This window comes from Macaca thibetana, chromosome 1 (genome assembly GCF_024542745.1).
Source record: "Macaca thibetana thibetana isolate TM-01 chromosome 1, ASM2454274v1, whole genome shotgun sequence".
NCBI lineage: Eukaryota > Metazoa > Chordata > Mammalia > Primates > Cercopithecidae > Macaca > Macaca thibetana.
In genome coordinates, this window is record NC_065578.1 from 120,510,386 (window position 1) to 120,626,468 (window position 116,083).

At 40.1% G+C, this 116,083-nt stretch overlaps 2 protein-coding genes and 1 pseudogene across 6 annotated transcripts; 1 reads left to right on the forward strand and 2 right to left on the reverse strand.

Moving 5' to 3' along the window:
- Window positions 1–32,561: 32,561 nt before the first annotated feature.
- Window positions 32,562–51,255, reverse strand: PRKAB2 (protein kinase AMP-activated non-catalytic subunit beta 2). Its single transcript, XM_050751254.1, has 8 exons — window positions 51,137–51,255; window positions 50,698–50,876; window positions 45,813–45,979; window positions 44,905–44,998; window positions 44,559–44,679; window positions 40,192–40,325; window positions 39,473–39,541; window positions 32,562–37,395 (listed from the first exon to the last, which is right to left on the reverse strand). Exons 2-8 carry the CDS (start codon window positions 50,851–50,853, stop codon window positions 37,318–37,320), a joined length of 819 nt encoding a protein of 272 aa, XP_050607211.1. The 5' UTR covers window positions 50,854–50,876; window positions 51,137–51,255; the 3' UTR covers window positions 32,562–37,317.
- Window positions 51,256–54,306: 3,051 nt separating this feature from the next.
- FMO5 (flavin containing dimethylaniline monoxygenase 5) lies at window positions 54,307–98,010 on the reverse strand. 5 transcript variants are annotated; one of them, XM_050750346.1, is made up of 9 exons: window positions 97,655–98,010; window positions 97,259–97,434; window positions 87,366–87,554; window positions 84,939–85,101; window positions 84,034–84,176; window positions 80,523–80,722; window positions 76,078–76,430; window positions 69,214–69,286; window positions 63,093–65,761 (listed from the first exon to the last, which is right to left on the reverse strand). In XM_050750346.1, the coding sequence occupies exons 2-9, from the start codon at window positions 97,391–97,393 to the stop codon at window positions 65,416–65,418; spliced, it is 1,602 nt and encodes a 533-aa protein (XP_050606303.1). In that variant the 5' UTR covers window positions 97,394–97,434; window positions 97,655–98,010; the 3' UTR covers window positions 63,093–65,415. The 5 variants fall into 5 exon arrangements, with proteins under 5 accessions (XP_050606308.1, XP_050606303.1, XP_050606307.1 ...); XM_050750350.1 differs by having other exon boundaries at window positions 97,681–97,747; XM_050750347.1 differs by having other exon boundaries at window positions 97,645–97,740.
- Window positions 98,011–103,527: 5,517 nt separating this feature from the next.
- On the forward strand, window positions 103,528–109,783 carry LOC126952015 (endogenous retrovirus group K member 8 Gag polyprotein-like; annotated as a pseudogene).
- Window positions 109,784–116,083: the final 6,300 nt, after the last annotated feature.

The following is a 116,083-nucleotide window of genomic DNA, read 5'->3' on the forward strand; positions in this document are numbered from 1 at the left end:
TTCCCAATGGGTTATATTTTCTTAATGGTAGTCATGAAGTCACCACACCTTCTCTTTCAGTTAAAACAGATCTGAAGGCTTTTCCACAAGTGAAAGATATCAAACTGTTAGACTGCCGTGATATTCTCACGGTCTTCTGCAGTTTTTTTCTGTATCCACTAAAAAGTGAATGAATAATTCATTTTTAAAAAATGTTTTCTTTCCTGTCTCAGTATTCTTCTTGCTGCATCTCATCGTCAGGTTGATTTCTATTCTCTTACTGGATTGGAATTTTGGCTTTCCATTGCACTTAAGACAAGTTTGACATCATTATCTTCAAAGTTTTTCTTCCATGCGTGGGTTGATTTGTTTTCTAATGTCAGTGAACACTACATTTTATACTTGTCACTTATCGATGTCATTCTAGTCCCACAAGAGCTCTTGTCAAGGTATCAAGTAATCAAAATTATTTATATATGTATCTCCTGAAAACATGTGTGACCATCTATCTTGGGAAGTTTTGTAAACCTGATGCTATTTTGTTGTTTTCATTCAGTTTTCCCGTGTAATGAACAGAACAGGGTTGTGAGCAGTTCTTATGGAACATCGTTTGACATATATATATTTTCTGAGTTTGTCTAACACCATTGAAGTGTGGTTGCATTCCACTAACAGAACATGGCAAGATCAAAGGGGCAAGACATGGTCAGGGTTGGTTGGTGGTCCTCAGTGTTTCTGTGCAGTAGAAGGTGAGTTTGAGGTGAGAGGAACGAGTAGGAGAGAGTGATCCCCTGAACCACCTACTCACTTTCTCAGCTTTTATCCCCACCTAGGTTTTGTGAGCCTGGGACTGGGGAGATAGTCCCATAGCCCAGGTCTCTTTAGTTTGGCTGCTGGACTTGAGTGATTTGAGGGTGCAATGAGTGTGACCCTGGGCTACTCAGCATTCATTTGGAAGCGAAGCACAGAGGACTGGCTCAATCTCATTTGAAAGCATACCTCTCAGCAGTCCCCACCATCTTGCAACTATGCTGTGTAAGGACATTGCTTTGAAATGTCTCAATGTAAATAAATTTATTTTCTGGTGTCTATGAGACCTGACATTATATGGCAGGAAAAAAAATTTGTAAAATTTCTTTATTTTAAAAATGGTGAAGGTCGGGTGCGATGGCTTACGCCTGTAATTCCAGCACTTTGGGAGGCCGAGGCAGGTGGATCACCTGAGGTCAGGAGTTCAAGACCAGCCTGACCAACACGGAGAAACCCCATATCTACTAAAAAAAATATATATATATACAAAATTAGCCAGGCATGGTGGTACATGCCTGTAATCCCAGCTACTCGGGAGGATGAGGCAGGAGAATTGCTTGAATCCAGGAGGAGGTGGTTGCAGTGAGCTGAGATTGCACCACTGCACTTCAGCCTGGCAACAAGATGTGTTCTTACTTCCCTGAAGTTAGCAGTGATGTCTTAGGACAGGAAGGAATGCTTTCCATTTTTAGAAGGTCTTTTCTTCGTGTCTCAATGCCTGTGGACAACTGTCCTGAACATGAAAGAAATTGCTAAATTTCTGATCTCGTGTTAAAAAAAAAATTGTGAAACTGCAGGTCACAAAGTTACATGACTTACTTGAGGTCACACAGGGATGAGTTCTGAGCACTGCCAATAAAAGCAATCACAATAATTATTCAATAATTATTCATAGAATTCTTATAATTCAGCAATATTTATATAATTATTCAGTAATTATTCATTGACCAATTCGTACCAGACATTTTGCTTAAAACTGTGCACATATATGGGCATTGTATTTTCATCATAATCCTTAAGGTAATGCTGTTATTCGTAAAAAACAGATAAGAGACCTGAAGAAGAGGGAAAACAAATTATTTATTTGACCATATTTCCATTTTTTTTTTGTTTCTGTGATTCTGAAAGAATGAACAGAATGAGTCAAGGGAAGAATATTCATTCCTGTGTCATTTTCCAGGACAGAGGTGTGACCTCCTAGAGTATTGGGACCAAAATTCAGAAGTGTCTGAAGCGTGAGACTTGGGTCTTCCCTTGACTGTGTTTAATTTACTCTTCTGTTGAACACCTATGAGTCTTACTAAGATTTTTGCCTTTTTATAACCACAATATATGTTTTATGAAGAGGATTTTACTATTGGTTCTATTTAGAAAGAATACATATAAGCTATTGTTTAAGTTTTATGCACTTCATATTTTTCTGATTTCTGTTTTGAGATTAAATTCTCATGTAAAAAGAAAAATAACTGTTATTACTTTTAAAGAACAAATTACTTATTGGTTTGAGTTTTTGAAGATGAAGCACAAACTTCTGATTTTATCTTTGTTTACCCCCATCGGCGCCACCCATTGTCTCTCAGAATGACCCGGCCTTGCTCCTGCACTTACCCGTGCAGTGTTGAACCATCTCCATGCAATGTCCAATTCACTCAGTGATTTGGGCTCCTCTCAAGGCTCCCTGAAATGGGTACAGGTCTCAGGATGTCGGACACATTTTAGGTACAAAAGCAACCCATGCTGTAGAGTGGACAGCTGTGTTCTTACTTCCCTGAAGTTAGCAGTGATGTCTTAGGACAGGAAGGAATGCTTTCCATTTTTAGAAATGCCTCTGGACAACTCTCCTGAATATGAAAGAAACTGCTAAATTTCTGATCTCAGGTTAGATAGCTAGAATAGATTTATAAGACCTCCTTACTTTCCCATGTCTGCTAAAGTGTGATTTCTTAGCAGTATGATTCCTTTTCTTATAAGCTGAGCAGCTTAGGAAAGATGTGCCATGTTGCTGTGCAAAAAGAGGTAAACTTAATTTCTACTCAAAGCATGCTTGAATTTGAAACTAGGGCTTCCACTCTTCCAAAGTTGGACTGTCACTGCCTCAGGCATGTGTCCCGAAGGGCTTCTGTCTCTGCTTTACTCAGGATAAAGTTTAAATAGAGCCCAGCAAGCCAGGTGTCCTTTACTTCTAGGTTCCCCCAACAGTTTCTCCTCTGCTTTAGGGACTGCATTGAAAATATTCTTGTTCTGCTGTTGTGTTTTTGGCTTTGGAATGATGTGATGCAGCTCAATGGGTCCTACCCCCAAGCTGACCAGAGTAAGAAACACCTGGGAAAGTCAGTGCAAATACAAGTTCATTGTCCTTCTGGCACGAATTTTGATTCTGTGGGCTCAGGTGGAGCCTGGAATGTGTTTAACATGACTCAGATGTGCAGTCAGTTTGGGGACCCACTGATACCATCGACCTTACAGTTTATGGGATGATTCTTTCTGTTTTGCTGATGAAAAAACCAAGGCACAGAGAGTCTGTAACTTGCCCAAGTTGCCCTTGCTGTAAGCCCTGGAGTCAGATCTGAAGTAGAGCACCCTCTTCCCCATCCCCTTCCCACATTTTCCAATTCAGTTGTGTCAGTTCTTTCCAAGTAGATGTTTTTCTTCCCTTATTTCTACAAACAACAACAACAACAACAACAACAACAACAACATCTTTTTGAATTTAATTTGTTTCATCTGATACATTTCATCACAGCATGCTGTCAGCATCATATTCTGGTCACTTACTATGAATGCAAGATGCTTTTTTTTGAGATAGGCTCTCGTTCTGTCCCCCAGACTGGAGTGCAGTGCTGATGATAGCCAACTGCAACCTCAAACTCCTAGGATCAAGTGATCATCTTGCCTCAGCTTTCCAAGGAGCTGGAACTGTAGGCACACATCACCATTCCTGGCTAATTTTTAAAAATTTTTTTATAGAGATGAAATCTTGCTATGTTGCTCAGGGTGATCTAGAACTCCTGGCCTCAAGCAATCCTCTCACCTAGCCCTCCAAAAGGGCTGGGATTATAAGAGTAAGCCACTGAGCCTGGCCCTGAGATGATTTTTTTTTTTTCCATGAAAATACAGAGCATGGAGATGTGGAAAGACACCTCGCTTTATTATTGTTGTTATTATTTCTAAAGTATAATTCATAAATCAGAAAATTCACCATTTTTAAGCATACCATTCAATGTCTTTTACTATATTCCAAAGGTTTTGCAACCATCACCACCATCTAATTTTAGAATATTTTCATAATGCCAAAAAGCATGCCTGTACTTCCTGCCAGTCACTCTCAAATTCTCCCCTTTTTGCAGTCCCTGACAACCACTAATCTACTTTATCTCCCTATGGATATACTTGTTATGGACATTTCCTGTATATGGAATAATACAACATGGCCTTTTGTACATGCATCTTTTACTTAGCACAATATTCTTAAGGTTCATTCTTGTTATAGCTTACATCAGTACTTCAATCCTTTTTATGGCTAAATAATATTCCGTTATATAGTTATACCACATTTTGTTTATCCATCAACTAATGGTCAGTTGGGATGTTTCCACTTTTTAACTATTATGAATAATGCTGCTATAAATGTTTTTGTACATGTTTTTGAGTGAACATGTTTGTAATTTTTTTGGTTGTATAACTATGAGTGCAATTGCTGCATCGTAAGTCACTTTATGTTTAACTATTTGAGGAACTGACAAACTGTTTTCCAACCTCAGTGGCTATACCATTTTACATTTCCACTAGTAATGTATGAGAATTCCATTTTCTCCATAACTTTTCAAACATATGTTGTCTTTTTTTTTTAAGTAACACTAGTGGGTGTGAAGTGGTATCCCATTTAGGTTTAAATTTATATTTTCCTAATGATGAAAAAATTGAACATATTTGCAGGAGCTTGTTGGCCCTTCATATGTACCCTTTAGAGAAATGTCTATTCAATTCTTTTTTCTCATTGTTAAATTTGGTTGTCTTTTATTGCTGTTTTATGAATTATTTATACACTCTACATACTAGACCCTTGTCAGATAAACGACTTGCAAATAGTTCCCCATTATGTGAATCATCTTTTCACTTCAATGACAGAGTCCTTTGAAGCACGAAATTTTTAAATTTTAATTAAGTCCATTTATCTATCTATTTTCAGGTTGCTTGTCCCTATTTAAGAAATGTCTGATCCAGAGTCACAAAGATTTATACCTATGTTTTCTTCCAGACATCACTTTTGGAATGAGAACTTTCCTGGGTTTTAGTGGAGGATGGATATTGTTTATTTATGCCTCCTGTTCATTAAAATATTTTCCCTGATCGGTATTCATAAGTCCACCACCCCTCCATGGAGCATCCCACGGCCTGTAACAGAGCTCTGGGGACTGGTCTCCTTCCACTAATTTTGATGCTGGTGAGAGCCCTGGTCATATATTTCAGCCTGAACTTAACCCAACCCAGTTGCATCTATAGCTCAGGGCCATTAGAGTTGAAGTCAAGAGCCACTCTGAGAATGCTTGGCAGCCTGTGCTGCTCTGAGACTGGAGTGGGCTTTCTCAGTTCATTCGGGACAGAAGAGACCACAGGGGTTGGACCCAGTCAAGACTTTCATCTCTGGTGTTAGAAAGTAGTCCTGCTTCAGGGTTTGGGGAAGGTTATTTAATGCAAACTAGATCCTCTCTAAATATTTATACTGCATGTGTGACTTCTTTCTAGAAACAATGGAAGAATATTTATGTTAGAACATTTTGTCTATTCTTTGTCAATTGTTGTTTGTCTACAATTTTAAAGAAGATAAAGGAAAGCTCAGTGTAACTATATTCTTAGCACTTAATTAGGGTTCATGTCCACTGCAATGTGATCATATTTAATTCTATAAACTATCTTATTACATAGATATTATCTGGTTCCTGGTGAGAAAACAAACTCAGACAGATTAGAAAATTTCTCTAGGTCACAAATCTAGTAAGAGGAGGAATAGGAATTAGAAGCCAGTTCCTTTTGGCTTTCAAAGCTGACCTTGTACCATTGGATCAAACTGAATGACAGTACTTTTACAGGAATTGGCCTCAGAGTTTGTGGTTCTACATTGATTTTCCCAAGGAAACAGTGTGTCATTTTTTTTTCTTTCTTTTTTTTTTGAGACGGAGTCTCGCTCTGTTGCCCAGGCTGGAGTGCAGTGGCACGATCTCGGCTCACTGCAAGCTCCGTCTCCTGGGTTCACGCCATTCTCCTGCCTCAGCCTCTGAATAGCTGGGACTACAGGCGCCGGCTACCACACCTGGCTAATTTTTTGTATTTTTAGTAGAGACGGGGTTGTCATTTTAATATTATTTCAAACTTTCAAATTTCAAACCTTTTTAAAAATTATACATTTTTTGTTTGTTCTGTTCCATTGCTTTTGGTTTCTTCTCAATGGATCCCTATTATTTATATGCTGAATATTTGTTACCTATCTTTTGTCACTTTTCACTTTTTCTTGAGTGTCTGTCAAGACACTTTATATTAACAGTTCTTCACTGAGGTGTAATTTGCATAGAGTAAAATTTAAAAAACATAAGGGCACAGCTTAATGAATTTTAATGTAATTATGCATTGTATAATAACACCCAGATCAAGATAGGGAACATTTTCCCCTGTGTCAAAAAGTTCTGATGTGCTTTTGCCAGTCAATACTCATCCCCCAAATGAAGAATACAATCTGAATGTTGTCACTGTCTTAGTCCCTTTGTGTTATCAGAAAGGAATACCAGAGACTGGGTAATTTATAAAGAAAAGAGGTGCATTTCATTCATAGTTCCGCAGGCTGCACAACAAGCATGACACTAACATCTACTCTTAATGAGGGGTAAGACTGCTTCCACTCATGGCGGAAGGTGAAAAGGAACCAGTGTGTGCAGAGATCATATGGTGAGAGAGGAAGCAAAAGAGAGCGAGTAAAGGTGAGAGGCACTTTTTAATAACCAGCTCCTACAGGAACTAAGAGAGTAAGAATTCACTCACTACCTTCTCCCAGGGTGGGGATTAATCTATTCATAAGGGGATCCACTCACACGACCCAAACACCTCCCATTAAGCCCCACCTCCAACACTGGGGATCAAATTTTAACATGAGATTTGGAAGGGACCAATATCTAAACTATAGTAGCCACCATGGATGAATTTTTTTTTATTATTGTGCTTTATAAAAATGGAATCATTTAGTATGTTCACCTTTTTTGACTTCTCTTACTCAGGTGGTTATATATGCTACTAATTTGTTTGTTTGTGTTTTTCTCTCATTTTATATTGTTTTGGCCAAGTAATATCCTATTTATTGTAGGATTATCACACAATTTGATATCATTTTTCTTTTTTCTTTTTTCTGAGACAGGGCCTCGCCCTGTCACCCAGACTGGAGTGCAATGGTGTGATCTCGGCTCACTACAACCTTCACCCCCCAGATTCAAGTGATTCTCCTGCCTCAGCCTCCCAGGTAGCTGGGATTACAGGCATGCACCTCCACACCCAGGTAATTTTCATATTTTTACTAGAGACGGGGTTTCACCATGTTGGCCAGGCTGGTCTCGAACTCCTGACCTCATGATCAACCCATCTGGGCCTCCCAAAGTGCTGGGTTTACAGGCATGAGCCACTGCGCCCGGCTTGCTATCGTTTTTCTAATGGTAGGCAGGTTTACTTGCTGACTATTATGCATAAGTAACTATGAATATTCTCATACAATTCTTTCTGTGAAGATACATACACATTTCTCCTGGGTATATGTAGCTAGGGATGGAATTGCTTGGTGAAAGGGTAAAAACTGACACAAAGTTTTGGGAAGTAGTTGTATTTTTTTACATTTCTATGGAAAATATAAGCCATTTCATGTTGCTCTACATTCTAACCCACTTAATATTTTCAGTCTTTTAAATTTTGGCCATTCTACCAGGTGTGTAGTGACATCCTATTTTGGTTTTCACATGCCTATTGGTCATTTAGATATATTTTTATGTAAAGGATCTTTTCAAATTTTTCTGCTCATTGATATACTGGGTTGTTTGTCATTTTCTTTGTGATCTATAGTTTTTTATATATTTTGAATGAGTCCATTTCAAATGAATGAGTCCATATGTGTGTGTGTGTGTGTGTGTGTGTGTGTGTGTGTGTGTGTGTGTATGTAGCAAATAATTATTCCTGGTTTACAGATAGCTTTTAACTTGTTAAACAATAACCTGTAATAAGCAGAAGCTTTTTAAAAATAAAGAACAATTTAATTTATTTTTCATTGTGATGAGTGCTACAGTATCTGGTATAAGAAATATTTTCCTATGTCAAGTTCACAAAAATATTTTCTATTTTTCTTTTACAAGATTTCTAATTCTAACTTTCACATCTTAAATTTAATGTATTGTGGAAAGTGGTTGTTAATATTAAATTTTTTTTTTTTTTGAGACGGAGTCTCACTCTATCGCCCAGGCTGGAGAGCAGTGGCGCAATCTTGGCTCACTGCAAACTCCGCCTCCCAGGTTCATGCCATTCTCCTGCCTCAGCCTCCTGAGTAGCTGGGACTACAGGCGCCCGCCACCAAGCCTGGCTAATATTAAAATTTTAAAGCAACAACTATTATTTTACTGAAGAACTTTTTTATTGAAAAGTCTTTCTTTCCTCAATTAAGGGCATTAGCATACTTGTTTTTTTAAAATTTAAATAACTGTACATATGTGGGCATATTGTTTGAAACTGTATTTTTTATTTTGATATATTTATGTATACTTACACCAGTAGTATAATTTTAAATCATTGTAGCTTTAAAATGAGTTTTAAAATTTAGCAGAATAAATCCTCCAATTTATTGATTCTTTAAGACTGGCTTGCCTGTTATAGATTCTTTGATTTTTAAATACATTTGGAAATTAGCTTTTAAATTTCTCTAAAAACTGCTGCTAAAGTTATTAATCAGAATTATGTTGAGGTAATAGCCTAACAAAATGGAGTCTTCCAATCCATGAACATTATATATATATGTATTTAATTTCTGTCACCAATATCCTTTAGAGGCTTTGTATCTGCTTCAGTGTATGTATTCTTAAGGATGTAATGATTTTGGATACTAATTTCTATTCTGTTTTATTGAATTTCATTTTCTAGCTGCTAACTGCTAGTATGGAAAAAATAAGATTATGAAATCCACTTTATAAATGTATAATTTAGGTACAACAGGCTGCACCACTTTAAAACGTGTAATTCAATGCATGTTTACAAATGTATACACTAATGGAACTACTGCCACAATCAAGATTTAGGAATTTCCCTATATTTTCCTGTGCCCCAAAGTTTCTTGTACCTCTTTGCAGTTCATCCGTCTTTCAACCCTCAGCCCCAAAGAGCCACTGTCACTTTAGGTCAGTTTGCAGTTTTGACCATTTTCTATAAGTGAAATTATACCTGTGTTCTTTTGTGTCTGCCTTCTTTCATGCATCATCTTAATTTTAAAATTTATCCAAATGAGTATCTGCATCAATAAATAATTCCTTATAATTGCTGAGTAGTATTCTTTTGTGTGGCTTTACCATGTTTGTTTATACATTCACTTGTTATTGGACATTTGTGTCATGCCATGTTTGAGCTATTATGAATAAAGTATAATGAGCATCCACATACAGAATATAGTGCAAACATAGTGTGTAAATTCCTAGGAATGGAATGACTGTCCAACTGATTTGTATATGTTTAACCTTATAAGAAACTGTTAGCCAGATTTTCAAAGGAGTTGTACTACTTTTTATTCCCACAGGTATAAGACTTTTAAGTGCTGTATATCCTGACCAACATGTGGTATTTTAAATGTTTTGAATTTTAGCCACTCTCATGGATACATAATGGTATCTCATCCTTCTACTGATTGATCTTTCTGGTGACTAAAGAGTTGAGCATCTTTTCATGTGCTAATCAACGCTTCATGTATCTTCTTTTCTGAAGTGTTTATTCACGTCTTTGGAGAAACTGTTTTATAGTGCTGTTTATCTTATCAAACTCCATTATATATATATACTCCAAAAATCCTTTGTTGGAGATAAATATGATATTTCCTATATTGGCTTCTTTTTATGTTCTATTAATGCTCCCTATTTTGGACATAAAGATAAATAATCTTCAAAAAGGTGATTTTACATGTACATATATAAATTCATGCCTAAGAATCATTTATCAGGCATATACGTAAGGATCTATTTCTGGATTCTCTCTTCTCTTCCATTGATGTATGTTCTATTTTTTTCAACAATACACATGATATTGATTTCCATAGCTGTATAGTAATTCTAGAAATATGTAGTGAATTCATTCACCATTGTGTTTTTATAATATTACTCTTTTATTATTCTTGATCATTGACATTTCCATATAAATGGTAAAGTCAACTTGTAAATTTCTACCAAAATGCCTGTTGGAATTTTTACTAGAATTACATTGGATCTAGAGATCAGTTTGGGAAAAACTGACCTTTAAACTATAACAAGTCTTTTGATTCTTGACAAGGTTTATCTCCCCACTAATTTAGTTCTTTTATAATTTCTCAAAGCAGTGGTTGGTAGTTTTTAGAGTACCAGCCTCATATAAATTTTGTTGAATTTATTTCTAAGCACATCATGTATTTAGAAGTTACTTTAAATGAAATTGTATTTTTATTTCATTTTCCAAATGCTCATTGCTAATATACAGAAACACAACATACTATATTTATATTGAACTTATATTCAGCAATACATTGCCAAAATAACAGTTTTTGTAGATTTTTGTAGATTTCTAGGATTGTTTACGTACACAATCATTATCTGTGAATAAAGACAGCTTCAATTCTTTCATTTCAGTCTTTTCAATGCTTTTATTTATTTAATTTTATTTTTTTTAACTTCATTGCATTGGTTAAGATGTCTAGTATAATGCTGGATTAAAAGAGTAATGGAAGATATTCTACCTTTTTTTCTCTGATTTTATACAAAAGCATTTGACCATATGCCATTCAATATAATGTCACCTGTAGGTTTTTCAAATTTGCCCTTAGTGGGGTTGGAAGTGTTGCCTTCTGTTCTTATTATGCTGAGAGTTTTGAGGGGTTTGTATTTTTTCATCTTGAAAAAAGTTTCCAATTTTACCAAATACTTTTTCTGTGTATGTCAAGGCAATCATATGATTTTTCTCTTTTGTCCTGATAATATAGAGTATTATATTGGTTTTTTTAAAAAGCATAAAAAGATTTATTGAATCAAGCTATGACAGTTTTTAAAAAATATTTTAAACTGTTTTAACAACTATATTGAGATATAACTTACATGCAAGAAACTACACATAATTAAAGTGTTTCATTTTAAACGTTTGAACATAATATACATCTGCAATCACGATAGTGGATATAGGTCGGGCACAGTGGCTTACACCTGTAATCCTGGCACTTTGGGAGGCCAAGGTAGGCAGATTGCTTGAGCTCTGGATTTTGAGATCAGCCTGGGAAACATGGTGAAACCCCATCTCGAAAAAAAAAAAAAAATACAAAAACTAGTCAGCCATGGTAGCATGTGCTTGTAGTCTCAGCTACTTGGGAGGCTGAGTTGGGAGGATGGCTTGAGCCCAGGAGACAGAAGTTGCAGTGAGCCAAGATTGTGCCACTGCCCTCCAGTTTGGGTGACAGAACCAGACACTGTCTCAAAACAAACAAACAAACAAAACAAAACAAAAAACCTATAGAGGATAGATCTACCACTTCCAAAGTTTCCTTGTGTCCCTAGTAATTCCTTCTTCACTTTTCTCCCCCCACCGCAGGCAACCACTGGTTGTCTTTCTGTCATAATAGATTAATTTAAATGTTCTAAAGTTTTCTATAAATAGAATCATATAGTATATACATTATTTTGGCTTGATTTTTTCATTCAGAATAATTATTTTGAGATGTAGACACGTTGTCAGGTGTATCAATAGATCACTCTGCTATACTGCTGAGTAATATCCCATGTGATGGATGCATCACAATTTATTTTATTCATTCACCTGTTCATGGATTTGGATGGCTTCTAGTGTTAAGACTAAAGTTTCTATCAACAAATTTGCATGGACATATCCTTTCTTTTCATTTAGATGTAATAGCAGTATCATATGGTAGGTACAGGTTTACTATTTTAAGAAGCTGCCAAATTGTTTTATAACGTGCTTGTAAAATTTCACATTCTCATCAGCAGTGTATGAAGTTTTAATTCCCGTACATCTTTGCCAGTATATGGAATGGTGGATTTTTTAACTTTAGTCATTTTACTTGGTATGCAGTGGTTTAAATTTGCATTTACCTAATGACTAACGATGTTGAATACCTTGTCATATTGTTATGTGCCTTCCATATTTTTTTTTTTTTTGCCCAAGTATCTTTACACATCTTTTACTCATTTGAAAATTTGATTTTTTGTCTCCTTATTAATAACCTTTGGGAGTTCCCTTAGTGTTGTAGACAGGAGCTTTTTATGAGATATGTAATTTCCAAATATCTTTTCCTAAGTGTGGCTTGCTTTTTCATTCTCTTACAAATGTCTTTTTTTTTTTTTTTTTTTAATTGAGACAGAGTCTCACTCTGTTGCTCAGGCTGGAGTGCACGGGCATGATCTTGGCTCACTGCAACCTCTGCCTCCCGGGTTCAAGTGATTCTCCTGTCCTAGCCTCCCGAGTAGCTGGGATTACAGGCACCTGCCACCACGCCTGGCTAATCATTTTTGTATTTTTAGTAGAGACAGTTGTTTCACCATGTTTGACAGGCTGAGCTCAAACACCTGACCTCATGTGATCCACCTGCCTCGGCCTCCCAAAGTGCTGGGATTACAGGTGTGGGCCACCGTGTCCAGTCACAAATGTCTTTTGAAGAGCATTTTTCTAAAAGTGTTCTTTTACCAGTTCTTAGGGGGAATTCGTTCAGCTTTTGCCCATTCAGTATGATGTTGGCTGTGGGTTTGTCATAGATGGCTCTTACTATGTTGAGGTATGTTTCTTTGGTGTTCAGTTTGTCGAGAGTTTTCACATGAAGGAATGTTGAATTTTATCAAAAGCCTTTTCTTTATCTATTGAGATAATCATGTTGTTTTTGATTTCAGTTCCATTTATGTGATGAATCAAATAACATATGTTGAACCAACCTTGCATCCCAGGAATGAAGGATACATGATCATGGTGGATTTGCTTTTGGATATGCTGCTGGATTGGATTTGCTAGTATTTTGTTGAGGATTTTTGTGTTCATGTTCATCAGGCGTATTGGCCGGAAATTTGTGTGTGTATGTTGTGTGTCTTGGCCAGTTTGGTATCAGAATGATGCTGGCCTCATAAAATGAGTTAGGGTGGGTCCTTCCTCCTTGATTTTTAAAATAATTTCAGTAGGATTGTTATCAGCTCTTCTCTATATGTCTGGTAGAATTCAGCTATGAATCTGTCTGGTCCAGGCCTTTTTCTGGTTGGTAGGTTTTTTATTACTAATTCAATTTCAGAACTCCTTATGGTCTATTCCTGGGTTTTATTTTACTTTTTTCTGATTTAATCTTGGGGTTGTGTGTTTCCATGAATATACTCAATTATTGTAGGTTTTCTTACTGCTTTCATTGAGTTTTGTATGTAGTTTCACATCTCAGTTTTATTCAGTTCAGCTCTGATTTTGGTTTTCTTTTCTTCTGCTAACTTTGGGGCTGGTTTGCTTTTTTTTTTTTTTCCCCTAATTCCCCTTGGTGTAATGTTACGTTGTTAATGTTCTTTTTTTTTTTTATCTATTCTTTTCAGCACAGAGTTGTTGATCCATAGATTGTTAATTTGAGATCCTTCTAACTTCTCCAAAAATGCCCACTCTCACCACTGCTATTCAACATGGTACTGAAGTCCCAGCCAGAGCAATCAGGCAAAAGAAAAAGAAAAGGCATTGAAATACAAACGGAGGAAGCCAAACTATCTCTCTTTTCTGATGATATAATTCTACATCTAGAAAATCCCATAGTCTGTCCAAAGGCTCCTGGAACTGACAACTTCAGTAAAGTTTCAGGATATAAAATCAATGTACAAAATTCAGTAGTATTTCTATACACCAATAACATCCAAGCTGAGGGCCAAAACAAGAATGCAGTCCCATTCACAATAGCCATGAAAAGAATAATATTTCTAAGAATACAGCTAACCAGGGAGGTGAAAGATCTCTACAACAAGAATTACAAAACATTGCTGAAAGAAATCAGAGACAAGACAAATAGAAAAACATTGCATGCTCCTAAGCAAATTAATGCAGGAACAGAAAACCAAATACCACATATTCTCACTTATAAGTGGACATGGCAGTGCAGATATCTCCACTAGGTGTTGATCTCATTTCCTTGAGATATATAACCAGAAGAGGGATTGCTGGGTTATATTTTTAACTTCTTGGGAAACCTCCATACTGTTTTCCATAAGGACTGCACCAGTTTACATTTCCACCACCAGTATGCAAGTGTTTCCTTTTCTACCCACCCTTGCCAACACTTCTCCCTTGTCTTTCATGCAATCACCAACTTAACAAGTGTGAGGTAAAATATCATCATGGATTTTACCTGCATTTCCCTAATGATTAGTGATATTGAGCAATTTTCATTTACATGTTGGCCATTTGTACACCCTCTTCGGAGAAATATCTATTCAGTTCCTTTGTACAATTTTTAGTCAAGTTATTTGTGATTGAATTCTATATGTTCTTTATATTTTGGATATAAACCCTTTAACAGATATATGGTCTGCAAATATTTTCTCCAAATGAGTAGGCTGCCTTTTCATGTTGTTGATTTTTTATTTTTATTTTTTTGCTGTGCAGAAGCTATTTGGTTTGATGTAGTCCCATTTGTTTATTTGTTTATTTTTGCTTTTGATGTCCTATCAAAAAAATTATTGCCAAGATCAATGTCAAGGAGCTTTCCCCTATGTTTTCTTCTAGAAATTTTATGATTTCACATTTTACACACAAGTCTTTAATCTATTTTGAGTTGATTTTTGTGTATTTTGTTTATGTGTCCAATTTCCTTCTTTTGCATGTGGATATCCAGTTTTCCAAACACCATTTGTTTAAGACTATCTTTTCCCCATTTTGTGTTCTTGGGGGCATGGTCGAAAAGTAGTAGACTGTATGTACCTGGATTTATTTCTGGGCTATCTATTCTGTTTCTGGTCTATGTGTCTGTTTTAATGCCAGTCCCATACAGTTTTTATTACTAAAGCTTTGTAATATAATTTGAAACTAGGTAGTATGAAAGCTTCAGCTCTGCTGTTCTTTCTTAGGACTGCTGCGTCTGTTTTGGGCTTTTGATGATTACATACAAATTTAGAAGTTTTTCTATTTCTGTGAAAAATGCTATTGGAATTTTGATAGGGATTGCTTTGAGTTTGTAGACCACATTAGGTCAGTACAGGCTTTTTAACAATATTTATTCTTCCATACTGTATCTTTCCATTTATTCATATCTTCAATTTCTTTCAACAATGTTTTATAGTTTTCAGAAGTCTTTTGCCTCCTTGGTTAAACTTATTGCTGATTTTATTCTTTTTGATATTATCATAATTGTATTTTTAGATGTTTTATTGAATAGATCATTATCGATGTATGGAAATCCAACTGCTTTTTATTAGTTAATTTTATATCCTACGACTTTACTGAATTCATTTATTAGTTCTAACAGGGTTTTTTGTGGAGTCTTTAGAAGTAGCTACATGTAGGATCATATTATCTGCAAATAGGAATAATTTCATTTCTTTTTTTCTGGTGTGAATGCCTTTTAATTTCTTTTTCTTTCCTGGTTGCTCTTGTTAGTACTTCCAGTACCATGTTGAATAGAAATGGTGAGAGTGGGCATCCTTGACTTGGACTGGATCTTAGAGGAAAAGCTTTCAGTTTATCTTGATTGATTATCATGTTAGCTGTGGGCTTCTCATAAGTGGCCTTTATAATGTTGAAGAAATTTTTATCTATGCCTTATTTGTTGAGAGTTTTTATCATTAAAGGATGCTGAGCTTTGTCAACTGCTTTCTCTGTATCTACTGAGGTGATCACGTGGTTTTCATCTTTCATTCTGTATCACATTGATTTGCATATATTAAACCAAACTTCAACCACAGGGATAAATCCCACTTGGTTAAGACATATATTCTTTTTGATGTGTGGTTGAATTTGGGTTGCTAGTATTTTATTGAGGATTTTTAAATCTGTGTTCATCAGTGATATTGGCCTGTAGTTTTCTTTTCCTTTGGTGTCTTTGGCTTTGGTATCAGGATGATACTGGCCTCATAAAGTGATTTTGGAAGTATCCTCTCTATTTCTATCTTTGAGAAGAGTTTAAGAAGAACAGGCAATAATTATTTTTTGAATGTTCGGTAGATTTCATCTGTGAAGCCCTTATGTCCTGAGTCCTGGTCCTGGCTTTTCTTTTTTGGCAGGTTTATGGCTATTGCTTCAATCTTTTTATTTGTTATTGGTCTGTTCAGGCTTTCTACTATTTCTTGATGGAATATGGGTAGGTTGTATGTTTCTATGAATTTATCCATTTTTTCTAGGTTATCCAATTTGTTGGTATATAGCTCTTCATAATAGTTCTTTATGATACTTTTTATTTCTGAGGCATTTGTTGAAATGCCTCCATTTTCATTTTTGATGCTATTTATTTAACTCTTCCCTCTTTTTTTAGTCTAGTTAAAAGTTTGTCAATTTTGTTTATTTTTTTGAAAAATTAACTCAGTTTTGTCGATTTTTCTATAGTTTTTCTATTCTTTAATTGATTTGCTTCTGCTTTGAATTTTATTATTTTCTTCCTTTTGCTAATTTCATTTTGATCTTTTCTTAGTTCCTTGAAGTGTAATGTTAGGTTATTTATTTGAGATCTTCTTTTTTAATGTAGGCATTTCTTTTTTATTATGATTTTATTTTATTTTATTTTTTGAGTCAGGGTGTCACTCTGTTGTGCAGGCTGGAGTGCAGTGGCATAATCTTGGCTCACTGCAACCTCCCCAACCAACTCCTATCATCTCTCCATTCTCCTTCCCAGTCTCTGGTACACACTAATTTTTATATATGGAATGACACATGGATCTGATTTTTTACTTATTTTTATGTGCAAGTGGATATGTCATATTCATTTGTTTAAAAAAATCCTTGACCATTTGTTGAAAGATTATACATTTTTTAATATATATTTTTCTTTTTCATGTTGATCAAAAATCTGTTCTCCAGATATGTACTGGTTTATTTTTGGACTGTATATTTTGTTCCTATTTTATCAATCTATTTTATTGATCATATCCCAATGCCATTCTGTTTTGATTACTGTAATAGTTTTTCAAATTAGGTAGAGCTAGTCCTCCAAGTTTGTTCACTGTACAGGCATTTTGGTTAGGCTAGTTCATATCAATTTTAGAATCAGCTGATCGATTTCTACCAGAGATGCTTGCTGAGATTTCAAGTGGAATTGCATTGAATTTATAGTTCAAATTGGGGAAAATTAACATCTTAATAATATTTAGTCTCCTGACCCATGAACAAATAATGTCTCTCTAGTTTTTAGGTATTCATTGTGCTCTCTGTGCAACATTTTGTAATTTTCAATCAGATTTATCCCTATGTATTTTATACGTTTGATACTATTGTAAGTGGTATTGCTTTCTACATTTCAATTGTGCATTGGAATTACACAAAATAGAATTGATTTTTGTATATTGATCTTGTATACTGCTAGAAACAAATGTTTTTCAGATTCAAGTTACATTTGGCAGTGACAATATTTTTGGGGTCTTGTGTATTTACCAGGTGAAAAGAATCTTTTTTATTTCACTTGGAGCTTTATCATCAGCCCAAGGAAGAGGAATGTCCCAACCCATATGAAGTTCTGAGACTGGGCAGAGTTTGTACCTTGTGGACCAATGCATGTGAAATGTTCTGCATGTTTACCAATAAGTTTTCCTTAAAAGTACTTATGCAGTTGATGGGGCTTCTCATGTGCATGTCTGTCTGCAGTGTTACATTTGTAAAATTTAGAAGCCAATGTTATCCCTTATTTTCAAATTTCGTATTCAATAATCTATCCCAGCATTACGTAGTGTCAGAGACTTTGGGATGGTCTTCAGTGATATATCCATCAAGTTATCATGAGTAGGTACCTGATCCTGACTAGTTTTATTTCTGATGTGATCTATTATAAAATGAGACCAGGTCTTTAAAATAACGAATAATAATGGACTTGAGAGGGTTTCTTTGTGGAGTACTCAGCCTTAGGAGCCAGTAGATCCTACTCCACATGTGAAGTAGGATCTACTCCCTTCAGTATGTGAGCATCAAGACCCTGATTCTGCAGTGGAATCTGCAGCAGTCCTCTGCTGTATCAGCCTCATTCCCTCAAGGGAGGGTGAATGGCCTTCAGTTTGTTATGTCACAATTGACAAGTGTAGCGTATTTGAGTACCTCTTCAGTTATTGACCTAGATTTATGTCCAATCATGTCAAGCTTGCTCACCTGGGTGAATCACAAGGTCCCATTCCCAGTCGGTCTTTTGACTGTGTCACAAAAAAACAAAAGTATTCATTTGTCATTATGTCTCTCTCCTGAAGGTCAACTTTGATAGGCTAAAACACGGCCCACCAACAGCTTTAAAGGTGGTTTTTTAAATGTTTGTCTATGGTTTACTAAAGTCCTATCACTCAAATGAATTTATCTTTTACTCCAGTTTTTCATTTCTCCATGTTCTGTCTCTATGACAGAACCCAAAAGTCAGTATAAACATAAATTTATTCCCACTGATTTATAACCAATCAACAGAATGTATATTACATAGGATTCTGTACATTGGGTTGCCAGCCTTCTTCCTTCTTTTACCTGTTTCCTATTGGATGGTAAGAGAATATGGACGAGGTTTGATGGCTCAAGTTTGTAATTCCAGCACTTTGGGAGGCTGAGGTGGGAGGGTCACTGGAGACCAGGAGTTCAAGATCAGCCTGGGCAATATAGTAAGACCTCATCTTCTTTTTAAAAAAATAAATGTTGTAATGTTATTTGTCACTTTTATTAACATCCCTGCACTACAGTTCTACCATTTATTTTTTTTAAAGCATACCTTATTAATATAAGATGTGCTTAAATCTGTATATTTGTGAGCATCATTAATATTATTAATAGTTAAAATCTATAGTAGTGAATTATTTGGTTGGGTCAGAGACTAAAGTCTGAAAATTAGAAATTCACTATTTCTTTCAGGTGCGTGTGTGTGCTGTTTTGCTAATCCCTCACCTCTCTCAGAAAAGCCACTGTGGGCCCAAGCCAATAAGTAGACAGTCTGAAAGAATGCATGAAATCGGCCAGGTGTGGTGGCTCACTCCTGTAATGCCAGCACTTCGGGAGGCCGAGGTGGGTGGATCACCTGAGGTCAGGAGTTCGAGACCAGCCTGGCCAACGTGGCGAAACCCCATCTCTACTAAAAATACAAAAAATGAGCTGGGCATGGTGTTGCACGACTGTAATCCCAGCTACTCGGGAGGCTGAGGCAGGAGAATCCCTTGAATCTGGGAGGTGGAGGTTGCAGTGAGCCGAGATCACGCCACTGCACTCCAGCCTAGGCAACAGAGCGAGACTCCATCTCAAAAAAAAAAAAAAAAAAAAAAAAAAAAAAAGAATGAAGATCCTAAAATAAATATGTAGTGTCCATTGAGTGGAAAATTTTGCAAAAGTTGTTTTTCTACAATTGTGCAATGTTTCTCTGAGCCAGCTCATCTGTTGCTTCAAAGGCCCCCCATTTTTTTTTTTCATCATCTTATGGCCATTGTCATTAACTCCATTTTGCTCCTGCCTATGTCATCTACATGCAATCTGTTTCACTGCATGGCCCTAGAGGCAGAGCCATTTTTCCAACTTTAAGTGCATTAAAAGACTCGTGTCTCTGAAAGAAAATGGAAGTCAGTGGTTCTCTTTGTTTTTTGGTATTTAAAGTCATCATTAGGGTCAAGTGGGAAATATGTTTTCTCCAGAAGTTATTAGGGGCTGTTCAGTGAAATAACTTTTCACTTCCTACACTACAACTGATCCCATCGGTGATGGTTAATACTGAGTGTCAACCTGATTGGACTGAAGGAATAGAAGTATTGATCCTGGGTGTGTCTGTGTGGGTGTTGCCAAAAGAGATTAACATTTGAGTCAGTGGGCTGGGAAAGGCAGGCCCACCCTTAATCTGGTGGGCACAATCTAATCAGCTTTCAGTGAACATAAAGCAGGCAGAAAAACATGAAAAGGAGAGAGATGGGCCTAGCCTCCATCTTTCTCCCATGCTGGATGCTTCCTGCCCTTGAACATTGAACTCCAAGTTCTTCAGTTTTGGGACTCGGACTGGCTCTCCTTGCTCCTCAGCTTGCAGACAGCCTATTGTGGGACCTTGTGATTGTGTAAGTTAATACTTAATAAACTCCTTTATATATATAATAAACTCCTGTACACACACACACACACACATATATATATATAAATATACATATATCCTATTAGTTCTGTCCCTCTAAGAGAACCCTGACTAATACAGATTTTGCGACCAGGGTGGTTCTAGAGGAAGAGAATATTAAGGATGGAGTTTTTCATTGGTTTTGGGGTTTCTGGAGTTGGTTGCTTAATATTATTAGACTCAAAAATGCTAAGGACTCTACTTTAATAGTATGGAAAACACTGGTAGTCCTCAGTGGAAACAGTTTAGAGAGATATGCAAAATAGATGCATTTGACACTCCTGATTCACTGCTCAGGAGAGGCAAGGAGTTTAGGAACTCTATACATAATATCTTTGACCATATGTGAAGAACTAAGGAAAATAATGAAGCTGGTTAGTTGCTCATAAGTTCAGTGGACAAAGTGATGAAAGAAAATGATGAACTCAGGGATCGTGTCTCCCAGCCTCAGAAACAGACACTGCACCTCAAATCTGCTAACATTGCCCTGAGTGAGAGTCTTATATCCTGTAGACAAAAAGCTGAAATCGTGGAAAAACAGACACAAACTCGCATGATGCGATTGACTGACCTGCAATGAAAGATGAGTGCACAGCCCAGACACAAACTCGCATGATGCGATTGACTGACCTGCAATGAAAGATGAGTGCACAGCCTCGCCAGGTGTCTACCGTGAAAGCGAGGGCATTGATGGGAAAAGAATGGGACCCTGTAACTTGAAATAGGGACGTGTTACTGCCAGGGAGCACAATGCAAAAAGGAGAAAAATGTGGCCAGAAGCCTCTGCCCCACACCCCAGAGCTCAAGAAACAACTATTGGATTAGCAGGAATAAAAAATGCTTGAAGAAGTGTTAGAGACTTACCTTTAACAGTTCTTTTTAGGACCTGGAGAGGTTAAGGAAAAAGGACCATTTCATCTAGAGAAATAGTAATAATTATATTCTTCTGCACGTTCAGTTTACAAAGGGTTTTACATGTTATCTCATGAATATTTATTAAATTAATTTTCCAGACACCATGCTAAGCACTGGAGATACAGAGGTCAGTGAATAAGATCTCCTTTAAGACCTCAAACTTGTAGAAAATAAGCACTCAAAAATATACTTTTATCAGAATGTGGGAATTGTTCTAACCTCTGAATATTATAGTAAGGTAGGGACAGGGCACATAGGATAAGACATTTTTTCCTAATCAGAAGGTGGAACATTGAGAATTCTCAAGGGCAATCCCATTCTCATCCCATTCTCATCCACAGAAGGATGTCTCAGCGAAGAAAGGATGGCGTAAGGCAGGGTCTTCTCTAAGGAAGAGTCTTTGCCACAACCCTAGAGAGTGCAGAGAATCTCCCAGAGGATTACTGGGATAAGAATACAGGGAGCTAAATGGAATTCAAATTGGAAAGAAAGAAGTAAAATTACTTCTGTTCATAGGTGACATAATCTTAAATGTAGAAAAACACTAAAGATTTCACAGAAAAACTATTAGAACTAATAAATGACTTTAGCAAAGTAGCAGGACACAAAATAGCATACAAAAATAATTTGTGTTACTATATCCTAACAATTATCAATCAAAGGAGGAAATTAAGAAAATAGTTTTATTTACAACAGCATCAAAAAATATACATAGGAATTAGCCAAGGAAGTGAAAGACTTGTACAATGAAAACTGCAAAACATTGCAGAAAAATATTAAAGAGCTCATGAAATATGAGTTCCCATATTCATGGATTGGAAGACTTAATATTGCTAAGATGTCAATACTACCCAAAGTGATATAGAGATTCAATGCAACCTCTATCAAAATTCCACCTTTTTTTTTTTGCAAAAACAGAAAAATCCATCCTACATTCATATGGAATCTTAAGGGGCCCTGAATAGACAAAACGATATTGAAAAAGAACAAGCTGGGTGTGGTGGCTCATGTCTGTAATCCCAGCACTTTGGGAGGCTGAGGCAGGAGGATTGCTTGAGGTCAAGAGTTCAAGACCAGCCTGAGCAACATAGCAAAAATTTGTCTCGACAAAAAATTTTTAAAAAGAACAAAGTTGGAGGACTCATATTTCCTGGCTTCAAAATGTAATACAAAGCTCAAGTAATCAAAACAGTGGGGTACTAACACAAAGACATATAGACCAATGGAATAGAATAAAAAGCCCAGAAATAACTCCTGTATATGTGGTCAAATGATTTCTAACAACGGTGCCAAGACCATTCAATGGGGAAAATACAGTCTTTTCAACAAATGTTTCTGGGGAAGCTGGATATCTACATGCAAAAGAATGAAGGTGGACCCTTGTTAGGCTGCGCCTTTCCTGGTCCATATGGGCTAAAGAGAGCCGACGACTCACTGTGTCATTTTTTGGATCCTGAAGTTTCTAGTCAGTATGCCCTTTTCTCTTCATCTTTCAGAGTCTCCTTATGTTAATTGTATAGAAAATGTCCAGGGTTTTAGTTCTACTTACTGGGAGGAATAGGGAAAAGCATGCCTATTCCATCTTCCCAGAAACAAACGTCACTCTGCCAGTCTTTTTGTTTTTGTTAGAAACAAGGTCCCACTGTCACCCAGGCTGCAGTGCACTGCATCATAGCTCACTGCAACCTCCAACTCCTGAGCTTAAGCAACAGCAACCCCTTGCCCCAGCCTCCTGAGTAGCTAGAAACACAGGTGTGTACCACCACAGCTGGCTAATTTTTTTTTAGAGATGGGGTCTTGCTATATTGCCCAGACTGGTCTCAAAGTCTTGGCCTCAAGCAGTCTCCCTCCCTCAACATCCCAAAGTGCTGGGATTATAGGCATGAGCCATCATGGCTGGCCTCAGATTTTTAATGTAAGTTCTTATTTCACCTTCATTTTTTGAAACATATTTTCATTGGGTAAATAATTCTAGGTTGCAGGTTTTTTTTTTTTTTTTTTTCCTTTCAGTACTTAAAGATGTTGCTCCACTGTGTTCTAGCTTATAATTGTTTTGATGATAAATCTGCTATCACCCTTATCTTTCTTCCTTTGTACATAACTAGCTGTTTCTCCTCTGGCTGCTTTTACAATTTCCTAACAGGTTTTGAGAGGTTTTATTATGATTTGCCTTCATTTAGTTGCTTTATTTTCTTATTTCTTGTGCTTGGGGTTAATTGAGCTACTTAGATCTGTGGCTTTATAGGTTCCATCAAATTTGGGGAAATTTGGGTTGCTATTTCTACTAATATGTGTTCTATTCCTCTCCTACCTCTTTTGGGTATTCCAATTGTCTTGGTCCATTTCTGCTTCTATAACAAAATACCACAGACTATGCAATTTTGAAATAATAGAAATTTGTTTTGTGCAGTTCTGGAAGCTAGGAAACCGTAGATCAAGGCACTGGCCCTGGCGTCTGGTGAGAGTGGCTCTTCACTTTCAAGATGGTGGCTTCTTGCTGTGTTCTCACATGGTAGAAGGCAGAGGGCAAAAAGGGCCAAAACTGTGTGAAGGCTCTTTTATGAATGCTGTAATCCCATTCACATGGGAGGACCCCTCAAGACCTAATCTCTTCCCAAAAGGTCCCAATTAATACCACCACAATGGAGATTAAGTTTCACCATGAATTTTGGAGGGGACACATATAGTACCAAATATTATGCCACCTGAAGTTTTTCTGCAATTCACCGATGTGTTGTTCATTTTTAAGCCTTTTTTCAGTTTTGTGTAGTTTTCATTCTCACATCTTTCAAATATAATCTTTCTTTGCAATGTCTGATCTAATGTTCATCCTATCCAGTTTATTTTTCTTCTCATGATTTGTAGTGTTTTTTTTTTTTTTTTTGAGACGGAGTCTTGCTCTGTTGCCCAGGCTGGAGTGCAGTGGCCAGATCTCAGCTCACTGCAAGCTCCGCCTCCTGGGTTTAGCCATTCTCCTGCCTCAGCCTCCCGAGTAGCTGGGACTGCAGGCGCCCCCCACCTCGCCTGGCTAGTTTTTTGTATTTTTTAATAGAAACGGGGTTTCACCGTGTTAGCCAGGATGGTCTCGATCTCCTGACCTCGTGATCCGCCCGTCTCGGCCTCCCAAAGTGCTGGGATTACAGGTTTGAGCCACCGCGCCCAGCCATGATTTGTAGTTTTAATCTATAAAGTTCAATTTGGGTCTTTCAGACATGTGACAAAACATACATACATATTTTATATATATATAAAACATGTTTGCTTTTCTCTCCAGCTTTTGAACATATAAACTTATTATTGTTTCAACTGTCTGCTATTTCTATGTATTAGTTCTGAGTCAATTTCAATTGATAGATCTTTTTTCTCAAAACAGTTTGATATTTTCTATTTTTTTGAATGCCTCAGTTTTTTTCTGAGGTCAGATATGGTAAATTTTTTCTTTTTTGGTGCTGAACATTTTTGTTTTCCTATATATATTCTCGAGTTTTGTTCTAGGATGCAGATAAGTTACTTGGAAACAACTTGATCCTATGGCTCTTGCATTTAAGATATTAGATCAGACCATAGCCGTGTTGTATTCATTTTCTGTCACTGCTGTTGACAAATTTCGACAAACTTAGTCACTTAAAACAACACAAATTTATTATCTTGCACTTCTGTATTTCCATGTCCAAATGGGTCAAAAAGACTGCTGAACTAAAATAAAGCCATTGTGTTTCTTCCTGGAGGCTCTGAGAGAGAATACATTTCCTTGCTCCTAAGGCTACCACATTCCTGGGTTTATAGTTCTTTTTTCATCTTCAAAAGCCAGCAACAGCAAGTCAAGTTCTTTTGATGTCCTATCTGACTTCTCTCTTGCACTTATTAGATTGGGCCTAACTAAATAATCCAGGGTAATATTTCCATCTCAAGGTCAGCTGATTAGCAAACTTGATTCCATCTGCAATCTTAGTTTCCCTTCAGCATGTAACCTAACATAATTATAGATTCTGAGAATTACTATGTAGCCATCTTTGGAGGGCCATGGTTCTGCCTACCAGAAGCATTCAGTCTTGGGCTAATTGTTCTCCACTACCTATGCAAAACTCCTCTGAGTTCTGTACTTATGTTCTCAGTTCAGGCACTTCACCAGGCTAGAAACTAAGTTTTCCAGTTGTAATCCAGAAATACTCCCAGAGTAGTAAGCTGGGCAACTAAAGGGCTCACCTCATTTGTTTCCTGTATCTTATGGATCCAGTGCTTGGTAGTTAATGTCATTTGACCCCATCAAATACCCTGTGTCTGGGCAAAGGTCAGTTCTTACTCCATGTGTAGAGTCAACAAATGGGCCCAGGGGATAAAATGGCTAGTAATCTCACTTCACCTTGGATAGTTCCACTTTTTCTCCTGAACTTTAGTTCATCTAGTGCTGGTTAGTATTACAATGTTCAGCTCCATCTAAAAGTAAAATGCCATGCCTTGGCTCAAAATCCTTTCTGAGCTCAGACTGGCTCTTAATCTGGTAGATTTCTGGACTGTCATATTCCTTTATGTCATTCCTAGATATTCTAACTCTAGATTGATCACTCTACCAGATGACCAACAGAACACAGCTCTGCTAATTGGGAAACAAAAAGAATCACCATCTTCAGGTTGGCATAAATGTTTCCAAACATCTGTAATATTCTCAGTCTATCCTCTAACCCCCAGAAATACTTTCCAAGATCCTGTTGAGTCCAACACCTATTCCACAACCCAATCCCTATACCTAACTGTAATTGTGATCCACAACTATTGTAATCAATAATAGAGGTCCCCCCGCAAAAACTAAGTTAGGGTTATGGGTTATAGTCTCGAATATCAGCTGGTCTGAAGTCAGAGTCCATCCCTCAACCCCATCCAGGTATACAAGTCTGTAGTAATCTCCATGACTCTTTCAGGTGTTCAATATCCTTACCTAATGTTCTCATCATAAGTTGTCACTAGCAAGAGGACTTTGGAAGATGTAGTAAATGGAAATTAGTTCAGGAGTTGTTGAGAAGTCTGTGAAACCCTACTTTGTGTTTAAAACATCACCGGCAACTGGAAGAAAGAGTATCAATGATTGAAGATCAAATGAATGAAATGAAGCGAGAAGTGTAGAGAAAAAAGAGGAAAAAGAAATGAACAAAGTCTCCAAGAAATATGGGATTATGTAAAAAGACCAAATCTATGTCTGATTGGTGTGCCTGAAAGTCAGGGGGAAAATGGAACCAACGTGGAAAACACTCTGCAGGATATCATCCAGGAGAACTTCCCCAACCTAGTAAGGCAGGCTAACATTCAAATTCAGGAAATACAGAGAACGCCACAAAGATACCCCTTGATACTCCAAGACACATAATTGTCAGATTCACCAAAGTTGAAATGAAGGAAAAAATGTTAAGGGCAGCCAGCGAGAAAGGTCGGGTTACCCACAAAGGGAAGGCCATCAGACTAACAGCAGATCTCTCGGCAGAAACTCTACAAGCCAGAAGAGAGTGGGGGCCAATATTCAACATTCTTAAAGAAAAGAATTTTCAACCCAGAATTTCATATCCAGCCAAACTAAGTTTCATAAGTGAAGGAGAAATAAAATCCTTTACAGACAAGCAAATGCTTAGAGATTTTGTCACCACTAGGCCTGCCCTACAAGAGATCCTGAAGGAAGCACTAAACATGGAAAGTAACAACCGGTACCAGCCATTGCAAAAACATGCCAAAATGTAAAGACCATTGAGGCTAGGAAGAAACTGCATCAACTAACAAGCAAAATAACCAGTTAATATCATAATGACAGGATCAAGTTCACACATAACAATATTAACCTTAAATGTAAATGGACTAAATGGTCCAATTAAAAGACACAGACTGGCAAATTGGATAGTCAAGACCCATCAGTTTGCTGTATTCAGGAGACCTATCTCACATGCAGAGACACACATAGGCTCAAAATAAAGGGATGGAGGAAGATCTACCAAGCAAATAGAGAACAAAAAAAAGCAGGGGTTGCAATACTAGTCTCTGATAAAACAGACTTTAAACCAACAAAGACCAAAAGAGACAAAGAAGGCCATTACATAATGGTAAAGGGATAAATTCATCAGGAAGATCTAACTATCCTAAATATATATGCACCCAATACAGGAGCACCCAGATTCATAAGGCAAGTCCTTAGAGACTTACAAAGAGACTTAGACTCCCATACAATAATAACGGGAGACTTTAACAACCCACTGTCAACATTAGACAGATCAACAAGACAGAAAGTTAACAAGGATATCCAGGAATTGAACTCAACTCTGCACCAAGCGGACCTAATAGACATCTACAGAACTCTCCACTCCAAATCAACAGAATATACATTCTTCTCAGCACCACATCGCACTTAGTCCAAAACTGACCACATAGTTGGAAGTAAAGCACTCTTCAGCAAATGTAAAAGAATAGAAATTATAACAAACTGTCTCTCAGACCACAGTGCAATCAAATTAGAACTCAGGATTAAGAAACTCAATCAAAACCACTCAACTACATGGAAACTGAGCAACCTGCTCCTGAATGACCACTGGGTACATAACGAAATGAAGGCAGAAATAAAGATGTTCTTTGAAACCAATGAGAACAAAGATACAACATACCAGAATCTCTGGGACACATTTAAAGCAGTGTGTAGAGGGAAATTTATAGTACTAAATACCCACAAGAGAAAGCGGGAAAGATCTAAAATTGACACCCTAACATCACAATTAAAAGAACTAGAGAAGCAAGAGCAAACACATACAAAAGCTAGCAGAAGGCAAGAAATAACTAAGATCAGAGCAGAACTGAAGGAGATAGAGATACAAAAAACCCTCCAAAAAATCAATGAATCCAGGAGCCGGTTTTGTGAAAAGATCAACAAAATTGATAGACCACTAGCAAGACTAATAAAGAAAAGAGAGAAGAATCAAATAGATGCAATAAGAAATGATAAAGGGGATATCACCACCGACCCCACAGAAATACAAACGACCATCAGAGAATACTATAAACACCTCTACACAAATAAACTAGAAAACCTAGAAGAAATGAATAATTTCCTGGACACTTACACTCTCCCAAGACTAAACCAGGAAGAAGTTGAATCCCTTAATAGACCAATAGCAGGCTCTGAAATTGAGGCAATAATTAATAGCCTACCAACCAAAAAAAGTCCAGGACCGTTGAATTCTACCAGAGGTACAAGGAGGAGTTGGTACCATTCCTTCTGAAACTACTCCAATCAATAGAAAAAGAGGGAATCCTCCCTAACTCATTTTACGAGGCCAACATCATCCTGATACCAAAGCCTCACAGAGATACAACAAAAAAAGAGAATTTTAGACCAATATCCCTGATGAATATCGATGCAAAAATTCTCAATAAAATACTGGCAAACTGAATCCAGCAGCACATCAAAAAGCTTATCCACCATGATCAAGTGGGCTTCATCCCTGGGATGCAAGGTTGGTTCAACATATGCAAATCAATAAACATAATTCAGCATATAAACAGAACCAAAGACAAAAACCACATGATTACCTCAATAGATGCAGAAAAGGCCTTTGACAAAATTCAACAGCCCTTCATGCTAAAAACTCTCAATAAATTCGGTATTGATGGAACGTATCTCAAAATAATAAGAGCTATTTATGACAAACCCACAGCCAATATCATACTGAATGGGCAAAAACTGGAAGCATTCCCTTTGAAAACTGGCACAAGACAGGGATGCCCTCTCTCACCACTCCTATTCAACATAGTGTTGGAAGTTCTGGCTAGGGCAATCAGGCAAGAGAAAGAAATCAAGGGTATTCAGTTAGGAAAAGAAGAAGTCAAATTGTCCCTGTTTGCAGATGACATGATTGTATATTTAGAAAACTCCATTGTTTCAGCCCAAAATCTCCTTAAGCTGATAAGCAACTTCAGCAAAGTCTCAGGATACAAAATCAATGTGCAAAAATCACAAGCATTCTTATACACCAGTAACAGACAAACAGAGAGCCAAATCATGAATGAACTCCCATTCATAATAGCTTCAAAGAGAATAAAATACCTAGGAATCCAACTTACAAGGGATGTAAAGGACCTCTTCAAGGAGAACTACAAACCACTGCTCAGTGAAATAAAAGAGGACACAAACAAAAGGAATATACCATGCTCATGGATAGGAAGAATCAATATTGTGAAAATGGCCATACTGCCCAAAGTAATTTATAGATTCAATGCCATCCCCATCAAGCTACCAATGACTTTCTTCACAGAATTGGAAAAAAGTGCTTTAAAGTTCATATGGAACCAAAAAAGAGCCTGCATTGCCAAGATAATCCTAAGTCAAAAGAACAAAGCTGGAGGCATCACGCTACCTGACTTCAAACTATACTACAAGGCTACAGTAACCAAAACAGCATGGTACTGGTACCAAAACAGAGATATAGACCAATGGAACAGAATAGAGCCCTCAGAAATAACACCACACATCTACAGCCATCTGATCTTTGACAAACCTGAGAGAAACAAGAAATGGGGAAAGGATTCCCTATTTAATAAATGGTGCTGGGAAAATTGGCTAGCCATAGTAGAAAGCTGAAACTGGATCCTTTCCTTACTCCTTATACGGAAATTAATTCCAGATGGATTAGAGACTTAAATGTTAGACCTAATACCATAAAAACTCTTGAAGAAAACCTAGGTAATACCATTCAGGACATAGGCATGGGCAAGGACTTCATGTCTAAAACACCAAAAGCAACAGCAACAAAAGCCAAAATAGACAAATGGGATCTAATTAAACTCGAGAGCTTCTGCACAGCAAAAGAGACTACCATCAGAGTGAACAGGCAACCTACAGAATGGGAGAACATTTTTGCAATCTACTCATCTGACAAACGGCTAATATCCAGAACCTACAAAGAACTCAAACAAATTTACAAGAAAAAAACAACCCCATCAAAAACAAACAACCCCATCAAAAAGTGGGCAAAGGATATGAACAGATATTTCTCAAAAGAAGACATTCATACAGTCAACAGACACATGAAAAAATGCTCATCATCACTGGCCATCAGAGAAATGCAAATCAAAACCACAATGAGATACCATCTCACACCAGTTAGAATGGCAATCATTAAAAAGTCAGGAAACAACAGATGCTGGAGAGGATGTGGAGAAATAGGAACACTTTTACACTGTTGGTGGGATTGTAAACTAGTTCAACCATTATGGAAAACAGTATGGCGATTCCTCAAGGATCTAGAACTAGAAATACCATATGACCCAGTCATCCCATTACTGGGTATATACCCAAAGGGTTATAAATCATGCTGCTATAAAGACACATGCACACATATGTTTATTGCAGCACTATTCACAATAGCAAAGACTTGGAATCAACCCAAGTGTCTATCAGTGACAGACTGGATTAAGAAAATGTTGCACATATACACCATGGAATACTATGCAGCCATAAAAAAAGATGAGTTCGTGTCCTTTGTAGGGACATGAATGCAGCTGGAAACCATCATTCTCAGCAAACTATCGCAGGAAAAGAAAACCAAGCACCGCATGTTCTCACTCATAGGTGGGAATTGAACAATGAGATCACTTGGACACGGGAAGGGGAACATCACACACCGGGGCCTATTGTGGGGAGGGGGGAGGGAGGAGGGATGGCATTGGGAGTTATACCTGATGTAAATGACGAGTTGATGGGTGCTGATGAGTTGATTGGTGCAGCACATCAACATGCCACATGTATACATATGTAACAAACCTGCACGTTGTGCACATATACCCTAGAACTTAAAGTATAATAAAAAAAAAAAAAAGGAAAAGAAAAAAAATTAAGCTCTCTACCCCTTCAACATTCTGGTATATTACAAATACATTTGAAAATAAAATAAAATAAAATAAAATATCACCCGGCATACAGACCTTAAACCTTCTTAACTTCTGACAAAGAACTTTGCCTTTCTACTTAGGAATTCAATAAAAAGGGAGAACTCTCAAGCCTCCTCCGGAACACAGCTAAGTGCTGAGGAATGCTAACTTCCAGGAGAGCATAGAGCGGTTCATCTTCAGTCAATGTACATGCCCTGGAGCCAAGAAATGGGTTAGAGAAAGGGGCATGGTACTCCAGACCTGCATATGTGATTCTGGATGAACAGTGACCACAGAGGACAAAGGAGTAGGGAGAGGAAGAGACTCATGATGTACCCAAATCACCTGTGTCACGGTTAATTGTCAACACAGTTCCCGAAGGAGGTCTTTGGAAGGGATACTACAAGACTCCAAGCCAAGTGAGCCAGAAATAAATGCTTTAGAAAGCACGTCAGTGCAGTTTGGACCTGGTGAAATTCTGGTGCCGTTTTGTTTTCAGTGACTGGGGTACGTTTCGGCGACCATTCTTCCTGAGGCTGAGTTCATACCATATCCCACGTTTTACCGCTAGCCTGGAGGCAATCTCTGGACCTGCTCTTGAGGTTTGAGGGGAACTGTTCTAGTTGATTTCTACTGTCACAGGTCTTCCTTTCATGTCCTTCTGTCTTGCATTTCCACTCCCCCTCAGCAACTCCCCTATTGTTCTCACGCTCCACATTGTCAGTCTCTTTTCTCCCTTAGTTCAACCAGTTGACTCTTTAGAGCTCCAAAAATACAACAGTTTGGTTGTTTTAGGAAAAGAAAGTCTGGAGGGCAGCTATGTAGAAACCTTGTGAAATGATGGAACAGAAAACATAAATTATAATCATGTCCCTGAACAAGGCTATCTGAGGTGAATGATCTGTCAGAATAAAGTATATAATGTTTTCATATATAATGAAGCATATAATCTGACAGAGAAAGAGAAGTAGGAAGGGTCCAGGATAGCGATCCTTAATCCTAGATGTCTATTAGCATTATCTAGGGGAACTTAAAAATACAGATACCTGGACCCCATACCAGAGATTTCCATTTAACTAGGGTGGAAATGGATTGACCATCAATGTTTATAGAGTCTCCATAGGTGTTATGAATGTGCAGGCAGGGATGAGAATCATTGGTCTGATCAGAGCTCAGCTAATCCAGTACAGGATGATAGCTAAATGTACAGCCAGCAGAGAAAATGCTGAAAAACAAATCACGAAGTCTGCGTTCCTGTAGTTAATGTTGGCATAGCCTGAAACAAAAAGGAGAAAAAGTGATAGGTAGAAGGACTTCGTGTCCCCTACTCCATGACTCCTCTCTTTCAAATGTATTGTCTTGCAGTTTACATTTTTTAGGCCCTTGGACACCAAGGCAAACAGACCTTGATAATATAATCAGTCATCAATCAATAACTCAAATATTATTGCTGTATAATACTTTTATTAAAGTTTTATGGAAAAAACCCACATTTCTGTATGTGTCATATCATATAATTTCCAGGTGTGTCAGAGTCCAGTGACAAATTACGTTTGAAGAACAGCTTTAAAATCCACTCTTGTCTGCCACTCCTTTATGAAATATTGAAAAGCAGCTCTGTACCTCAGCATTAAAGGTTACAAAAAGCACCATTAAAAAGAGGACTCACATATTGAATTCCCTTCAAATTAGTCTTCTCTCTCCTTTCGGACAGATACAGAGCTGCACTCATTTGAAACGCTGCTGTGTAATGCCAACAAACATGCTCCAATTTACCAAAATTCAAACAAGTCTCATATATGAAACCTGTGTAGCGATTAGGACTAACCCACCACAGTGAGCTTTGGCTGTCCTAAAACAAAAGCTGGGTTAGGTAAGTGTTTTGTAGAGGGGAACAGAAAAGAAGTAAGATCATCAATACCTAATATATTACTTAATGTAGGTATCCCTTGACGATTTAACCTGACACCTACAAAATCCATAGTGTTTAGTATTTCACACCAATCTCACTGCAAAAGTGCTGTGCTACATACAATTCAAGTTAACTCCAACTAATATTGGAACTAATAAAAAAGTAATTTATAACAAAGCTTATTCACTTCAAAGCACAATTGAGAAAAGCAAATCCAGACAAAGCCCAAACTAGAATCCTAGAGGGATTCCATTGCTAAGAATTGCCATGTGTTATGTAATTTCTGTAATGTAGTTACTGCAAGTAATAAACTTGAGTTTTTTCTCTTTTTTCCCTTCTTTCATAGAATTTAAAAAAGATTTGGCTTTTTACTCTAAAAGTTTGGGTTCATTGCAGAAATCACAGTCCTTCCATATCCAATTGTGACTGGCACTTAAGGAGAGACAAATGCTAAGATCCAAAGAGTTTTGAAAGACCCTAATTGCTACCACTCCCAGGTCCTGCATTCCATGGGTAACTGGAGTCAGCAACCCCTGGTAGAAGACAGCAAGAACTGGGCTTTAAGGGTGAATCAGAATTATGCAGGAATACACTGTACATCTGCTAGTAAGCCCACGCCCCAAATCACTAGAACGTGAGAATGTAGAAATCTCTGAGAACAGAATGTATTTCAAACACACACAAACATAGACTATTGCATATCATTTTTAGTTGAGGTCAAAATGATTAAAGCCCTATTTCCCCAATTAAAAGCAGGGAGTTCTATTACTATGTCTTCTTCATTTATATCACAGATTAATATAAACCCAGTCTAGAGGTATCACTTCTTTCCAAACTTAACTTCATTTCAGCAGCATACATGGAATATTAATTCTTTTCAAAGTTTTTATTCCAGACCCATTAGATCTACAAGAGACTAGAAAGAATTGGAGAAAAGTAAGTGGGCCTGGGTTTGTAGGATCCTCACAAACTTCTCCTGGATTCTTCTTTTACAAAGTTTCTCCACCATACAAGCCTACGTTTAAAAAGCCAACATTATTGAGGTTAGGTATGCCCTTCAGGGGTGTTGCCTAGAATGGTTAAATCCCATTCCATTTCAAGCTTAAAGGAGGCTAACAATCATGGTGTGGAATTTTTCCATACCAGCAGCATGGCTAACGTATGTGTTTTACGTAATGTCTGACACTCTGGGAAAGTCTGCCTGACAAATGAGCTTAAAGCAGAGTGGAAAGGAAAGAGGAGAGAATTGGAACACGATGCAAAGGGAAGATGGTTATACACTGCTAATTCTGTACAGTGAGATCCAAGGACACCACCATGTGGTGTCTGATTTAATTTCTTTTTAAAAGAGGACATTTTCAGTTCTAAGTTACTCAAGACTTTATTCTCCTATTATTACTCCTCAGCTCAGTCACTCTTCTCTTCCCCACAATTCCAAAACTATGTTGCAGTTCTTTAAGGGTCAGCCCTCATGAGGAGCTATTTTCTTACTTTGCCTACTTTGACTCTGTAAAATTCCAACAGGCAAAATAAAGGCTAAAAAATTTTTTTGCCTTTACTCGTTTTCAAAATCTGTCAAACTCTCCTCAGCATAAAATTAATTATCCCTTTAACTAATCAACACACAAGGACAAATGAGTAGTACTTTGGGTTACTTCCTTCTCTTCCTTCCTCTCTTCCAAATAGACTGAGATAAGTCTTCTCAAAACCATGGGATGTATTAGCAGTATAGAAAAGGGACAGCACCCAGTGCTGAATGAGTCAGCAACCAGTGCCTCCTACCCATTCCCTTCTATACCAGCTGGTGGGCTCCCATTTCACATCTGGCTGAGAGTTACCTCAGAACTTGGGAAACTGACACTCTCTGCACATTTCCAGATAGAAAGATCTGAAAGTCACTAGCATCAAAATTTACTGTCGGGAGGCCGAGCTGGGTGGATCATAAGGTCAAGAGATCGAGACCATCCTGGCTAACATGGTGAAACCCCGTCTCTACTAAAAATACAAAAAATTAGCTGGGCGTGGTGGCGGGCACCTGTAGTCCCAGCTACTTGGGAGGCTGAGGCAGGAGAATGGCGTGAACCCAGGAGGTGGAGCTTGCAGTGAGCCGAGATCGCGCCACTGCACTCAAGCCTGGGTGACAGAGCGAGACTCCGTCTCAAAAAAATATATAAAAAAACCTACTGTCACTGGGGGCAGACCCATTTCACAAAAGCCTCAGGCCTGAGAGAAATTGAAGAGATCTCTTTTCCTGCCCCACTCTACTGTGTGGAGTAAAAATTGTCATACACGAACACATAGATATTACGTTTCAATACTGTTGACAAGAAATATGAATATAACAAACTTCATGTAACAACCAAGATTTTGAATCCTCCTAAGTGGCCCACTTATTTAATGGGTATTGGATAAAAACAAAATTCTAGTACAACTGAAGACTGTAAATCCTGAGAGTTGGTTATAATAGGATCTGGCCTGGATTTTTAAATGGCACACCATTCAAAAAGTGGTTGGGAACATAAAAGGTTCTCCACAAAAGCCTTTTGCTGCAGAAGGTGGCCTTGGATGGTTAAAGTAGTATTTCTTAGCAATTAACCACCAAAGCATTTAGTTATTTGCACCCCAGCAAAACAACAATCCCATACTTTACTCCATCACACCTGGAATCCAAGAGGTCTACAAGTCCGAAGACAACTGCGTTGTCAGCTTTGCATGGAAAAGACAGGAGGTAGCTAAACTGACCTGTAGGTGCCCTTTCCGTGTGGCTAGGCTCATCTGAGCAGTCAGGGAGTCTCTCATTCATCAATAGTTTAGCCTCCTTTAGTACTATTTGACTTATCTGTGAAATGGAAGAGCCCCAGCTACTTGGGAAAAAATGTTTTATCTCTGAACCCCAAAAGTGGATTGAATACTTTTCAGCTCACAAATGGAATTCAGTGACCCCAATTAATCATCAAACCCTTTAAAAAGAAGAGGCAGGAGATCAAAATGATTTTGTTAACACTTGGTGCAAAGAACGATACTTTTCATGGTTGGGAATACTAGGAATACTTTCTTGCTTCTTGGCCTAACAATCTTTAAAATGAGGGAACTCTTTAGGTGCATCAAATGAATTAAATGAACTTGAGCAGTTTATCTAGAGCAGTGTTTAGTGCAGTGATGTGTACAGGGTTGGCCATATTGATCTAAGAATGTGGAAGGCTAGACTAGAGAAGAAAATCTGAAGAAGCATTTATCAAAAGCCTGAAATTCTCCAACGCAGTCTCTTAAGACCAATGAAAAGGCATTTTTTTAATTAAAAAAAAAATGCAGGCACATAAAAATCTTTCAAGGATGAAAGACACAAAAGTACTCCCCGGTTCCACTCCTACCTTCAGAACTGTTTGCTGAGAGAGAAAAGACAGAAGCAGGGCCAGGCAAAGTGTGAAAACTTTCGGGAATTTGCCAATACAGCCTGAGCCGTGGCACCAAACTAAAACAAAAAAGTAGAAGTTCTGCATTCTGCTTTTCTTATAATAAGGAGACATATTTCCTTTAGAAGTTAAAACAAACACGTCAAAGTGGCCTGCGCCTGTGCTGGGCTAAAAAGGGACCTTCTGACAGCCCTAGTGTCTGGGGTGGATCAGGTGCCACAAAACTTTTCAGTCACTTACCCAGTGAGTTTTGTGTTAGAGAGGGGTCAGGTATGGGATCTGAAGGAGGCTACTAAAGGAAGAACGTGAAATGAGAGGAAAAAGGGTTCTTGTGGGGCATCTGGTATCATATAAACAACACACATTGTGCCACATACTCTGGGAATATAGAGAACCCATGCAAGAAAAGCTGCCCTTGCAATTAGGCAGCTGTTAAGTAGGGCAGCAGTCTAGCACAAGCCCATTCCTTGGAGAGCCAAGGTAGCAGTGATAGAATCTCTGCCCAACAAGGATCCTAAGAGTTTGCTGTTCTTTCATTTTAGGAAAAAAGCTTCCTATATAGTTATTCCTGCAGCGCCCCCAAACAGGTCTTGGTGAAAACCCATAGGCAGAAATAATACTTCTAGCTGGGGCTAGGAGGCTTTCATTTACCTTCTTCTCATATGTATATATTTTTTTCTTAAAATAAATTCCGTGAACTCATAAAGCTCTCATCTGCAATCAAATGCAAAAGCAGAGCGTCCTACTCAGAGGCTCTGAAACACACATATCGGCCTCAAAGCAAATCAGCCTTCCAGTCTCAGGTAAGACTGGTTCAGTCCAGAAAGGCAAGGGAGATGCTTCTCTTGAATCCTTGGAGGCAAGAAGGGATTCCTTCAGATGGGCTTGTATAGCAGAGTAGTAACATACTTCTTCTTGTAGCGATGGGTTGCGCTAAGGACCATCACACTATCCTGCAAGGAAAAGAAACATACGCAGCTAATTCATTAGTTCAGACAGTAGGTAGCTCTTCCCAGCCATCAGTCCTTCAGTCACTCACTTTTAACAGAGATAGTTTGATGTAAGAGAAGGAGGTCAGATAAGTTTTAGTTCCAATTCTGACTCCTGTCATCATTCTACTTGTGGCCTTGGGTAATCTACTTAGTGTGTCCAAGTCTTTTTATCTCATCATTACAAAAGATAACACCTACCATTAAGGTGGCATTGATGATTACATGAGAATATCTGACATAGTTTCTGACACATAAAAGCGCTGAAGAAATATTAGTCTCCTACCCTGCTCCCTTCTCTACTTTAAATTCTAATATTGGGCCTAAAACTAGCAAGGAAAAAAAAAAAAGAAAGAAATATTCTGGCATCCATTTCCAGAAGAAAGTCTTAAAGACAATGAGAAAAAAAGAAACAATCCTTCTGAAAAACTATCTCCAAGTCCCAAAGCAGGTCTAAGTTCCATTTAATGCCAGGGATGAATTCAAAAAGATCTCTCTGATTTAGAGGGAACCTAGGAATCCCTCTCCATCCTCGAACAAAATACATGCCAAAATCCTCTTCAGAAAGACACCCAATCCAATGGATCAATTCCAAACCGCCTAAACAATCTGAGAGAATCAGGAATGGGTCTGAACCAAGCTGAGCCACAATAACCAACACCTTCACCTGAGTCAGAACCAGTAAGAAGAGAGCAAGAGGCACCATTTCCCAGGCTGTGCTGCAGACTACAGATGTACCACAGGAGGAGATGGCAAGCCTAGGTAAATTAAATGACACCCAACAAGCAGTTACAGGAGGCAAAATCCATCAGATCCCAAAGAACCTAAGCAAATCCCTTTAAGAACAAGTGTATCCTTCTACTTTCCCCCATACTGTATTATCTACCATGAATGCTTCTCGCGTTAACACTCCAGAGTTGACACAAAGCCTAAATACGACAGAAGGCAGGTAAAAAATTCACTTTTACACTTCCACAGGTTTTGTGGAAATGAGGAATAGGTGAGAAAAACCTACTTGGAAAGACCTGGCATAATGATAATATAGGAAAGAATATGAAGTTAGCATAGGCGGATTGGACCTCAGCAGTCCTGTCTCTGGTACTTACTGGCAATTTGACCTTCTCTGAGCCTTAGTTTCTTTATCTATAAAACAGGGGTTAAAAATAATACTTACAAGGTTATTATAAAAATTAAATTAAATAATATATTTTTAAGTGTTATATTGTACCACATAATTTGTTAGCTGTATCAGTGATTTCCCGAATCCAGCTATATAGCCAAGTAAAAGCAGCTTAAAAAAACTATAGGGCCCATCCTAGATGCACTTATTCAGAATCTCTAGGAATGGAGCTGCTGAATCTGTATTTTTACAATCTCCCCCAGGAGACTCTGATGATAATCAGCCTGGTTTGATAATCACAGAGCTATATAACTTTATTCCAATAGCCAAACCACAAAGACACAACAAGACAGAACAGAATGGCTATTTTCAACCCAGACTCTAAAGCAGCAGAAAAACCAAGGAGGACTCTGGAGTTGAAGAGACGGGCAAATCTGGTCACATCTCTCCTTTAACTCGTGTATAGGAGAGATGCAAGCACCTGAGTATATATGAATGAGGCACCTGAAAGTAGCTCAATTCCACCTTCAAAAAAGTGAAAGCCTTAATATCACATTAAAGCATTCTTTGAACTGGAAGCTAAATTTGAACTGGAAGCTAAACCTGCTTTTTCTGCACAATAAATCCTATGCTATGAACTGAAACTTAAGTAAATAGCTGGTGGAAAGATTCTAGCCACCCAAAAAATAACTGGGCAGCAAAAAAGTCCTATCAGAGGGCAATTCAGCCAGCCAGAACACAGAGACTGAGATTTTAAAACAAACAACCTATTAGTTAAAAAAAGAGAGTTCTTCTATAATTTGATCATTACTGCCAGTTTCAGCTTCAATGAAATAGCAGAGAAAGTAACCACTGAGAACATATGTTACCCTTGACCTCTCATTCCAGGGAGCTCTGTGAAGAGCCAGGGCCACCACTCACCTTAATGGACAATGCATAGAGATGGTTCAGCATAACATGGTTGGGCTCAGGGAGTAAGGCTGGGTCACACTAAGAGAGAGAGAAAAAAAAATTACTAAATGAAATTAAGGCACAGACAAACCAAACAGCTTACTCTTCCTCAGAGCTCTTTGAGAAATTTAAACTAGAATGCGCTCTCTCTTTTCAATAATGTACCCACTCCAGTATGTATCAATAATAAAATCCTATTACAGAAAATTAGAAAAATTATCAGTCCAGGGCAGAAATCTTACGCCTCAGCATCTACTAATCTTCCTTAAGAGAGTTAGAACAAAAATCTTGCCCACAACACACAAGGAAGAGTTGTGTTACAAGGTAAAAATAATCATAGTAGGAATCAAGTAGATTGAATACAGACATAAATTATATACAAAAAAACTTTTATAATTCTTTTGTACATCCCCAAATGATAACTACTACTTCATGCTGTGCTCAAACAGAAGTCCATAGCTCTGATCCTGATTTTATTACGATGAGGAGACAACTACGATTTTTTATATGAATGGCTGAAGCAGCTGTGACTCAGCACTGGAAAAAGGCAATCTGTAATGTTACTGATATGTGTATGACTTGTAATCTCAACACACCTCTGTAATCATCCTAACCTCCAGGATCACTGAACTTTGGTCCAAATGGTCCTAGACACTCCCAGATGCCCCAGTAATACTGAGGATACTCACAGAAATATTAGTGTCTTTGTTAAGAATAACTTGAAGTAGATGAGGAGGAAGGATGGGTGGGGATTTGAATCTTTCCTCAGATCGAAACACATACATTTCTTGACCATAAGGCCCTGGGGGTGAGCTGGAAAGGTCTGAAAGATATTTATACAAATATGAGAAAGAGTTGGAGAATTAGCAAGAATGCATGGAAAAAGTTATCAATACATGGCAGCTAACATTAAATATAGTAGAAGTCCTGGATCACAAACTTGTGACCTGTGGGATCTACAGCTGTAAGGTAACCAGAGAAAAAATCCGAGTCCCCTGGACATAAACCATGAAGCTCCTCAACATGGCAACATGATTTGGGAGACAAAGAGATAAAGACTCAAAGACCCAGGCTCAAGGAAGAGCTATTACATTTATCAGTTGTAGGACCTTGGAAGAATCCCTCCATAATGGTCAGTTTCTTCATAAAATAAAAATAATCTTTGCCCTATTTCATGATGTTTTTGAGGAAATCAAATTAGATAATGGATGTGAAGATGTCTTGTAACTTTCAAACAATGGGAAAAGATTAGATTTTTTTTTCCGGCCAAACAACAAGTTTATAAACCCCTAAGACTACCAATACAATAATGATTACAACAATAAGGACAAAATGTATGTAACTGTCATTAGGGAAATGCAAATCAAAACCATAATAAGCTACCATTTCATACTCACTAGGACAGCTAAAATCAAACAGATAGACAGCAACAAGTGTCAATAAAGGAATGAAGAAATTGGAACGCTCACACTATTCCCACTGCTAGAGGGAATGTAAAGTAGTCCCGCCACTTTGGAAAACAGTTTGGCAGTTCCTCAGATAGTTAAACATAAAGTTACTACATGACCCAGCAATTATACACTGGGTATATACCCAAAAGAAATGAAAACATACGTCTACACAAAAACTTGTATGTTCATAATAGCATTATTTATAATAGCCAAAAAGTGGAAACAATCAAGATGTCTATCAACTAATGAAAAGATAAACAAACAGTATGTCCATACAATGGGCTCTTATTCAGCCATAAAAAGGAGCAAAGTACTGATACATGGTTACAAGATGGATGAATCCTGAAAACATGATGCTAAGAAGCAAGTCACAAAAGACCACAATTTGTAGGATTCCACTGATATGAAATGTCCAGAAGAGGCAAATCCTTAAGACAGCAAGATTTGTGGTTGCCAGAGGCGGAGGGGAGGAGGGAATGGGATGTGACTGCTCATGGGTACAGGGTTTATTCTGCAGGTGATAAAAATACTCTGGAATTAGATAATTGTGATAATCACACAACTCTGAGTATACTAAAAATTACTGAGTTGTACAATTTAAGAGTTAATTTTATGATGTATAAATTACATCTCCAAAAAAAATGAAAAAAGTATGCAGACAAGAATAGAATGAAATATACTAAAATGAAGAGAAATATATTATGATAATATCTTTTATTTAAATGTTATTGTTTCTTTTTTGAGACAGGGTCTTGCCCTGTCACCTAGGCTGGAGTGCAATGGCTTGATCACGGCTCACTACAGCCTTGACCTCCTGGGCTCAAGCAATCCTCCTACCTCAGCCTTCAGAGTAGTTGGTACTAAAGGCACATGCCACCATGCCCAGCTAATTTTTTGATTTTTTTGTAGAGACAGAGTCTCACTATGTTGCCCAGGCTGGTCTCAAACTCCTGGGCTCAAGTGATCCTCCCACTTCAGCCTCCCAAAGTGCTAGGATTACAGGTGTGAGCCACCAAATTCATTGTAAGAACTAAGTTCCAGTGTTCTATTGCACAGTAGAGTGAATATAGGTAACAATAATGTAACAAAATAAAATAGCTAGAAGAAAGGATTTTGAATGTTATCACCACAAAGAAATGACAAATGTTTGAGATAATGAATATGCTAATTGTCCTGACTTGATCATTACACATATGAAATGTATTGAAACATCACATTGTATCTCACAAATATGTACAATTGTTATGTGTCAATTAAAGACCAAAAAATACATATAAGGCAAAAGGAAAAAAAGTAAAATACTCTGATATTAAATACTATCTTTAAAACATATGGAACTTGAAACTTTACAAAGTATTATGCTTTGTTATTTCATTACATGATCCACAAAATACCCTTGGGAAATGCACAAAATAGTTCTTATTGCCTTTTCACCAGAAAAAAAAAATACAAATTGGTTATTTGCCTAAAGTTACATACATGACTAGATAGTAAATGAGGGCAGACTAAAATCCATTATCTGTAGATTCCTAGTAAAAAATGGATTATAAGCGTTACCTCAATAGATTGGGAAATTAGGGGAAAGAGGGAAATATCAAAAGTATGTTAGTCTTCTCTCTATATAATTATGATTACATGTCTATTATTTATTGGTTACTTAGCCAGAATCATATAATACAAAAATTAGTTATAAGTATCCTCATAATCTAATTCAGCATTTTTAAACCCTTTTAAATTATTGTCCTACCAGTCAAAAATAATGTCCAGTTTAACCTTCTGAGTTTATATGATGAAAACAACATTTTCAAAATTTTCCTCAACAGATTACTACACTATTGATAAATCTTTTTTTTTTTTTTTTTTTTTTGAGATGGAGTCTCGCTCTGTCTCCCGGGCTGGAGTGCAGGGGCGCGATCTTGGCTCACTGCAATCTCCGCCTCCTGGGTTCACACCATTCTCCTGCCTCAGCCTCCTGAGTAGCTTGGGACTACAGGTGCCCGCCACCACGCCTGGCTAATTTTTCGTATTTTTTTTTAGCAGAGACGGGGTTTCACCGTGTTAGCCAGGATGGTCTTGATCTTCTGACCTCGTGATCCACCCGCCTCGGCCTCCCAAAGTGCTGGGATTACAGGCGTGAGCCACCGCGCCAGGCTTTTTTCTTTTTTTTTGAGATGAAGTCTCACTCTGTCATCCAGGCTGGAGTATAGTGGCGCCTTCTCAGCTCACTGCAACCTCCCTCTTCCACGTTCAAGCAATTCTTCCACCTCAACCTCCTGAGTAGCTGGGACTAGAGGCGTGTATCACCACGCTTGGCTAATTTGTATTTTTAGTAGAGACAGGGTTTCACCATGGTAGCCATATTGGTCTCGAGCTCCTGACCTCAGGTGATCCACATGCCTAGGCCTCCCAAAGTGCTGGGATTACAGGCCTGAGCCACTGTGCCCAGGCAATAATTTCCTTTAGAAACAGCAAAGCCACCCTTCTCCCCTGAAATTCAAATATGTTCCACTTAAGGTATTGTGCCTCCTCAGCTGAGAATCACTGAAAGTGTAAGTCCCTGGTTTTACTGTGAAGAAACTCAGAATGAAAAAGGTTGAGACATTTGTTCATGATGGCAAAACTAGTTAGTAGCAGAGGTAGGCTTTGAACTCATTAGATAGCAGTGTGCTCACTGGGAATACAGTGCACAATTCTTTAGATAGTCTTAGCTCTTATTGTAAAGTCACAAAATGGTAACTACAAGTGTGGTTAGCAAAACATTCTCTGATACTATAGCAATTGTAAGTAGAGATGAAGGCCTTGGATCAAGTAATATTATAGGAAATAAAAGTGTAAAGATCTTTTCCGCTACCAAAGACTTTTTTTTTTTTTTTTTTTTTTAAACCAAAAACTTACAAAATTTCAATTACTACAACAGAATTGTCGGGGGGTGGTGGGGGCAGTGGTTGTCTTGTTTTTGAGGCAGGATTTCACTCTATTACCCAGGCTGGAGTGCGGAGGTTCAAACATAGTTCACAGCAGCCTCAACTCCTGGGCTCAAGTAATCCTCATGCCTCAGCCTCCCAAGTTGTTGGGCCCATAGACTTGTGCCATTACACTCGGCTAATTTTTAAAATTTTTTTGTAGAGATGAGTCTTGCCATATTGCCTAGGCTGTTGGTTTTCTTTTTTTTTTTTTCCCCCACACTTTTTGGGCCTCATAAAATCATGAAACTGCTAACTGAGCTCTCAAACTGGCAGGATTAAGATGGGGCATACCGAACAAACTACATACATGTATCTCCTCTGCTGGGTAATATCATCAAAGGTCAGTGGAAAACTTGAAATATTACTAGAAACAGCTTTTCAAACTATAGGCTGTAGCCCATTAGTGGTTATAATGTGTGTGTGTATGTTTGTGTATGTTTGCTGCAAAGAAAACACTTAAATGTTTATAGGAGAATTATCTTTGTCTCTCTATTGCCTCCCCCCGCCCTCCACTTTCTCTCCCTTTCTCTCTCTCTCTCTCTCTATATATATATATACACACACACACACACAACTTTTAGGAAGGAACATACATTACAAGAAAGACACAGCAAGAGAGAGTAAATACTACAAAATTACCTCTACAAGATGTCTCAGAACTTTCCATAGAATCTAGCTTTAAAGCATCGAACACCTCAAAATCAGATTTCTTGACATGGATCAAATTGTTAATAGTGCCGAGCTGACTGGTAACCACAGGCTGAAACAGTGAATACAAAAAATTATTGAATCTTTCAAATCTCTCTCTCCCATCCAACCTTCCTTTTTTACTAAAATTTACACATGATTGTACTCAGCACCTCCACATTTTATCAAGAGAGAAATCCTCCAGTGTAGAGGGGCAGTTGCCCATCAGTCTTGACAGAAATGACAGCTAAAATGAGACTGCTAAGTCAATGGTTACCCTTGGAGATCAAGGCCTTACCTCTGATGGATCATGAACCCACTGTCCATCCACAAAGAACTTGTATTGGTGCTCTCCCTCAGGGAGGTCCAGGATGGCAACAAAGTCATTATGGCTACAGAAGAAAAAAGAAAGGCAGACAGGCCAAGTTTCTTTTAGAAGACTGAATGTAAAAAACAAATGGCAATCATAGTATCATATGAATAATTTCCCAGATTCCTAAGCCTTGTATCCCTGGTGTAAAAAACAACATATAAACCCATTCTCCTTTTCTGTATCATCTTGGACATGTATTTACCAGCTCCTCCCAACAACGTTAGTTCTTAACCAGTATCTGGAAAAGAATAATAAAAACATTAATCCCCTCAAATGGTTCACCTAGTATAACTATTTTGCTTCAGTAGAACAAGTTCCTCAGCAGTGCAAATGAGATAGGTAGGTTCAGGATACAGAAGTGCCTCAAGGTACTTTGTTTTGGTGAACCTTTTCTGGAAAATGAACTACCATACAAAGGCTCATTCTGACAACCAGTTAAATCATTCATTATTGCTTTGGAAGCAACGAATAACATGACTACCTAGAACTTCAAAATATGTTTTGCTTTAGTGCGGAAGTCAGAGCAACAAGACTCAGCCAGTTACAGAAGACTTCCCACAAGCAGAGACAGGACTTGTATGACACAGTCCTAAAGAATGTAGTCACAAAGCTATTATGAATCCCTCTGAGGCAATGAAATTCTAAGGGATAAAAGACCTCTGACTCACTATGAGGTTAAAAAAATCCCACAGATATACTAAGTGGCCACAGAGGTATGTTCTAGAGAGAGTCCTTAGCAGGTGGAGAAAAGTAATCCAGCTGGGTCTCTCTTCTGAGAAAAGAAATCAGGTCTCTATTCCTGGACCCTTAGATTCAACCAAGATACTTGTCACCTCTTAATCAGTGGAATCTTGGTGCTCCAATTGTTGAAGGACCCAGAGATGAAGACCTCCTTGCCTCCTTCAGACCAGCGGATAACAGTGGGCCGGGCCTGCTGTGTGGGCTTTACGGAGTCCTCCAAATCCTGCTGCCATGATACAAACTCTTTGTCCCCAGGGAGCTGTAAGAAGGAGTAGGTCATCCCTAGAATAAACTGTGACCCAAGAATTCTAAAAAGGTCACTCTCCTTCCTAGAGTAGAGAAGGGTGCTAGGCTTTGGCTAAGGATATAAACCCCAAAATTAGCAACTAAATCAGAGTTTGAACAAATTATAGAAAAAGAACTCATCTAGGACCAAAAATGGTCAAATGCCCTATGCTCAAGCACTGCCTAAATCACAGCTTAACTTTTGAGTCTACCTATATCACTCACCCTTTCACAGCCTTAGACTCTCCCTTTAAAAAAAAAAGAAAAAAAACTAACTCCCTACCACTAGTTTAACTCATAGGCAGGCAATTATGATATGCTTCTGAGTCTTTCTTATTTTTTATTTTTTTTATTTTTTATTTTTTGAGACAGAGTCTTGCTCTGTCACCCAGGCTGGAGTGCAGTGGCGTGATCTCAGCTCACTGCAAGCTCCACCTCCCGGTTCACGCCATTCTCAGGCCTCAGCCTCCTGAGTAGCTGGGACTACAGGCACCCGCCACCACGCCTGGCTAATTTTTTTGTATTTTTTAGTAGAGACGGGGTTTCACCGTGTTAGCCAGGATGGTCTCGATCTCCTGACCTCGTGACCAGCCCACCTTGGCCTCCCTAAGTGCTGAGATTACAGGTGTGAGCCACCGTGCCCAGCCTGTTACTGAGTCTTTTTTTTTTTTTTTTTTTTTTGAGACGGAGTCTCGCTGTGTCTCCCAGGCTGGAGTGCAGTGGCGTGATCTCGGCTCACTGCAAGCTCCGCCTCCCGGGTTCACGCCATTCTCCCGCCTCAGCCTCCCAAGTAGCTGGAACTACAGGCGCCCGCCACCTCGCCCGGCTAGTTTTTTGTATTTTTAGTAGAGACGGGGTTTCACCATGTTAGCCAGGATAGTCTCGATCTCCTGACCTCATGATCCACCCGCCTCGGCCTCCCAAAGTGCTGGGATTACAGGCTTGAGCCACTGCGCCCGGCCGAGTCTTTTTTAAGAGAGAGAAAAAAAATGAAAACAAAGTATGGTTCTGTAAAAAATAATTAAGTCAGCCATATACTTTTATAGGCAAATATGAATAGTTCTCAATTACCAGTTGTAATGGAAGTTAGAGATATCAAAATTCTAGTTTATAAGTAATTCATAAACTCTATTTCAGCTAACAAGTTACAAAAAGAAGAAACATTAAAAATTCAAAAACCAGATCACTGATTTCTTAAAACTTGAGAAGTGGCTATGAAATCTTACTTACTCCCCTATCCCAGGTTTACACTAATTATTTCAGGTGTAGGAATAAAAATTCTAGAACCTCAAGGAGCAAGAGATCAAAAAAACAATTTCCTTTGTCAAAAGTAGCTCTCTTATTAAATGAGGTTTGTGGGATTGTAAAAACAGTAACTCCAGTTTCTTTTCATTACTATCCTTTGGACCAAGAGTTGGCAGCCAGCCAGTGAGCTAGATGCTTTTATCAAGTTTTATTTGAAAATAGCTCTGCCCGTTTGTTTACCTATTATTTTATTTACTGATTGACTGAGAAAGGACCTTGCTCTATCACCCAGGCTGGAATGCAGTGAGTGGTGTGATCATAGCTCACTGCAGCCTTGAACTCCTGGGCTCAAGCCATCTTCCCACCTCAGTTTCCAGAGAAGCTGAGACTAGAGGTATAAACCAAAATACCTGCCTTGCTTACCTATATTGTCTATAGTTGCTTACATGCTAGAGTGGCAGAATTGTGTAGCTATAGCAGAGACTGTATGGTCTACAAAGTCTAAACTGTTTACTATCTGGCCCTTTACAGAAAGATTGCTGACCCCTGTTTTAGACTGGTTTAAGTGACTTTGGTGAAGAAGACTGTATAGTATTAAGCCTAAGTATTACTAAATAGAATAATGTGGGGTTTTCTTTTTCTTTTTCTTTTTTTTAAAGGACTAGCTTATTCATTTGGGCTTTCTTTTCAAAATGGTTGACATAGTTTCCCCTCCATACATTCTCTTGATATTCCTCAAAACCACAGTATAAGACATCAGCAGCAGGATAATCCAAAGTAAATAGAGAAAGAGAATTGAAAGGACTTTCACATAAGGAATTGACTTCAGAGAAAACTACATATTATCAGAACGATGCACCCTTGCCTAACTGGCTGCGTTAGAATCAAGAATTTGACATATGCCTAAGAATAACCCTCAGATTCTGATATGAGATCTGGGAATCTATTTTTAAAAAGCTTTCTAGATAATACTGGGATTACGTTAAAATAAAGAAAAAAAGCTTCCCAGATATACCGTGATTATGTTAAAATAAACAACCCTCATCTTTAGAGGTACATCCTAAAATGTTACAGATAAAATAATATTTGATATAACGTCTGGGAATCTGCTTCAAAATAACTAGTGGGGGAATAGTGGACTGGGGTATAGATGTTATATGTTCATTCAAGATCTGATCATTGTTCAAACTGGGTGGCACGTATATAGATGTCATTATATTGTTTCCCCCTACTTTGACAATGTTTAAAATTTTCCAAAAAGTATGTAAAGAAATCTGAGGTGATTCTAATGTGCAAACAGGATTGAGAACCACTGAGCTAGTCCACTGAAAAAGGCAGGCATTCAAGCAAAGTAGGCCCCCCTACCACTGTTTCTATCAGTTACTTTTATGACAGGATTTTCAGTTTAGAATTTGAAAGCTACAAACTATTAATATGCCTAGCCTTGGAGGAAAGCCCTTCCACTTATGACATGACATTTCTGTAGTAGGAATGAATGCGGCTGACGAGCAGAAAGATTATTTACTCCAAGTTACTCAGCAAAACTACCAAGAAACGAGGCAAAACAACAATTAGAACTACAGTTTGATGTTTAAGTAAAATGTTGAGGTTAGAAGTAAAGAGGGTAGATTGAGAACTATAAAATATTAGATTTAAATGAGACCTTAGGAATTATCTGAACTAATTTTCAGACAATCTGAAAATTATATGAATAATTTTCTTAATTCACAAATGCCAAGACTGATGTGAGAGATAAGAATAATACAAAATAGGCCCCAGTTCAGACAGAGCAACCTGGCTTTTAATCAGGACACCAATTACTGCAGTCACAGTTCAACAAATACACTGTATTTAAATCCTGAGTCATCAGCGTAGGAAAAGGGTAAAAATATAATGAGGCAGATCATCTTTCAAAAGCTTTGAATAAGTAAATTCAGATGGCTTGTAGATAGCCCAAATAAGAATGGAGAATAAACACCAATAAGTGCTCCTTTTAATCACTCTCACTTCTCTGTGATTATGGTTTTTTTTTTTTTTTTTTTTTTTTTTTCTTTTGAGACAGTCTCACTCTGTGGCCCAGGCTGGAGTGCAGTGACTGGATCTCCACTCACTGCAGCCACCACCTCCCAGGTTCAAGCGATTCTCCTGCCTCAGCCTCCCGAGTAGCTGGGACTACAGGCATGCACCACCACGCCCAGCTAATTTTTTTGTATTTTTAGTAGAGACGGGGTTTCACCATGTTGGTCAGGTGGTCTCGAACTCCTGACCTCAAATGATCCAACGGCCTCGGCCTCCCAAAGTGCTGGGATTACAGGCGTGATCCACCGCGCCCGGCTGTGACGATGTTATCAATTGAGATCCAAGGAAATAAATCATGGAATCCAAATTCCACGTGCTACCAATATGACAAATAATACTCTATTCACTCTCTAAAGCCCCAGTTCCCTGGGAAGTGACGAAATGATAGGAAACATCAAACACACCCCAATCTCCTCAAGCCCTCCATTTTTCTATCTCATCCAGTCAGTCTACCTGGAGAAACTACATGTATTTCATGCTGACAGCTCTAAAAGCGATTAGAAACATTAGAATGGTAATCGCTGCTATCAGCTCCATCTGTCCTTTCTTACAGAGTGAAAAAACAAGTTGGCTCTTCCTGAAAGTCCTTGGAATTGAGAGCAAGGTCTTCAAGGCAGCTATGGATTGTCGCTTTTTAGCCACACAACATTTTGAAGTACTACTGGAGAGTAAACAAGTCGTGGAATCATTGGCTCTTCCACCTGCGGAGCAGCAGCGGGGCGTGAAAGAGGCACAGCCTCAGCCACCACAACTATAAAGTATGGGACAAAAATTAAGCAGTCAACCAAATGATGTCCTTAATTGATCCCCAAGACTAGGGGAAAGTATTCAATAAGCAAGTAGTTGCTGCTTACAGCCGTGCCAAAAGGGAAGAAGATCACAAGTGCAGAGCTGCTAGAAGGGCAAAAATGATACTGATACATAGAAATTTTCAGAAAAAGAATTTCATGTAGCCACCTCAGGGCAAAGGTGAGAAACTACCACCTATGGTCAGCAACTCGTGCAACCTACCCTCTGAAGTTGTCCACCAGGGCTAACAAACTACAAATTCAGCAACGCTATAGAGGAGAGCCACTCGTGCATGTTAGGAAGAACCAAGGATCGGGGATGTCTATTGTCCCCATCCTAAAAATGTGGCCAACAGATTAGTCAGAACACCAGGAAAACAAGAACTCCGCCTCTTTATCCTATTTTGAGGCGGCACTGCAAGAGGGATTACCATCCAACACCTCTGTCCCCGAAAAATCCTTTTAATTCAAAAAACCATAGCCCGGTTCGGCGCGGCAGAAAAGAACCAAGAAAGGGAAGAGGAGCCCGGAAATCAACCCGCTGCAGTACTGCCACCAACTGCGGGCGTGGGACGCTTACCTTGGAGTCGGGGAGGCTGAACACGCTGGGGTCGTCCGTACTGCCCACCATGATCTTGTGCTCCTTCCCCGGGGCATGACCGCCTGCGCCCTCGGAGCGTGCAGCCTTGGCACCGTGGCGCTCCCCGGACACCCGGTCGCTGGTGGTGTTTCCCATGGCTGCAGCTCGTCGGGGACCACCTACCGCGGAGAACCACACCGGGCTGGGAACACCTCAGTAGCCGCGTCAGGGGCGCCCCCCGGCCCCGCCCATACGCCTTGGGACAGGGCAAGGGATTTCCCCGCCCCAGGGAAGCCAAGCCCCGGAGCCTTCTCCCTCCTGGCCTGCGGGAATGCCTGCAAATACCCCGGTGCCCTCGCTGCCCCTAGTCAGGAAACCCGCTATCGGGACTCCCCCGCGTCCCCGCGCTCACTGCCAGGGGCGCCCCCACGCCAGTCACCTCGGGCGATGCGCTCCCTCCTCCAGGGACCACTGAAGTGATGACTGTTCTGCAGATCAGGCCACCAATAAAGTTATTGAAATTGAAGCCGCACCCCTCGCTGGCGATCAGCGATTCCTCCTAAAATGGCTACAAGGCCGGCGGCGCGGAGTCGGCCCCGTGCGCGTTCCCTGCGGCCTGCAGCCTCGGCGTCCCGGGCCCGCCGGCCTCTCTAGCCGCCGCCGCCTCGATGGTGGGCAGTCGCACGCAGCCTCCAGCGCCAGGAGGGGGCGCCAGGCAGGGCTTGTGCCGCCTGGGGAGACTGCACCCGGGATCATTGGAGCGCTGGGCCTCTGAGACTACCCGGCGGAAGGGACGTTCCCACAGGACACTCGGAGGCCGCCTCCCTGGGCTCCGGCGCTCGGTGCCGGGAGAAGCGACGCGGCTTTCTACCCCGCCTCAGGTGCGCCAGCACGTTTTCTGGGCAGCATCTGTGTGTTAGGCGACGGGAGAGGGGGGTTCCTTACAGGGAATAAGAAAACTGAAACTGACTTCCAACTGCAGGCAGAAGGAAGCAATGGCCATTGCTGGAGGTTAAAACTGTTCTGGCCGGGCGCGGTGGCTCACGCCTGTAATCCCGGCACTTTGGGAGGCCTAGGCGAGCGGATCACGAGATCAGGAGATCAAGACCATCCTGGCCAACAAGTTGAAACCTGGTCTCTACTAAAAATACAAAAATTAGCTGGGCGTGGTGGCGCGCGCCGGAAGTCTCAGCTACTGGGGAGGATGAGGCAGGGGAATCGCTTGAACCCGGGAGGTGGAGGTTGCAGTGAGCCGAGATCGCGCCACTGCACTCCAGCCTGGCGACCGAGCGACACTCCGTCCCTCCGCCTCCCCGCCTCCCCCCCCCACAAGAAAAACCTGCTCAATAGGGAGCGACAAGGAAGGAGCTGTCAGCCCGACTGGGGTCGCAGGGAAAATTCAAGATGGCGTATTTAGGAGCTAGACCTTGACAAATTAGTAAAATGTTAGTCTTAGGAGAATAACGAAAAGGCTTTCCTAGTCTAAGAAACAGCATACGCAGTGGGAAACCTCAGAAGAAATAAAATTCAAGGAAGATGGCGACAACGAAAACATCAGAAGGAACCCTAAAGGTATAAAAAAGGCAAAGACAGTCGTAGGGTTGGGAGGGATCCAGGTTTTTTATGAAAATTAGTAGAATCCCTAAGGTACTTACCTTTGTATTAGAAGTATTTGCATGTCGCCTTCTCTACTAGAAACGTTTATCTGTGTTACACAGACCAGCAGCGTTGGCATCACCTGGGAGCCTGTTAGAAATGTAGAATCAGGCCCCATCCCCAGGGTTCAGAATCTGCATTTTAACAAGATCACATTAACGTGTGTGAGAAGCAATGCTTTGACAGCTGGCAGAGAGCAGATCCAGATTTGATACCTTTTCATATTCTGCATGTACCTTGTACAGAGCAGGCTTTTGCATTTGCGGAATGAAGGATACAGGAATACTGTTTACTGTAATCCATTTCTATCAAGATATGCCACTTAGGCTTAAACACGGCCAATGATGGAGAACCCCAAGTTACATAGGCCACCCTTTCTGAGTGAGCAGCTCTATTTGTTGAAAAGTTCATTTTTATATTATGAAGTTGACAGCCCACTTAAGTACAACAAATTCACTACTCCCCCATTCTTTGCTCTGCCCCTTATAAACTCATTCTTTGGCTCATAAACCGAAGACAGTTTACAGGAAGGAAAAAAAAAGGTACGATTTTACTGCAACTTCTTGCTCACCCCTCTGAAATCTTTACTGTCTGAGTACATCCTTTTTGGTTATCCCTACCTTTCTCCCTCCACCCCTCAATTCCTTACCATAGGACACTGAAGCAAGGCCCTTCAAGGTGTGATACATTAAACCTTGACTTGTGTAGTATTCAGTTTTCTGACCCCAAGGTGGTTTCACCATGCCAAATAATATGTCCTTGGTATGTATTTCCTTGCAGTAGTGAAATCAGCTTAGCAGAAACAAACTAAGTATGTTAGCCAATGGAAAACTGAAGGAGAGAAATAAACTGTTTTTACACAGCTAAATGGAAATGACTTTTGTATTATCTCCTTTGGAAGATTATCCATGACACTGTTCTGCCCTGCTCTGCTCTAACAACATTTGTAAGTTACTCAACAGTTAATAATAAAAGTCAATTTTGAATATTGCATGTTTTAGACACAGAACAAATGTAATATGACACTGTAGGAAGAATGAATTCTCATTAGTCCCAAATTCCTTTTTTTTTCTTAGATTCAGGAATAAGTAGGTAAAGATACAAGATCTTCTTAACCAGTATCAGTATAATTGCTCCCTTTAGATTTATTGCTGTCACCCCAATGCTCTTCTTTCTTTTCTTTTTTTTTTTTTTTGAGACGGAGTCTCGCTTTGTCGCCCAGCCCAGGCTGGAGTGCAGTGGCGTCGGCTCACTGCAAGCTCCGCCTCCCGGGTTCACGCCATTCTCCTGCCTCAGCCTCCCGAGTAGCTGGGACTACAGGCGCCCACAACCGCGCCCGGCTAATTTTTTGTATTTTTAGTAGAGACGGGGTTTCACCGTGGTCTCGATCTCCTGACCTTGTGATCCGCCCGCCTCGGCCTCCCAAAGTGCTGGGATTACAGGCGTGAGCCACCGCGCCCGGCCCCAATGCTCTTCTTTCTAAAGGGAAGGAAAAGAAGGGGCTAATAGGAAAAGTAATTGTTGGGGGTTGTCCTGATGTTACTGTGTCTAGGACATCATTGCCACTGGTCTCCTCAGATCGACCATTCTGCCTAATAAACAGGAAAATAACATGGGCAACCTCACATGCAAGCGTTTACACACACTGCTAAAGAGATCTCGCTTCCTCTGAGAGGTGAGGATGTGAGAATGAGGGAAGAGTATATTGATTTTACAGAACTGGATGACAGGTTAAATTGGGCATCTGGAGGCTTATATTCCCATCTCCACTCACCAAGTTTCATCCTCCATTTATGACCAAGGATAGGTATAACATCTGATCTTGATGGTTACTGTTTCAAAAAACAATCTGGTCTTTTTTTTAAAGTTAAGCATTTACTTAATCATGTAGCATAGTAATTCCCACTCCTGGATATTTATCCAAGTGATATAAAAACAAGTTTACACAAAACCTGTAAGCACATATATGTCTTTATTCATATAATAGAAAAACACAAACCCTGAAATGGAAAAAAAAAACATTAATGTCCTTCACCTGGTGATATGGTTTGGTTCTGTGTCCCCACCCAAATCTCATCTCAAATTGTAATCCCCATGTGTTGCAGGAGGGACCTATAACCTCCACATGTCAAGGGAGGGAAGTGATTGGAGCATGGGGGCGGTTTTCCCCATGCTGTTCTTGGAATAGTGCATGAATTCTCACCAGAGCTGATGGTTTTAAAAGTGTTTGGCAGTTCCTCCTTCATTCACACACACTCACTGACTCCCACCTGCTGCCACATAAGACGAGCTTGCTTCCCCTTCTACCATAACTAAGTTTCCGAAGGCCTCCCCAGCCATGCAGAACTATAAGTCAATTAAACCTCTTTTCTTTATAAATTACCTAGTCTCAGGTATGTCTTTATAGCAGTGTGAAAATAGGCTAATACATCTGGTGAATCAATAATTAAAATGTAGCATAGCTATAAATGGAATACTACTGAGTAATAAAAAGGTATAACTCAATACATACAATAATATTGATGAATCTCAAATGCATTATGGAAAGTAAAAGAAGCCAGGCTCCACTTATATGACATTCTGGAAAAAGGAAGACTATATAGTCAGAAAACAGATCAGTGTTTGCCAGGACTTGGGGGATGGGGGTGGGGAGTGATTGACTACAATATGGCATGAAGAAATTTTGAAGGGGAGTTATGGAACAGGTCTAGATCTTGATTATAGTGGAGTTATTTATACTCACCAAACTGTACAATAAAAAAGTAAGTTTTTATTGTATGAAAACTATGCCTAAATTTAAAAAACTATCACTAAAATCAGCGTCAGCAAAAGATACGAGTTTATACACAAGAGACTTCTCAACCATTGGGTAAACTAATTATTTTTAAAACAAATACCATTGATTTTAATCTTTTTATAGTTTTTATACAGGCAGAGAAATAGTAGTGATTCTGCTCACCTAAAGGAAGATAGACCCAATTCAAAGGTACAGAATTTTCCCCAAATAGTATCATACTTTTTCCTTTCCGATTCCAAAGGATTTGCATGTAAATTCTATCATGTGATCCTCAGAACCACCCTATGAGGGTTAGCAGAAGAGATATGATCAATGATACTCCATTTTATAAATGAGGTGCAGGTTAAATATTTAGCCAGTATTTCTTGAAGTGATAAGTATAGTCCATTTATTTCAACAAACCTTGATTGAGGGCCCCAATACTTGTTGAGCTTTTGCTGAGCCACCCCTGCTCTAGAGGCGCATACCCTCTTGAAATCTCTAAGGAAACTACTACAACTCTAGATAGATATGGTTTATAGTGATACTGTGACTAAATATTCACTGAAAATTTCCTCTAAAATTATAGACATACATTATTGGAATAATTAGTAACTCAATTAGCATCTTCATTAACTATGTATCTACTATGTATATATCATCACCATATGAGTATTAATTTGGTGCAAAGAGGCTGCCAACTCTAAAATTATTTGATGTAGGACAAGTACTTTTATCTTTCTAGCCATAAATTTTCTCATCTGTAAAATGAGAGGATTACGCATGTGATCATTAAATCCTGGGTTAGGGTAGGAGACATCAATATGAAATGTTTAGCTTAATATAGATACAGATCAGTAAATATTGAAATACTTAAAAATACATGTGGATTCATGTGTAATACATTACTATACACACATATATTTCCAAGTTCTGTCCTCCAAAGGCCTAGAAGCAATGACAAGCAGAAGCAAGGAGCACACCCAGCATACAGTTCTTGGTTTCTAATACTGTTCTCCAACAAAAGGAACCAGAACCCTTGAGAGAAATGCCTAATTCTAGGACTGGGGCAGGGGATATACAAGATGAGTCTGAAACATCTTATAGTGTCAGAAAGTAAACAAGTGCTTTAAAAAGACACAAAAAACTGATGGTATATCAAAGTGACATTGGAGCCAACTAAAAGAGTTCCCAATGGCTAAAGCTAGAATAATACAAAAAATAAGTAATTCAGCATTGGATTATAACCCAAATTATAAAATAAGATCCATGAGTTCATACTGATACAAGTAAATGATTGAAGAAACAAATAATTGGGAGATAATTCTCATATTGAAAAATTCCAAAAATTTATGTTCTCTACCCTTGAGAAGATGGAACATAATTCTCTACCCCATAAGCGTAAGTCGAGCTTAGTAAATTTTTTTCAAAGAGCACAGTATGGAAAGGAGGAAGAACACTACCTCAACCAGCTCATCAAGGCTGACATCTCTAGTAATGTCATTAGTGGCATGTAACCTTGATATGATATGATATGATGAGAATAGCATTTGATCTTTGATCTCTGTTTCCTCCCTGAAACTCATTGCCCCAGCCTAATCATGAAGAAATATCAGACAATCTCAAATTAAGTACAAAATACTTAACCAGTACTCTTCAGAACTATCAAGGCCACCGAAAACAAGCAAAGTATAAGAAACTGTCACAGTCTAGAAGAGCCTGGTGATGACTAAATGTAATGTGGTATCCTGGATTGGAATCCCAGGACGGAAAAAGAACATTAGGTTAAACTAAATCCAACTTGAGTATGAAACTTCCTTTTTTTTTAAGTGCCTAAGTCCTGAATGACAACAAAAGACTGAGGAACTGACAAAGATTAGAGGACACTAAGGAGACTTAACAACTAAATGCAAAATGGGACCCTGAATCTGATCCTGGAACACAAAAACTAAATTAGTAGAAAAGTGGTAAAATAGGCATGCAGTCCATGATTTACTTAATAGTATAATATCAGTGTTCATTTTTTTATTTTGATAATTGTCATAATGTTGTATGAAATATTCTCTTTAGGGAGCCTGGTAAAGAATATATAAGAACTCTATTATTTTTGTAACTTTTGTGGAAGACTGAAATAATTTCTAAATAAAAAGTCTTAAAAATCACTAACGTAATAAAAATATTTTTTTTATTAGTATAAAATAGGAATTATACCAGTGAGGAAGTCCGGTGTCATGTTCTATAGTCAGAAGATTCTTCAAATGAGAGAATGTGCATTTGAAAATAGACAGAAAAGACTCTGAAAAAAGCTTTTTTTTGTTTGGTTGGTTTTTGTTTTTTTGTTTTGTTTTGTTTGAGATGGAGTCTTGCTCTGTTGCCAGGCTGGAGTGCAGTGGCGTGAACTTGGCTCACTGCAACTTCCACCTCCCGGGTTCAAGCAGTTCTCCTGCCTCAGCCTCCCAAGTAGCTGGGACCACAGTTGCATGCCAAAACGCCCAGTCAATCTTTGTACTTTTTAGTAGAGATGGGGTTTCACCATTCTGGCCAGGATGGTCTCGATCTCTTGACCTCGTGATCCACCCGCCTTGGCCTCCCAAAGTGCTGGGACTACAGGCATGAGCCACCATGTCTGGCCTGAAAAGAGCCTTAAAATAAGTTTATTTAAAATTCTCAGAGAAAGGAAGATGCCAGTTTGAACACACCCCAGCTCCATGCCATTTCTACCCCTACCCACCCAATTTCCACAAGTCAGAAGCTATTGGTACTAGCAGATAATAGAGTACAATAAAGGCCTAAGGATCAGTGAGAGGCCTGACAGAACAGATACGGGTTCACCTCTCCTTTTGATGAAATCAGTGGTTCTGAAACTTTTACCATACATCAAAATTACCTAGAGGGTCAAATATACAGATTGCTGGTCTTTGTGCCCAGAGTTTCTGATTCTGTAAGTCTGGAGTGGGGCCTGAGGACTTTTATCAAGTGCAAGGCTGATTTTCTGCCTCAAGGACCACATTTTGAGAAATGCGGGCTAGGCAAGAGTCTAGAGACCAGTATTCAAGATCCCGAGTAAAAGGCATTGTGCAGAAAGGAGTTAGCTGACTCTTAGAACCATAATAATACTTCTCATACCTAAAAAATAAACAATTAAAAGCAACTAGGATGTGGGGGAACAAATCTCTCACACAGAATTCCAAATAATTTGTGTAGCTACTGCCCCCTCAGGGAATTAGAGCACAACTGCATGCTTGTGACTGTGTTATACCCAGACCGTTTGTTCCCCAAAGAAGACCACCAGAGTCCAGAGTCAAAGCCAAGCGGCAAGGATCTTTTACTGCAAGTTCGAACTTGGTCCCTCCATTCTACAGCATACAAGAGGGCCCCGAACAATGCGAGTGCTTGCTTTTTATAGCCCGATGTAAATAGGTTACGTAAAGTTACAGAGGAACAAGGGAATTCTTTTGGTTATAGCATTACAATTGGTTTACATTTTAAGTTATACATTTAGTAGTTTTTCTATTGGTTCCCGTGCTTTCAGTAAAACCACAAACGGCTGTGTCCTTATCGGGGATTTTCCAGGTGGTGTTTGTACTGGGCTCAGGAAGTTGAGAGATATATGGTGGGATGTGTTTGTACTGGGCTCAGGAAGTTGAGAGATACATGGTGGGATGTGTTTGTACTGGGCTCAGGAAGTTGAGAGATATATGGTGGGATGTGTTTGTACTGGGCCTGTTTGTGTTGAGCCCGGGGCTGAGGAATGTGCCTGATTTCTTTCAACTGCTTAGCTTGTAAGTTTGGCCCATGGGTGGGATCTGGGAAGTTGGACTTTGGGAGGTTTCTTACCACCTTAACTGATAAGAGTGGCTCACTTTTTCTAAACTGTTTGTACAAACAATGTGATTTATGCTGAACACTTGCTTTTCTTCTGGCAGCCTGGAATTCTGGTATGTGCTAAGCAAACAGTGCCTATGTGACTAGCCCCCACTGAAAGCCTCATCACAGAGTGAAGATATGTGAAAGTCTTTTGATTGTTTCCATTTTCCTAGAGGAAAAAAAGAAGTAAGATGATCAGCTGACTGTGAGGAAAGGAGACAACATATTTGAGGTTTGAGGAGATAGGAGATATGCAATAATCAACTAGAAGGGTGGGACAGAGAATTGTCTAGAAAAATGAAGTGTGATTGGCAGTAGCACTGAAGGCCTACCTATGTTCAGTGGTTATGAATTTAAGATAAGGCAAGTCACCATACTGGTATTTTTCTCTTGTCATGTTTAGCTGCTTTGATGCAGGCATGTAACCAAAGATGAAGTTTTTAGCTAAGCAAGTATGGAGGAGAGCAACAAAGGAATTGAGAGTGCATGGTAGGGTGTGATTATAATGTTGGACCGTGCATTTTAAATGAGGTGGGCTGGGAAATGAAGACAGCGGGTTGATGGGCAGCTCAGTGGAGTCAAAGAACTGCTGGAGTTGGAGTACCAGAGTGAATGAACTGAAAAGGCAGGAGTTCTAGAGAGCGGGATGCTTGAAATTGAGACTTTAGTGGTGTTGCAGTTATTCGTGACAATGTCTTAGATATGTCCATGTGGGTATAGGTAGTTGAGATGAGGTAGATTATAAAATCACTAGAGTAAGAAGATCACATAACTAAAGGGCCAGATAGCAGAGAGTGTTAGAGATCTACCTCAACATTTATTCTCTCTTCCTCCTTAATAACAGAACCTTGATTTTTTTCCTGAGCATATTGCCTCTCTGTATAAAGACACATTTTGTAGCCTCCCCAGTAGCTAGATATGTAACTAAGTTCTTCCAATAAGACTAAGTGAAAATGTTATGTGGAACTTTTGTAAAGTCTCCTTAAAAGAAAAGGGGCGTGCCCTTGTTACATTTCTCCTTCCTTCTGTGTAGAATGTCCATATAATGGCTATAGCTACAGTGGCCATCTTGGACCATGAAGTATAAGGTACATGCTGAAGATAGTGGAGCAGAAAGAGAAGCTGAAGAACTGTTATATCATCTCAGGACTATCTACTTCCAGACTTTTTTAATATAAAAGGAAAATAAACTTAAATCTTATTTAAGTTATTGTTATTTGGGGTTTTTCTGTTAAATGTAACTGAAGCTAATCCTAAGACATTGGATTGGTGAAAGTATTACCTACCTCAGTGTTAAGGAGTAGTTTTATATTATGGAGAGGCAGAGCGCTTGGTGCTAAAATCTTTACTGAATGAAGGGGAGTCAACAATTCTGTAAATAACTTCAATCAGAAGTTATGGGTGCTTCAAAGGAGCTGGGGAATTTGGGAAAGCAAGGCAGAACAGTGAAGGGGTGGCCTGCCCCTCCACACCCGTGGGCGTTTCTCATTAGGTGGAACGAGAGACTTGAGAAAAGAAATGAGACACAGAGACAAAGTATAGAGAAAGAAAAAGTGGGCCCAGGGGACCGGCACTCAGCATACAGAGGACCCACGCTGGCACCGGTCTCTGAGTTCCCTTTCTTTACCATCTTAAAGATAAGGGAGTGGCAGGACAATAGGATCATTGTAGGGAGAAAATCAGCAGTAAGACATATGGATAAAGATCTCTGTGACATGAATAAGTTCAAAGGAAAATGCTGTGCCTTGATATGCATATGCAGACATCTCCATAAACCTTTTAGAAGCATTGCTCCAGCAAGTCCCACCTTTTGCCATAAGGCGGTTTTCTCCTATCTCAGTAAACAGAGCATACAATCGGGTCTCACACCGAGATGTTCCATTGCCCAGGGACGGGCAGGAGACAGATGCTTTTCTCTATCTTAACTGCCAACAACTGCCAAAAGGCCTTCTTTCCTGTTGTACTAGTCCTCCTCAGCACAGACCCTTCATGGGTGTCGGGCTGGGGGAGGATCAGGTCCTTCTCTTCCCAAGAGGCCCTATTTTAGACTATCACATGGGGAGAAACCTTTGACAATACCTAGCTTTCCTAGGCAGAGGTCCCTGCGACCTTTGGCCGTGTACATGTCCCTGGGTACTTGAGATTAAGAGAATGGTGATGACCTTTAACCAGCAAGCTGCCTTCAGGCACTTGTTTAACAAAGCACATTCTGCACAGCCCAAAATCCATTAAGCCTTGAGTCACCACAGCACATGGCTCTTGCAAGGACAAGATTGGGGGTAGGGTCACAGATTAACAGCATCTTAAATACAGAACAAAATGGAGTCTCTTATGTCTACTTCTTTCTATATAGACACAGTAACAGGCTGATCTCTCTCTCTCTTTTCCCCACAGAACAGCAGTGAAATTAGGGCAGCATGAGGGTCAAGGATGACATATATATACCCTACCTTCTTTCTTGTACTAAGATCTTGGTTTTTTATGTCTTGTGTTTGATTGAGGAAATGAATTATAGACAAGGACATAACACTTTTGTTTTAAACCACAACTGAACATTAAAGATAACAAACTGATTTAGATCAATGACTCAGAGTATGTTTTGGAAGAGCATGCTTGTCCTGCAGACATTTCAAAATGTTAATCACCCTTTAATCTCCTTCATCACTTTTTAAAATTATTCACTGTTTGATTTAATCCTTCAAAAGTCATCTACCTCCCATATTGAATGTATTCATTTAACTAATTAATTCTTAACTTACTGAGGTCTTACTATGTTCCAGCCACTACATCAGGCACTAGGAACACACAGATTAAGTACAAAATGTATTCCATCAAGTAGTTTACTAGTTCAAGGAGGAAACAGGTGAGAGAACCAACTATTGTTATATAGTATGATAAGGCTATTCATAAAATGTAATTGAGAAGGACACCACAGAGGAAGGTGACCTATTTCATACTGAGGGTCAGAAAGATATTCCCTGAAGAGATAACAGATGACCTGAATCTGGACAATGGTATAGGTGTTAGCCAGCTGGGCCAGTGAAGAATTTATCAAGAGGAAAGTACAGCACAAGAATGTGTATAAAAGCATGGAAAAACTTGGCGCTCTGAGAAATTCCATTAGGCAGTCTGGAGGTTGTTTAAATGCTGTATTATTCCTAACAAAAGTAACGGGCCCAGTATTAAGTAAAATAATCTTATTTATGAATGTACATGACATCAACATACCATAAATTTGCTAGTGGGGTCTGCTGGCTTAATGTGCGCAGCTTCAAGAAAGAACATATCTAAGTGATTTTAAGAAGTTGTATATTTTGACTTTATATCACCATTTTACATTCTCTATAATTATAGTCCATACTTACTCAGCAAAGGAAGCAAAACTGCTGCATTAAGTTATCTTATGCATTATTAAAACAACTTAATTTATGGAGAAATCATAGAAAAACATAGTAATTTGAATGACTGATACTAGCCAGTTTTCATCCTCTGAGAAAATTCTGCCAGACCATAGCTCTGGGTCAAATCCTGAGCCAAAAAATAATAATAATAACTCCACATTTCTTCTTTATATTTTTTAATTTTATATGAGTTTTAGATTTAAGAAAAGTTGCAAAAATAGTACAGCATTCTCATATACCCCACATCCAATTTCCTTTATTGTTGACATTTTACATTCCTGTGGTACACTTGTCACAACTAATAAACCAATATTGATACATTATTAACCAAAATGCATACTTTATTAATATTCCCTTAATTTTTACTTAAAGTTCTTTTTCTGTTGCAGGAGCCCATCCAGGATACTACATTACATTTAGATGTCATGTCCCCTTAGGCCCCTTTATTCTGGGACAATTTCTCAGACTTTCTTTGTTGATGATCTTGATGGTTTTGAGGTAGTCAGGTATTTGTAGAATATTCTTCAACTTGGGTTTGTCTGATATTTTTCTCATGGTTAGACTGGATTATGGTTTTTGGGAGGAATATCACAGAGAGGTAAAGTGGCCTTCTTATCACTTCATCTCAAAGGTACATACTATCAATGTGACTTATTACTGTTAGTGTTAATCTTGATCACCTAACTGAGATAGTGTTTATCAGATTTCTCCACTATAAAGTTATTTTCCCCCTTTTCATACGTAATTTTTGGAAGGAAGTCACTATTCAGCTCACACTGGAGAAGTAGGAAGTTCTGCTCCATATCCTTGAGGGCAGAGTTCATAAGTTATTTGGAATTCTTCTTCATGGGAGATTCATCTATTCTACCCCATTTATTAATTTATTCAATCATTTATTTATATCAGCATGAACTCATGGGCATTTTTCATATTTTATGTTATAATTCAATACTAGGTTATTTTATTGCTCAAATTATTCTAGCTTTGGCCATTGGGACCACTTTGAGATGGCTCTTGTGTCCCTTTGACATATGCCATTGAGTTTGCTTTTTGAGCACTTCCTTATTTTCTGGCACTACAAGAATATATATATATATATATATATATATTATATATTTGTAATCGGCTTTAAAATAATTAGGAAAATGATAGAACATTTTAATGTAAGAGCAAGATATAGTAAATTGATGAATATTATTAGACATTATCAGTAATAAGAGCTTTGTATCTTAAGTTGTTTTTAGTTCAATTTCCTGTTCACATCTTACTTTTAGCTCGGTTGAGCTAAAAAATCATTGACCAATGATTTTTTTTATAACTTTACATATAATATGTACAATGAGAGAATCAATTAATTTAGAATTACATACTCCTAATTTTAAAAAGAAACCGGTGTACTTATTGCCGATAACTAGGAATTATATTATGAAAGGGCTGTTAATTCAACAAATTTATATGCTAAAAGAGAAACAAATTTATATGTTAAAAGAAATTAAAAGGAAGCAAGAGACATTCAATTTGCTTTTGATCTGCAGATTTAAAAATACTAGGTCCATTTTAATAGATGATAAATCTCCAGTATCACAAGGATTATGGAAAGCAAAAGACCTGAAAAGTAATACCAATTCTCAGTTCTAACTCTCAAAAGGCATTCCACAGGTAAATTCGGTGAAAGGGTAGGCAATTGTCTAAATGCTTAAACAAGAAGACGTTGTAGTTCTCACATTTCTGGTTCTCTTACATGTGTTTGTATTTGGAAAGACAATAATCTCTAATGTTGTTCTTTTCCATTGTTCAGATTTATCCTGTTGTTAAGTAATAAGCAGCAATCCAAATACAAACATATTGTACAAGAGCTATTTATGAACATCACCTGAGTTCAATGTGCCTGACAGCTGACACTTAGTGAATTTCTCCATGAAACAAGAACAGTGAAACTTCCACAGATGAGAAAACAGAATCATCAGTGGCACTGGGATGTAAACCTAAGTCCCTGCTTTGCATTTCATTTGCTCTGTTTTTCAGAACTACACTTTATGACATGAGAAAAACTGGTATAAGCAGAATGTTCGTACATTTAGTTAATATCAATTCTAATTTAATACATAAATGACTTGTTCAAATACTTATTACTTAGACTCCATGTAAGGGAGGAGAAAAGGGGAGAAAATTAGAGTGGGGGAAGATGAATCAAATCACATTTGTAGACCACACTACAACAGTTGGAAGCTACTTATCATATTTCCTAAGATAAAGTTGTGTTGGATCCTAATATGGGAACAAAGAGATTTAAGAAGGTAGGACAGCTAATTTAAAATCCCAAAATTCTCAACCAAGTTGATCTCATTGGCAGATGGTAGATTATCTGAATGACTGTGAGCCTAGAAAGTTGAAAGTAATTTCTTTATTGAGAAAATAAAGACATGGTCCCTAAGGAAAAGGGCTAAAAATGACCATGTATCAAGTACACTAGTGAACAGCAAGTGAAACAAAATGTCTTAAGCATCTATGTCTTATCTTAGAAACATACAACTATTGTAAGAACATTATTTCTCTTATCTCTCAGGAAACATTTAGTTATAATATGAAAAACAAATTGAGCTTCTAATAGAAAATCAAATCCTATCAGAAGAAGAGTTACGTGGAGTAAGCGATTTTACACAGATGCTGACTTACTCTCCCTACCATAAAATTTGATAAACAACAAACATTTATGAAGCATCTACCACATGTCAAGAACTCTGCTAAAGACATACAAAGATGACTAAAAGGTACCTGAGCTCACAGTCTAGGGATTACCACAAGGAAGAGTGATGGATCACGAGTGGAAGGGAGATGAGTTACTACAAATGAAAAACAGGTTTCATTGTAGGAAAAAGGAAAGTGAATTAATGCTTTTGAAAGAGACATTAAAGTAGATTTCTGGGCAATATGAAACTGAGAGTCAATCTTGTCAGATTCTGAAGGCATCTGTAGATAAGCTGCCCAATGAAAAACAGGGCAGTGATAATAGGATAACTAGAAATAAGCTATAATTATAGCAAAGAAGGCAAGAGCTAGCATAAACCTGCCCATTGTCATTGTTGAAGTCATAGAACTACTCCTTTCAACTACTCTTGTCATCAGAGGCTTCCTGATGCGATCATCTGTGGTGAGGATAGCTTTTCGGGCCCCATCCCACTTTCCAGGGCCCTGTAGACGATAGTGGATTGGGGTGCAGGGTCCCAGTAATAAGTGTAATGCCAGCTTGGGGTCAGTGAAGGCCAGAGACAGCAGATTGGGCCTGACCCCCACCAAATCAGCAAGCTCTTCCATGGTATCTATGTAGTCTCCCTGAATGGTATGGCGTTGGCTCTCCACATACCTAAAGTAGAAAAGACAGAAACCGTGGCCTAGCAATAATTCAATCAGTCAGTCAATCAATTACAGCCTTCTGAGTGCCTGCTATTGGCTTAATATCGGACTAGGAGCTGTGGAATATAGAGAAGAAAGATAAAACATTTGTCACTGTCCTTAAGGATCTTAGGATCTACAAAAGGAGATAAAAGAGATAAACATGAAGCAGAGACTTCTGAGTGGTTTCAGACTGCTAAATAGGAATGTGGAGAGGGGATAGTTAAAAGAGAGCTGTAATCGTTAGGTTCTTGAAGGATGTGAAAGATACAGATAAGATGAGGGACAGCTATAGCACATTCAGATACAAAGGACTCTGATGTTAGGAGAAAGAGAAAACCCATTACAAAAATTCTCAAGTATGGCATCCTCAATTATTTTATGAGGGAATGGTGACAGGGTCCACAGGGCAGGACTTCCCAGGGCCAATGTTAATTTGGAATCCTGAAAGGATGAGGGAGAGTGACTTACTCCACAAGAGGAAGTAGCCCTCCAAATGGAGACAAATGAAATGATTACACCAAGTACAGATTTAAAGACTTAAAACAACTTTTTAGGGGGAAAATGTGTTTGATTAACAGTGATATCTGTGTGGTGGAGTGGGATTTGGTGAGCTAATGAGTGACTTTCACTTTTTACTTTCTGTAATGAAAAGAAAGAACTGTAGGACAGAGAAGAAGAGAAAAGCCAAATCAAGCCAGTTGAGATTGAAGAATCCAGGGATAGGGACAGGAAAAAAATGATAGAAAATAAATTTGAGGTAGAACTGGTGAGATGGAATTTCAGAGGACCTGATAGAGGGTCAAGTAGGAATTTATTGAAATGGGACTAAGTTTAGGAGAGAAAAAGGTAAAACTGTAAAAAATTTGAGAGCTTTCCGTTATGAACCATATGTTGGCTTAAGGGTTTGTAGGCATACATTTATTTATCCTATAATAGTAGGTCAAGATCTATACTATTCATGAGGTTGGGCGTGGTGTTTCATGCCTGTAATCCTAGCAGTTTGGGAGGCTGAGGCAGGCAGATCACTTTGAGCTCAGGAGTTCGAGATCAGCCTGGGCAACATGGCGAAACCCCATCTCTACAGAAAACACAAAAATTAGCCGGGCATTGTTAGCGCGCCTGCAGTCCCAGCTACTTGGGAGGCTGAGGCAGGAGAATTGTTTGACCCCAGGAAGTGGAGGTTGCAGTGAGCCAAGATCACACCACTTCACTCCAGCCTAGGTAACAGAGTGAGACCCCATCTCAAAAAAAAAAAAAAAAAAAGCTAAAGTATTCATGAAGGTTTCACAAAAGAGGTTCACTATTTTCTACTTTAATTATGCAGATTAAATAAACTCATATAAAACAATGTATATACATAGCCTTTAATAAAGGTTATATTATATCCTTGGGTTACTGACTACTCAGGGTCAGAAGGTGGTTAGACAAAAATAAGTCAAAGGAAAGAGAGGAGGAAAGTTAAAATAAGATACTTTAGAGCCAGAAAAGAAAGCACTCCAAGAAGGAAGAAATGTTTAAAAGCACCAAACTCAGTAGTGAGAAGAAGGAAAATGAAGCTGGTCACAGGTGACCTTTAAGAGAGCAGTTTCCGACCGGTACGGTGGCTTCCGCCTGTAATGCCAGCACTTAGGGAGGCTGAGGCGGGTGGATCACGAGGTCAGGAGATCAAGACCATCCTGGCTAACACAGTGAAACCCCGTCTCTACTAAAAAATACAAAAAAACTAGCCGGGCGAGGTAGCGGGCGCCTGTAGTCCCAGGGGAGGCTGAGGCAGGAGAATGGCGTCCCGGGAGGCGGAGCTTGCAGTGAGCCAAGATCCGCCACTGCACTCCAGCCTGGGCGACAGAGCGAGACTCCGTCTCAAAAAAAAAAAAAAAAAAAAAAAAAAGAGCAGTTTCCGACCGGTACGGTGGCTTCCGCCTGTAATGCCAGCACTTAGGGAGGCTGAGGCGGGTGGATCATGAGGTCAGGAGTTTGAGACCAGCCTGGTCAACATGGAGAAACCTGTCTCTACTAAAAATACAAAAATTAGCTGGGTTTGGTGGTGTGCACCTGTAGTCCCAGCTACTTAGGAGGCTGAGGCAGGAGAATCGCTTGAATCCAAGAGGCAGAGGTTGCAGTGAGCCAAGATCGTGCCACTGACTCCAGCCTGGGTAACAGAGTGAGGCTCCGTCTCAATAAATAAATAAATAAATAAATAAAAATAAAAAGGGCAGTTTAAGGAGTAAGGATGGAAGTTAACAATGCAGAAGGCTTAGGAGGGAGCAAAAGGTGAGAATTTAGAAAATTTAGTGCAGGCTGGGCGCGGTGGCTCAAGCCTGTAATCCCAGCACTTTGGGAGGCCGAGACAGGCGGATCACGAGGTCAGGAGATCGAGACCATCCTGGCTAACACAATGAAACCCCGTCTCTACTAAAAATACAAAAAAATTAGCCGGGCGTGGTGGCGGCACCTGTAGTCCCAGCTACTCGGGAGGCTGAGGCAGGAGAATGGCGGGAACCCGGGAGGCGGAGCTTGCAGTGAGCCGAGATCGCGCCACTGCACTCCAGCCTGGGCGACAGAGCGAGACTCCGCCTCAAAAAAAAAAAAAAAAAAAGAAAAGAAAAGAAAATTTAGTGCAGAAGTTTGGCAGTGAAAGGAAGGAGGAAAATAGGAGAGCGCCTGGAAGTGGTAATGGAATTAAATAAAAACTTTCTTCTCCTCCTACATGAAGGAAAGTCATGCTAGTATAATCAGTTGAAGATAACCACCTCTTTAGGCCTGGAACGATTGTCTGTCAGTTTTCCACAGAAATTTGGAGACTTACCATCAATTTTCACTTTGTCCAAATAAAAAACACCCAGCGATTGAGCTTAAGTTGTGAAATTCAGACTGCTAAATGACTGTGTTCACCAAAACACTAAGCAGCTGGCTGTTACCATGTTCCCAGCTCACATGGACTCTTCATACCATGAGCCACTGTGACTTGAGCATGCTGTCACATGAGCATAGCCAGCAAAGCGGCCACTGCAGACTTGTAAATCTACCTACAGATTTGTAATTCACCCATAGCTGCCTCTCATTCATCCACTGTCACTCTTCCTTCCTCTGGCAAGTCTACTAGCACGTCAAGTAATCCTCACAAAAATAATACACCTTCTGCCTTCTGATTTTATTTCCAAATGTGTTTTCCGATGTGACTTTTTTAAGGCATTAAACATGGGATTTTAGACACCTAAAACTTTTCTCTCCTTTCTTATCCATATTTAGACTACTAGTGCTATTTCTCCATTCTATTGTCACAGACTATTTTTCCTTTTTTCTTCATAATAGAATCTAAATCCTCAAGCTAACATGAGGAAGTTAAATATAGTACAATATTTCTCTTATTAAGAAATAAGTAGAAATGTAACCGTATATCTTCCTGGGAGATCTTCTTACCTTTTTTCAATTTTCTCTTGAGTTTTAGATATTTCTGCCATCATTTCACTCTGTGAGGGCAATGTCTTTAGCCCTAAAGATAAAAATTAAAATTTTAACTGTAAAATTACCTCAGTAGGAACACTAATCCTATAAACAATTACTATGCTATGGAGAATTCAAAGAAATACAGGATAGTTTCCTGTACTCAAGGAGGTTACAATTCCCTTGATCATTACTCTACCACCACCACAATATAATATTAACGTCTGTAGCTTACTCTACTTATTCTCCTTTGTCTTTGGAAGAGATTTCCCCTACTCTGACTTCCAACCAATACCTGCCTCCTCCCTGATGTAGTCTTTCAATTGGGAAATGAAATATGGACATGAGAAAATGACCTTAAAAGTATATGGAAAATCAGTTACAAAGTTAAAGGGCAGGGGAGTGGGGAAACACACCTGCACCTGTATTCTTCGTAACAAAGGGGCCTTATATCAACAGAAAGAGAAGGAGTACAAATAATTTTTTTTTTTTTTTAGACGGACTCTTGCTGTGTCGTCCAGGCTGGAGTGCAGTGGTGTGATCTCACTGCAACCTCTGCCTCCCAGGTTCAAGCAATTCTTTTGCCTCAGCCTCCTGAGTAGCTGGGACTACAGGTGCATGCCACCAAACCCAGCTAATTTTTTTTTGTAATTTTAGTAGAGAGGAGGTTTTATCATATTGGTCAGGCTGGTCTCGAACTCCTGACCTCAGGTGATCCATCCGCCTCTGCCTCCCAAGGTGCTGGGATTACAGGCATGAGCCACCGCGCCCGGCCAAAATAAAAAATCACTTTTTAATGCCTAAAGTCCTGTGGAAGATAAGCCTCATCTTTAAACATGTTTCTTTGATAAGAGTAGGGGTTAAGGCCAAGGGGAACTCGTAATACCTAATCTTGACTGATAAATTTAAGTATGATGCATACACAGTTCCATTTGTAGGAATTATATACCAAGGACAGGGCTAGACAAAGGCTAAATAGTATTTAAATCAGTATGAATAATGCTAAGCTTAAACAATTAGTTGTATGCCCCTATAACTAGGGACTATGCCATGTAGAAGATTTTGGCCACATCCAGTCCTAAGGTGTCACTCCATAAAATTGTGGAATATAGAATTTCAGAATGGCAATATATTTTACCTGATACAAGTGTTCTTTCTACAAGTACTCTAACCTTGTGGTTATCTCATTCCTCTTTAAACATCTCTGGTAAGGCCAGGCGCGGTGGCTCAAGCCTGTAATCCCAGCACTTTGGGAGGCTGAGGTGGGCGGATCACGAGGTCAGGAGATCGAGACCATCCTGGCTAACACGGTGAAATCCCATCTCTACTAAAAAATACAAAAAACTAGCCGGGCGAGGTGGCGGGCGCCTGTAGTCCCAGCTACTCGGGAGGCTGAGGCAGGAGAATGGCGTAAACCCGGGAGGCGGAGCTTGCAGTGAGCTGAGATCCGGCCACTGCACTCCAGCCCGGGCGACAGAGCGAGACTCCGTCTCAAAAAAAAAAAAGAACATCTCTGGTGATGGGTATCTATAATAATTATATCTGAGGTGATTATACAATTATTTGACTGCTCTAGCTGCTGGAACATTATTATTTTTATTGACCCCAAGATCCGACTCTGCATTTGTACCATTGACCAAGCTCTGCCTTCTGGAGCCACAGAGTTTAATGTTAATACATGACAGCTCTCGAAATATTTGGAAATGATTGTAGTAACTCCTTTAAGTCTTCTAATTATCAAGCTAAAAATACATGTTTCCCATATAACGGGTTTCACATTCTCTGCCATCTTGCTTGCCCTTCACTAAGCATACTCTAATAACTATCCTGGTGTATCCCTCTTAAAATATGGAACTCAGAAGTTCATCACTCTCAAATAGCCTTCTGTGGTTTTCCATGTGTTTTTACATTTTAGCCATGGGAATTATTACTTATCTTCACAAATCAATTAGGAAACACTGAAATGCTTCATTGAAGATTAATCATAGGTCTCTTTGGATATTCAAGAAATGCCTTTTGAGAGTCAATTTCCAAATTATTTCTCCACAACCACAAGTTTTACTTCTATTAGCTAGAAACATGAAGGAGGAGGTGTATTTCTTGATTGTGGGAGACACCCAATTCATAAATGAGAGAAAAAAAAAAAAAAAAAAAACCCTGTATTTCTCTGTCTGTCTATAGATAGATAAAGATGTATATATATCTTAGTCTAGATCTCATGGGGTGAAAAAATTTTTACAAATTAAAAAATTTTAAAAAGATGTATACATCTTTTTACCTATATAACCTGTGGTACAGTTATGTCTTAATTCATAAATTTTGTTTTTGCAGTGTTTCCTTGTTTAGACATATTAGCTTTACCATATTTCTTATCTCCCTCCAGATCTTTCCTCCCCATCTTAGATTCCCAATTCAAATGAATGGCCTCAACACCTGAACAGATTCTTTTCTGTCTCTCTTCTCCAATATGCTTTCTGTCACCAAATTCTTCAGATTTGCCTGTGAAATTTCGTTTAAGTCTGGCTTCTCCAATTCCTTTAGATTGTCATTGCCTTGGTTTAAAGCCCTCATGATGTCTTACTGAGACTTTTACCACAGGCTCTTACTGACCTATTTCCCATTTCACTCCTCTCTAACATATCTTCTAAACTGCACATCTGATTTGACTCCTCTTCCACATAAAATCCTTCAGTGGTTCTCCACTGTGTACCTTAAATACGAACTTCTTGATATTGCCTGTGAATATGCCTAGTTTCATTTTCCTTCATTCCTATAACACTTTATTTACTAGCATTCTGAACTACTTGCAGTTCCCAGAACTCTATTTGTTCTGTCACTTTTATCTAACTTTGCATAAACAGTAGTGATTATATCCCCTCCATGGTCAATATTTCCCTGTTCTTTTAGTAAATTCCTATGTAGTTGTAGGGAGAATTGGGTACTTATTGCCCGTTACTCCCATGGCAGCTCTTCTGCATTGCTACTGGAGCACTTGTTTAGGGTCTAGTTAAATATCTGCTGAATGAACAAATCATTAAGTGTCTGTTTACTTGTCTGTGTTTGATATGGTTTGGCTGTGTCCCCACCCAAATCTTATCTTGAATGGCGGGTCCCATAATCCCCATGTGTCATGGGAGGGACCTGGTGGGAGGTGATTTAATCATGGGGTGGTTACCCTCAGGCTGCTCATGCTGTTCTCATGATAGTGAGTAAGTTCTCACAAGATCTGATGGTTTTATAAGGGGCTTCCCCTTTCACTCAGCACTCATTCTCTCTCCTGCCACCCTGTGAAGAGGTGCTGTCTGCCGTGATTGTAAGTTTCCTGAGGCCTCCCCAGCCATGCAGAACTGTGAGTGAATTAAACCTCTTTCCTGAGTAGTAGAATTAAACCTCTGAGTAGTAGAAACTACTCAGACTCAGGCAGTTCTTTATAGCAGCATGAGAATGGACTAACACAGTCTTCCTTGCTTGACTCTGCATTCTAGAAAGTTAGGGATTTTCTGTTTGGTCATATTTGCATCTCCAGCCCCTAGCAGAGGGCCTGGTACATACTAAGAGGTCAGTATATGTTATCTGAAGAATGTTGAAGAACAGTGAGGAACTGAAGTTCAGAGATCTTCCAAGGGTTCCAAGACAAGGTGGGAAGGAAGAGAGCCTGAATTATAGTTCTGTGGTAGCAGGCCTTCAGTCTGCTGTCAGCCTAAAGCAGGTTGTATCTGTGTACTCCTGACTTGCCCCTGCATATTTCAATGTATAGCTGATGTTATGAGACAAAAGAGATCTGGCTCCCATTCTGCAATTTCAGTCCAGTTCAGGCTTTTCAGGCTCTTAACATAACTGGAAATTGGCTAAGGTAGCCCAGACGCTGAGATCCTCAGGTAAGAAATTTTTACATCAGAATTTAGAATTTCATTTACCTCAAGGCTAAACTGGCATTTATTAGAATAGATGTTTATTAGATACCTCTTATGTGCTAGGCACTGGTCTAGACTTGCAATACAAAGGCAAATAAACATGAGTCCTTTACTTAAAGAGCTATCACTATACTATGAAGGGAGGGAAGAAATATGCATAGGCTTTTCCTATACAAATAAAAAGTAAAGGGAGGCATATCAAGGAGAAAGGACAGTGGAAGCAAAAGCACAGGGTACAAGGGTACCTGCTGTGTTTGCTGCTTAGTGGGTACGTCATCCAATGCATCTAGAGTATTATAGGAAGTATGGTAAAGACTAGTGAAAGATGGGCCTGAGGCCAGGCGTGGTGGCTCACGCCTGTAATCCCAGCACTTTGGGAGGCTGAGATGGGTGGATCATGAGGTCAGGAGATTGAGACCATCCTGGCTAACACGGTGAAACCCCATCTCTACTAAAAAAATACAAAAAAACTAGCTGGGTGTGGTGGCGGGCGCCTGTAGTCCCAGCTACTTGGGAGCTGAGGCAGGAGAATGGCGTGAACCCAGGAGGCGGAGCTTGCAGTGAGCCAAGATAGCGCCACTGCACTCCAGCCTGGGTGACAGAGCGAGACTTCGTCTCAAAAAAAAAAAAAAAAAAAAAAAAGATGGGCCTGAAATTGGAGGTTGTATCCAATTTGTGGAGGATCTTGAATGCCAGGTTATGACATAATGCCTTCTTGTGATCCAGAGATTTGGTGTAACTTGATATAGTTTTCTAGGAAAGAAAGTTGCTGAGTGAAAATAAAACACTTGCAAGGGCTGCAAAAGAAGCAATGAAAAAAACTACGTTTCATTTCAGTCAAGGCAAGGAAGTAAATTCAGTGTTCTAGAAAAGAGTAGAACATTTTCTTGACAAGAGAACAATAATTCCAGAGAACAGAAGAAGAAGGAAAATGGGGCTTGGTAGGGGACAGACAAGGAAGGATGCAGGCTTTGTTGGGCAGACATGAAAAAATGGGAAAACCAAGCTAATCCAAAGGGTCTAAAATTGGCATAGTGAAGGGATAATTCAGGGAAGAGAAAGGCAAGAATGTGGGAGGCAGACAGATTGGTCATGGACAGAATAAAAAACCCAGGGTTCCTGTTGGAAGTCTGGTAAAGTTATAGAATTCTGAAGATTTCTTCCTTCCAGGTGTTAGAAAAAAGCTAGAGGAATTAGCACTAGGCTTCTGCTACCATAGGAAGCTGGGCTTTTTGTACATTTTCCCTAAGATCCCCTAATCTCATAGCCATAATGTAGACTCTTGCAAATACTCATTTTCTCTATTTCCTCTCAATAATTCACTTGGTCTTAGAAAAGAGTCCCAGTTGCTTAAAGTATACTAAGATGCTGTGGCCTGTTTTAATGAACTGTTCTCCCCTTATATAATTGACCCAATTAAAAGATCACTTTAATATGACTAGAATTAGGCCAACCTAATGGGCTATTTGCGTTTGACTACTTGTATAGTGCTCTCAGGTAGTACATAATCTGCTGGATAGGACTGGAAGTAATAGAAATTTGGGGAAATTTAGAAAGGTTGTTGAATTATCAACTCTAATAACATTGGTTCTTTTTCTCTCTGCAACTGTGAAGATTTTCACTAGGGGAAACAGAAAAGGTGTAATTCCAACAGGAACTCTGAGTTTTAATTAAATGCTAGTAACAATAGCAAATTTTGTTATAACAACCATAGAATCAGTGAATTTCTTCTTTAGAAGGACCCTTAAACATCACCTTGTTTCTCTTTATCCTGAGGCTTGAATCTACTCCATACCTTCCCCCATCCCGCCCCGGCCCAGTGAGTGTTCAGTCATTTGGCATCCTTTTCCTATTCTGCTTAGAATTTCAGAGGCAGCCGGTTCCATCATGAAATGGCATTGGCTGATAGGAAAAAGGTTTTGGATTTTCTTCTTAATGGTAAGCTGATGTGTAACCCTCAAGATTTGACTCCTTGATTCTGGTTTGACCCTTTAAAGCTATACTGAGTAAATCTAATCCTGCTTTCATGGGCCTTCCCTTCAGATATTTGAAGGAAATTCTCATATCTCTCCTGAAGTTTATCTTCTCCAGGCTAAATCTCTCTCCAACTGTTTCACATGTACTTCAGATGGCATGTTTTCAAATCCCTTAAACCATTTATTTAACGCACTTATTTAACGCACTCCAGCTCTCCTTATTTAACGCACTCCAGCTTCACTTTTAAAATGTATCATTAGGTGTGGTCTGGCCAGTTTAGAGAACAACAGTTGTAATGTTCTAGGACATTATAGTTTTTTAATGATGCTAGATTTAATTATTTATTTGGAAGCTATAGCATTCTACTGACTCATATGAAACCTATTCCCCATTATTTTTTTCATATATTCCTAGCCAAAACTGAAAGAGGGGATATAAAAGGAGAAAAGTGAGAATTTGGGAGATTGAATATCCTACATTATTGACTAGTCTCCAATCAGGTCTTAATTTTTTGCCGAAAGCAAGTCATACTATTTCTATATTTTATTTTATCTATAATGAAAGAAGATAAAACTATTTTACTTCATAAATATATGCCAGTTGCCTAAAATCTAGATGAGTAAATTCTAATTTGGAGTACACATTGGAATCACTGGGGAATATTTTTCTCAAAGATGTTATGACTGCCTCACCCCAGGCTAACTAAATAAGCATCAGCAAGGATGGTTTCAAAGCATGCATAGCTTGGAAAAATTTCCCAGGTATGATGTATGTCCATGGTTATAAATTGCTACTTTAGATACACTCAAAAATAAATTTTTCTGTACTAACTTTGTGCTAGGCACTGTTGTAATCATACATGCTATCTCTAGCTATTTAGAAACAACTATCTAAACAGAGGTAAACATATCACCAAGTAATTAAGTAGTCTATTTGCATGGTCACTTACCTTTAAATACCTGAGTTGCCCAGCGTCCTTGGAGCTCTGAAATGGGCATAATGGCTCCTAAGGGCTGAATCAAGCCTATGATTGCAAGAGTTGGCCTTTCCAGGTTAGGAGGGAAGACCCTTTTATACAAGGATATCTTGTTTTTGACCACTTTGACGGAATCTTCCAGAAATGGAAAGGCAAAGCTATAGCCTGTGGCAAAGATAACAGCATCAATGTCATCCTCCCTGGATCCATCCTCAAATATGGCAGCTGTCTCCGTGAATTCCTTCACATTTCCTTTCACTTTCACCAAGCCAGAAATGATACGATTTGGCAGGTCATCATTTACGGTTGGATGCTGACTCAGAGCTCTGTGAGTGGTGACAAAGATCAAGTGAAGGAGAAATGAGAGAAAGAGAAATCAGTACCATATAAGTAAAATTTTGCTTTGGTGGAGGTAAACAGTATGCCAATAATCTTCCTCTTGGTCTATGCATGAAGTTTGGGAAAGGTCTAATTTACACTAGGTTGGCACAGATGAAGATCAGAGCTGAAGTTGGACCCTGGATGCACTGAAAGGGACAGTGTTGGAGGGGTGAAGGAAGAGTGTTGTTTGAGGAGTGGATATATGATTTCTCAAGTAACAGTAATATTCTGTGTGTGATATGATAAGGCCACAGGTCAATAGTTTGTATCATCATATCAAGAAGTCTGACACAACTAAGCTGTCAACATTCTGTTCAGTCTCATTTCCAGTTTCAAAGGCTCAAGAGCTAGGTTTAGGCCACTGTGTTCCAAACTGTATAATAAATTACACGTATGTAGCAACTTACAGTTTGTAAGTGGCTTTTACATGCATTAACTTATTTGACTCTCACAAAACTCTATGAAGGAAGCAGAACAGGTGTCATTATCCCGGTTTTATAAATGAGGAAATTGAGGCCTAGAAAAGTTACGTGACTTGTCCAATGATACACAGCCTGGGATTTTAGAATTTATCTCAAAGTTGTTTTCAATGAATTATCTTGGTATACTTTGGGTCTGTTATTGTTTCCTAGGGACAGCGTAGGATATGGATACTGGAAACATTGGGCTGGTGCAAAAGTAATTGCTTTTTTTTGCCATTACTTTTAATAATAATAATAAGGCTGGTTCCTAGTATCATGGATCTTTCTAAAAAGCAGTCTTTTTTTTTTTTTTTTTTTTTTTTTTTGAGATAGAGTCTCACTCTGTTGCCCAAGCTGGAGTGCGGTGGCACGATCTTGGCTCACTGCAACCTCCACCTCCCAGGTTCAAGTGATTCTCCCGCCTCAGCCTCCTGAGTAGCTTGGACTACAGGCACCTGCCACCATGCCTGGCTAATTTTTGTATTTTTAGTAGAGACGGGGTTTCACCATGTTGGCCAGGCTGGCCTCGAACTCCTCACCTCATGATCCTCCCACTTTGGCCTCCCAAAGTGCTGGGATTGCAGGCATGAGCCACAGCACCTGGCCTAAAAAGCAGTCTTAATGCCTGAATACTAAATTAACTCATCTTCAGACGGAGCTATCCTGGCCTCAGGAACTTTATATGTTTAAATTACCACTACTGGTTTATTGCATTTAGTTATGCTTTGACACTAGGTCGATTGTGTTCTGCATTCCAACCTAATGATTTCATCATTTTCTCCAAACCTACTCCTTTTCACCAGCAATACCACCATCCATCCATATAGTTGCCAAACCCACAAAACCATGAGTCTTATATCTGGTCACCAAGCCTTTTCCCTTTCTCCTCTTAACATCCCCAGAATAGTTTTATCTACTCTTTATCTCAACCAGATGATACAATTGTCTTTAGGACCTTCTGTCCCATCCCACTCCCACACCATTTTCAAAATGGTCTTTCTAAAATGTATGTATTATTATGTTACTCACTTGCCTAAATCTTTGAATGGCTTTGGACTGTCTTCATTCCATACTTTTTATGTAGTAGAGCAAAGGCTGTCATGCCTGATGAACCTAGAGATACATTCAGTCACTCTTCCATCTTTGCTATATAGTCCAGCCATTCCAGACTACATGCAGGTCCTGGAGCATTATGTATTTTTTGCTGTTCCGAGACTTTGTTTTTATAATTAGAATGCTATTCCCTTGTTCTATTTGTTTGGCTATCTCCTATTATTCAACAAAGCCTCAATTTATTTTGCAACCACCAAAAACATGCATGCTAAAATAATTAGGTGAAAGGTTTTTAGGAAACACAGTCTCCAAATGTCACCACACTGATTAACTTCAAAGGGAAAAAATATCTTTATAGTGGAGAAACTCGGTGGTATCTATACCACCTTATCTAAGTGGTCAAATTTAGCATAATTACTGTGAGAGACGCTGACATCATGTAACTCTTGATATGACCCCCTAAGACCAGCATCCCCTATGTAGTATATGTGTAAAAAACATTTCACCTGAATATGAAAAAGGAAGAAAACTATGCAAGTCTAAATTTAGAGACTCTCTACAAAACAATGCCTTGGGTTCTTAAAAAGAAAGCCCATGTCAAAGAGAGAATTATTTCAGATTAAGAGAGATTAAAGAGACATGACAACTAAATGTAATGGGGTGATTGATGACCTGACAGGACACTAGATTTAAAAAGATTTTTTAAAGCTATAAAAAATATTATTGGGGCAATTGGGGATATTGCCAATGTAGTAGATAATGTATTTTATCAACGTTAAATTTCCCAGGTGTGATAATTATATGATGGTTATGTAGGAGAATGCCCTTTTTCTTATTTGATACACACCGAAGTATTTAAACTGTCTTAATGACTGTAACGTACTCAAATGGTTTCAGAAAAAAAAAATGTACTTGTGTATGTATGCCCTATATTTGTGGATGTATCTACAGAGAGGGGGAAAGAGAGGAAGCAAATATAGCAAACTTAACAGGTAAATCCAGGTGAAGGGTATATGGGTGCTCATTGTACTTATCATTTTGCAACTTTTCTGTAGATCTGAACATTTTCAAAAATAAAAAGTTGGAGGGAAAATAAATTTGGAATCAGCCTCTAGAAATGTTTTCCCTCCCTGGTTCTGTGAGGACCCCATCCTTTGTACTTTCATAGCGCTCTATGTATTTCTTCATTATACTCTGTCCTCTTTCTTCTCATTAGAGTATTTAAGGTAAGATCTATTTCTTGAGTCTGCCATTTATTATTTCTGTTGCCCTCGGGAAAATTGCTTACTTTTTCTACATCTCAGTTTTTATATCTGTAAAATGTAGATAAAAAATTGTGGAGGCCAAAGCAACTCCATCTTAGAAGCTAATCTACCATATTGACTTCTGATCAACCCTGGTTCCAGGAATACCTCTGAGATTTCCAGTTAATCTGTTGTTTAATAGCATGTACTTACCGTAAATCCCACTCTTAGGGCAAACTCCTACCCATTCGCTCTGAAGTATGTGTGCCCCTCCCCTAATGTATATAATCCCTGGGTTGGGAGGTAATGGTGTGGGGATCTACCATCTTGTCTCACCACTGCCTGAGACAGACATGGCTTCTGTTTGTAAGTCCCTATAAAATGTTTCTAAGAAACTGAATCTGTCAGCTTTTTCTTCAGTCTCTCAGCTTCCTCAGCCTTTGGAGTAGGTCTGCATTGACCTCCTCACTGTGAAACAAAAATAGTCCCAACTTATAGGGCTCTTGTAAGGATTAAGTGAGATACTGCATGTAACTCATTTAGCACCGTGCTTATCTTATAGAAAGTCCTCAGAAAGGTGAGTGTTATTTCTATTACTATTATGTCTTTTCTCTCTGTATTTCATGCCCATGTATGATGCCTGGCTCATAACAGGTGCTCAATGAGTAAATGATGTGCTGCCCTCAGCTCCCATTTTGTTGTTGGGCATCATGCAAAAAGAACTGATACCTGGGGGAATGAGAAAAGCATTACTGCCAAAGAGAATTCTAGACTAAAAACCCACAGAGCAATAGATCTTGGACATCTGTGGGTACAAGTTAGAAATCTTATTTCAGATTCTATGAGTCTATAGGCTTTCTTTTCTTTCTTTTTTTTTTTTTTTTGAGACGGAGTCTCACTCTGTCACCCAGGCTGGAGTGCAGTGGCACAATCTCAGCTCACTGCAACCTCTGCCTCCAGGGCTCAGGCGATTCCCCCTGCCTCAGCCTCCTGAATAGCTGGTACTACAGACAGGTGCCACCATGCCTGGCTAGTTTTGTATTTTTAGTAGAGATGGGATTTCACCATGTTGGCCAGGATGGTCTTGAACTCCTGACCTCAGGTGATCCACCCGCCTCTGCCTCCCAAAGTGCTGGGATTACAGGCGTGAGCCACCACACCCAGCCACTATGGGTTTTCTTAATGTGTGGGTAGAGGTAGCTCTACTATTAGCCAGTGTGAAGAGTCCTTATACTTGTGCTTTGGCCATTATCCCTGTACTCCCATCCTGGGAACATACCTGTGTTTAGGCTTCAGGCCAAACATTTCATGGTCAAACCTTTGGTTTATCTTTGTTTCCAAATATTTGTTTGCTAATGATTGGCCACAGATCTTCCACATAAAATGTGTAAGTCGAGAAGAGAACAACACATCAAAAGGATATCCATAGTTCCCTACACGATTCAGGATCCAAGCCCCTCTCCTGGTGCTGAGGAAAACCTGGGGCATGGAAGAAATTGTTTGCTTTTGTCACTCAGATTCATAAACTTTCAAAAGCACCCCCATTTTCTTCAAGAATCAGTTCAAACTCATTAGTCTGGCTTTTTAACCCCTGCATAATCTTTGTGGGTTTTTGTGTTTGTTTCCTGCCATTTTCCTTCCCAAACACTAAACTTACAATTAAATTGGTGTATCTACTGTCCAAGAATATGTCTTGCTCTAATCCACCATTGTATTTCTGTTTAGTGCCATTATGCCTGCCTGAAATGCCTTCTCTCTTCTTAACTCTCCAAATCCTGTTCATTTTAAAGACCCGGATCAAGACTGCCTCCTCCATGAAGACACCAGTGACCATTCAGGCTGACAATTTTCTCCCCATCCTCTGAACTTCTCTAGCACTTATCACCTGTAGAACTCATTAAAAATCATGTACTGGTAAAGTTGAAAGCAGCTGGAGACCATTTAATCTAAAACCCTCATTCTTTTGCCATTGACATTGTTTGCATTATTACAAAAACTCCTGCTATTTATCATTTTTGTTGATATTAAACTTTCTACACTCTTGATTTCTGTCTCTTCAAATGTGTTTTCTCAAGGGTAGGAGATAAAGCCTACACATCCACAGCAGATTATCATCACTTCCGTTTATTGGGATTTGTGACCTTTACGTCATTGTGCTAGGTCCTTCATCTATATTACAACCACCTCTTGAGGAAAGTATTATTACACCCATGTTATAGATGAGGGGTATGGAAAGGATGAATAACTTGCCTGAGATCACAGAGCTAGTAAGTGGCAGAGCTGAATTTCCAACCCAGGTCTGACTAACTCCAAAGCCTGTGCTTAAGAAATGTTTGACTGATTATTTAATGGAGAAAAATAATATTGCTAGTAGAACAACAGGAAGCTAGTCAGTCTTTCTGTGTCCTCCGCTGGCTAAAGTCCATGTTCAGAGCTGATAAAGATTTGATATTCAGTTACCTGGCAAAAGAATCACTTTTCCTACATTATGAAACTGTCTGGAGATGGCTTCCAGATGGTAAGTTATGTAAGTACATTGCTTTATAGTCTTTTTGTCTAAGATGACCTGTCTACAGAGGGATAATTGTTTACTTCACAAATCTTATCTTCCCTGTGGTGACTGTAAGCGCTGTGATAATTATGTACTTCCACAGTCACAGTTGAAAGGGCATATATGGTCTTAGAAATTGAACAGTTTGGGCCGGGCGCGGTGGCTCACGCCTGTAATCCCAGCACTTTGGGAGGCCGAGACAGGCGGATCACGAGGTCAGGAGATCGAGACCATCCTGGCTAACATGGTGAAACCCCGTCTCTACTAAAAAATACAAAAAACTAGCCGGGCGAGGTGGCGGGCGCCTATAGTCCCAGCTACTCGGGAGGCTGAGGCAGGAGAATGGCGTGAACCCGGGAGGCGGAGCTTGCAGTGAGCTGAGATCCGGCCACCGCACTCCAGCCTGGGTGACAGAGCGAGACTCCGTCTCAAAAAAAAAAAAAAAAGAAATTGAACAGTTTTGTGTGCCGGCTATATAATTTCTGATGAGTAACGAAAACACTTAGAGCCCTAATTAAAAGGTTTCATATTTATGAAATAGTAACAATAATACATAGATCACAAGGCTGTTGTGATAATTAAGAAGTGTTTTTGTAAAAGTTGTGGTATATAGTAAACACTTGATAAGTGCTTAACTGCTGTCATATTTCTTAATTCAGTTTTCCATTTATACCTTGTTTTAAGCAAATACCATTTACAAATCAGATATATAAGGAAAATTGTTTAATCAATGTAATCTTATATGAAATTAATATTGAAAGAAAGGAATGTTTTCTCTTTACAAAAGCATCCACAAGAATTACATGAAAAACTTCCATGATATACTGAAACATATAGGTCCATTTAAAATGTTTGATTTATAAACAAATCTTCATGAATACAATTTACAAGTAAAGCAAAAAGTTAGAACTCAGCAATTGAGTTTCTTCAGCTTGCATTAGTGGTGTGACAGTATTGCCTCTGCTATGCAGACATAGTTTTCCTTTGCATTTTCCCAGGCTTTCTCACAGACACAGCCACCTTATGCAGAAATGCTTTGTTATTTGGCAACCTGCAGTTCCCCAGGGCAGGTAAGGCCAAGATCCCTTAGAACTGCCCATTTGACAAGCCAATGATATTAAAGAAAGCTCTTGCCATGGGTCCCCACTCTTCCTTTTTTGCACATTCTTCTACCATAACACCCACACATGTTTTAACCCTTGTTTATATAATTACTTTAATTATTTTTAATCCTTGTTTTTATATTGTTATTTCCTGATAAATGTCTGTTGAATTAATTCATGAAGTAACATATGAAATAATTTTTGTGGTTGTAGATGAGGATAGTAATGAGAAGAAGTGTTTTTCAAACAAAGTTGCTGAGTAAGAGTCATTTAACAGAATTGTAGCACTAAGCTTCTCATTAAAATAAAACAAGTTAAAACATCTTTGTAGAGAAGCATGGCTTAATTAAAGTTACTAAAGAACAACCAAGATGTTTACCTATTGCCAATAGAGTTTAATTCAATAAAGACATTAATAACAAAATACAATATTGGCATGTCTTTTTCCAGGAATTCATAGTGAAGACACTTGCTTCTCAGTTCAAAATCTGCTATACAAAAACCAAAATGAACAAAACAAAAAGCCAAGGAGATATAATTGCTTTAGAATGAATGTTATTCTGAGTTACCTAACTGTATGCAAAGGCAGGGGCAAGCTGCTTGCATGTGCTACGGTTTGGACGCTATACGGATACCTACATTGTCTTTGGGAAGATAAGATTGCTTCTTTTTGGGGAGTGTAAAGGAAAATTCACCCACTATCCTATGAGTGAAAAGTTTCTAATGATCACAGTGTGTTTTCCTTTATATAAGAACATAGCACTTCTGCTGGCCAACAGAAGATCCTCACTCTCAATACTGCTCTCTAACAACCTCCAGCAATTACTTGGTCTTTATCAAAGCCAGAGGCACACTCTAAGGAGATGCCTGATTAGGATAATGAGCCCAGACTTTAGCCGATCCAGTTCCTTGGTATGAGGCCAGCTGCATAATGGAACTCTAACTGGTAGCCTTAACTCCTCTATTAGCATCAATCACAATGTTGCCAACTGAGGTAATGAAACCAAGCCCTACATTTGCCACTGGCACTGATGGGCTATGTGCAGGTATCCCTACTCTCTGTTGGGCCCACCTGCAGCTTCCTTGGAGAAACTGAAGCTAGAGTTAAGCGAAGTAAATAATGGAGTGATTCAAACCTGCTTGGCTGTGTGGCTAATCTCTACAGCCAGATCCCCTCCAGAATTCCCAATGCCAATTATAATGACTCTCTTTCCAGTGAATCCCTCTGGGTTCTTATAGTCTCGACTGTGGAAGTACTGCCCTTTGAACTTCTCAATTCCTGCAAGAGAAGGGAAAATAATTATTGGGTAATGGTTTATATGATGGATATCATTTGTCAAGTCACTTGGTCTTTTTGCAGACTTAAGTTTAAGCATATATTCTCCAAGTGTTCTCTTTACTCAGCTACTTTCTTGCCTTTCTCAGTATTTTTGCCTTTTTTTTTTTCCCCGTAACCTCAGAGTAGTACCTTGTGATTTCCTTGTCATAGGTACTTTGCTTAACTCAGGATGTGTTTGTATTTTGGATTTAGAGACTATAAATAAAAACTGCCTCAGAAAACCTCCATTCTCTTTTGTCCTTTCATCCCCTTAAATACCTACTCCCATTTCGCTTATAGCACATATATTCTTATATACTTTAGAGTATACAGAGTACTTTTTAAAAAAATGAAAATCCAGGCCAAAGACTGAAGTTCTTCAAGCTTTCATTCCTTCCTTAGAAACTCAATATTCCTGTTTATTGCTGAAAAATTCCTCATTTAGCCTAATGCTCCTCAAGAACTCCACATTCTTCCTTTTGATACTTAGAAAAACTAAAGTCATTGTAAAACTAAAGAGACCTCACATTTTGCTCTAATCTCCAAAATTACAAAAATGACAATAATACAAGTTACCTCAACATCTTTCTGGGGAACAAGAAGAATTAGGGTAAGTCTTACTTCATTCCAAAGTAGGAATTACTCAGACTACAATCCTCCCATTCCTCAGGGGTCAGGTCACAGGCATGGGTCAAAGGTCTTCCTTCCTGGTAAGTTGCTCACCAGGGAAGCTTTCCAGAGGTAGATGAGCATCGGTGTGATGGCCAGTGCAAACCATGACTCCATCAAAGACATTCATCTCCTTTTTCCCTTCAGACTCAGTGACCACTTCCCATTGGCCTGAAGTTGAAAAATCAGGCTGCTTCTTCACACTGCACACAGTGGTCTGAAAAGAAAAGTGATAACCACAGGGGCATCCCTGACATGGCTCTCCTTGCACAGTGTCACACAAAGGGCTGGTATCACAGGCACTATCACATAATAGGACCCACGCGGGATATCTGATTTTCATATTCCACAAATAAGAACTGTTTTGTGTTGGGCTGTGGTCAGAATGAGAAAACTTCCCCAAGACAGAAAAAAATAACATAGTGTTGGCAGGCTAATGTACCCTCCTCTTCTAGAAAAGTGCAAGTCACTAGGTCTCTCGGTCCATGTCCTAAGGCACTGTAACACCTGATTAAAGCCTGGGCTTCTCCTGTGTTTTTATGATACTCCATGCACTAAATGCCTATTCTTCTCCTGATCCCTATATGTCCTGAGATCTTCTGATGTCTTCTTACCCCAGGTTCTCTTCTCCTGGCCACCTTTAAACAAGTGACTGCCTTTTCCTGGCAGGGTAGAAAAACACCTCAGTGGCTCTCACTTTATAGAAGTGAATCTCCCTTTAGCTTCCATAAATACCCATTTTACAAGGAACTATAAAGAAAGAGGCTGTGAAATAGGATAGTGTTACGACTTTTAACTTTATAAAAATAATAAATATGGGTTACCCTACTTAGGTTAAGGAAACAGTATGTGCTTCTAAGGGCCTATGACCATAATGTCTTCATGGACTATTAGAGACACCACCCCTGGCCAGGTGCGGTGGCTCACGCCTGTAATCCCAGCATTTTGGGAAGCTGAGCCAGGTGAATCACCTGAGGTCAGGAGTTCAAAACTCACCTGGCCAACATGACGAAACCCCGTCTCTACTACAAATACAAAAATTAGCCGGGTGTGGTGGCACGTGCCTGTACTCCCAGCTAGTTGGGAGGCTGAGGCAGGAGAATTGCTTGAACTTGGGAGGTGGAGGTTGCAGTGAGCCGAGATTGTATCACTGTACTCCAGCCTGAGCAACAGAGCAAGACTCTGTCTCAAAAAAAAAAAAAAAAAAAAAAGAGAGAGAGAGGGAGAGAGAGACCACCCCTGCATGCCCTGGCCATCCAGCACTATTTATAGTTCCTCTATCATGTTCTTTTTTACACAGGCTGGTGCCTCTGCCTAGATCACCCTTTTATTCCTTATTTGGTCGATTCCTACTCACCCTTCAAGACTCAGCTTTAAGAAAACTTTATCTCCTTTAAGAAAACTTCCTTGGAACCTGTCCTGTTGGGTTCAACATCTCTCCTCCAAACTGCAACGTATAGATCTCTAGCATTTGTCCCCACGTAACTCTTTATTTGTATTAATTATATTTATAATAAAATTTTTCTTCATTTGTTACCCCTTAAGTAGACTATGAAGTTACTGATTTTTCTTTTCTGTCTTTGCATATTCAATGCTTAGTATGATAACAAACTTGTTCAATAAGTATTGTTTAAACAAATGAAGAGAAGCATTAATGGAATGTAAATGACTTACTTTAGAAGTTCACTAAATGTTTTCATTTTCTTATTGTCGTTAAGCAGAAAAAGGCATGAGTTAGCAGGATAATCAGAAGGCAGAAGCTTTGGGCTTTTTGCCAGCTGTCAGAAATATCTGTTCTTTTATGGTCATGATCATAAATTATAGAAAAGTCCTAGAATACTTTAGAGCAGGAAGGAACCACGGAAGTGATCTAGTACAGTTATCTTGTTTTACGAACAAGAAAATTTTGAAAAATTGAAATTGAGGAAATTGCTTGTCTAACATCTAAGTTAGTTAGTCGTAGGGCAAGCACCAGAATTCAGGTTTTTGTTCTGCAATTCCATGTTCTTCCCTCTACACCAAAGTTAACTATCCAACAACTATACTTCACTGGGTTTTATGATGTTTATGTAAACAAATGTATTGGAAAGTACTTCAGAAAGTACAAAAGGGCAAAGCAGTAAAGGACTGTGGAACCAGAAAGTTTTAAAGTTCCCATACCTCTCAGTTCCCTTCTGTAATGGGGAAAGCAATTCCCTTCACCTGTTTATTGCAGTTATGTGCAAATAATGTGAAATGAAGGTGATGAAAACACTCTGCCAGGGGGCTTCCTGTATCTGCAGCCAAATATATGAAAGCGAGACCATCCCTTGAATATTTTTGAGAAGCAAGGAGGGCAAAGAATGGAGTTTTTCCCTGGGTAGGATAAATACATGTGCAAATCAAGCCAATCTTTAGAAGTAAACATTGGTAATTGAAATCACATTATTCATTTACTTAGCAAATAACATCAAACACAAAGATATCCACACAATTTTCTACCTTAAATCGAATATACTTTAGAAGGTCAAATTCTTTGGCATACATCTTGAAATACTCCAGGACCTGGGCGTTATGCATGAAGTTAGGATAATGATCTGGGATTGGATAGTCACTGAAGCACATCATCTCTTTAGAAGTATTGATGATCACTGATTTGTAAATACTGGCTCTTCCTTCTTCAGGATTTTCCTGCAATAAATAGAAAATATTCATAGCAACTTGAGAATCATCTTCATGTTTTATAAATAGTCAATAAACATCTGAAAAAGTTTTCTGAAGGAAGTGTCAGTCACACACACACACACACACACACACACACACACACACCCCTACCTTTCAGTATTTGTGCCCTTATCTAGTCCCTTCCCTTTGAATCTCAGTTATCTTTATGACTTGCTTTTGACCAACAGCATACAGTTGAAATGACACTGAATGACTTCTAAGACCAAGTCATAAGTAGCCTTGCAGATTCTGCCTGGGTCTCAGAAAGCTCGCTCTGGTAGAAGCTAGCAGCCATATGAGAAATCCAACTACCATGAGACCACCATACCATGAGGAAGTCCAGCCTCACCACATGAAGAGAATGTCTGGGACAGAAGATATGTGGTCAGTCCCCAGAAATTCTACCTATTCTATTCTATCCCAGCTGAAGTTTTAAACATGTGAAGACAGTGTTACTAACACTGAGTAATAGTCTTTTAAATGAGTAACAGTGAGGCAAAATGGGAACATATACAGGAAAGAGTGTAACAGTTTCCATGTACTGGAAACAGTATAACATCTCCACTGTTTTCTGGAGAGCAGTGTCAAAATGTATATGAAACTCCTTGCAATTTACCTAGCCTTTTAAAAAAATATTCAGCATTGCTGAGGAAGCTTTATGTTAAAGGATGTTAATACCAGCATTATTCATAATATAAAAATGAAACAAGCTAAATGCCCAACAAAACAACTGAAATTTGAGAACCACTGGTCTAGATCCTTACTACCAAAGTGTGGCCTATAGACTAGCAGCAGGGGCTTCACTTGAGAGATGGTGTTAGAAATGCAGACTCTCAGGCCCCACCTCAGACCTACTGAATCAGAACCTGCATCTTAGCAAAATCTTCACGTGATTCAGATGTGTATGCAAACTGAGATGCACTGCATTAGATGACATTAATCCCCAATTCAGTGTTCTTTCTCCTACAACAAACTTCTTTGCATCCTCAAAAACTTTCTATTGAGGCTGGGCGTGGTGGCTCATGCCTGTAATCCCAGCACTTTGGGAGGCCGAGGCGGGCGAATCACCTGAGGTCGGGAGTTCAAGACCAGCCTGACCAACATGGAGAAACCCCGTCTCTACTAAAAATACAAAATTAGCTGGGCGTGGTGGCACATGCCTGTAATCCCAGCTACTCAGGTGGCTGAGGCAGGAGAATTGCTTGAACCCGGGAGGCGGAGGTTGCTGCAAGCTGAGATTGCGCCATTGCACTCCAGCCCGGGCAACAAGAGCAAAACTCCATCTCAAGAAAAAATAAAAAAATAAAAAAAAACCTTCCTGTTAACTACCTTATAGCATTGTTGTGGTGACCACATAAAGTAATGCAATGATGCAATCTACCCAAACTATTATTCTGTCACAGAGATTTCACAAATGAGGAGTTTTCAAATTTTTAGATTTTCAAAAATTGTTTTGACTATGGAAAATCACCTTAATCAATTTGCATATCCTCCTCCCTTTTTATTCTAGAAATGAACAGATATTGAAATATTGAGTATTATGAAACATTAAATAGCCACAAAGGAGAGTGTTTGTTGGCTTTGTCCTCCTTTAGGATTGATTTTCTCCCATTTTTATTGCATAATTATTCAGTCTAGGAATCCTAAATTGATCATTCCCATTTCTCTGACCCATAATCCAAAATCTCATTTCTTTAACTGCTAATAACATTGTCACAAGTCTCCTTTGAAGTCTCTTCTTCTAACCTATCCTACCTATTTCAGCCAAAGTGTTCTCTCTGAGGTGTGGCTGGACTATATCTCTGCCCTAATTAAAATTTTAGATGTTGCCCCATTTCCTGTAGAATAAAGTTCCTATTTCTCAGCTTAGGATTCAAAGACCTCCGTAATGTTTTGTAGTGTATTCCTTATCTCCCCAACTAGATTGTAAGCCCCTTGAATTGTACTCATGGTTTTTCCCCCAGCATCCACAATGATACATAGCACTCAATAAATGTTTAATGGATGCATATCAAATTGTATTGAGAAAGGGATATACAGAATAAGATGTAAGTTTCGCAAAATGCATAACAAAACTAATAATATACATCAACATTTATCTCAAAAAGAGTTCAATAAGACACATATATCTCCCAAAATTTTGTCCTAAGAAAAATTGCAAAATAATATAAAGTCAAATGCAGAAAGACATATTTTTGTATAACTTAAATAGCAATTAATTAGTAACAATGTTAAATGTTCCCAAAATAGATGAATGGTTTAGTAAGTTACAGTATCTCAACATGCAGAATTTTTTTAAGTTTTTCTTTGAGACAGAGTCTCGCTCTGTTGCCAGGCTGGAGTGCAGTAGCACGATCTCAGCTCCCTGCAACCTCTGCCTCCTCGGTTCAAGCAATTTTCCTGCCTCAGCCTTCCCAGTAGCCGGGACTACAGGCGTGCGCCACTACACCTGGCTATTTTTTTTATTTTTATTTTTAGTAGAGACGGGGTTTCACCAGGTTAGCCAGGCTGGTTTCTATCTCCTGACCTCGTGATCCACCTGTCTCAGCCTCCCAAAGTGCTGGGATTACAGGCGTGAGCCACCGCGCCCAGCCTCAACCTGCAGAATTTATCTTCCACACCACTCTATGGGTATCCTGATAAATACGAAGTAGATCCTGCCACTCCACTGCTTAATAGTTTCTCTTGATTCCATCTGGAAAACAAAATTCCTTATTTTGAAATTTAGCACATTTCACAGTCTAGCCCGGTTTATCTTTTAATCTTCATCCAGTGTTGTCCTTATTTAATCTCAAATTTCTAAGTCATTAAATTGTTCCTGAAACACTCTAAGCTCTTGCCCAACTTTCAAACCTCTGTACATATTACTATTTCTTCACCTGAAAAATTTCCTGTCCTTCAAGAGTTATATCAAATGTCACTTCCTTCAAGAAGACTTTTCTAATTTCTCCAGGGAATTAGATTCCCCTATTCATCCTCCAAGCTCCCAAAACTCTCTGTTCATATTTCTATAAAGATAACTTAAACACACTATATTATCAAGCATTTGTTTCCATGACTGTGAGAAACCCGAGAGTAGCCATATCCTTCTTTAAATCTCTATTATCATGGACCTGGTGTGTACTGGACGTGCAATAAATGCTTTGAAATGAATTAGTTAATGAATTATGGAAAGTGAATTTGGGGACACCAAAAACTATGATTTTGAAGTCTGTGCAGGAACATTAAAAACGGCCTATGATATAACTTGAAGTAAAAAAGTAATTGTAAAATTAAATTTACATTCTATTCACCAAATATGTAATATTATGTCTACCTGTGGGTATATAATTATAATTGTATAATCTCTCCCTGTTAGACATGTCTCTTTTGAGTATACTTTATTTATTTTAAATAGAAAAAAATGTGAAAATAGAGAAAACCAGTTGATTTATTAAGGCAGTAGGATTTCTTTCTTTTTCTTTTATTTTTGTTAAAATGTTGTTTGTACAACACCCATTCATGATAAGAACTCTCAGCAAACTAGAAATGGAGAGAAACTTCCTCAATTTGATAAAGAACATCTATAAAATACCTACAATTAACATCATACTTCACAGTGAGAAACTAGACACTTTTCCCCTAAGACTGGGAACAAGGTAAGGATGTCCTCTCTCACCACTCCTGTGGAACATTGTACTAGAAGTCTTAGCTAGTACAATAATACAAGAAAGAAAAGTAAAGGATATACTGATTGGGAAGGAATAAAGATAACTTTTTATTTGCAGATGACCTAACTGTCTACATAGAAAATCCCAAAGAATGGCCGGGCGCGGTGGCTCAAGCCTGTAATCCCAGCACTTTGGGAGGCCGAGGCGGGTGGATCACGAGGTCAGGAGATCGAGACTATCCTGGCTAACATGGTGAAACCCCGTCTCTACTAAAAATACAAAAAACTAGCCGGGCGTGGTGGCGGGCGCCTGTAGTCTCAGCTACTTGGGAGGCTGAGGTGGGAGAATGGCGTGAACCCGGGAGGCGGAGCTTGCAGTGAGCCGAGATCACGCCACTGCACTCCAGCCTGGGAGACACAGCGAGACTCCGTCTCAAAAAAAAAAAAAAAAAAAAAAAAAGAAAATCCCAAAGAATTAAAAAAAAAAAAAAGAAAAGAAAAAAAGAAAAGAAAAAAAGAAAGAAAGAGAGAAAGAAAGAAAAAAAACTCCTAGAGCCAACAAGTGAGTACAGCGGGGTTGCAGGATACATGGTTAACATACAAAAGTTAGTTGCTTTGTTTTTGAGACAGAGTCTGGCTCTATTGCCTAGGCTGGAGTGCAGTGGCGAAATCTTGGCTCACCACAATCCCCGCCCCCTGGATGCAAGCAATTCTCCTGCCTCAGCCTCCTGAGTAGCTGGGACTACAGGCGCATGACACCATGCCCGGCTAATTTTTGCATTTTTAGTAGAGATGGGGTTTCACTATGTTGGCCAGGCTGGTCTCTATCTCCTGACCTCGTGATTCACCTGCCTTGGCATCCCAAAGTGCTGGGATTACAGGCATGAACCACTGTGCCTGGCCATTTGCTTTTTTATATACCAGAATGAACAACTGGAATTTGAAATTTTAAAAACTCCATCTATAATAATGCCCCCGAAATTACATAGTAGGTGTAAATATAAAAAAAGTATAGGATTTATAAGCATGAATTATAAAACACAGATATAAAACACAGATGAAGAAAGTCTAAGATTTAAATAAATGGAGAGATATTCCGATTTGTAGACTGCAAGATTAAATATTGTTAAGATGTCAGTTCTTTCCAACTTGACCTACAGATACAATGCAATCCCAATCAACATCCCAGCAAGCTATTTTAGAATCCAAGTTAACACATGGATTCTAAAGTTCATATGGAAAGACTGAAGGCCTAGAATAGAAGACTTTGTCCTTAGTTGTAGGCTGTGTATAGTGGCTTTGTTCCAAAGAACACAGTATGGCAAGGGAAAAACAAGGAGCAACTTTACTGTGGCAAAAACTAATAAACACTGTTTCAAGCCAGGACATCAAGGTTAACATCAATAGTGATATTATCTAGGGTTTTTATATTTTGAGGTTTTACATTTAACTTTTTAATCCATGTTGAGTTGATTTTCACATATGGCAAAAGGAAGGGATCTAGTGTCAATCTTCTGCGTATGGCTAGCAGTTATCCCAGCCCCATACAATTTATCCTTGTAACAAACTTTCATATGTACCTCCTGAACCTAAGATAAAAGTTGGAAAACGAAAAATAGAAAAGTGAAACAAACTTACACTTCAACAAAGATATATTTTGGCATATATTGAATGCTAATTTCTTACTTACAATAACATAAAATGAGTTTTAAGTTTCAAAAAAAAGAAAAAAAACAGTGGGTATAATGTTGATAGTATGTACCCTTGATGGGAGGTTAGGAGAATGGCACTTTACCTTTATAATATTCCTCACCAAAATTCATAACTGCAGTTTAACCATGAGAAAAAAATCAGATAAATCCCAACTGAGGGATATTCTACAACATATCTGACCAGTAAGTAATCATCAAAACTATCAAGGGCATCAAAAACAAGGAAAGTCTAAGAAATTTCATAGCCAAAAAGAGCCTAAGGAGATATGACTATTAAATGTAATACGGTATCCTGGGTGGGATCCTGGAACAGAAAAAGGACACTAGGAAAAACTAAGTAAATCTGAATAAATTATGGAATTCAGTTAATAATAATGTATCAATATGGGTTCATTAATTATTTACAAATGTATCATACTAATATAAGATGTTAATAATGGGGTAACTGGACATGAGGTGTACTATAATTCTCTGTGCTGTCTTCCTAATAAATTTTGTAAGTCTAAAACTGTTCTAAAATTAAGTTTGTTTAAACATGTTTGTACACAAGTATATATTTTTTAAATTAAGGTAAATTAATGAATGGCAGGGTCATTTTGGAATTAAGATGTTTGTAAGGAGAACAGGGGAGGCACGTTCCTAACTTCTGAATTTTATTTCATTTATTCATTCAAGAGAGATTTATAAAGTCCCTCTGTAATAAAATACTTTATGAGGTACTGATAAATGCAAGCCTGTACCTGTATTCCAAAAGTTCAAAGTTTACAAAGAGTAGAGCCATGCTTTCCACAGCAGGTCTGTTGGGATCAGTGAGTGAAATGAATGACAGATCTCACCTCTTTGAGGTACTCCTATACTTCAACTCTTTTTCAAATCACTAACCACAACAAAGTGTTATCCTGTGTCAACAAAATCCTTCAAGTCCTTCGAACCACCCGACTGGACCTTACGTAAGTTTTATCACTGTGCCAATCCACTGCTTTACAAAAGAGTGAGCACAGAGCAGTATTGGGTTAGTGAGTAGAAGAAAAAGAAGCTTCTGCTCCTGGATTTTACAATTTTCTACCATTGATGAATAAATCTTCCCTCTACACATTCTATACACTGATTATATTTCCTACCTAGGCACAAGGCTCACACATTTATTTGATCAGGAAGTCTGTGTAAGAAAAGAGAGGCTAGGCATGGTGGCTCATGCCTGTAATCCCCACACTTTGGGAGGCTGAGGTGAGTAGATCACTTGAGGTCAGGAGTTCGAGAATAGCCTGGCCAACATGATGAAACCCCGTGTTTACTAAAAATACAAGAATTAGCAAGGCGTGGTAGTATGTGTATAATTCCAGCTACTTGAGAGGCTGAGGCATGAGAATCGCTTGAACCCAGGAGGCAGAGGTTGCAGTGAGCTGAGATGACGCCACTGTACTCCAGCCTGGGTAACAGATTGAGACTCTGTCTAAAAAAGAAAAAAAAAAGAGAGAGAGAGCAGGGGATGGAAGTTGGGGTAATTGGAACTGATGGGATTGGAAGAAGTAATAAGGACAGAAGAAAGAAGAAAAATTTAAATGGGAGGAATGAGGACAGTTCGGGGCTACTGTTCCTGCCAGATTCTCAAAATCCCATGAAATAGAAACTCTCTTTGAACTGTTATTCTTAACCTGGTCTGCACATTGGAATCATCTGGGGAGCTTTAAAAAACGGAGACAGTAGAATACATGCTTGGCTCTAGAAATATAATGGTGAACCACAGGTGTGGTCTGTCGGAACAGAGGTCAGAGCATTATGATGAAACACAGCTTATTTATTTTCAAGGAAGCAGTTTATAAAGTGTTAAAATTTTGCCAAGTGGATAATCAGAAGAAAAACCTCCACATTAAGTCTTTAGCAGATAATAATTTTAAACCACATTGTAGATAAAAACCAGAAACTTGATAATCAGACAGGGTGATGGATGCCCTCCCAACCTCCTCCCATCCTTAATTGATTTCATGCCTTTTCAGTAACTGCCAAACCTGGCTAAGATGCTTAGTAAAGACACCACATGTGTGAGTCCCATCCTAGGCGTACTGAATAATAACCAACATGTAGCACTATGTTCCTGGTACTGTTGTAAGTGATTGGCATAATGATCCATTCATTTACTCCTGACAATAACTCTATTAAGTGGATACTATCATTATCCACTTCTTAAAGATGAAGAAACAGAGGTACAGAGAGGCTTAATGATGTGCCCAAGGTCACACTGCTAGTAGGTGACAGAAATAACGTTTGAGTTTAAGACTGCGTTCTTAACCTCCATACCATATTGTGGCCAGATTTTAAGAGCAGAATTTTCTGCTGTTTACTAAAAACAACGGGCTTTTTGCCCATGTCCAAGACTGATGATGATATAGGTATGCAGGTCAGCCAAGGGGATCCACTCCAGATCTGAATAAGGACCATTGTCACATAAAATTGGTCCCCAAAACAGAGTCAGGGTGCAAGAGGATTGTATTTCTGTTCAACTAAGAAATGCTATAAAGCCACTTTTATGTAGCTGGCCAACACTGTGTTAGTTTTTATGAAATATGAAATGTAAAACTTATCTAGGGCACCTCAATACTATTCACTGTTCAGAAAGCTAGCTTAAAAGCAAACCTGTTCTCCTCTAGCCACCCAAGATGCCAATAGGAAAGAAGGCTAAGGGAAAGAAGGCGGCCCCCACCCCTGCTATCGTGAAGAAGCAGGAAGCCAAAAATGTTGCAAATCCTCTGTTTGAGAAAAAGCCTAAGAATTTTGGCATTGGACAGGACATCCAGCCCCAAAGGGACCTTACTCGGTTTGTCAAATGGCCCCCCTGTATCAGTTTGTAGCAGCAAAGAGCTATCCTTCTATAAGCTGCTGAAAGCACTTCCTGCCATTAACCAGTTCACCCAGGTCTTGCACTGCCAAACAGCTACTGACTGCTTATGGGGGCCCACAAACACAGACCAGAGACAAAACGAGAGAAGAAGTAGAGACTACTGTCCTGGACTGTGAAGAAAGCTGCTGGCAAAGGGGATATCCCATCGAGACACCACCCTGTCTCTCCAGCAGGGGTTAACACAATCACCACCTTGGTGGAGAACAAGAAGACTCAGCTGGTGGTGATGGCACACGATGCGGATCCCATAGAGCTGGTTGTCTTCCTGCCTGCCCTGTGTCCCAAAATGGGGGTCCCTTACTGCATTATCAGGGGGAAGTTAAGATTGAGATGTCTAGTCCACGGGAAGACCTGCACGACGTTGCCTTCACACAGGTTCACTAGGAAGACAAAGGAGATGTGGCTAAGTTGGTGGCAGTTTTCAGAACCAATTACATGGACAGATATGATGAGATTCGCTGCCACTGGGGAGGCAATGTCCTGGGTCCTAAATCTGTCGCTTGAATCACCAAGCTGGAAAAGGGAAAGGTGAAAGAAGTTGCCACTAAACTGGGTTAAATGTACACTGCTGAATTTTCTGTAAATAAAAATAATAAAAATTATCCTTCAAAAAGTGAAAAAATAAAAATAAGGCCAGGCGCGGTGGCTGAAGCCTGTAATCCCAGCACTTTGGGAGGCCGAGGCGGGTGGATCACGAGGTCAGGAGATCGAGACTATCCTGGCTAACATGGTGAAACCCCGTCTCTACTAAAAATACAAAAAACTAGCCGGGCGTGGTGGCGGGCGCCTGTAGTCTCAGCTACTTGGGAGGCTGAGGCGGGAGAATGGCGTGAACCCCGGAGGCGGAGCTTGCAGTGAGCCGAGATCACGCCACTGCACTCCAGCCTGGGAGACACAGTGAGACTCCGTCTCAAAAAAAAAAAATAAATAAATAAATAAAAATAAAAGCAAACTCAGCAAACCCAACGCATGTCAGTTTGGAGATCAATAAAGATGGCTGGTATTCTTTGGAATATAATAAGTTTAACTGTCTTTTTTATTTTATTTTTTTCTCGAGACGGAGTCTCGCTCTGTCACCCAGGCTGGAGTGCAATCTTGGCTCACTGCAAGCTCCGCCTCCCGGGTTCACCCCATTCTCTTGCCTCAGCCTCTTGAGTAGCTGGGACTACAGACGCCCGCCACTATGCCCGGCTAATTTTTTTTTGTATTTTTGTAGAGATGGGGTTTCACGTGTTAGCCAGGATGGTCTCGATCTCCTGACCTCGTGATCCGCCCGTCTCGGCCTCCCAAAGTGCTAGGATTACAGGCGTGAGCCACCGGGCCGGCCACCTGACACTGTTAAGATAAACTGTAGTATGCACCTAGTTGCAGGGAGGGTTTCAAGTATTAAGGGACTAGGAGATGTATGTACCTGGAACCTCCAGAGCCCTCCGATGTCATCAGTCCTTTCAAAGCAGACAGGTTCCAGGCCTTCTTCTATGCAGCACTTGATGGAAGAGAGCCCGCTCACTCCTCCCCCAATCACAGCAATTCTTTTCTTTGTCATGATCTCCAGAGATCTTCACCTGTGGGTCAATGTCGCCTATCCTAAAGAAAAGATGACAAAAGACAAAAAGCACACATCGGTCAACATTTTTCAAGGAAGACCTTGGCCATGGCATTCGAATAAATTGTGTACAAGAGCTGCCTTGAGGAGGACAGATTCGACGGTCCTCTTCACTAGAGGAAATCCCTCTGCTGGCACGCGGGAGCCCTGCGCCTGCGAAACCCAGAGCCGGGAGTGCTCTGCTGCGGTACCGGATCTCACCGCCTTTCCCGAAGCCCTCAACAGACCCTTCAGCTGCGATCAGGAGGCGACTCAACAGCCGGCTGTTGTCAAATCAGTATAAACCAATAGTATACAAACAGCGAGAGCCAACGGGGAGGGGCTGTAGCGCTCCACCTCCTTTCAGAGACTACTCCCCCGCCCACTCAGCGGCACCCATTCTCCCTCCCTTGATGGGAATGAAACGTGGGCTGAAGCTGCTTTGGGCAAAAAAGTTAATCCTACAACTTCTTTATATTTCAGCTGCTGTTGCCAGGACTCTCAACTACTTTCTCTGAAAACAGAGTGCCCCCTAGTCCCATCTGTGCTCGCCTCTGCATCCACTTTTAACTTCCTGGTTTTTGCCTTTAACTGACAAATACTTCCTAGTGAAAAGAAAACTGTCAACAACCCCAAAGCAAGTTCTGCTCCAAATGCTTCAGTGAACACCTACCCCTCAGGTGATCTGTTCAAACAGATGACCCTGCCCCCGCTTCCGCCCCCGCCTCGCCTATACTTCTCTCCTCCCCTCCTCACAATCTGGATCTAAGAATCTATACTTCTGGTAGAAATTTACTTTTAAAACCCCGTGCACTGAGCTGAGTGCTGGAACATAGTGAGGAATGCATTGTTTCCTACTCAGAGGCGCTTACAGTTTAGTGGAGGAGACCAAAACATAAGCAGATAATTTTAATGAAATAAAAGTATTTTTAATAGTGCTTTCCTACAGTTAGATGAGTAACCAAACATACAAAATATCCACTTCTAAAATGTAACTTTTCAAATATAAAGTCATGTAGAACCACCAATATAATAGAAACAAGATTGCAGGCACTGGCCTAGAACAAGGGCCCATCCCGCCAAGGGTTCTATTTGACAGATGTGAGGGGTTGTAAGAGGCATGGATTGTGACTCATGCCTTGGATCCTTGCTCACCTTCTACCACTCCCTGAGTCAGTTTTGCTCTTCTAATCTGCACCTGCTAATCTTGGACTTTTACATGAGGCAACTGATACTTTGTTTGTGCCACTGAATTTTTTGTTGTATTTATAGCAATTTAGCGGACTCTAATTAACATGAATATGTTTTGGAACTGTCAAACTTTTTTTTTTTTTTGAAACAAAGTCTCACTCTGGCACTTGGGCTGGAGTGCATGGTGAAATCATGGCTCACTGCAGCCTCTATCTCCTGGGTTCAAGCAATCCTCCCACCTCAGCCTCCTGAGTAGGGACTGCAGCTGTGTGCCACCACATCTGGTAATTTTTGTATTTTTTGTAGAAATGAGGTTTCACTATGTTGCTCAAGCTGGTCTTGAACTCCTGGGCTCAAGTGATCCACCTGCCTTGGCCTCCCAAAGTGCTAGGATAACAGGCATGACCAACAAGGCCAGCCTGTAAAATATTTTAAAGACTACTATCTTTCACAAAAGCGTTCAGCTATAAATGTGAATTTATACTAAAATAGTATCTTTTAAAAGTAAAATTCTGAAGACAGTGTTTCAACACAACCATTTTATATGCTGGACGTTAACTTAAAATGAATTATTTGTAAATTGGATAATTTTGAATGCACTAGAAGAAATGCCTAAAGGAAAACATGAATACTTTTATAAACTGAGTATTAATTTCTTCCTACTGAATCAGCTTTACAAATAATGCAAGAATTACTTTTAAAATCTAGTAAACAATGTAATTTTATTTTAATGTCCCCCTACTTCAATTGTGTCTTATAATCAATTGCTTTCGAATGTAGCAAATATGTTTTGTGTTGTTTTAAAAATTACTTACATAATGTTTTAAACCTTGACTCAAATTTTCTCTCTCAGCTAGCTGACAATTTGCAAGTGAGTCAATTTCTTCATTGACCAATAACTTGATACACCCAAATTAATATACAGACTCAACTCAATTACTCATGCTATTACAAAAGAGCAATATTATGAGTGAGAAATAACAATGACTAATTCCAAGATAACATATGAGGCTTTTGAAGGAGTGTATGGGTATGGATGCACATGCATGTGGAACTGGGTTTGCAGAATTTCTGCAAAGGCCCATCCCAGGAAGAGCTTTCAAACAATACAGTCTCACTTCTACTCAGATGCTATCCTGTTTTCCAATTCTATTACATTTGCATTTTGCCTATATTCATTCAGCAAATAGTCTCTTTTGGAGGCCACTTTTTTTTTTTTTTTTTTGAGATGGAGTCTCACTCTGTCGCCCAGGCTGGAGTGCAGTGGTGTGATCTTGGCTCATTGCAAGCTCCATGGAGGCCACTTTTAAATGGCATCTTTGTAAGATAGAATAGGCTTGAAGCTTCTTTGAGGGACAGCTGCCAAGGAAAGGTGCCTGACAAGCATTGGACTGTGACATGAGTGAGAAATATACTTTTGCTGAGTTAAAATGTGGAGAGCTATTTGTTCAGTAGTAAACCCTTAATAAGTCAATCCTGACTACTGCAAGAGTCATTTCTAGCACAGCATCTGTTGGGAAACAGCTGAGTGTTGGGAAGAAAGCCGAGGCAGGGCTTGCATGTCTGACATAATGTCCTCTGCAATGTGTGTAGACTTGCTGGCTCCTTGCTTCTAGCCCTCCAAGCTCCTAGATTGATTGTATTCCCATTATCTCAAATAGCAGAATATGTTCCATATAAATGCTAAACTGTCACAGCTGTAGATCATGAGCCTGCCCTTTTGACCCCCACATTCTCACCACCTGTTTCTCTGTTGGATTACCAATAAATAGCGTGGGCTCCCAGAGCTCGAGGCCTTCGCAGCCTCCACAATCGCAATGGCCCCCTGGTCTCACTTTACTTCTCAAACTGTCTTTTCTCAGTCCTTTGACTCTGCCAGACTTCGTCGCCCCCACGACCGGGTGTTGGGTTTGATCTCCCCAACATCATCCATTCTATGCCTGCTATGTGCTAGGTACTTTGTTACTCAGAGAGGAGGAAGGGAAAGTGCATATCTGAAAAGGATGAGGAGATAAATCACAGACATCACGGTAGGCTGAAAACATGGTCCCCAAAGATACCCATGTCCTAAGCTGCAGAACCTATGGATGTTATAAGATAATACACGTAAAGTGCCCACACATGGCCTGGCACGTAGTTGGAGTTCAAGTATTAGTCGGCATTAATTGTAAAGAATTATTTTATTTTCTAACTTAAAAATGTTTTCACTAATTTATTTTGAATTGACAAATAACAATTGTCTATATTTATGGAATAATAGTGAAAAATTTAAAATGACTTCATAAATGTTCATCAAGATGGGGAAGGACTATATTACATATTTAATGAGATGAATACTGACATGAAAAAATTAGGAAAGATTTTAACCAGCATGGCCCTTATTTCATTTGTATAGCTTCCAGGGCAGAGGGTAGGAACAATCTGGGCAAGCACATTTAAAGCTTCAACTCATATGCTAGGGTAAATCACATTCACTCATATTCCACTGGCCAAGGCAAATCACAGGGGTTCATCCTAGTAGGAAGCACTGCAACTCATATGACTAAGGGCATAAATGTATAACCATCTTATGGAGAGAAAGTGGATAGTTAGGAACAGTAATACAATCTATCAAAGCTGGTTAGAGGCTACCATGGAGTAGATATCCCACAGTGTGTGTGTGTGTGTGTGTGTGTGTGTGTGTGTGTGTGTGTGTGTGTGTTTTGTTTACCTTTATGATATGACCCATATCTGTGGGCCACACATATGGGGAAAACACTATGCCTGTAGACACCCCAAGCAAATGAGATTACCATGGAACCTCAATAATGAGGGATAACTTGCAATTTCTTAAGTCTCCACTGATGAGATGCGGATATTTGAGTGACCCCCAGGCTCATTCCCAAGTAAAGGTTTTTGATCCTTCATAATACCTTGGACTTTCAAATTTGTATTTAGTTTCTTGTGAAAAAAAGTTGCATTTAATTTTTACAACAGCATTATAGGATAGCTACTATTATCCTTATAATTTACTACGCATTATGGACCTTTCAGAAGCACTCTGATTGTTAAAACCCTCTAATTAGGAAGACTAATTATACATGCCATTTTTGAGCAGTTTGAGGGGATAGAGGTGGGGGAACTTCCTTGCATCGAAGTTATAACTATGCCTCAGGGATAGATACATGTGCAACAGAACCCAGAACAGGTATGCTCATTTTTCAAACCTAAAACCCAGGCTTTGTAGGATTAGGGCAAAAAAAATGGCTTTGGATTCTTGTCAGTCAGAGGAGGAAGAAGGTCATAGAGAGTTCTTAGGGTCATAATTTTACATTGCCTAAAAATATTTTAGAGTAGGCTGAATCATGAGAAACATTTCGGCTTGACATGGTTATATTATGGAGACAACCTGTCCCCTACATGGAAATATTGTCCCGGGATTCTTGGGGTGTTGCCTTGTCAGACAGAAACCTCTGTGGCCATTGGGGCACAAGTTTTGCTCGAGCCTGTTGGGGTTGTTCGGTCCATTCAGCCTGGCAGGCTGTACTTGGCTTGTGCTACCAGCCTGGATCCCATGCCTGCCAAGGGCCAGCCAGATGCAGAGCAGAGAGGGGTATGTGAGCAAACGTGGGGTCCAGCTACTGTGCACAGCCAGGCATGCCAGCTGTGGTAAGGTGGGCAGCTCCAGGTGCCAGTATGGGCACTGACTCCCTGTGAGGCTGCAGCTGGACCAGATGTACCACAAGCAGCTTTCATGGCTGGCACTGGGGAATGCAGTGGTACCTGGAAGCTTCGAGATGCCAGGAGCTACAGAACCCCAAAGAGGGTGTCACAGCCCTGGCTTGGTGAGCTCCTAGGTCTGGGCTTCCCAAAGGGCTGCAGCTCCTCTCTCCTTCTCTCTTCTGTCCTTCTTGTTGCCCACAAGGTGGCAAACAATGGGCATGTTTCATCCCTGTTTGTGTTACAACTCTTTTTGGGTCCTGAGTTCTTGTCCTGCGTCCAGGTAGAATGAGGTAAGTGGACAAGTGGAGGGTGAGCAAGGTGAAGAAGAACTTTATTGAGTGACAGATGTGGGGAAAAGAAAGAAAGATCAGCCTGTTACTGTGTCTATATAGAAAGAAGTAGACATAAGAGACTCCATTTTGTTCTGTATTTGAGATGCTGTTAATCTGTGACCCTACCCCCAACCTTGTCCTTGCAAGAGACATGTGCTGTAGTGACTCCAGGTTTAATGGATTTTGGGCTGTGCAGGATGTGTCTTTGTTAAACAAGTGCCTGAAGGCAGCTTGCTGGTTAAAAGTCATCACCATTCTCTTAATTTCAACTACCCAGGGACACGTACACGGCCAAAGGTCGCAGGGACCTCTGCCTAGGAAAGCTAGGTATTGTCCAAGGTTTCTCCCCATGTGATAGGCTGAAACAATGCTGCTAAAAGGTTTATGGAGATGTTTGCATATGCATCTCAAGGCACAGCATTTTCCTTTAAACTTATTCATGTCACAGAGGTTTTTGTTCATATGTCTTACTGCCGATTTCCTCCCTACAATGATCCTATTGTCCTGCCACTCCCTTATCTTTAAGATGGTAAAGATAATTATCAATAAATACTAAGGGAACTCAGAGACCGGGGCGGCGTGGGTCCTCTGTAAGCTGAGTGCGGGACCCCTGGGCCCACTTTCTCTTTCTCTATACTTTGTCTCTATGTCTCATTTCTTTTCTCAAGTCTCTCGTTCCACCTAACGAGAAACACCCACAGGTGTGGAGGGGCAGGCCACCCCTTCATCTGGTGCCCAACGTGGAAGCTTTCTCTAAGGTGAAGGTACGCTGGAGCATGGTCATTGAGTACAAGTCAACGAGAGACTCCCGAGTACGTCTACAGTCAGCCTTGCGGTAAGCTTGTGCGCTCGGAAGAACCTAGGTTAACAATGGGGCAAACTAAAAGTAAATATGCCTTTTATCGCAGCTTTATTAAAATTCTCTTAAAAAGAGGGGGAGTTAAAGTCTCTACCAAAAATCTAATTACGCTATTTCAAACAATAGAACAGTTTTGTCTATGGTTTCTGGAACAGGGAACTTTAGATCTAAAAGACTGGGAAAAAATTGGCAAAGAATTAAAACAAGCAAGTAGGGAAGGTAAAATCATTCCGCTCACAGTATGGAATGATTGGGTCATTATTAAAGTAGCTTTAGAACCATTTCAAACAGAAGAAGATAGCGTTCCAATTTCTGATGTCCCTAAAAGCTGTGCAGTAGATTGTGAAAAAGAGGCAGGGATAGAATCCCGAAAAGGAAAAGAAAGTTCCCATTGTAAATGTGTAGCAGAGCCGGTAATGGCTCAGTCAATGCAAAATGTTGACGATAATCAATTACAGGAGGTAGTGTATCCTGAAACGTTAAAATTAGAAGAAAAAGGTCCAGAATTAGCAGAGCCATCAGAGTCTAAACCACGATGGCCAACTCCTTTTACAGCAGCTCAGATGCCTGTAACTTTACAACCTCAAATGCAGGTTAAACAAGTACAAACTCCAAAAGAAGATCAAATAGAAAAAGATAGAGTCTCTGTCATGGCAATGCCAATCCAAATACAGTGTCCACGATATCAGCCGGTAGAAGATAAGACCCAGCCGCCAGTAGCCTATCAATACTGGCCGCCAGCCGAACTGCAGTATCGGCAGCCCCCAGAAAATCCGTATGGACAGCCAGGAACATTTCCAGTGCCACAGGGCAGGGCGCCATATCCTCAGCCACCCACCATGAGACTTAATCCTACAGCACCGCCTAGTACACAGGGTAGCGCGTTACATAAAATTATTGATGAGGCAAGAAAACAAGGAGATATTGAGGCGTGGCAATTCCCAGTAATATAAGAAGCAAGACCACCTGGAGAAGGGGCCCAAGAGAGAGAGCTTCCCCTAGCTAAAGCCAGATATAAGTCTTTTTCTATAAAAATGCTAAAAGAAATGAAAGAGACAGTAAAACAGTATGAACCCAACTCTCCTTACATGAGAACATTATTAGATTCCATTGCTCATGGACATAGACTCATTCCTTATGATTGGGAGTGTTTGGGTGAGGGAGAAGGGACAAGATGGAGGAAGGTGAACAAGATGGAGCAGTCCCTGTTGTTTCCGGGTTCTTCATCACAGATTTTCCCGTACCCGGGAAAAATTCCCGTGCCTGGGAAAAGAACCAAATCAACTGAGCATGCGCAGAGTGACGTCAAGCCAGGGACACCGAAATTCAAGAAGCCACTCCTACACACACGCCCCAAACTCCTCCCCCTCCAGCTCCCAGGCATAAAAGTCCGCTGCCGGTAAGCGCTGGTGTGACTTCTTTGGCCCCCGCATTCGTGGACTGGGGAACCTTACCCGAGAGCGCCGGTGCGACTTCCCTGGCCCCCCACACCTGAGGACCAGAGAACTTCGCCCAAGAGTGTGTGCATATTTGCAATAAAAGACTGCCACTTTCTTATGTACTTTGGCCTCATGTTTAATTATTTACCTCTCCTAAAATAATTAAATTAAACAAAACACAATTTTGATAAATTAAAGGAAATTATCCAACACCCAGATGAGAACCCGGCTTCCTTCCTAAATCGCCTTACAGAGGCACTAGCCCAATTTACTCGGCAGACCCCACCTCCCCAGCCGGAGCAGCTGTCCTAGCCTCCTATTTTATCTCCCAGTCAGCCTCAGATATTCGAAAAAAGCTAAAAAAGGTTGAAGATGGGCCTCAAACCCCCATACAGGACTTAGTAAAATCGGCCTTTAAAGTTTTTAACTCCAGAGAAGAAGCAGCTGAGGCCACAGAGCTAGACAAGGAGAAAAGAAGGGCTGTGCTTCAGGCGCAAGCTCTAGTGGCTGCCCTCCAACCAGCGTTGCCCACTCTGCCGGCAGGGAAGACACAGGGCGAGTCTCCCAAGGGCTCCTGCTATAAATGCAGAGACCCAGGACACTGGGCAAACCAGTGTCCCCATACCAAGCCGGCCACTCCGTCTGGCCCATGCTTTAAGTGTGGCACAACTGGGCATTAGGCAAAACAGTGTCCAAATCCTCGCCTGCCTACTACGCCGTGCCCAACCTGCCAACAGGAAGGACACTGGAAGTCTGATTGCCCCGCCAGCAGGGCAGGCATTGCGCCTCAACGTGGTGCCTCTCCTCAAAGGCCAGAAGGTTCCTTCCAGCTCCTACACCTGGATGACGACTGACGGTGCCCACACTTGGAGACCCTGGTCACCCTCGCCGAGCCTAGGGTAAGTCTACAGATAGCGGGTAAGCCAATTTCTTTTCTCATCAATACGGAGCCTACCTATTCTGTTTTGCCAACCTATGGAGGTCCTAGCCAGCCATCCACTATCTCAGTAGTTGGGGTAGATGGTAAACCATCTAACCCTCGCCAGACCCCAATGTTAAATTACTGCCTGGACTATGCATATTTTGCCCACTCTTTCCTCATCATGCCCTCTTGTCCCACCCCCCTCTTGGGACGAGACATCTTAACCTAACTCAAAACATCTATTCCCCTTCCCTTTCTCCAGGTGACCAGTTTCTACTCAAGGATCAACACCCTCCTCAAATTTTCCCGCTTCCTCACCATTCTTCATCTTAACTTAACTGACTTTTCCCTCATAAACCCCATAGACACCCTCCTTCCCGACCCATCCCCCAACCAGTAGGTTTCCCAACTTTTTACTCTCATAGAAGACCTAGCTTGGCAAGGTGCCCTTTGTGATTTCCTAATTCCCATACTAATCCTCTGCCTTATGTTATGTCTTGCTCCCATTCTAATAAAATTTCTCCGAGCCAGGGTCCAAGAGATCACCTGAGTCACCTTCAACCAAATGCTCCTGCATCCCTACACCCAACTGCCAACCTCAGACCCTAATTACGCCCCTTAAGAGCAGGAAGCAGCCAGACAGACGACAGTGACCCAAATTCTTATAATCAATAAGAAGTTGGACTGTTTGGGTGAGGGAGAAGGGACAAGATGGAGGAAGGTGAACAAGATGGAGCAGTCCCTGTTGTTTCCGGGTTCTTCATCACAGATTTTCCCACGCCCGGGAAAAGAACCAAATCAACTGAGCATGCGCAGAGTGACGTCAAGCCGGGGACGCCGAAATTCAAGAAGCCACTCCTACACACACGCCCCAAACTCCTCCCCCTCCAGCTCCCAGGCATAAAAGTCCGCTGCCGGTAAGCGCCGGTGTGACTTCTTCGGCGCCCGCATTCGTGGACTGGGGAACCTCACCTGAGAGCGCCGGTGCGACTTCCCTGGCCCCCCACACCTGAGGACCAGAGAACTTCACCCGAGAGTGTGTGCATATTTGCAATAAAAGACTGCCACTTTCTTACGTACTTTGGCCTCATGTTTAATTATTTAGCTCTCCTAAATTAAATTAAACAAAACAGGGAGATTCTGGCAAAATCCTCACTCTCACCCTCTCAATTTTTACAATTTAAGACTTGGTGGATTGATGGGGCACAAGTACAGGTCCGAAGAAATAGGACTGCCAATCCTCCTATTAACATAGATGCAGATCAACTATTAGGAATAGGTCAAAATTGGAGCACTGTTGACCAACAAGTAATAATGCCAAATGAGGCCATTGAGCAAATCAGGGCTATCTGCCTTAGGGCCTGGGAGAAAATCCAAGACCCAGGAACCGCCTGCCCCTCCTTTAATATAATAAGACAAGGCTCTAAAGAGCCCTACCCTGATTTTGTAGCAAGACTTCAAGATGCTGCTCAAAAGTCAATTACCGATGAAAATGCCCGTAAGGTCATAGTGGAGTTGATGGCATATGAAAACGCCAATCCTGATTGTCAATCAGCCATTAAGCCATTAAAAGGAAGGGTTCCCACAGGATCAGATGTAATCTCAGAGTACGTTAAAGCCTGCGATGGAATTGGAGGAGCTATGCATAAAGCTATGCTTATGGCTCAAGCAATCACAAGAGTTGCTTTAGGAGGACAAGTTAGAACATTTGGGGGAAGATGTTATAATTGTGGTCAAATTGGTCATCTAAAAAAGAATTGCCTAGTCTCAAATGAACAAAATGTAACAACTCAAGCTACTTCAACAACAGATAAAGAGCCACCTGGCCTATGTCCAAGATGTAAAAAGGGAAAACATTGGGGTAATCAATGTCGTTCTAAATTTGATAAAAATGGGCAACCACTGTCGGGAAACGAGAAGAGGGGCCAGCCTCAGGCCCCGCAACAAACTGGGGCATTCCCAGTTCAGCCCTTTTTTCCTCTGGGTTTTCAGGGACAACAACCCCTACTGTCACAAGTGCCTCAGGGAATAAGCCATTTACCACAATACAGCAATTGTCCCCTCTCACAAGCGGCAGTGCAGCAGTAAATTTATGCACCACACAAGCAGTCTCTCTGCTTCCAGGGGAGCCCCCACAAAAAATCCCCACAGGAGTATACGGCCCATTGCCTGAGGGGACTGTAGGACCAATCTTAGGAAGATCAAGTTTAAATCTAAAGGGAGTTCAAATTCATACTGGTGTGGTTGATTCAGACTATAAAGGTGAAATTCAATTGGTTATTAGTTCCTCAATTCCTTGCAGTGCCAATCCAGGAGACAAGATTGCTCAACTATTACTCCTGCCTTATATTAAAGTTGGAAACAGTGAGATAAAAAGAACAGGAGGGTTCGGAAGCACTGATCCGGCAGGAAAGGCTGCATATTGGGCAAGTCAGGTCTCTAAGAGCAGACCTGTGTGTAAGGCCATTATTCAAGGAAAACAGTTTGAAGGGTTGGTAGACACTGGAGCAGATGTCTCTGTCATTTCTTTAAATCAGTGGCCAAAAAAATTGGCCTAAACAAAAGGCTGTTACAAGACTTGTCGGTGTAGGCACAGCTTCAGAAGTGTATGAAAGTACTATGATTTTACATTGTTTAGGACCAGGTAATCAAGAAAGTACTGTTCAGCCAATGATTACTTCAATTCCTGTTAATCTATGGGGTCGAGATTTATTACAACAATGGGGTGCGGAAATCATTATGCCCGCTCCATTATACAGCCCCACAAGTCAAAAAATCATGATTAAGATGGGATATATACCAGGAAAGGGATTAGGAAAAAATGAAAATGGCATTAAAGTCCCAATTGAGACTGAGAAAAATCAAGAAAGAAAAGGAATAGGGTATCCTTTTTAAGGGCGGCCACTGTAGAGCCTCCTGAACCCATTCCATTAACTTGGAAAACAGAAAAACCGGTATGGGTAAATCAGTGGCCGCTACCGAAGCAAAAACTGGAGGCTTTACATTTATTAGCAAAAGAACAATTAGAAAAGGGACACACTGAGCCTTCATTCTCACCCTGGAATTCTCCTGTATTTGTAATTCAAAAAAAATCAGGCAAATGGCATATGTTAATGGACTTAAGAGCAGTAAATGCTGTAATTCAACCCATGGGGCCTCTTCAACCCGGATTGCCCTCTCCGGCCATGATCCCAAAAGACTGGCCTTTAATTATAATTGATCTTAAGGATTGCTTTTTTACCATTCCTCTGGCAGAGCAAGATGGTGAAAAATTTGCCTTTACTATACCAGCCATAAATAATAAAGAACCAGCCACCAGGTTTCAGTGGAAAGTGTTACCTCAGGGAATGCTTAATAGTCCAACTATTTGTCAAACTTTCGTAGGTCAAGTCCTTCAACCAGTTAGTTAAACAAAAAGAAGGGGGAGACAGTAAGGAGTGTACCACTCCTCAGATGCAGCTTAATCTAGCACTCTATACTTTAAATTTTTTAAACATTTATAGAAATCAGACTACTACTTCTGCAGAACAACATCTTACTGGTAAAAAGAACAGTCCACATGAAGGAAAACTGATTTGGTGGAAAGACAACAAAAATAAGACATGGGAAATAGGGAAGGTGATAATCTGGGGAAGAGGTTTTGCTTGTGTTTCACCAGGAGAAAATCAGCTTCCTGTTTGGATACCCACTAAACATTTGAAGTTCTACAATGAACCCATCGGAGATGCAAAGAAAAGCACCTCCACGGAGAGGGAAACACTGCAATCGAGCACCATTGACTCGCATGATGAACCAAGTGATGATATCAGAAGAACAGATGAAGTCACCACGCACCAAGAAGGCGGAGCTGCCGACCTAGGCACAGTTAAAGAAACTGACACTGTTAGCTGGAAAAAGCCTAGCTAGCACAAAGGTGACACAAACCCCAGAAAAAATGCTGCTTACAGCTTTAATGATTCTATCAATGGTGGTAAGTCTCCCCACACCTGCAGGAGCAGCTGCAGCTAATTATACCTACTGGGCCTATGTGCCTTTCCCGCCCTTAATTCGGGCAGTCACATGGATGGAGAATCCTATTGAAGTATATGTTAATAATGGTGTGTGGGTACCTGGTCCCACAGATGATCGTTGCCCTGCCAAACCGGAGGAAGAAGGAATGATGATAAATATTTCCACTGGGTATCGTTATCCTCCTATTTGCCTAGGGAGAGCACCAGGATGTTTAATGCCTGCTATTCAAAATTGGTTGGTAGAAGTACTTACTGTCAGTCCCACCAGTAGATTACTTATCACATGGTAAGAAGAGAAGATGATCTCACTTTAGACATTTCTAAATTACAAGAACAAATTTTTGAAGCCTCTCAAAGTCACTTAAATATTGTGCCTGGAGCTGAGGCGTTAGATCAAGTGGCAAAAAATTTTTATGGATTAAACCCCACGACTTGGATTAAGTCTATTGAGAACTCTACTGCAGTAAATTTTGGAATTATGTGTCCCTGTTTAATCGGCTTGTTTTTAGTGTGCCGAACCAGTCGAAGAATCCTGCGTCAAAATCGAGAGAATGAACAAGCCTTCATCGCCATGGCACATTTATATAGAGAAAAAGGGAGAAAGAATGTTGCGGGAAGTCAGGGACCTTGAACGCAGGGACCAGCTGAAGCCACGGCAGAAAAACATAAAATGTGAAGATTTCATGGACATTTATTAGTTCTCCAAAATGAATACTTTTGTAATTTCTTATGTCTGTCTTTACTTTAATCTCTTAATCCCATCATCTTCTTTGTAAACTGAGGAGGATATATGTCACCTCAGGACCCTGTGATGATTGCCTTAACTGCACAAATTGTTTGTGGAGCATGTGTGTTTGAACAATATGAAATCTGGGCATCTTGAAGAAAGAATAAGATAACAGCAATGTTCAGGGAACAAGGGAGGCAACCTTGAACTGGCCGCCAGTGAGCCGGACGGAACAGAGCCATATTTCTTCTCTTTTCTTATGCAAATAGGAGAAATATCGCTGAATTCTTTTTCTCAGCAAGGAACATCCCTGAGAAAGAGAATGTGCTCTAAGGGTAGGCCTATAAACGACCCCCTTGGAAGCGTGCCGCCTTTTACGGTTGAAGCCGAAGGGAAGAAATAAGCCCCGGCCTCCTGTAGTGCTCTCTGGCTTATTAGGACGAGGAAATTCCCACCTAATAAATTTTGGTCAGACAGGTTGTCTGCTCTCAAACCCTGTTTCCTGATGAGATGTTATCAATGACAATGCATGCTCAAAATTTTATTTTTAATTTTAATTGTAACACCATCCTGTGATCTCATCCTGCCTCCACTTGCTTTGTGATATTCTATTACTTTGTGAAGTATGTAATCTCGGTGTCATGATGACAATGGTGGTTTTGTTGAAAAGAAAAGAGGGGGCCGGGCGCGGTGGCTCAAGCCTGTAATCCCAGCACTTTGGGAGGCCGAGACGGGCGGATCACGAGGTCAGGAGATCGAGACCATCCTGGCTAACACGGTGAAACCCCGTCTCTATTAAGAAATACAAAAAACTAGCCGGGCGAGGTGGCAGGCGCCTGTAGTCCCAGCTACTCGGGAGGCTGAGGCCGGAGAATGGCGTGAACCCGGGAGGCAGAGCTTGCAGTGAGCTGAGATCCGGCCACTGCACTCCAGCCTGGGCGACAGAGCGAGACTCCGTCTCAAAAAAAAAAAAAAAAAAAAAAGAAAAGAAAAGGGGGAAATGTGGGGAAAAGAAAGAAAGATCAGCCTGTTACTGTGTCTATATAGAAAGAAGTAGACATAAGAGACTCCATTTTGTTCTGTATTTGAGATGCTGTTAATCTGTGACCCTACCCCCAACCTTGTCCTTGCAAGAGACATGTGCTGTAGTGACTCCAGGTTTAATGGATTTTGGGCTGTGCAGGATGTGTCTTTGTTAAACAAGTGCCTGAGGGCAGCTTGCTGGTTAAAAGTCATCACCATTCTCTTAATTTCAACTACCCAGGGACACGTACAAGGCCAAAGGTCGCAGGGACCTCTGCCTAGGAAAGCTAGGTATTGTCCAAGGTTTCTCCCCATGTGATAGGCTGAAACAATGCTGCTAAAAGGTTTATGGAGATGTTTGCATATGCATCTTAAGGCACAGCATTTTCCTTTAAACTTATTCATGTCACAGACGTTTTTTTTGTTCATATGTCTTACTGCCGATTTCCTCCCTACAATGATCCTATTGTCCTGCCACTCCCTTATCTTTAAGATGGTAAAGATAATTATCAATAAATACTAAGGGAACTCAGAGACCGGGCCAGTGTGGGTCCTCTGTAAGCTGAGCGCTGGTCCCCTGGGCCCACTTTCTCTTTCTCTATACTTTGTCTCTATGTCTCATTTCTTTTCTCAAGTCTCTCGTTCCACCTAACGAGAAACACCCACAGGTGTGGAGGGGCAGGCCACCCCTTCAACACAACAGCTCAGAGGAGACCCACATTGGGTAGCTCCTCTCCACATGGTGGTTATCCCATTGAGTGTTCAGTTCTCAGCAAAGACGAGACCCTGGAGTGGATAGCTCCTCTCTGCAGCTGGTAGTCCCAGCGTCTACTCAGCTCTCACAGAGAGGAGACCCTGGAGTAAGCAGCTGCTTTCCTCAGCTGGTAGGTCATCATCATCTCCTCAGCTCTCAGCAGAGAGGAGACCCTGGGGTGGGTAGCTCCTCTCCGTGGCCGGTCATCCCATTGTCTCAAGTCTGACTGAGTCTGGGGCCTTTGCAGGCCTCAGAGGAGAGGAAGTGCACACCTACTGGTCCATAGGCACTCAGATAAAACACCACAAGTTCTCACTCTTGTCTTTGGGACCAGCATCCCAGCCTCCAGGCTTCAGGCCCCACCCAGCTTGAGGGTACGTCTTCACCAGTGACCTGCTCCCTTCCACTCAGGAGCCTGCCTCCTCCTGCCATTCATGGCACCCAGACTGTTCGTGCAAAGGGGCACCTGCAGGCAAGCACAGAGGCTGAGCTGCCCTCAGCACCCCCTCGGCCTCCCTCCCATGCTGGCACCCAAAGTCCAGAGGGGGCCAAAGCCACATGTCAGTGCTGCCTGGAGTGGGCGCACACCCAGCCAGGCTGCGACAGCATCCAGCCTCAGCTCCAACCTTGCTCTGGGAATGGAGCGGGTGCTGGGAGCAGGGAGAGGCCAGCAATGGGAGCAGACACCTCTTAGCCTGCAGGAACAGGAGGGGCCTTCCAGGGCCCCCAAGAGTGCAGAGATGACCAGGTCTGCAGCTGTGGCTTGAGCAGCTATAGCTGCACCCAGGAGGGTGGGGCTGCTGCCTGCTTCAGGCCCCCAAAAGCACAGGGAGGCCCAGTTGGTGGACATGACTTGGGCAGCTGCAGCTGTGCCTGAGAGGGTAGGGCTCCTGCGTGCTCTCAGTCCCAAAGAGCACAGGGATGACCAGGTCTGCAGCTGCAGCTGGGCAGCCACAGCTGCGCCTGGGGAGCAGGGAGCTCCTGCCCTGCCAACTCAGAAGGAGGCAGGGCTTCCACCTGCTCCTGGCTCCCCCTGGCTCCATGGAGCTGGCAGCCCTGGTGTGCCACCCCCATTGCAGCTGGCTTCATGAGAGCAGCTGCTCTAGACAGGCCATCACTGCCATCAATATGTCACAAAAGTTAAATTTCCAGAGTTGGCAAACTCAAAAGCTTTCAGGGACTAGACAGGTAGATTGCATAAATGTTGTGCTGCTGGCTGGAGAACATAAAGAATGAAATTCTATGTGACCAATGTGATGGCACGGCACGACAGTCAAAAGGCATCTGGTTAAAAAGGGAAACACCATCCTTTCAAACAAAAAGACTGTGGGCAAATTTTGATGCCTACAATTTCTAAACAATGTTCTCGAAGATTTACTTGATAATATTCCTGTTTTACAACCTTACCTTTGATAGTAAAAGGGAGTAGCAATTCTCTGAGGTGACTGGGCAAGAGTCCTATGAAACCAACTTACTTTTTTTCTATACTTCTATACTCTGGTATATATTTCCCTGGCTTTCTGGGTTCTAAATTTATTACATGTTATTTCATGACAAAGAGGTATACTGGCATTAAAAGTCAAAATACAGTTTTTCATTTCTTGCAAGAAAGAAAACCCAAGTGTTTTTCATCCCAGCACAAAAATTTTCCACCCGTGGGCACACTGACGTAATTCTAACGTACAAAGTTCCAAGTTCATTTACTCAAGAGGTCTGAATAAACGTTCACTTTGCTCACAGCTTTCGTCCGATTTCCATATCTGACTCACTAGGTGCTTCCAACTGGTGCCCTGATGTTACCTAACAGAGCAAGGACATAACGAACAGCAAACATAACTTGTTTCTTTTTTTTTTTTTTTTTTTTGAGACGGAGTCTCGCTCTGTCGCCGGGGCTGGAGTGCAGTGGCCGGATCTCAGCTCACTGCAAGCTCCGCCTCCCGGGTTTACGCCATTCTCCTGCCTCAGCCTCCCAAGTAGCTGGGACTACAGGCGCCTGCCACCTCGCCCGGCTAGTTTTTTGTATTTTTTAGTAGAGACGGGGTTTCACCATGTTAGCCAGGATGGTCTCGATCTCCTGACCTCGTGATCCGCCCGTCTCGGCCTCCCAAAGTGCTGGGATTACAGGCTTGAGCCACCGCGCCCGGCCACTTGTTTCTTAATCTGTGCTTAATCCATGTTTGTTTTGGTAATGTTTGCACATGCTGAGTTAGCATTAATCTCATGGAGTTGCTGTTGCCAAAGGACATATCCTTTCTGTGGAGGAATAAAACAAAGAATTAACAAAAACAGCATGATTGTATAACCTGAACAATGAATGAAAAATGAGTTGAGACTAAATTTTATTCTGGCAGTTAATGATGACTCATTAGAAAACACTGGACCAACTTCCTAAACTTTCTGTGCCTTGATTTGCCCATCTGTGAAATGCACTCTCTGTACCTCAAAGTTATAACAATCATATGCCCTAGACTTTAAAATTGTCCCACAGGCACCTCATTCAAACATTCAACAATATTTATTGAGTGCATACTATGTGCCCAACACTGTTGGTACAAATCCAACACACGCCACCAGTTGCTTGGGCCACATCCCTGAAACCAACCATTGCTTTTCCATTTCTACCAGACGCTCAATCAGTGAATCCTATAGGCTCTATCTTTTCAATATCTAGTATCAGACCACTACTCACCACCCCACTATCACCATGCTGGCCCCAAAACTATCAACTTGTTGCCCAGAGTACTGCAATAGTTTCCAAACTGCCTCCTTGCTTCCATCCTGATCATCTACAGATCTCTTCATGCAGTATTCAGAGCTAAACCTTTCTATGTGTCACCTCACTGGCAGACCTGGAGTCTCTCAGTTACCTTTCTTAGCTGTATTTTAGGTACCAGACTCAGTATACCAACAGTCTACTTAGCTTATAACTAGGACTGTATCATCTGGTATTCTGTTACAACAAATGTACTTTAAGTTAAAAATAATAAACAGGCTTGTATTTAAGTGGCAAGTGATTGATACGGCTGCTTTAGCAGATAAGTCTACTGGTAGAATCTAGAGGGGAGGAAATAAGTCAAACATGGAGACCAAGATGCAAAAACCACTCATGAGCAGCCACATAGGACAGAGGTCCCTCTGGAGAAGCCACCAAAGGATATAAATCTGTCTTCAGGTTTGTTTTGAGAAAACACCCAAGCAGGAAAGCTGCTGTACAAAATTACTGTTGCCCCATTATGTGACTCTGTTTTACTTTTCTCTTAGCATTAATCCTACCTGATTTTTATTCATTGCTCTTCTCCTCCTTTTAAAATATAAGCTCCAGGAGATTAGTGGCCTCTATCTTCAGTACCATAAAGAGTGCTTGGCACATAGTACATGATTCAGTCAGTATTTATGAATGACTCAAGACACAAAAATAGCTTCATAAAACAGTGCTTTGCTTGAGTTTTTATGAATAAACCAAACTGAAGTCATCCCTTTTGTAGCTCAGAACGAATTTCTCCCTTTTGTTTTAGGGGAAGATGAGAATAATGGAGGGTGCAACTTTAACATGAGTTTACTGAAGAAGGAAGCACCAAGATTAACCTAAATGAGAATACTATTCTAATGACATTAGCCAGAGAATAATATCATTCCTGTACCAGTACTGCCAATTACCATTACAAGTCACAATATCTTCATTTACAATGTGA

Excerpts from the sequence above, each read along its gene's own strand:
- FMO5 (XM_050750346.1), bottom strand. The coding sequence starts at position 97,393 with ATGACAAAGAAAAGAATTGCTGTGATTGGGGGAGGAGTGAGCGGGCTC. Across the intron at positions 87,555-97,258 it reads GAGGGCTCTGGAGGTTCCAG|GAAAATCCTGAAGAAGGAAG; the intron begins GTACATACATCT and ends TATTTATTGCAG. Across the intron at positions 76,431-80,522 it reads GGCCTGAAGCCTAAACACAG|AGCTCTGAGTCAGCATCCAA; the intron begins GTATGTTCCCAG and ends CACCACTCACAG.
- PRKAB2 (XM_050751254.1), bottom strand. The coding sequence starts at position 50,853 with ATGGGAAACACCACCAGCGACCGGGTGTCCGGGGAGCGCCACGGTGCC. Across the intron at positions 45,980-50,697 it reads TCAGCCTCCCCGACTCCAAG|CTCCCTGGGGACAAAGAGTT; the intron begins GTAAGCGTCCCA and ends TCCTTCTTACAG. Across the intron at positions 40,326-44,558 it reads TTCTGAGACATCTTGTAGAG|ACCTTTCCAGCTCACCCCCA; the intron begins GTAATTTTGTAG and ends AATATCTTTCAG.